Source organism: Pygocentrus nattereri, chromosome 22 (assembly GCF_015220715.1).
Source record: "Pygocentrus nattereri isolate fPygNat1 chromosome 22, fPygNat1.pri, whole genome shotgun sequence".
Taxonomy (NCBI): domain Eukaryota; kingdom Metazoa; phylum Chordata; class Actinopteri; order Characiformes; family Serrasalmidae; genus Pygocentrus; species Pygocentrus nattereri.
Genome location: NC_051232.1, coordinates 4,528,277 through 4,672,455, shown reverse-complemented (window position 1 = coordinate 4,672,455; position 144,179 = coordinate 4,528,277). Strand labels below are relative to the sequence as shown.

General features: G+C 42.0%; 5 protein-coding genes across 6 annotated transcripts in view; 3 read left to right on the top strand and 2 right to left on the bottom strand.

Moving 5' to 3' along the window:
* Positions 1 to 7,642: 7,642 nt before the first annotated feature.
* LOC108415759 (beta-1,4-galactosyltransferase 1-like) lies at positions 7,643 to 28,358 on the bottom strand. The gene is made up of 6 exons (XM_037532705.1): positions 28,014 to 28,358; positions 24,151 to 24,383; positions 14,098 to 14,285; positions 12,476 to 12,598; positions 10,010 to 10,114; positions 7,643 to 8,153 (listed from the first exon to the last, which is right to left on the bottom strand). Exons 1-6 carry the CDS (start codon positions 28,279 to 28,281, stop codon positions 8,024 to 8,026), a joined length of 1,047 nt encoding a protein of 348 aa, XP_037388602.1. The 5' UTR covers positions 28,282 to 28,358; the 3' UTR covers positions 7,643 to 8,023.
* A 16,145-nt stretch (positions 28,359 to 44,503) lies between these two features.
* Positions 44,504 to 77,326, top strand: LOC108443454 (stimulated by retinoic acid gene 6 protein-like). Its single transcript, XM_037532699.1, has 19 exons — positions 44,504 to 45,227; positions 48,103 to 48,149; positions 51,263 to 51,329; positions 52,515 to 52,615; positions 55,013 to 55,143; positions 56,103 to 56,223; positions 57,729 to 57,810; positions 58,102 to 58,206; positions 60,072 to 60,145; positions 62,177 to 62,288; positions 62,373 to 62,481; positions 64,763 to 64,838; positions 65,081 to 65,162; positions 65,346 to 65,394; positions 67,865 to 67,982; positions 71,742 to 71,861; positions 73,347 to 73,510; positions 75,353 to 75,496; positions 76,422 to 77,326. The coding sequence occupies exons 1-19, from the start codon at positions 45,210 to 45,212 to the stop codon at positions 76,622 to 76,624; spliced, it is 1,923 nt and encodes a 640-aa protein (XP_037388596.1). The 5' UTR covers positions 44,504 to 45,209; the 3' UTR covers positions 76,625 to 77,326.
* A 2,964-nt stretch (positions 77,327 to 80,290) lies between these two features.
* LOC108443453 (stimulated by retinoic acid gene 6 protein-like) lies at positions 80,291 to 116,297 on the top strand. The gene is made up of 19 exons (XM_017724148.2): positions 80,291 to 80,379; positions 82,236 to 82,294; positions 86,581 to 86,653; positions 89,283 to 89,383; positions 90,255 to 90,385; positions 92,281 to 92,401; positions 92,738 to 92,825; positions 94,807 to 94,911; positions 96,364 to 96,437; positions 98,416 to 98,527; positions 98,913 to 99,015; positions 101,194 to 101,269; positions 102,260 to 102,341; positions 103,673 to 103,721; positions 103,874 to 103,991; positions 104,220 to 104,339; positions 106,097 to 106,260; positions 114,086 to 114,229; positions 115,597 to 116,297. Exons 1-19 carry the CDS (start codon positions 80,362 to 80,364, stop codon positions 115,797 to 115,799), a joined length of 1,941 nt encoding a protein of 646 aa, XP_017579637.2. The 5' UTR covers positions 80,291 to 80,361; the 3' UTR covers positions 115,800 to 116,297.
* A 9,741-nt stretch (positions 116,298 to 126,038) lies between these two features.
* Positions 126,039 to 132,447, top strand: LOC108443452 (tripartite motif-containing protein 16-like). The gene is made up of 6 exons (XM_017724146.2): positions 126,039 to 126,703; positions 128,478 to 128,573; positions 129,201 to 129,434; positions 129,610 to 129,763; positions 130,899 to 130,958; positions 131,063 to 132,447. The coding sequence occupies exons 1-6, from the start codon at positions 126,119 to 126,121 to the stop codon at positions 131,587 to 131,589; spliced, it is 1,656 nt and encodes a 551-aa protein (XP_017579635.1). The 5' UTR covers positions 126,039 to 126,118; the 3' UTR covers positions 131,590 to 132,447.
* Positions 132,448 to 141,504: 9,057 nt separating this feature from the next.
* Positions 141,505 to 144,179, bottom strand: part of LOC108443451 (stimulated by retinoic acid gene 6 protein-like) — a 37,155-nt gene continuing 34,480 nt past the window's right edge. For both annotated transcript variants that reach the window (XM_017724144.2, XM_017724145.2), the window contains exons 18-19: positions 143,409 to 143,564; positions 141,505 to 142,514 (exon numbers count right to left, since the gene is read on the bottom strand). In XM_017724144.2, coding sequence (XP_017579633.1) covers positions 142,312 to 142,514; positions 143,409 to 143,564 — 359 coding nt within the window. In that variant the 3' untranslated portion in view covers positions 141,505 to 142,311. The remainder of the gene's footprint in view (positions 142,515 to 143,408; positions 143,565 to 144,179) is intronic.

Genomic DNA, 144,179 nt, shown 5'->3' with positions numbered 1-144,179 from the left:
TCTCTCTCTCTCTCTCTCTCTCTCTCTCTTTTCCCATCTCTTTACTCTCTCTTTCGCTCTCTCTCTCTGTCCCCATGTCTACTCGCTCTCTCTCTCTCTCTCTCTCTCTCTCTCTCTCTCTCTCTTCCCATCTCTTTTCTCTCTCTCTCTCTCTCTCTCTCTCTCTTTTCCCATCTCTTTACTTTCTCTTTCACTCTCTCTCTCTCTCTCTCTCTCTCTCTGTTCCCATCTCTTTTCTCTCTCTCTCTCTCTCTCTCTCTCTCTCTTTTCCCATCTCTTTACTCTCTCTTTCGCTCTCTCTCTCTGTCCCCATGTCTACTCGCTCTCTCTCTCTCTGTTCCCATCTCTTTTCTCTCTCTCTCTCTCTCTCTCTCTCTTTTCCCATCTCTTTACTTTCTCTTTCGCTCTCTCTCTCTCTGTTCCCATCTCTTTTCTCTCTCTCTCTCTCTCTCTCTCTCTCTCTTTTCCCATCTCTTTACTTTCTCTTTCACTCTCTCTCTCTCTCTCTCTCTCTCTCTCTCTCTCTCTCTCTCTGTTCCCATCTCTTTTCTCTCTCTCTCTCTCTCTCTCTCTCTCTCTCTCTCTCTCTCTCTCTCTCTCTCTGTTCCCATCTCTTTACACTCTCTCTCTCTCTCTCTGTTCCCATCTCTTTACTCTCTCTCTCTCTCTCTCTCTCTCTCTCTCTCTCTCTCTCTCTCTCTCTCTCTCTCTGTCCCCATCTCTACTCGCTCTCTCTCTTTTCCCATCTCTTTACACTCTCGCTCTCTCTCTCTGTTCCCATCTCTTTACACTCTCTCTCTGTTCCCATCTCTCTACACACTCACTCTCTCTCTCTCTCTCTCTCTCTCTCTCTCTCTCTGTTCCCATCTCTTTTCTCCCTCCCTCTCTCTCTCTCTCTCTCTCTCTCTCTCTCTCTCTCTCTCTCTCTCTCTCTCTCTCTCTCTTTTCCCATCTCTTTACTCTCTCTTTCGCTCTCTCTCTCTCTCTCTCTCTCTCTCTCTCTCTCTCTCTCTCTCTCTGTTCCCATCTCTTTTCTCTCTCTCTCTCTCTCTCTCTCTCTCTCTCTCTTTTCCCATCTCTTTACTCTCTCTTTCGCTCTCTCTCTCTGTCCCCATGTCTACTCGCTCTCTCTCTCTCTCTCTCTCTCTCTCTCTCTCTCTCTCTTTTCCCATCTCTTTACTCTCTCTTTCGCTCTCTCTCTCTCTCTCTCTCTCTCTCTCTCTCTCTCTCTCTCTCTCTCTGTTCCCATCTCTTTTCTCTCTCTCTCTCTCTCTCTCTCTCTCTCTCTCTTTTCCCATCTCTTTACTCTCTCTTTCGCTCTCTCTCTCTGTCCCCATGTCTACTCGCTCTCTCTCTCTCTCTCTCTCTCTCTCTCTCTGTTCCCATCTCTTTTCTCTCTCTCTCTCTCTCTCTCTCTCTCTTTTCCCATCTCTTTACTTTCTCTTTCACTCTCTCTCTCTCTCTCTCTCTCTCTCTGTTCCCATCTCTTTTCTCTCTCTCTCTCTCTCTCTCTCTCTCTCTCTCTCTCTCTCTCTCTCTCTCTCTCTCTCTCTCTCTCTTTTCCCATCTCTTTACTCTCTCTTTCGCTCTCTCTCTCTGTCCCCATGTCTACTCGCTCTCTCTCTCTCTGTTCCCATCTCTTTACTCTCTCTCTCTCTCTCTCTCTCTGTTCCCATCTCTTCTCTCTCTCTCTCTCTCTCTCTCTCTCTCTCTCTCTCTCTCTCTCTCTCTCTCTCTCTTTTCCCATCTCTTTACTCTCTCTTTCGCTCTCTCTCTCTGTTCCCATCTCTTTACTCTCTCGCTCTCTCTCTCTGTTCCCATCTCTTTACACTCTCTCTCTCTCTCTCTCTCTGTTCCCATCTCTCTACACTCTCTCTCTCTCTCTCTCTCTGTTCCCATCTCTTTTCTCTCTCTCTCTCTCTTTTCCCATCTCTTTACTCTCTCTCTTGCTCTCTCTGTCCCATCTCTACTTGCGCTCTCTCTCTCTCTCTCTCTCTCTCTCTGTTCCCATCTGTACTCTCTCGCTCTCTTTCACTCTCTCTCTCTGTCCCCATCTCTACTCTCTATCTCTCTCTCTCTGTTCCCATCTCTACTCTCTCTCTCTCTGTTGCCATCTCTACTCTCTCTCTCTCTCTGTTCCCATCTCTTTACACTCTCTCTCTCTCTCTCTCTCTCTCTCTCTCTGTTCCCAGAGAGATTTCCCAGGTGTAAAATCAGATTTAAAGTGACAGATTTGTATTTGTGTGATGTTTGTTTTCATTGTCTGCTCAGTTTGGTCCAGTTAAAAGCTGATTTTATCATTAATCTGTTGAGATGCCAAAAATGCACCAAACACTACAAGCAGTGAAGCACCACCGCCCAGCGCTGACTGAGCCAAGTAGGCCAACAATCACCACACACCTCCACATGATGGTAGGCGCACACAGCGCCAGTCAACCCCACGTTTCAGATCATCCATTTCATTTCAATACAAGATAAAGGTGACATGTGTAAACACAAAGCACAGCTTAAATGATTTTGAATCAATCTTTATCACCGGTGTAAAAACCCTAATAACTGGTTGGGCCTTCCCACAACTGCAGTCCAACGTTTGCGATAACTTGCGACAAGTCTTTCACATCTTTCCCATGGCTGTGAAGGAATTTCGGCCCACTCTTCTTTGCAGGATTGTTTTAATTTGGTATCACATCACGGTGTAATTTTAATCAGGAGTTTGACTCGGACACTCCAAAACCCTTTAGAGATGGACTTGCTTTTGTGCTGTGGATCGTTGTCCTGCTGCATAACTCAACTGCGCATGAGCTTTAGGTCACAGGCAAACATTGGCCTCCAGGAATTTCTGATGGAGAGCAGAATTCATGGTTGTCCAGGTCCTTCAGAAAATCAGCCCCAGACCATCACACTACCACCAAAATACACTACACTACCCGCCCGAAACGCACCGCATGCTGCGCGCTCAGACTACACCACACACTTTCAGTTTCTGTTCACAAACTCGCCCAGCCTGAACGAACTTCATGGACTACGATGAGATTGCACAGATTGCTGTGGTAGTTATGTGCACATTAGTTATTTACATTGACATTGATAAGAATGTAATAAGTCTCTTTCTTAATAAAAATGTAATAAAGTCAGTCTTCTATTTTAAATATGTACTGTGAGAAGTGAATGTTCACTTTGGATGAATCAGATGTTCTCCTCCCAGCTCTACATTCTGTCAGTGGTATCAGTCCCGCACACCCCCCACTCTACATGATGTTGAGTGAAACGTTGAATATGTGTAATGTTCTAAATCGGGATGGTCACTTTCCAAGGCCTGACCGAACTCCTCCCACACAGGTTTTTGCTTTGGCAACGACTGAAGCCGCAGGTTGTTTGGCCTGTCGATACCTGCCAGCTGCCGCTGGTGTCCTACAGACCAACCATGCCCAGTAGGACTCCTTCTTCAGCTTGACGGCATCTCTCACCTGGGGTGTCCTCCACCGGGTTCGAGGATTACCGCCCCGACAGGCACCAACTACCTTGCGACCACAGCTACAGTCAGCCACTTCAACAATGGAGGAGCGGAACATGGCCCATTCTGAGTCAGTGATCCTTCATGAGTGATCCACCACGCAAACAGTACCTGCACTGTGAGGGTCCATGGGGGTCCTGACCACTGAAGAACAGGGTAACAGAGTATCAGAGAAACAGATGGACTACAGTCTGTAACTGTAGAACTACAAAGTGCAGCTATACAGTAAGTGGAGCTGATAAGATGGACCATGAGCGTAGAAACAAGGAGGTGGTCATGATGTTATGCCTGATCTGTGTGTAGTAGACATGTATGTGTGTTTGAGTGAGTGTATTTAATTTTATTTTCATGTTTATCTGAGCTACAGACCTTTCCACCCCCCTCACATTGTAATCAGTGAATGTTGGACCGCTCATTTTGTGGCCTTTGCGAAGGTTTGTTGGGTGCAAATAAGAATATATATGGTATCAAAATTTGAAGGAAATTGTGGTATGAGAAAAACTTTTAATCCGTAAAAAAGTTTGAACCCCTGAATTGAAATATATTTTTTCATAATTGAAAAGCCAAGTATTCTCAAGGTCCAATGTTTTTAATTCTCCTCTGTGCATGAAGACCATTCGTAATATTGAAATAACTAAACTTATTCTGTTTTTCCACTTAGGACTTTAATGGAGAAGCGGTGTGATATTGATCACAAACTCTTTCTACATGCATGTCTGCTGCCTTCTGTGAGTTCCTTTAATCATAACACTGGCCACTTTATTGGAAACGGCCACCTTATTAGAAACGGCCACCTTGTACTTCTGCTAACTGGCCACTTTATTGGAAATGGCCATCTTGTACTTCTACTAACTGGCCACTTTATTGGAAACACCATGTACTTTGGCTACTTGGCCACTTTATTGGAAACAGCCACCTTGTACTTGCACTCACTGGCCACTTTATTGTAATTGCTTACCTTGTACTTACACTAACTAGCCACTTTATTAGAAACACCTACCTTATACTTCCACAAACTGGTCGCTTTATTAGAAACACCTACCTTGTAATTTCACTAACTGGCCACTTAATTAGATCAATAAATCATCTTAATTGGATTTGCATCACCATCATTATCAAGCACTGGTACATTTCTGTTTCATTTCATTTCTGTCAGCAGAATAACCAGGTTACCAGTACAGGTGGTCTATCACCCAGCGCCAGCGGGGGTTATTATAGTTCACTAAAACAAGACATAGCAGTGATAAAATGTGCTAAACCTATAACTGTGCTAAACTATAGTGTCCAATGCAGAAAACAATTAAAAGTAGAAATCTTGAGTAGAAAACTTTAGTTTTTTCAGTGAATAAGTGTTTGGAACTCTTCCTGGTCTTTGACCTCAGCTTGGATTCAGCTTTCCTTAATCTACTGCAGTGTTTCTTTTAATCTACTCTTATCAAATATCTGCTTTCACAGCGTTCGTCATAGCCCTAAAATCTAAAATCTGAAACGAAATAAAAGCTAATTACTATTACTTTTCAGATAATAAAACCAAATTAAACTATAAATGCACCAATAAAACTGACCGAACCTAAACTGAAATCAAAACCCAACTCAAATAAAAACGAATAGAAATATCAAAAATAATAACCCTGGCACTCAGCGATTATGAATGTGTTTTTAATGCATGTTTAAATATATATATATATATATATAGTACATTTTCTCTGAGTCTTATTTATTCTGTGTTTTTGTCATGGTGGAGGGGTACATGCAGGGTGCCATGAGGCAAAACAGTCCCAAAACGTTTTCAGATTTACCACTATTATCCCATCATATAAACCCAGAAGGCACATGTAGGTTCACTGGTGGTTTTGGATAGGAAATTAAATGACTGTATTTGTGTTGTAGACATGGCCCTGGTTCCTCGCACCACCACTGTAAAGATGTCTATGTCTCTACAAAGAACAAATCATTGGAGATTCCCTGAAATTCCCCAGCATCCAATTTGGGAAGTGTTTACTACAGATATGCATGCTAAATATGGTGAGTAGCAGTGGTCAAAAGCCTTTTTTTTTGGCCTGGAAAACCATGCAAATGTGTCTCTGGAAAGGACTGAGTTTGATGAAAAATTCAGTTTTTCAATTTTCTCAGAGGTGGAGAGAGGAAAACAACACGGCCTGGACAAGACACAGTAATTGAGCATGTCTAAACTATGCAAATGACACCAAACTGGAGGAAAACCTGTATTGTTTTCCTCATAACAAGTGAATTATGCTATTTTTGAAAAATCAACACAGTTTGTCGGAGTATAAGCTGATGTTCCCAATGAAGAGCATCAAGGAGTGAAGGGAACTGATGGCTCCACAGGTCAGTTCTAGTTTGATTCAAGAGGTCACCAAACACTGCAGCAGCAGCGGAATAGCTGACCAGGAAGGCTGGTCTTCCTCTCATTTTGAGAAAAGATCGAGGCAGAGTTCTTGATCCCTGAGTGCTTCAGCATTGCTTTCCTCTTTTCCTGTTAGGTCTGTCGCCAGCAACAACACTTCCAGTTACATATTTATATTACTTTTGATAGACTTTCAACCCTTTCGCCGGGTTCTTCCTTTTCAGTCTCACAGGAAGGCTGGTCTTCCTCTCATTTTGAGAAAAGGTCAAGGCAGAGTTCTTGATCCCTGAGTGCTTCAGAAGAGTCACTGCACTGAGAAGAATTTGCCCGACACAGCCCAACAAACAGCAGATATCAGCTAGAACTGTGTTCATTAGGGGTCCAAGCACTTATTCCGAACCTGGGCTAAAACACGGAGAATGAACAGTGAACCATAGAGCCGCAAAGCTTTGGTAGAGCTTGAAATATTTGTCCAAACCCAACGGGACCCGACTGAGCATGTAATTTCCTTAATATGTGTTGGGCTCAGATTTTACATTCAGGTTCTCAAAACTCAGAACAGAACCTTTTGAGAAAGTTTTCTCCAGACTAAAAGCTGGTATGTCATGTGAAAGCATTGCTTGGTGAATTCAAACGTAATAACAGATAAACCTGTGTTTAAAATAATCCAGAATCAGTGTAAACTTGATTCTGGATTATTTTAAAGGATATTTTTTATTCCATTTATTCATGCGCTGACTATTCCGGCAAGCAAGATGAGCCTGACTGGCCAAAAGGGGTGCTACAGTGCAGCATTTTAACTTTTCTTGCTTTTGTTTTTGGCCTGTCTAGTCTAGACTGTCAGTCTCATTCTCTTTGGTCAGTTTAGTTGGGGTGAGTTCCTCAACACTTCAGGTTAACAGCACCAGAAGGCCTAGATGGTTTTTATATGTTAGAAAGCAAAACTTCCAAAAAGCCAGTCCTGGATTAGCACTAAACTGCACAGTGTAGCTGTTTTCCTTGTTCTTAGACAACCTGAATCACATTCTGCAAAGGCACAATGGTTATCTGAGCTGAATCAGATGTTGGGTAAGTAAAAAGAACCAGAAAGAGCCGAGTTGATCCCCAATATAAAAGGTATAAATGATGAATGAAGAGAAAGAAAAAAAGAAGAAAAAAAAAAACACGCCAACGTTTCATTTTTTTGTCCCACCCATCATAAATGCCTAGCCCCTTTACTAAGATCATGCTAGCTAGCTTTGCAGCTAATGCTAACAATATTATTCTCCAATGTTAAACGAACAGTCCCTTTGGTCTCACTAATATTATTAGCATGTATGCTAGTAGTGTTCCAAATATCTGCTAGGAGGACTGTGAAACCCCTTTGCCCCTAGAAAAGGCACTAATGCTAATGTTATTAGCATGCACGCTAACACCTTTCCCTTTGAATTTTCGTCCCTTACAATCATAAATGAACAAGGAACAGTTTCTTCGTGTAAAGACTGGCTTAACCGGTAGAGAGAGTGCTCGCTCTACCATTTAAGAGCCCTCCTTACACTGACTTACTTCCTTTTTGGGAAACTGAGCCAAGCTAATCCTAAATAGCTAATGCTAAATATTATTAGCACATATGCTAGCGCCGTTCCAGTTTGTTTCCTAAGATCATGCTAGCTAGCAAAGCTAAATAATATTGTATTTTTTGTCCTTTTCAACCATGAAGGGTCAGTTTCTTTGGTCATGCTAGTCAGTTAACCTTACTAGCATGTATGCTAGCTTTTCCATTTTTTTGATCTCTTCAGTCATAAATGAGCTCTATGTCCACTGAGATCAACCCAGCTGGTTGAGTAGCTCACGCTGACGTTACCATCTCTCTCTTTTTGCTCCCTTCAGTCACATTATTAATAAAGCTCTGCTAAGTAGTGCCGTGGTGCTCCTGAACTGGTTCAGGACACCGTTGGTTTCACTCACCGAATGTGTCTGAGTAGGATTTTGGTTAGTTTGCATTATAAAGACAGTTTGATGTCCTCCTTCATTTACATTCAAATACTCTTCCATCTAGAAAATGATAGCTTCCTTGGTGTAGCGCTCCACGGTTACTCCGCCAAGTGGCTTAAAGCAACTGTAAGAACTCTTGGTTTGAAAGTTTGAAGGCCAGCAGAAGGTCAAGGTTTGCCAATATCCACAGTGATTTTGGTGAACAGCTGGTCCTTCTCTGTCCTCACCACTCTGTAGGTCAGACTGTTGATGCCATCGCTGTCCATGGTTTGTCTCGTGCGAGCAATTCTGTCAAACCTGCGAAAATGAAGCACACTGAGGGAAGGGCCTCCACGACCAGCCGGACTCAATAATGTTGATTTTCAACGTGAGAATAAGTCGACAGAGAACACACCTCAGCACATTTTAATGCACTTTTATTGGTTATTTGTTCAATTTCATATTTTTCGGGCGAAATGAAACAAAATGTGGCCTGTGCAAAAGTTATGGCACCTTTTAGATTTCGTTTTTACGCCAAACTCACTGACAAAACGGAAATTGTGCATTAAAATTTGCAGAAAACTCTATATTTAAGTCTGTTCTCTGTGGAAGATTGTGTGTCAACTTAGTTTTACGTTGAAAATGAACAAAATATGAAACAGAATTTCACCGGGGTGCCAAACCAGTTAGTGCACCAGGGTCTCAAACTCAAATGACCACTACCAAGGGGTGGGAAGTAAAAAAGAGCCCCATATGTTAGTATGAATTTTCACTTGCATATTAACCCATACATACTGTAACGTATGTATGGGTTATCGTGACACATCGTGACACATGCCCACTTAAACGCATCTTAGACAACACGTTTATTATCAATTCCTCTGTCATCACAAACCACCATTTATTACTATTATTACCATATAGAAAAAAATATAAACATGTATTCACTCATATTAAACATATATGTCCGATATATGTGTTATTTAAAATGTGCTACACACACCGATTAGGCATGACATTCTGAACACCTCCTTGTTTCTGCGCTCATTGTCAATTTTATCAGCTCCACTTACTGTATAGGTGCACTTTGTAGTTCTACAGTTACAGACTGTAGTCCATCTGTTTCTCTGATACTTTGTTACCCTGTTCTTCAGGGATCAGGACCCCCATGGACCCTCACAGAGCAGGTACTATTTGGGTGGTAGATCATTCTCAGCACTGCAGTAACAATGACGTGGTGGTGGTGTGTTAGTGTGTGTTGCACTGGTCTGAGTGGATCAGACACAGCAGTGCTGATAGAGTTTTTAAACACCTCAGTGTCACTGCTGGACTGAGAAAAGTCCACCAACCAAAAACATTCAGCCAACAGCGTCCTGTGGGCAGCATCCTGTGAGCAGCATCCTGTGACCACTGATGAAGGACTAGAGGATGACCAATGCAAATTGTGCAGCAGCAGATGAGGTGTCGTCTCTGACTTTACATCTACAAGGTGGACTAACAAGGTAGGAGTGTCTAATAGAGTGGACAGTGAGTGGACACAGTGTTTAAACACTCCAGCAGCACTGCTGTATCTGATCCACTCATACCAGCAGCACATCAGTGTTACTGCAGTCCTGAGAATGATCCACCACCCAAATAATACCTGCTTTGTGAGGGTCCATGGGGGTCCTGACCACTGAAGAACAGGGTAAAAGGGGCTAACAAAGTATCAGAGAAACTGATGGACTACAGTCTGTAACTGTAGAACTACAAAGAGCACATATACAGTAAGTGGAGCTGATAAAATGGACAGTGAGCATAGAAACAAGTCATAATGTTATGCCCGATCAGTGTGTATTGAAAAATATTTATATTTATATATTTTGTTTATTGTGAAATTTAACATATTGGAAAAATAAACAAAGCACTATAAATTGTGGCCTGTGCTGCAGTTATGATTGGTTCCATTATGTTAAACTTAGCAAATAAAATTTCCTCACTTAGAAATTTGAAACGTAGTTAGAGCGGGATGTTTACATGTTTTCAAATGACTGGTAGTATATAAGCTTGACAAATATTTAGGAAAATATCCTTCCTTCTGCATATTAGGCTGATGATATCTAATCAGTACAGTAAAGACACAGTAATAATTTCATATTTATGTGGAAAGGAAGTTTCGATTTTGTGACTGTTACCTCTGAGGGTTTGGTTCGTTCTTGTTGTCTCTTACGTGCTGAATCATCTTGCACCGTCCAACAACGCCATCAGGCCGAGACACAGACATCCCTCGAAATGTCAACCTCCAGAAAGAAAACAAACAAAGTCCTTACTGGGCTTGCACTTCAGTGGTTACAGCCATACCTTGCTGATAGGCATCAATACATTTCAGTGGGCTCCCACAAATCTGGTATTGCTCCTGTAGATCGAGGTGTGACCCAAGGATCTGACCTTGTGCCTCTCCTCTTTGTCATTTACATCTCCCCACTCGGTCAGATCATCCACAACCTTGGTTTTAAATTTCACTGCTGTGCTGATGACTCTCTGCTTCCACCCAGGCTTTCAGTTCTTGTCTCAGAGATTTGAAAACTTGGTTGCAAAACAATTATTTTAAACTAAATGTTGATAAAACGAGGTTGACAATGAGTGTAGAAACAAGGAGGTGGTCATAATGTTATGACTGCAGGCCTAAATCATCACATACTCACCAAAAAGTTGTGAAAAAAAGTCAGTAATCTCTTGTACATGTTTCTCCACCTTGGGACTAGAGGCCTGCTGTCCTGCACATTTCAGTATTTTCCTAGCTTAAACACACCATTTTCAACACAGGTTGAAAATGAGCTGATTAGTTGGATCAGGTGTGTTGGAAGGAGGGAAAACACTAAAAAAGTGCAGAGCAGTGGGCCTCCAGGGCCTGGGTTGAGAAAGGCTGCTCTAATAGACTTCATTAGGTGGTTTGGGACACTCCATAAAACACTTGTCCATAAACATGGACTAAACTCAGGCTTCAAGATGCTACATAACACTACAGACTGACCTAATAAAGTTCATAATACTGTTATGCCTGGTGTGTTAAAGCAATGGTGGCATATTCAACATTTAGATGCACAACGTGTTGTTATTGTTCTGAAGTCGCAATAAACGTCTGCGCAATTATGTTTTTTCTGGGTAATTTGGGTAAATTACACAGATCCTTTATCCCCTGCAAATCAGCCAGTCGAATCGTGCAGAGATTACATTACCAGACCACCTCTGGTGAAACTAATCCAGCTCCAGTAGGGCTTAGGTGTGTCTTGACTGCTAACGTATGAAACTGTAGAATGTAAATCAGGTCAAAACTAGAAATGAAACTAAAAAAGACTTTGTCATGCCTGGTGTCTTACAGCAGTGGCTGTGTGGAACAGCTGCGCTCGCTTCTTCAGGATTTTTTAACCTTATTAGTGTTCGTTCACCTTCATGTCCTGGTCAGTGAGATTCTATGGGCTGAATAGAGCAGTTAGGTTTGAGGCTTTGAACTTTATTTTGGACTGCGGGTGTGTGTGCTTGGTTGGTTGAGTAAGGTGGGTTTGTGGGTGGGACTTTCTCTCTATAGACCCTTTGAGAGAGTTATAGTTGTAAGAATTCAGACAGTTTTATGTGTGGATGTGATTCAAAATGCTGTGGTCTGGCAGTAAAACAAAGTCAGCAGTTTGGCGGTATTTCAGATCTAGCAGTTTGCCAGTGAAGTAGATGCTGCACATTTATGCCTCTTACCCCAGATGTAGTTGATCAGCTCAAGATCAAGATATATTTGGTGTCTGAAATTTGCTTCTTTATTTCTGCACTGTAGCTATGAGGCTAATGTAGCTAAAAAGCACTGGAAGCATTTACTTTACAAATTAGCATTGCACTAACTGCAGGCCTGAATCACCACATACTCACCTCAAACTGTGTGGAGTTGTTCAGTGTATCTAATAGACTTGATCATGTCGTTGTAGATATTGTATGACATGCTGTTAGCTATAGATATGGACTAAATTCAGGTTTCAAGATGCTATAGTTTTTAGCGATGATAAATAGTCCACGTTTATTGATTTATAAATAACAGTGAGTCATACAGAGCAGAAACCCCATAATCAAGTCTATTAGAGCTTACTGAACAACTCCACACTGTTTCTGATTATTTAGGTGTGGCCATCTAGCTGTATTAGCCTCACAGCTCTAGAGGAAAACTAAAGGCCTGAGGGGAAGATCTAGCTGAATCCAGGGGAGCAGTTGGGGGTTAGGTGCCTCACCCAAGGGCAATTTACTGTACTGTATTGTCTGCACTGTGTATATTGTATTGTCTCACACTTGTGTTCCTGTATTGCTCCTGGAGGAAAGTTGTTTCGTTTCACTGTGTGCTTGTATGTAGCTGAGATTACAACATCTTGATTTGACTTTACTTGACTTGATAAGCATGGATTTGCATGCTAATGGTTTCAGTGGGTTTCAGCTGGCATTAGCTGAACTGGTAAGTCAACCGTTCCCTACCGGAACCAACTGGTGTTCTACTAGAATTCCCACAAGGGAAAGCAAACTTAAGACACTAAATGCGTCTTAGCTGATTGGCTACTTTTGGCTTAAGGGGGCAAATTTCGGTACATATTTGTCAAACTATTCCTTTACCATACTGCTTTTCTGACCTGTTGTAGATGTCGTCGTCCTCTCCGCCCCAGCCCCAGTAGTTGTTGGGGAAGCCGTTGACTTTCAGGTACTGTTCTTTACTCATTGCCGACACACCTCCGAAATATTGGTTGTAAGGCAACCTGTGATTAAACCAAACAAAACAGAAGAGAAACTCACTGTGACACAAAACTAACAACTGCTTTCCAGTCCAGTATGCAAGTAGATAGGAAGACAAGCCCTAGCATGCATCCCCACCAACATGCATGAAACCCTACTTTAAAAGGTCCAGATCAAAAACAGTCCAACATAATACTAAATACTCCACAACAATTCAGTGTTTGTTCCCTCCCAGAAGCTCTGATTATGCACCATCATGTGGTTTAAAACTGGTTTAAATAAACTGTTTAATCTCCAGCATAGCGTTGTAAAATTTAGCTGCACAACTATTGTTACTGTTCATTGTTCAGAAGTGTACGGCCTGTTGATAATACTGATACAGACATCTGTGTGTTGATGATTCAATCTGGGTTATTCAGGGTAACTTGGGTAAATTACATAGATTCTTCATTTCATGTGAATCAGCCAGTCAAATCACTCAAATTACATTACCGGATCTTCTCAGGTGAAACTAATCCAGCTCCAACAGGGTTTAGGTGTTTCTTTTGACTGCTACTATATGAAACTGTAAATATGGTGGAAACTTCAGGAAGATTCACTCAAAAGAGGCCCAGAATATTCTATAATAACTCTAGTTAGGACGAAGCAATCTGGACTAAACAATATGTAATGTGCTCCTCAGTATATATAGCTTCAAACAAGCCAGGATGCCCCTGTGTCGGAGCGATGAGGTAGGCGCCAGACAGCTTTCGCAACATTTGACCTCCATTTCTGGGTGCATACCCCTTTACCCCTTCACTCAGTCACTTGACGCCTCATCAGGATGGTGGTGTATAGTATACAGTATGCAAGGAGCATGGCAGAAATTCAGCAACAGGGTCATTTCAAAGGGGCTTTGGCCACCACAGTCGCCAGATCTGACACCACCAGACTGCTTCCTTTGGGGTATGCTCAAAGGAAAAGGCTATTGGCACAAATCTCGCACTGTGGAGGATTGCTGCTTTCTCTCTTTCTTAGAGTTATAGTTAGCTGATTTTATAAAAGGAATTGTGTGTGGCTGTCAGTGTGGGTCAAAATGCTGATGAAAAGGTAAATCTGGAAACTTGATGAGAAAGCAGATCTGGCAATCTGGCAGTACATTTGCTCATAAAGTAGATACAACAACAGAGCAGTAAAGTAGATCTGGCCATTTGGTGAGAAGGTAGATCTAGGAATTTGGCTAGAGAGTAGATTTAGTAATTTGATGAAAAAGTAGATCTGGCAAATTGGCAGTAAAATAGATTCAGCATTTTGTCGGTAAATGTGGCCATTTTGTGGGAAAGTGGATTTTGCAGTTTGTTTCTAAATTAGATCTGGCACTTTGGCAAGAAAGTAGACTACATTTTGGCAGTAAAGATTTGGCTATTGCTTTGCTGGGAGCAAAGTACATCCAATAATTGGGCAGAATCCATCAATTTGCCAGGAAGAGACTTAATGAAATTCCTAGAAGTGTTCCAGGTAGACTTAAGGATCTCCCACTTACCTGAAACCAAACTTGTCCATGGACACTGCAAGGTGACGTGGTTGGTCAAAGCAGCGGTAGGTATTTCGGTCATCTAGAGGGATAATGTCAACATCACTGAAGACAAAGCAGTCGTAGTCGTATTCTTTCCGAGCCTCTGCGTAGCCCACGTTCAGCAGCTTAGCACGGTTAAACGTGTTCTCACCATCCTACGTACACAAATGAAACAGATGTATATCTGACATGGTACTAATTTTACATGCAAACAAAAAGACTTATTCTGAGCTATAATTACTAACTAGCATTAATTAGCATTTTGGTCATTAAGTGTCAACCTTTCAATGGAGTTTCTTAATTAGCATTTAGAAATTTCAGCTATCAGAGGCAATATTCATTATTTCCATTATTATGAAAACAATTTGATGTAAAGTATTTGATGGTATTTGAAAGTATTTGAAAATAATTTGATGTAAAAAAAATTGTTGTGTGTTTTGCAGCAAGATAAACCTTTATGCTTAAAACATATACACTAGAATAGGAGATATTAGTCCATAATCTGCCTCAACACACACACAGTAAAATATGAGATGTTTCCCCATAATCACCTTCAATAAATACTCCTATGCAGTAAAATCGGAAATATTAGTCCATAATCTGCCTCAATAAACAGTCATATACAGTAGAATAGGAAATATTACTAACCACAACAAACACTCCTATGTACTAAAATATGAGAGATTAGTAATTAAACATCAATACAAATACAGCAGAATAGGACGTTTTCATTCATAAACAACTTCAATAAACACTATCTGCTGTAGTGTACACAGTACACAGCTCCTATGCACTACAATAGGAGATATTAATCCAAACAATCTTTATAAATGTTCCTATGCACTAGAACAGGAGATATTAGTCAGTAAACAAAGTTAATAAATGCTACTATACAACAGAACAGGAGATATTAGTCCAAACAACCTCTTTAAATGTTCCTATGCACTAAAATATTGGAGATATTAGTCAGTAAACAACGTAAATAAATGCTACTACACACAAGAACAGGAGATATTAGTCCTAACAACCTCAGTAAACTCCTGTACACTAGAACAGGAGATATTAGTCCAAACAACCTCAATAAACTCCTGTACACCAGAACAGGAGATATTAGTCCTAACAACCTCAGTAAACTCCTGTACACTAGAACAGGAGATATTAGTTCAAACAACCTCAGTAACTCCTGTACACTAGAACAGGAGATATTAGTCCAAATGACCTCAATAAACTGACAGGAGATATTAGTCACTGCCTATGCAGACAATGGCAGCTTTACATGTGGAGAAAAATTAAGCCACATGCAAATTAGCATGAGGGCTAAAGCTTCCTAGCATGGCTGAACACACATTTGAATAAAAAGCTGCTAAACACCACATCTGCACCATGAAGGCCAGACTGAGCCACACTGATCAAAATGCGACTGTTTAACTTCGTATTTTCAGTAAAACAATCCTGTTCTGTTCCTGTAAAAATAGAACCAGATTAGTGCTCTATGGCAGCACCTGGGACTTTTTCCTCTTTACCGTTTAGCTGTTCACTCACACCAGCAAAAACACCAAAGCAGTCAGCAGAGTTAGCTGGTGTGAGGGCTTTAGTTAGCAGAGTTAGCCAGTGTTAGGGGTTTAGTTAGCAGAGTTAGCCAGTGTGAGGGCTTTAGTTAGCAGAGTTAGTGTGCGGGCTTTAGTTAGTAGAGTTAGCTAGTGTGAGGGCTTTAGGTAGCAGATTTAGCTAGTGTAAGGGCTTTAGTTAGCAGAGTTAGCCAGTGTGAGGGCTTTAGTTAGCAGAGTTAGCCAGTGTGAGGGCTTTAGTTAGCAGAGTTAGCTAGTGTGAGGGCTTTAGGTAGCAGATTTAGCTAGTGTAAGGGCTTTAGTTAGCAGAGTTAGTCAGTGTAAGGGCTTTAGTTAGCAGAGTTAGCCAGTGTGAGGGCTTTAGTTAGCAGAGTTAGCTAGTGTGAGGGCTTTAGTTAGCAGAGTTAGCTAGTGTGAGGGCTTTAGTTAGCAGAGTTAGCTAGTGTGAGGGCTTTAGTTAGCAGAGTTAGCCAGTGTGAGGGCTTTAGTTAGCAGAGTTAGCTAGTGTGAGGGCTTTAGTTAGCAGAGTTAGCCAGTGTGAGGGCTTTAGTTTGCAGATTTAGCTAGTGTGAGGGTTTTAGTTAGCAGACTTAGCCCGTGTGAGGGCTTTAGTTAGCAGTTAGCCAGTGTGAGGGCTTTAGTTAGCAGAGTTAGCCAGTGTTAGGGCTTTAGTTAACAGAGTTAGCCAGTGTGAGGGCTTTAGTTAGCAGAGTTAGCCAGTGTAAGGGCTTTAGTTAGCAGAGTTGGCCAGTGTGAGGGCTTTAGTTAGCAGAGTTAGCTAGTGTGTGGGCTTTAATTAGCAGAGTTAGCTAGTGTGAGGGCTTTAGTTAGCAGAGTTAGCCAGTGTGAGGGCTTTAGTTAGCAGAGTTGGCCAGTGTGAGGGCTTTAGTTAGCAGAGTTAGCCAGTGTGAGGGCTTTAGTTAGCAGAGTTAGCCAGTGTGAGGGCTTTAGTTAGCAGAGTTAGCTAGTGTGAGGGCTTTAGGTAGCAGATTTAGCTAGTGTGAGGGCTTTAGTTAGCAGAGTTAGTCAGTGTGAGGGCTTTAGTTAGCAGAGTTAGCCAGTGTGAGGGCTTTAGTTAGCAGAGTTAGCCAGTGTGAGGGCTTTAGGTAGCAGATTTAGCTAGTGTAAGGGCTTTAGTTAGCAGAGTTAGCCAGTGTGAGGGCTTTAGTTTGCAGATTTAGCTAGTGTGAGGGTTTTAGTTAGCAGAGTTAGCCAGTGTGAGGGCTTTAGTTAGCAGAGTTAGCCAGTGTGAGGGCTTTAGTTAGCAGAATTAGCCAGTGTTAGGGCTTTAGTTAACAGAGTTAGCCAGTGTGAGGGCTTTAGTTAGCAGAGTTAGCCAGTGTAAGGGCTTTAGTTAGCAGAGTTGGCCAGTGTGAGGGCTTTAGTTAGCAGAGTTAGCTAGTGTGAGGGCTTTAGTTAGCTAGTGTGAGGGCTTTAGTTAGCAGAGTTAGCTAGTGTGAGGGTTTTAGTTAGCAGACTTAGCCCGTGTGAGGGCTTTAGTTAGCAGAGTTAGCCAGTGTGAGGGCTTTAGTTAGCAGAATTAGCCAGTGTTAGGGCTTTAGTTAACAGAGTTAGCCAGTGTGAGGGCTTTAGTTAGCAGAGTTAGCCAGTGTAAGGGCTTTAGTTAGCAGAGTTGGCCAGTGTGAGGGCTTTAGTTAGCAGAGTTAGCTAGTGTGTGGGCTTTAGTTAGCAGAGTTAGCTAGTGTGAGGGCTTTAGTTAGCAGAGTTAGCCAGTGTGAGGGCTTTAGTTAGCAGAGTTGGCCAGTGTGAGGGCTTTAGTTAGCAGAGTTAGCCAGTGTGAGGGCTTTAGTTAGCAGAGTTAGCCAGTGTGAGGGCTTTAGTTAGCAGAGTTAGCTAGTGTGAGGGCTTTAGGTAGCAGATTTAGCTAGTGTGAGGGCTTTAGTTAGCAGAGTTAGTCAGTGTAAGGGCTTTAGTTAGCAGAGTTAGCCAGTGTGAGGGCTTTAGTTAGCAGAGTTAGCCAGTGTGAGGGCTTTAGGTAGCAGATTTAGCTAGTGTAAGGGCTTTAGTTAGCAGAGTTAGCCAGTGTGAGGGCTTTAGTTTGCAGATTTAGCTAGTGTGAGGGTTTTAGTTAGCAGAGTTAGCCAGTGTGAGGGCTTTAGTTAGCAGAGTTAGCCAGTGTGAGGGCTTTAGTTAGCAGAATTAGCCAGTGTTAGGGCTTTAGTTAACAGAGTTAGCCAGTGTGAGGGCTTTAGTTAGCAGAGTTAGCCAGTGTAAGGGCTTTAGTTAGCAGACTTGGCCAGTGTGAGGGCTTTAGTTAGCAGAGTTAGCTAGTGTGAGGGCTTTAGTTAGCAGAGTTAGCTAGTGTGAGGGCTTTAGTTAGCAGAGTTAGCTAGTGTGAGGGCTTTAGTTAGCAGATTTAGCTAGTGTGAGGGCTTTAGGTAGCAGATTTAGCTAGTGTAAGGGCTTTAGTTAGCAGAGTTAGTCAGTGTAAGGGCTTTAGTTAGCAGAGTTAGCCAGTGTGAGGGCTTTAGTTAGCAGAGTTAGCTAGTGTGAGGGCTTTAGTTAGCAGAGTTAGCTAGTGTGAGGGCTTTAGTTAGCAGAGTTAGCCAGTGTGAGGGCTTTAGTTAGCAGAGTTAGCCAGTGTGAGGGCTTTAGTTAGCAGAGTTAGCTAGTGTGAGGGCTTTAGGTAGCAGATTTAGCTAGTGTGAGGGCTTTAGTTAGCAGAGTTAGTCAGTGTAAGGGCTTTAGTTAGCAGAGTTAGCCAGTGTGAGGGCTTTAGTTAGCAGAGTTAGCCAGTGTGAGGGCTTTAGGTAGCAGATTTAGCTAGTGTAAGGGCTTTAGTTAGCAGAGTTAGCCAGTGTGAGGGCTTTAGTTTGCAGATTTAGCTAGTGTGAGGGTTTTAGTTAGCAGAGTTAGCCAGTGTGAGGGCTTTAGTTAGCAGAGTTAGCCAGTGTGAGGGCTTTAGTTAGCAGAATTAGCCAGTGTTAGGGCTTTAGTTAACAGAGTTAGCCAGTGTGAGGGCTTTAGTTAGCAGAGTTAGCCAGTGTAAGGGCTTTAGTTAGCAGACTTGGCCAGTGTGAGGGCTTTAGTTAGCAGAGTTAGCTAGTGTGAGGGCTTTAGTTAGCAGAGTTAGCTAGTGTGAGGGCTTTAGTTAGCAGAGTTAGCTAGTGTGAGGGCTTTAGTTAGCAGATTTAGCTAGTGTGAGGGCTTTAGGTAGCAGATTTAGCTAGTGTAAGGGCTTTAGTTAGCAGAGTTAGTCAGTGTAAGGGCTTTAGTTAGCAGAGTTAGCCAGTGTGAGGGCTTTAGTTAGCAGAGTTAGCTAGTGTGAGGGCTTTAGTTAGCAGAGTTAGCTAGTGTGAGGGCTTTAGTTAGCAGAGTTAGCCAGTGTGAGGGCTTTAGTTAGCAGAGTTAGCTAGTGTGAGGGCTTTAGTTAGCAGAGTTAGCTAGTGTGAGGGCTTTAGTTAGCAGAGTTAGCTAGTGTGAGGGCTTTAGGTAGCAGATTTAGCTAGTGTAAGGGCTTTAGTTAGCAGAGTTAGTCAGTGTAAGGGCTTTAGTTAGCAGAGTTAGCCAGTGTGAGGGCTTTAGTTAGCAGAGTTAGCTAGTGTGAGGGCTTTAGTTAGCAGAGTTAGCTAGTGTGAGGGCTTTAGTTAGCAGAGTTAGCCAGTGTGAGGGCTTTAGTTAGCAGAGTTAGCTAGTGTGAGGGCTTTAGTTAGCAGAGTTAGCTAGTGTGAGGGCTTTAGTTAGCAGAGTTAGCCAGTGTGAGGGCTTTAGTTTGCAGATTTAGCTAGTGTGAGGGTTTTAGTTAGCAGACTTAGCCCGTGTGAGGGCTTTAGTTAGCAGAGTTAGCCAGTGTGAGGGCTTTAGTTAACAGAGTTAGCCAGTGTGAGGGCTTTAGTTAGCAGAGTTAGCCAGTGTAAGGGCTTTAGTTAGCAGAGTTGGCCAGTGTGAGGGCTTTAGTTAGCAGAGTTAGCTAGTGTGTGGGCTTTAGTTAGCAGAGTTAGCTAGTGTGAGGGCTTTAGTTAGCAGAGTTAGCCAGTGTAAGGGCTTTAGTTAGCAGAGTTGGCCAGTGTGAGGGCTTTAGTTTGCAGATTTAGCTAGTGTGAGGGTTTTAGTTAGCAGACTTAGCCCGTGTGAGGGCTTTAGTTAGCAGAGTTAGCCAGTGTGAGGGCTTTAGTTAGCAGAATTAGCCAGTGTTAGGGCTTTAGTTAACAGAGTTAGCCAGTGTGAGGGCTTTAGTTAGCAGAGTTAGCCAGTGTAAGGGCTTTAGTTAGCAGAGTTGGCCAGTGTGAGGGCTTTAGTTAGCAGAGTTGGCCAGTGTGAGGGCTTTAGTTAGCAGAGTTAGCTAGTGTGTGGGCTTTAGTTAGCAGAGTTAGCTAGTGTGAGGGCTTTAGTTAGCAGAGTTAGCCAGTGTAAGGGCTTTAGTTAGCAGAGTTGGCCAGTGTGAGGGCTTTAGTTAGCAGAGTTAGCTAGTGTGAGGGCTTTAGTTAGCAGAGTTAGCTAGTGTGAGGGCTTTAGTTAGCAGAGTTAGCTAGTGTGAGGGCTTTAGTTAGCAGATTTAGCTAGTGTGAGGGCTTTAGTTAGCAGAGTTGGCCAGTGTGAGGGCTTTAGTTAGCAGAGTTAGCTAGTGTGAGGGCTTTAGTTAGCAGAGTTAGCTAGTGTGAGGGCTTTAGTTAGCAGAGTTAGCCAGTGTGAGGGCTTTAGTTAGCAGAGTTAGCTAGTGTGAGGGCTTTAGTTAGCAGAGTTAGCTAGTGTGAGGGCTTTAGTTAGCAGAGTTAGCTAGTGTGAGGGCTTTAGTTAGCAGATTTAGCTAGTGTGAGGGCTTTAGTTAGCAGAGTTGGCCAGTGTGAGGGCTTTAGTTAGCAGAGTTAGCTAGTGTGAGGGCTTTAGTTAGCAGAGTTAGCTAGTGTGAGGGCTTTAGTTAGCAGAGTTAGCCAGTGTGAGGGCTTTAGTTAGCAGAGTTAGCCAGTGTGAGGGCTTTAGTTAGCAGAGTTAGCTAGTGTGAGGGCTTTAGTTAGCAGAGTTAGCTAGTGTGAGGGCTTTAGTTAGCAGAGTTAGCCAGTGTGAGGGCTTTAGTTAGCAGAGTTAGCCAGTGTGAGGGCTTTAGTTAGCAGAGTTAGCCAGTGTGAGGGCTTTAGTTAGCAGAGTTAGCCAGTGTGAGGGCTTTAGTTAGCAGAATTAGCCAGTGTTAGGGCTTTAGTTAACAGAGTTAGCCAGTGTGAGGGCTTTAGTTAGCAGAGTTAGCCAGTGTGAGGGCTTTAGTTAGCAGAGTTAGCCAGTGTGAGGGCTTTAGTTAGCAGAGTTAGCCAGTGTGAGGGCTTTAGTTAGCAGAGTTAGCCAGTGTGAGGGCTTTAGTTAGCAGAGTTAGCCAGTGTTAGGGGTTTAGTTAGCAGAGTTAGCCAGTGTTAGGGGTTTAGTTAGCAGAGTTAGCCGGTGTGAGGGCTTTAGTTAGCAGAGTTAGCCGGTGTGAGGGCTTTAGTTAGCAGAGTTAGCCAGTGTGAGGGCTTTAGTTAGCAGAGTTAGCCAGTGTGAGGGCTTTAGTTAGCAGAGTTAGTTAGTGTTAGGGCTTTCTCATTTCTCGTGTTAGCTCGTGTTAGCTGTTTTGAGCTAGCAGAATTAGCTTGTGTAAGCTGTTTTGAGCTAGCTTGCTTTTGCTGTATCAAAGGTTCATTTAATTATTAAAATTATTTTAAATTTTACTGGAATACAAATTTATTTCAAAAGGTGTCCAAACAGTGAAGTGCATTAAACAGTATTTGGGCTATTTTCATACATTTTAAATGTATTTGATAAACACACACACACATATATATATATATTATTTATGTATTTTCATTTCTTTATGTAATATTTTCTGCTACATTTTAAAATAAATGTATTTTGTGTTTCATCACCTCTTCTTTTAACAGCATTCTGTAAGCGTTTGGGGGGAGACACTGCTGGAGTTTTTAAACTGAAATGTTTTCTTTTCTTGTTTATAGGATTTCAGCTGATCAACATTTCAGGGTCCCCTTTGTCATATTTTTCATTTTATAATGTGCCATATGTTTTCTGGACTGTTTAACATTCAGACTCTTATTACAGAGCATTGCTGTTGTAATACATGCAGAATGTGGTTTGACACCCTCTTGCTGAAATAATCAGGCCTTCCCTGAAAAAGAAGTCATCTGGATGGCAGCACATGTTGTCAAAACCTGTATATAAAGTTCAGCATTAATGGTGCCTTCACAGATGGCCACGTCACCCATGCCATGTGCACTAATGTCTCCCTAAACCATCATGAATGCTGTCTTTTGAACTGCGCTCTGATAACAGGCTGAGTGGTCTTTAGCCCGGGTGACCATGACTTCCTAAAAGAACTCGAATGTTGATTAGTCGGACCACAGGACACTTTTCCACTTTGCCTCAGTCCTTTTTAAATAAGCCCAGGCCCAGAGAAGGTTTTTGGGAATGAGGTTCTAAAAAGTAAGACATTTTTAGACTTTTTCATTATTTAAATTTTGTAAATATAAGTGAAAGTGATGAAGTTGCTGTGCACAACTTTTTATATATAAGGGTTAAAATAGGAGAGCAGTAAGTGGGAGTTACAGAGGCAGACAGAGAATGAAGAAGTAAGACAGGGACAGTGAGAGAGGGAGAGACATATGCTGGGTCTGTAAACAAATTACTCCTCTCACTCACTCTAACCCCCTCAGAGAGACACTCTCAGTCATTATTACAGAATCAACGAGGGCTGCCTTTTAAAGCGATAATTTGGTGAAAAAACAAATGTAGTTTTTCTCTCAAATGGGAGCAGACCAGCCAGAGCCAGAAACCCTTTACTAAGGCGAGTAAATAAGGCATTACAATGGTTCAAGTGAGATGACACATGCATGAATTGTATTTGCATCCTGAAAAGCTTTTGAAATTTCTTAAATGGAAAAAACGATTTTAATCAAGAATCAAACGTGACATCCAAGTTACTTGAAAAAGCACTTTTATGGTGAGTGGACCGAGAGATCCCTGAATATCCCTTGTGACACTGTCAGAGCCGATTAAGGAAGGAAAAGATAAATAAAGGAAGTAACAAGAGATACATTCTTTACTGGATAAAATACTCTACTGGAATTTAGAGGCTTTTAGCCTCACAATTTACAGCATTTCACTAGCAGAATGTCCAGTGTGATCCGCAGTGTGGGGGCAGATGTGGGCTGGAGGTTAGGGAACCAGCCTTGCGGATTTGATCCGCTGAGCAAACAGTACGTGACTGAGGTGCCCTTGAGCAAGACACCTAAACCCTAACTGCTCCTCGGGCACTAATAGGGCTGCCTACCATTCTGGGCAAGTGTGCTCATTACCCCGGTTAGACTGCGGAAGTGAAATATCCCCATTGTGGGACTAATAAGGGTCACTTAATCTTAATTCTCATAATGAAGTTGCTTAGAAGTGTTTGCATTGTACCGGTGCTTTATGAGAGTAAAACTGTCATAACTAAAAGAGGATGCATAGCACCATTTGCAAGCATGTCTGGAAGCCATATGTCAACAACACCCAGAAATGCCACAAACTTCTCTGGGCTGAAGCTTATCTGAGATGGACTGATACTCAGCAGAAATGTATATTGTGGTCTGATGAATCGACCTTTCAGGTTGTTCATGGACATAATAGATGGTGTGTTCGCAAGGCCAAGCAGGAACATCTAGACTGTTACTAGCATAAAGTTCAAAAGCCATAGTCTGCCATGGTTTAAGGGGTGTATCATGCACGTCTGTGAAAGCACCAAAGCTGAGAGGTACATATGCATTTGGCAGCAGCGTATGCTGCCTTTTAGACACCATCTTTTTCAAAGACATAGGCAAGCCACATTCTGCAAGTTGTACAACAGCATGGCTTCACAGAGAGTGAAGGTGCTAGAACAACTGGTTTCCTCAGTTCCCAGATGATTACTGAACATTGTTAAAAGAAAAATGTTGGAATATGTTGCAACCATCAAATACAAAATAAGTATATATAAATACTAAAACAATAAAGTTAGTTAAAACATCAAATATCTTGTCTTTGTACTGTTTTAACTGAATACAAGTAGAAGGACCTGCAAATCATTGCTTTATTTACATTTTTACTACTGTCCTAACTTGTTTTGGTACTGAGTATACATCAAGGGTTTAAATATGAACATTTCTTAAACGTTTTCTTATCTTAGTTTGTGTTTACATATATTTAGTATATGATAAAGAGGATATTGTCAATGACTGTAATACACTACATGTGAATTTGTAGTATTAGGGTTAGGGTTACAAACATTACAGTATGAGTGCTGTAAATATCAATTACAGAGTCATTTTAAACTGAGCTAGTGCTGCATTCTTAATGTAATGTGTGTTATTGTAACAATATCTTTTTCCAAGTGATTCTGGACCATTTCGCCAGGTTGATTCATCATGTTCCCTCAAAATAAAAGGCAAATGAGACATGGCAGTAAAAGAGGATATAATGCTTATGTATGTTATGTTACCTGCTCGATCACATAGACTCCATAATCCAGCTGTTGTCTCTGCAAAAATGGGTGAAGGTAATAAAGCCAGTGCTTCAGGTGCTCCTCTCTGTGTCTGAACGGTATGATGAGCGCCACCTTCTGGAGTGACACACATTCTCGTGGCTTGTACCGTCCACCCACAGACACCTTCGGGTCCTGCCTCTTCTCATTCAAATTGATCGTTTGTGAAAAGTCCACATTTATAGGACCCACTGCAGAAAAAGGAGATTACATCAATTAATATTAGAGAAGGTAAGATGATCGACAACAAAACATGGAAATTCACTTCAAAACATACAAAAAAAATCCAGGTTCACTATACAAGTGCACACTTAGAGGCTTTAGTCTATCTGCTGCACAGTTTATCAGACCCCACTACCCCATTCATTCTTTATGACAGGACCACTGTACACCAGTTTGCATATGGGTATAGCTGTGGAACTGAGATGGTAAGATGTGGTTTTGGTAGATGTCTCTAAGGGCATGAAATTGAAGCAAGAACCCAAGCCTGAATGCCTGCAGTTAGAAACCAGACCCGGCCAGGCCCAACTGCTAAACACCAAACTTGAAGACATTGAGAGCCAACCAGACCAGGCCTCATTGCTGCAGCTATGCTTTGAAACTTGAACCCGAACAGGCCCAACTGATACTGCTAAATATGAATCCTGAACCCGAACAGACCTGACTGGTAGTGCTAAATACGAATCCTGAACCCTAACAGGCCCGACTGGTACTGCTAAATATGACTCCTGAACCCTAACAGGCCCAACTGGTAGTGCTAAATATGAATCCTGAACCCTAACAGGCCCGACTGGTACTGCTAAATATGACTCCTGAACCCTAACAGGCCCGACTGGTAGTGCTAAATATGAATCCTGAACCCTAACAGGCCCGACTGGTACTGCTAAATATGACTCCTGAACCCTAACAGGCCCGACTGGTACTGCTAAATATGAATCCTGAACCCGAACAGGCCCGACTGGTACTGCTAAATATGAATCCTGAACCCGAACAGGCCCGACTGGTACTGCTAAATATGAATCCTGAACCTTAACAGGCCCGACTGGTACTGCTAAATATGAATCCTGAAACCTAACAGGCCCGACTGGTACTGCTAAATATGAATCCTGAACCCGAACAGGCCCGACTGGTACTGCTAAATATGAATCCTGAACCCGAACAGGCCCGACTGGTACTGCTAAATATGAATCCTGAACCCGAACAGGCCCGACTGGTACTGCTAAATATGAATCCTGAAACCTAACAGGCCCGACTGGTACTGCTAAATATGAATCCTGAAACCTAACAGGCCCGACTGGTACTGCTAAATATGAATCCTGAAACCGAACAGGCCCGACTGATACTGCTAAATATGAATCCTGAAACCTAACAGGCCCGACTGGTACTGCTAAATATGAATCCTGAAACCGAACAAGCCCGACTGGTACTGCTAAATATGAATCCTGAACCCGAACAGGCATAAGGTGAGTGCATGTGTGTGTGCGTGTGTACGTGTGTGCGTGCGTTTGTGTGTGTGTGTGTGTGTGTGTGTGTGTGTGTGTGTGTGTGTGTGTGTGTGTGTGTGTGTGTGTGTGTGTGTGTGAGAGACAGGAAATGTTTTTTCTGCATATGAAAATGAGAGTGAATGTTCATGTGTGGGGTTATAGTCAAACTGCAGCAGTGCACGCTTCCTCTCTCTATGTGTCTCTCTCTCTTTTCTTGGTCACGGGTTTCCTTATGCTAGCAGATAAAATACCCAAAATTCTTTGCTACAGTTGGCCTTGTTTACACTGAGATAGGCCAGAGTGACGGCTAGGACTTACGGTGTGTTCCCCCCTCTCCCCCCCATCTCAACCCACATCAGCAGAATGTTACAGCAGTTTCCTCCACCAAACTCGTGTACCGAACAGACAGGAAAGAGAACAAACACAGCACTAAGACAATCAGCATGTTCTTAGAGCAAATAATACGACTGAATAAGTCATCACAATAAACATCTCAACTCATGTTGTCATTCTCATTAATGAATGAATAACCGACTCTAAATGTAGGTATTGTGATATAAACCGAGTCTGTTCTACAGTTTCTCGTTAGGCTGAATGAATAACCAGCTCTAAATGTAGGTATTGTGATATAAACCGAGTCTGTTCTACAGTTTCTCCTTAGACTGAATGAATAACCGACTCTAAATGTAGGTATTGTGATATAAACCGAGTCTGTTCTACAGTTTCTCATTAGGCTGAATGAATAACCAGCTCTAAATGTAGGTATTGTGATATAAACCGAGTCTGTTCTTCAGTTTCTCATTAGACTGAATGAATAACCGACTCTAAATGTAGGTATTGTGATATAAACCGAGTCTGTTCTACAGTTTCTCATTAGGCTGAATGAATAACCGGCTCTAAATGTAGGTATTGTGATATAAACCGAGTCTGTTCTACAGTTTCTCATTGGGCTCATTTTTTTGCAAAGCTAGTTCAATATAGAGAGCATGGATAGATCAATTGTAGAACCTATAGGTGCCTTTTAGATCCAGTTAAGTTTATAATGTAAATTTGATTGCATTGAAGGCCACAACATAACCTATTTCCTCCTTTTTGTTTATAGTGTTGGAGGTATTGAAACTATGATGAAGGTGCAACTTAATGTCTGCCTGACAATGACTGTAATGTTTTCAGTGTTATTGCTCCTGTACTGATAAGACTAACTTGTCATACAGCATGAGTCAGCAACTATTAAACTTCATTTTCACATGCCACTTAGTGGAAATACATGGTAGGCGTTTCTAATAAAGTGGCCAGTGAGTGGAAGCACAAGGTAGGTGTTTCTAATAAAGTGGCCAGTCAGTGGAAGCACAAGGTAGGTGTTTCTAACAAAATGGCCAGTGAGTGGAAGCACAAGGTACACAAGGCATCCACAAACACAAGTTAAAACTCTAAAATGCCAAGAGGAATCCAAATATAAACAGGATCCAGAAACGCTGCCACCTTCTCTGGGCCCAAGCTCGTTCAAAATGGACTGAGGCGAAGCGGAAGAGTGTCCTGTGGTCCAACGAATCAACATTTGAAATTCTTTTTGGAGAGCATGGACATTGCGTCCTCCGGGCTAAAGACCACTCAACTTGTTATCAGTGCACAGTTCAAAAGCCAGCATTCATGATGGTTTAGGGGGGGCATTAGTGCACATAGCCTGGGTGACGTGCTCATCTGTGAAGGCACCATTAATACTGAACAGTACATACAGGATTTTGGAACATATGCTGCCAAACCTTTTTGAGTGAGACAATGCCAAATTCAAAATCAAATTCAAAAAGGGCAGATTTTTTTTTTTTACATTCTGCACAGTGTCCCAACTTTTTTGGAAATGCAAATAACTGCTCAGCCCTAGTGTGTGACGCAGCATCAGAAAAAACATAATCAACTCTACTACAGATCATTTAGGCATCGTGCTAATTCAGGAGTGTTAAACTGGACCACTGAAAGGGCCTGATAAAATACTCTCAATAACTACTGCACACTACGCTGCAGTGCATGCTGGGGGTTGTAGTTCAGCACATTAGCAGGGAACTATCAACAGAAAACTAAAATAATATAAGGTTATGTTGCAGCCTCATCTGGCCGGTGGGCCTTGTGTTTGATGTATGGGTGCTAATTGGTGGGGCATCCCATTAGGAAACCAACACTGTCATATCAACCCATCAGGAAAACACTAAACACCACTTTAGGGACCGCTGGACCCCACCAGGAACCAAGAGAAACTTGGGACAGCAGGGACACCAATGGTGTCTGTGAAGTCAGGACTTGGCCGAACTATCACTTTAGTGCTGAGACCCCCAGTCTTACCTAAGAGGGGGGAAGTGTCCGGGCACTTCTCCAGCGCTTGAGTCGTAGGGATTGCTGTGCTCGTGCTCGTCATAGTGCTCGTGCTCGCGCTGTGCCCCTTCCTGAGGGTCCTGAGCGTGAAGTTGCCGGGCGAGGGGGGCGCGTGCTCGCTCTCGTCGCCCGTGCTCCTCAGGTAGAACAGCAGCATGACGGACAGGTGGATTGTGCACAGGGCCACCACCAGAGCGCAGACTCTGTGGAGGACAGAGAAGTTCGCGCGGGGCTCCATCTGCACACTTCCGGAGCGCGCGCAGAGGAAAAACAAAAAACGAAACTACAAAAAAAAACAAATAAATAAATAAATAAATAAACTCACAAAAGCAACCTGTTAAGATGAGTCCCTCTCGTGCTCCATCGCGCGCCACTGCTGTGGGGACAAGTGTGCACGAGACGCTCCTCCAGCTGTCATGTGCATGGTGAGGGGTGGAGTGTGTGTGGGTGGGTGTGTGGGTGTCCAAACCACAGGAGGGCTGCCAGTAAACCATAAATTAGAACATCTACAGTGTTGGATTGACAGCTGAAGTGTAGCAAGTTTTAAACGGGATTAACCCTCGGATTATTTCTACACCATTAAATTAACACTTTGACTGAATGACGATATTGAGTATGTTAACTCTGTGATTAACGGTATAAAGTGAGATTGGCAATCAGATTCACTCTATAAAGTGAGATTAACACTCGGATCAACTCTGCGGAGTTAATGAACGCACACTAATTCTATAGAGTTCGAGTAACTCCGATTATTATAAAGTGAGATTAACACTTAGATTAACTATAGAATTGATTAACTCTCACAGAGTTAGATGAACTATTAAGATATTTTTTGCAAAGTGAGATTATCTCTAGATCAATTTTTAGAACTCTTAGATTACCTATAGGAATATACTGTAGGTGTTAATCCAGCACTGTAGGTGTTAAAGTGGCCAGTTAGTAGAAGCACAAGGTAGGTGTTTCTAATAAAGTGGCCAGTCAGTGGAAGCACAAGGTAGGTGTTTCTAATAAAGTGGCCAGTTAGTAGAAGCAAAAGGTAGGTGTTTCTAATAAAGTGGCCAGTGACTGGAAGCACAAGGTAGGTGTTTCTAATAAAGTGGCCAGTCAGTGGAAGCACAAGGTAGGTGTTTCTAATAAAGTGGCCAGTGAGTGGAAGCACAAAGTACGTGCTTCTAATAAAGTGGCCAGTTAGTGGAAGCAAAAGGTAGGTGTTTCTAATAAACTGGCCAGTCAGTGGAAGCACAAGGTAGATGTTTCTAATAAAGTGGCCAGTGAGTGGATGTACAAGGTAGGTGTTTCTAATAAAGTGGCCAGTTAGTGGAAGTAAAGAATAAGTGTTTTTAATAAAGTGGCCAAGGAGTGTAAACACAAGGCAGGTGTTTCTAATAAAGTGGCCGGTAAGTGAAAGCACAAGGTAAGACAGCTTGGCTGTCTAATACAAGGTGAATTGAGCGCCACAGTTTAGAAGCATAATAACTGAAAGAGCCTCTCCGCGTTTTCGGTATTTTCCAGAGTATTTGCAGAAGGTCAGTATCTAATGCTAATCTAAGTTAATGTGTTGGAACAGAAACTCACAGATACTCTGTGATGTAAACGGTGCTTTAAGGTCATTTAGATCTTAAAAAACTAGTAGTAGAGCTTTAAATCTATCCTGGACGATACAGGCAGGCAGTGCAGTTCTTTTAAAATGGGAGTGATATGATCTCTGTATTTTGTCTTTGTTAGGATGCTGCTGCATTTTGTACGAGTTGTAAGGGATTGTATTGTTCATTTAGGAAGTCCAGTAAGAAGATCATTACAATGATCAACTCTGCTTGTAACGAATGCATGAACAAGTTTCTCTGCATCACTCTGAGATAGAAAATGCAGAATAAAACAGTTCAGAGTCTAAGATCACATCCAGGTTTGGTACTTCAAGTTTGGTATATGAAGCTAAAGAACTGAGTTTCTCATAAAGCAGCTTCCTCTGAGTCTTAGCACTAACAATTTCAGTGTTCTTGCTATATAGTTGTAGAAAAATTTGCAACATCCACTGAGAAATATCTGACATACAGCTGGTCAGTCTGTCTATAGTGTCCTGACTATGAGAAAGAATCAAAATGTATAACTGTGCATCATCAGAAAAGTTATGAGAATTTATTATGTTTCCTAATGGCATCACCTAGAGATAACGCATAAAGACAAAACCAAAGGTCCTAAAACTGAACCCTGTGGGACACCACAAGAAATGTTAGTTTTTCGAGGAAGGATTTTCCAGTGAAATCATGAACTGTCCATCAACTAAATATGATTTAAATCATTCTAAAACTGTGCCTGTTAGGCCAACCCAGTGTTCAAGGTGATGGATTAAAATCTTTAGTCTTTAGCTGCATTAAGATCCAATAATACTGGAATTTTTACCAGGTTTTTATGCATCGACACTGAGCCTGAAGTCGCTGACAACACGAGCCAAAGCTGTCTCAGTACTATGTTTAGAATAACTGTAGGTGTTCATCCAGAACTGTAGATGTTAATCTAGCACTGTAGGTGTTAATCCAGAACTGTAGGTGTTCATCCAGAGCTGTAGATGTTAATCTAGCAATGTAGGTGTTAATTTAATTTTACGTCCTTTAGTACAACCTACAAAAGCCTAGTAAAAAACATTAACAGAAAAAAACAAATGTGCAAGTCCAACCATTATAAAATAATGTTAGTCTAAGTGAGTCAAAAACATGATTCTCGTAAAACAGAATTAGTAAACAGCGCCCTCTTCTGTCACTTATGTGTAACTGGTACTGCTCTATGAGTAAGGACTTACAAATTGATAGAGTTTCTATATGGTGTAAAATAAAATAACCAGCACATGTATTTTATGTACAGGGGTCTTTTAATTAGGACTTCAGTTTGTAAATAAACAGGCTTGTTATTTTAGTGTTAAAGCCTTTATTGTTTTGATGTAGCCAGACAGGCACATTGAGAATGAAGAAAGCAAATGTACTTCTTGAAGTCCAGATCACTTTAACGAGAGATGAAAACCAGCACAGAGTTTTAATAACTTGCGTTCTTTTCTTTGCCTAAAGAAAGTCAGTTAGAATCATCCATCCATCTTCTAAGCCGCTTCTCCCTCATGGTCACGGGGGAGTGCTGGAGCCAATCCCAGCAGTCTTCGGGCGAAAGGCAGGATACACCCTGGACAGGTCACCAGTCCATCGCAGGGCAGACAGACAGACACTCACACACAGGAGCAATTTAGCATGTCCAATTGGCCAGACTGCATGTCTTTGGACTGTGGGAGGAAACCGGAGAACCCGGAGAAACCCACGCAGACAACTCCACACAGAGAGGATCCACAGTCACCCGGCCGGGGAATTGAACCCAGGCCCTCCTTGCTGTGAGGCAACAGCGCTACCCACCACGCCACCGTGCCACCCCAGTTAGAATCATGTTTACCCATAATGATAAATAAACACAAGCATGGGTGCCTGTAGATATATATACACCGATCAGGCATAACATCATGACCACCCCCTTGTTTCTATATTCATTGTCCACTTTATCAGCTCCACTTACTGTATAGCTGCACTCTGTAGTTCTACAGTTACAGACTGTAGTCCATCTGTTTCTCTGATACTCTGTTACCCTGTTCTTCAGTGGTCAGGACCCCCATGGACCCTCACAGAGCAGGTACTATTTGGGGGATGGATCATTCTCAGCACTGCAGTAACACTGATGTGGTGGTGGTGTGTTAGTGTGTGTTGCGCTGGTGCGAGTGGATCAGACACAGCAGTGCAAAGTGCACCTATATAGTAAATGAGCCTGATAAAATGGACAATAAGCACAGAAACAAAGAGGCAGTCATGCTGTTGTGCCTGATCGGTGTGTGTATATAAATATATATATACATATATAGATAGATAGATAGATAGATAGATAGATAGATAGATAGATAGATAGATTAGGGTGACCAGATGTCCCGCTTTGTGCGGGACAGTCCCGCAATTTCATTACTTTTCATGTGTCCCGCAAATTGAGACGTTGTCCCGCATTGTTATAGCCTGTCAGAGTGTTTTTTTATCAAATGGCTGTGTGTGTGGGAAAAGCAGTGAGGGCTGTCATCAGGGGGCGGGGCGGGCTGAATGCAGGCGAAGGGCGCGCCCACCAACACAAACCAATGCAAATCAGGTCAGAACAGCACCGACATGCAGCACGAGCTATGGAGGACAGGGGGGTAAACACGACTCGATCTAAAAAACAAAAATGCAGCTATAACAGAGACTGGGAAACTATTTACCCCTGGGTGAAACCAGTGCAAGGTGACTCTTGTAAAGTTTTTTGTGAAGTTTGTTTGAGTCATTTTTCCGTTTCACACGGAGGTGAATACGATGTGAAAAGACACAGACAATGCGAGACTCACAAAACACGTGTAGCTCAAAAGGAGACTTCCCAGTGTCTGCATACGCTCCTGCTAAAACCCAAACTAGATTCAAGCGTAGATAAAGTAACAGCAGCTGAACTAACTAGCGTTTACCACACTGTGAAACACTCCCTATCATACAGGTCAGAAGACTGCGGTAATAAGCTAATGTGACGCCCACAAAAGTGTGGTCACATTTTTGTTGGTTAATGTTTGCCTATGTTTTATATACTTTGCTATTTTCTTTATTTTTCTAAAATGTGTTGAGGATTGTGTTTTTATTTGGAAGAAAACGTGATCATATTTTTATTATTTACATAGGGACTTTTACCACTTACGTGCTGCAGATCCTTGCTTAAAAAAAAACTTACGTGTTGTACTTATTCAGCGACAGTAGGGGGCAGTGTTACGTGGCGACTGTGTTTACTTGCGCGGCTGAAGTTCTCTCATAGCTGCAGAGAACTCCGAAGCAGTGAAAGCTGACGCCTTTGTCTGATCCCTTTGTCCTGTTTTCAGGTTAGTAATGTGAAATAACCCTTCAAAAACCCCATAAAACCCACACAAAGGGTAAGGCAACCTGGTTTTATGTGATAAAGTTTGATAAAATAATCGTTACGTTGAGATGTAAGCTCCTGTTTTGAGGTTAGAACACCGAGGGTAACTGGTTGAAGCTAGCAGCAAATGTCTTGGTAAACTAGACCACACGCGTCTCCCATTAAAATTTAACATATTTCTAGTTGTTTTATTAATGGCATCTAAAAACAATCTCTCTCTGATTTGGAATAATATGGTTGTTTGTTAGCAGTTAGTTGTATTTTATACAGCATTTACAGTTTATTCAGAGTGTTCTGTGTATATATTATTCAAACTACTTTTGGATGTATCTGCAGTGTTTGAATTGAGCTTATACATATGTACATACTATGGTTGAGTACGGATGGTACAATTCATAAGAGTAGTTAAAAGAATTGCCCTTTAGCAAGTAAATGCACTGTGTTATAAATAAGTAAAAAAGTAGGTAAAAGAGGAAGGAAGAAAGGAAATGTTTAAAACGGAAAATGTCATGTATTTCATGTATTATGTTGAGAACGGCATTATTTTTGTACTTATAAACAGTCTATGGAAAAGATTAAGTGAATTAAAAGGGAAAGTGACATATGCACATGGTTAAAAAATGTTTCAATAAACATAGCTGCAGAGAACTCCGAAGCAGTGAAAGCTGACGCCTTTGTCTGATCCCTTTGTCCTGTTTTCAGGAAACATAACTGTTATTGTGGTGCCGTCGCACGGTACCCGTAACAGATTTTTGGTGGCCCGTACGGGGATCAGCACCACACTCTCAGGCGAGGAGCTAGACCGCATTTTGCGGAGTGAGGAGACCATTAGTGAACGGGTGCTGCTGTTCAACTTGCAGTGTGGAAGAAGATATGCTGCTTCAACTATGATACCAGAACACCTGTTGACCTGCTACTGGACAAGAGATGTCGGGCTACATGCAGTTTGGCAATGGTGATTTCAACCATAACCAGGAGACTCTGTCTTCGCTGTTCTGAGCACTTGTGAGTAATGGAAGCTTGAACTGTATGCAGAAAGAGAGATCAAGACCCAAGAGTGATAAGGATTCCAGGACTGGTGACCGAGTGTGAAAGAGGGGAAAGCCATGGCGAGTAGTGAGAGGAAAAGCTTGGTGTGGACAATCAAGAAGAGTCTGCTCACGCTCACGTCTGAGGAACTTTTCCAGCTTGCAAAGGGTGTCGGTCCAGTGCCGGGGAAAGACTTGTCAATGCTTGAGGTGGGACAGGAGGAAAGCTGCTTTGAGTACATTGAGGCTTTCATGAACAGTGAAACTTTGCTAGAGTCTGAAGATGCAGGTATGGCACACTTGTTACAGTTTAATGATGTTGTTAACAACATTATTCAGAGTCATTCAAGTGTATGCAAAGTTGGTGTAGGGGGAACGTCTGAGACACGTGATGCACTGCCAGATTTTGAGCTTGATTTGAGCATTACCGGAAGTCAGGATAACAGAGATGCTGATAATATGGTGAGAAGTGCTTCTAACACTAATATCAACCACACAGCTACAACTAGCTTTGCTAATCCTGCATCATCCACTAACTTGGTCCATCCAACCACAGTTGCTACTGTAAATGCTGCACCAGACACTGATGCTAATCTGCAGAAAATGCTTTCTAGCTATGCTGAGCTTAGTCAGAAGGTTCTACAGTACATGACTACTCCTACCCCAACACACACCTCACCCTCACTTTCCCCACCTCAGCCCACTTCACAATCCAATGTTGCCCATAGTAGTTGTTTGGCTGAACCACAGTCCCACAGGACACATGAGAGAGTAGTTCCCCTTCGTGATCTTTCATTGCTCCAGCGCAGAGAATTTAAGATTCAGGGTGGACAGATCGGTGATCAGGGCTCAGATATAAGCTACAACAACATTTGTAGGCAGATTGAGGAAGGCATTAGGGAACAGTTCAGTGATGTTGAAATAGTGAGAGGTGTACTTAGAGTTATCAGGTCTGGAAATTTCAAGGACATGTTGATGCACAAGGACGATTTAACTGTTGATGAGCTCAAAGGTTTCTTGCAATCCCACTTAGGCGGACGGAGTAATATGGAACTATTCCAAGAGCTCATGTGCACTAAGCAACATGATAGTGAAACACCACAACAGTTCTTGTACCGAGTAATAGGGCTTAAGCAGAAGATTTTGTTCTCTTCCAAATATGCTGACCCAGATGTGAAATACAGTGCGAGCACAGTCCAAGATATCTTTCTGCACACAGTATATCAGGGTCTTGGTCATAAGCATGATGATATACGTCGGGAGCTTAAACCACTGCTCTTGGATTGCAATGTGACAGATGAAGCTATCTTAAAACAAATGATGAGAATAACAAATGATGAAAATGAGAGACAGAGGCGGCTTGGACCAGTTGTGAGGCAGAGACAAGCAAACATGCATAACACACGGGTTGAAGTCGCAGCTGTACAAGAACAAAGCATAAAGAAAGAAAGTTCAGACAGAAAACCCCAAGTAGACATGCTCCAGCAGTTAACAGAAAAGGTTGAAAAGCTGATGAACATAGTGGAACTGATGCAGAAACCTCCACAAACCCAACTAGCAGAATCCTCATGCCAGCATTGCTTAAACAAAGTGGACCAAAGGAAAGGAAGATCATATAGCTGTGCCAGATGTGTTGAGCAGAACCGTTCTGATTGCACTCATTGTTTCTGGTGTGGTGAAGAGGGCCACAGAGCAATGGGATGTCTCAAAAAGCCGAAGCGTCAGGAAAACTGGAGCCGGTCTCTGCCGGGGGACAAGCAGTGACCGGGTTCCACCCTCAGTCCCAGCTGTGTTCATGCCATACTTCTGAGAGTCATATCAGGTGCCTGAGTAGTATGAAGCCTAAGCCAGTAAGTGAAAAGTTCATACCAAAGAAGGACCAGCAAAGTCAGTTATCCCCTCCACCTTCTCTGTCTTTACCCACCCATAGGGGTGAGCGGTTAGCCAAATTTGTAGGGGAAAAGGCTCTCACACAATGTAGTTTAAATGGTGTAGCAGTTAAAGCCCTACTGGATACAGGGGCTCAAGTTAGTATGATTGATAGGGGCTGGATGGAGAAGCATTTACCAGGCACTGTTGTTAGGCCACTCAGTGAAGTATTTGATGACAAGGAAGAACTGGAGGTTCATGCAGTGAATGGAGATGTTTTACCCTTTGATGGCTGGATACTCATCACTGTCAGCTTGGGGGAAGTTAGGGGCTTCTCAGAGTCAATAATTGTGCCCTTTCTCGTTAGTAGTATTCCTCTTGAGCAGCCACTACTGGGATTTAATGTGCTAGAGGAAGTGATACATTGCCATCCAGTGAAATCAGATCCGATCCTCACTTCTCTCCTTTCTAAGGCAATCACAATACCGACTGAGAAGGCAGAGCTGCTAGTGAGTTTTATCAAAGCAGGGAAGCAGTCTATGCAGCATGGACATTTGCGGACTGGTACATATGACACTGTTATCCCAGCAGGCCAAGTAACTTGGGTCAAGTGTCAGGTCCCAGTGAGTGTTGATCCATCAGACACCTATATTCTTTTTGAGCCCGATGCAGACAATGCACAACTCATAGAGTTAGATGTTGGTGAGGGCCTGCTGCAAATACACAATTCAAAGAGACCAAATGTTGCTATACCAGTGAAAAATAGTACAAAACATGCCATTACTCTGCCAAGAAAGACAGCCCTCGGTACTGTCCAAACGGTAACAAGAGTCATTGAGATGGATACAGTTGAGAAATCGAAGGACAAATCACGAGTCAGCAGTGCTGCAGTGTCATCGTCAGCTGAAGCTAGTCTACCCTTGTGGCAGCCTCCTGTTGACCTCGGCCACCTTAGTGATGAACAACAGGTAAAAGCCAAGAAGATGCTGTGGGAGGAATCGGCAGCTTTTGCTAGAGATACTAATGATATCGGATGCATTCCTAGTTTGCAGATGTCGATCACCCTCAAAGACGATATTCCAGTCCAGAGAGCATATTCCTCGGTCCCTAAACCGTTGTTTAAGGAAGTAAAGGAGTATATCCAGGAGCTGTTAATGAAAGGTTGGATTGTAAAATCAAAGTCATCCTTCTCTGCTCCAGTGGTTTGTGTTCGTAAGAAAGACGGGACTCTTCGTTTATGCATTGATTATCGTCTCCTAAACCAAAAGACCATTCCTGACCGACATCCGCTGCCTAGGATACAAGACTTGACTGACACGCTGGGTGGTTATTCCTGGTTCAGTATTCTGGACCAGGGAAAAGCCTACCATCAGGGCTTTATCGCCAAAGGATCTCAACATCTTACTGCCTTCATTACTCCATGGGGACTGTATGAGTGGGTCCGTATCCCTTTTGGACTTTCAAATGCTCCTGCAGCATTCCAGCGGAGTATGGAGGAAATGCTGGGGCAGTTGAGGGATGATTGCTGCATCCCGTATCTCGACGATGTTCTTTGCTATGCAAAAACATTTGATGAACATGCAGAAGCTGTCCGGAAAGTTCTGCAAGCCCTACAACACCACGGGGTGAAGCTAAGACCCGAGAAATGTGAAATGTTTCAGCGTGAAGTCAGGTACGTGGGTCGCCTTGTGTCAGCTGAGGGAGTGAGGGTGGATCCCAAAGATCTGGAGGCAGTGCAGTTGTTAGCTAGCAAAACACCACAGACGGTGGGAGATGTTAGGAAGCTTACTGGGTTCCTAGGCTATTATCGGTCTTATATCCAGGACTTTTCAAGAATAGCAAAGCCTATCTATGAGCTTCTCCAAAACAAGCCAGACCAGGCAGTTCCAGTGCGGTGTAAGAACAAAGGCCCACAGTTGCCTTCCAGAACACTAGTAGACTGGAGAAGTGAGCACCAGCAAGCCCTTGAACAACTTACTGCTCTTTTAATGAATCCCCCTGTATTAGCGTACCCTGATTTCAACACGCCCTTTGTGTTACATACAGATGCCTCAGACCAGGGTCTGGGTGCCATTCTTTATCAGCTACAGGATGGTAAATTGAGAGTCATCGGATATGGGTCTAGGACACTAACAGCAGCCGAGCGTAACTACCATCTGCACAGTGGGAAACTAGAGTTCCTTGCCTTAAAATGGGCTGTGTGCGAAAAGTTTAGGGATTACTTGTACTACGCACCGCACTTTACAGTATACACCGACAACAATCCGTTGACGTATGTCATGAGTACTGGTAAGCTAAATGCGGTGGGTCATCGGTGGGTTGGGGAGCTCTCAGATTTCCGTTTTGAGATAAAATATCGGCCAGGGAAGTCTAACCTCGATGCTGATATGTTGTCACGAGTCCCATTAGACATTGAAAACTATGCCAAGTCCTGCACCAATGAGATTTCCAAGGATGTGGTACATGCTGTTTGGGATGGAAGCAGAGTGGCGAAGCAAAAAGATGTACCCTGGGTTGCAGCCCTCAATATTTCCTCCCAAGACGCCCCTCTCCCATCTTGTGACCATTTGTCTCTGATTAACTATGATGAGCTTGTAGGAGCACAACGAGCAGATGAGGCTATTAGTGAGGTGATAAAGCTAAAAGAAACAGACACACCACTGACTGAGGGGATGCGCAGAGCAGCCAGGGGAACAACAAAGAAGCTATTCCATGAATGGCGCAAACTTTGCCTGGAAAATGGACTTCTCTACCGGCGAGTGAATGAAAGGAAGCAGCTAGTACTCCCAGCCAAATACAGGGACTTCGTTTTAAAACAACTTCATAATGAAATGTCTCATGTTGGCACAGAAAAGGTACTGCATCTAGCAAGGGAAAGGTTCTACTGGCCCTTCATGGCAAGAGAGATCGAGGACTACATCACTAAGAGATGTCCATGTATAAAGTCAAAGAAGCCAGTGGCTCACGTCCGAGCTCCCATGGGCAGCATCACATCAAATTTTCCTCTCGAGCTAGTGTGCATTGACTATTTACATCTAGAGACCAGTAAAGGTGGTTATGAGTACATATTAATGGTGATTGACCATTTCACCAGGTTTGTGCAGACGTATCCTACAAGAAACAAGAGTGGAAAGACAGCTGCAGAGCACCTGTTTAATGATTTTATACCCCGCTTTGGGTATCCATCAAAGATACATCACGACCAAGGGCGTGAGTTTGAGAACGAATTATTTCACACTCTTCAACAGCTGTCTGGTATCCGCCATTCAAGAACATCACCCTACCATCCACAGGGCAATCCAGCCGAAAGGGTTAATCGAACAATACTCCAGATGCTAAGAACTTTAACGGACCGGGAAAAGGAGAGGTGGAAGGATCATCTCCCCCAAGTCGTACATGCCTATAATTGTACTAGGCATGAGTCGACTGGTTTTTCACCTCATTTTCTTCTTTTTGGTCGCCATCCGCGGTTGCCAGTGGACCTGGTGTTTGGGTTGGTGGAAGAAACAGAACCAGATTTACCGAAAGGGTATGCAAGAAAGTGGGCTAGACGGATGCGGGAGGCTTATCAAATTGCCAGTGAGAATAGCAAAAAGTCCAGCGCCAGAGGAAAGTTACTCTATGACACAAAAGTGAGAGGGGTGACATTACAACCTGGGGATAGAGTTCTGGTCAGGAACCTTAGTGAACGTGGAGGGCCGGGAAAACTGAGGTCATACTGGGAGAAGGCCATTTATATTGTAAAAGAACAGTTTGCAAATAACCCAGTGTATGTAGTGTATCCTGAAGCTGGAGATAAACAAAAAACAAGAACGCTCCACCGCAATCTTTTATTGTTGGTTAATGACCTGCCAGTTGAGGCTTCCCCACATCCAAAAGAACATGTCCCTAAGAGAAAAACACAGCAACAGAAAGGTCAAACCAGAACCAAGGAGCCGCCAGAACCAACAGGTTTAGAAGACAGTCTGGATACTGATTCTGATGATGGTTCAAACATTGGAGGTTATTGGCTGAGGATACCAGCGGGAGCAACAGAAAGGAAGCCTGCCGTAGTCTACAACCATCAGTCCACCAGAGCTCGGGAAAGTCCATCTAGAATGCCTGTAAGACAGGATGAGATAGAAAGAGAAAAAACAGACGAACACACGCCGGTTTTCGATGGGTCTGGGGAGGAGGCTGAATATGAGGATTTAGAATCTGTCCACGAGGAGCAGCAGCTAACCCCACCTTTGGCAGACACCCAACGAGAGATTAGAAGGTCAGCTCGAGATAGGAGACCTAAGCAGGTTTTCACGTACGAGTCTCTCGGTCAGCCATCAGTGCAAACCTATGCTAGGGTTAACTCAGCAAAAGCTAACACCAGCCTGTACTCACCTGCCTACACTCTACCTCATGCCACTCAGTTCCCACACTCACTGACGCATAACCCAGCACCTGCCTATGCACTACACCCATACCCTACTTGTTATCCCCCACTCACATACATGCCTTATGGGTATCCTGCACCTTTAAATCCCCTATTATATATGGCACCTTTTACACTTGCTTGCTAAAGACACTTTCAAAGAACAAGGACAGAATTTAGATTGAGAAACATTGTAATTGGTAAATGGTGGGACCCATTTATTTTTGTCTGGGAGCGTGTGACGCCCACAAAAGTGTGGTCACATTTTTGTTGGTTAATGTTTGCCTATGTTTTATATACTTTGCTATTTTCTTTATTTTTCTAAAATGTGTTGAGGATTGTGTTTTTATTTGGAAGAAAACGTGATCATATTTTTATTATTTACATAGGGACTTTTACCACTTACGTGCTGCAGATCCTTGCTTAAAAAAAAAACTTACGTGTTGTACTTATTCAGCGACAGTAGGGGGCAGTGTTACGTGGCGACTGTGTTTACTTGCGCGGCTGAAGTTCTCTCATAGCTGCAGAGAACTCCGAAGCAGTGAAAGCTGACGCCTTTGTCTGATCCCTTTGTCCTGTTTTCAGGTTAGTAATGTGAAATAACCCTTCAAAAACCCCATAAAACCCACACAAAGGGTAAGGCAACCTGGTTTTATGTGATAAAGTTTGATAAAATAATCGTTACGTTGAGATGTAAGCTCCTGTTTTGAGGTTAGAACACCGAGGGTAACTGGTTGAAGCTAGCAGCAAATGTCTTGGTAAACTAGACCACACGCGTCTCCCATTAAAATTTAACATATTTCTAGTTGTTTTATTAATGGCATCTAAAAACAATCTCTCTCTGATTTGGAATAATATGGTTGTTTGTTAGCAGTTAGTTGTATTTTATACAGCATTTACAGTTTATTCAGAGTGTTCTGTGTATATATTATTCAAACTACTTTTGGATGTATCTGCAGTGTTTGAATTGAGCTTATACATATGTACATACTATGGTTGAGTACGGATGGTACAATTCATAAGAGTAGTTAAAAGAATTGCCCTTTAGCAAGTAAATGCACTGTGTTATAAATAAGTAAAAAAGTAGGTAAAAGAGGAAGGAAGAAAGGAAATGTTTAAAACGGAAAATGTCATGTATTTCATGTATTATGTTGAGAACGGCATTATTTTTGTACTTATAAACAGTCTATGGAAAAGATTAAGTGAATTAAAAGGGAAAGTGACATATGCACATGGTTAAAAAATGTTTCAATAAACATAGCTGCAGAGAACTCCGAAGCAGTGAAAGCTGACGCCTTTGTCTGATCCCTTTGTCCTGTTTTCAGGAAACATAACTGTTATTGTGGTGCCGTCGCACGGTACCCGTAACACTAACGTCGACCATGTTTCCAGACTCTGAGATTGCAAAAAAAATGTCATGTGGTCGTACAAAGGCAGCATCCATAGTTACAGATGTGCTTGCACCTGCCTCTGTGGAGAGTTGTTTAAAGGAATTAAAAACGTCTGTGGTTCAAGAACTCACAAGTGATGAAAAAGTCCACACACCATTTTTTTCAGTGGCTTCAGATGCATCTAACCATGGCACCACAAATCTCTTCCCACTGTCTTTGAGATATTAGACACCAGAGCTGGGTTTGAAAAACAAAATCCATGATTTTTATGAAGATAGCCATGAGTCAGCTACTACCACACACCGCCAGATTACAAGCAAGCTAGAGGAAAATGGCCTGCAACTGGACATGATTTCAGCTTATGCTGCTGATAATGCTAGTGTAAACTATGGGAAAATAATTCTGTTTTCCAAAAGCTAAAGGCAGACAACAGTGGCATCATCAAGGCAAACTGTATGGCCCACATAGTACACAACTGTGCAAAGCATGCTGGAGACATGCTGAATGTTGACATTGACTCTGTAGTGAACAAAATATTCAGTCACTTTTCAATGTCTGCACAGCGCACAGAGGAATTGAAAGCAGTGTTTGCCTTTGTGGAGGAAGATTATCATGTTGTACAGAGACATGTACCCACAAGATGGTTGAGTCTGTGGCCTGCTGTGCAGAGGCTACATGACAGCAGCTATCAAGAGCTATTTCTTGTCACTTGGAGAGAATCAGTGCCCAAAAGCACTGTGGCAGCTGTTAAAAACGGATCAGGATGGTGAGGGGCAACCCCTCGAGCTACAGGCCTACCTGGCTTTCCTCAATAACATACTGAAGATCTTCCATGATGTTGTCCTGCTGTTGGAGGGACAGGATGGCACTGTCTGTGAGCTATATGACATAATGCTCACTCTCAAGACAAAGCTCCAACAGCGAAAAATTGATTGTTTCTTTGGAATGGAGACCAATGCTATTCTCCAACAGTTTCCAGACCAAAAAGCAGCAACAATCAAACATGATTTTTCCAACTTCTACAAGATGGCACTCAACTACCTGGAAAAATGGTATGACTTCACAGATAACAATTACCAGAAGAAGGTTACATGCTTGGCACTGAAGAGCATCTTCACATTCTCCCAGCTCAGTGATGCTGTGGAGGTCCTACAGATAGGGGGAAGACTGGACATGGATGAACTCTATGAGGAGTACTGCATGACTTTGCCACGCCAGCAGGAAATTGTGGAGAAAAAAGCTCCTGTTGTGGAGAAGTGGGAGATCTTGCTTAAGAGCACTAAGACACCAAATCTGACTGCTGTTGCATCCTTTCTCTTCAGCATCCCCATCACCAATGCTTCTGTAGAGAGAGTGTTTCCCTCATGACTGCAGCCTGGAGTGACCAGAGGAACCGTTGCTCTGTGGAGCTTATCAAGAGTGAAATTCAAGTCAAGACCAACTTTGAATACAGTTGTAAGGAATTCTACAGCTTTGCACTTAAGCAGAAGGATTTACTAGAAGCTGCACGCTCAGGCAAAAAGTACAAAGTCAAGAGTAACATCTAAGGTAAGATAAACATTGTCTAAGATATAAATTAGAATATTGCACTGAGCAAGTGTGGTGCAAGATTTTAAGACATTGCTCTATTCTTGTGCTTCACTGCTAGATGCATTCTCTGGTGCTAGAAGTACATTGTCTGTGTGGGCCCAGCCTGCCTGCAGTTGTTGGTGTGATGGAGAAAACTGAAAGACCTATGATGGACAGAAGTTCAAAAAATCAGCCAGGTGTTCTTCTTGGTGCTGAAAGAGCAGTGATTGTGTTATGATAAATGGATGGATAGATGATTATTTAATATATTTTTTGTTTCCTCTTGACCAATTTTGATTTGTATTTCTGGTTTTATTTGTTTTTTTTTAATTAATTTATGTAATTGCTAATTTTATACCCAGTGGTGCCTTTAGATTAGTAAATGTTTTTTTGTAGTCAATTTACGTGATTCTTGTTTGACTGAGTTTTGTTTTGTGCAGATAAACAGCCTATGCTGCATTATCCAGTACATGGTCAATTTGTTCTACTAGAAAAAAGGACTAATGTGGTGTTTGGGTTGTGCTGGAGTTGTTGTTGCTCTCTGTTGTTCGAGAAAACTGGAAAGCCGTATCCTTTTAAAGCACATTAAAGAACTGTCTGTTCTGTTAAGTTTCTTTCATTTATTTAAATATATAAACACATTATTATTTGCAGTTTTATGTGCTAAAGGGGCAGAATAGAGATGTTTAATTTAAAGTTATTTTACCCTATTACACACTATTTTATCTCGATGCATCTTTTTTAAACATATCTAAAATAACCAGAAGAGCTATTTAACTTAGGGAGCCCCCAAAACACTATCCTTAATTAAAAGTAAAGCTTTCTGACTCTAAAACGAGCTCTGTTACTAAATGTATTTGACTGTAGGAAAAGTCCTGCGAAGCAGTCGGTCATGATAAACTGGTAAACAGCGCCCTCTGGTGGCGCTGATGTTGAAGTGCTGCTCTTCCTTAGCAGCGCCTGCGTTTCTCTTTCCCTGTAATTCACTGCGGAATCGGATGGGAAGGATAAATAAAGAGCTTAAAAGCCCGTTTTGAAGTTCCCCGCGCGTATGTGCTCATCCAAGAGCCGCTCCAGCGACCCACGAAGAGGCGCTGGGTCTGAAACGAAACGAACAGCCTCAGAATCGGTTTCGTTTCTGTTCCCCGAGATGTCGGGAGGAGGGGCGAGGTGGCGAGGTGGGGGTCCGTGACGGTTTAGCAGGCGTGATTTAACAGAATGGCTTAAAAATGCAACAGAAAACCTGAGAAAAGATGTGAATAAAATGCAACATGCGCCACGTTTTCTGGTTTGTTTTGTCCTCCCGGGGCGTCAAAGTCAGCAAACAGACAGTAACTGTGCGTCAAAATGTGCAGAAGGCACGGAGCCCCGCTGGCGGCATCCTGCCGGAAACACAACAATGCGTGGCCACGACCTAATAAGGCGAAGGAGATGATTAAGTCGTGGCCACCACTTAATAAGGCGTGGGAACGAGATCCTAAGTGTGTTCTGTGTTCGACTCGGGTGGAACCAAAACGGTTTTGCCCAGACCTGTTTTATTTCTTTCCTGTGGTTGAGGCTCCCAGATATAAACGCCCAGGCAATATAAACGGGTCTGTTCAAAACCTCGGCAGACACACGGGGTTTGATTTAATAATGTGTAGATGAACCAAGCCAGGTAACTACAAACTGGAAATGGTTAAACGAACATGCTGACATACATAAAAAGCCAGTACTTGCTGTATTCGTGTTATATTTATTCTAATAGTCGGATTTTTCTGGGTGAATAAACGCTCAGTGAGCGTTTACATGGCTTTTCTATAATAAAAAAGGCCTGAATCTTTTCCAGCTAAACAGCGCCATCTGGTGGCAGCGCGGAGAGTGATAAAACTACCGGCGTCTCATCGACTTCAGTGAGCGGTGTGTTCGCAGCACGAGGTGCACTTAGTTAGGTTGGGCGGTTTCCTTCAGCGGCAGGATGGACGACCCCCCAAAAGTAAGTTTTCTGCCCCCTTTTTTGAAGACCCTGAGCTGTTTAGGGGTGTCTGCGAATTTCAGCTTCTTATTCCAACTCTCCGTTCCACCTTAAACAGCGCAGCAGTTCCAGAATGGATTGAATGTGTGGAATGGAATCGCTGCTCCATTTAAGGTGGAACGGAGAGTTGGAATAAGACGCTAACTTCAGCCTCGTCATTTACGGCTTTGCTAGTCATTTGTTTACGTTGCTTTTATGGCTGAATGAATCATTTAAAGTGAGCTTTAATGCATTAAGGAGCTTCCTCCTGTGTAGCACCTTCTGGCGGACATTCGGCACCTTTTGACGCTGTCCTGAGGGATAAATGGTCTTTTTGTGCGTCTCAATTTGTTTAATGTCGTTAGATTTTAAAGCGATATGATCAAACCCGAAGCGGCAAACTGTAGCGCGCATGCGCAGTGCTGCGCCGCGGGTTCTGTTGCGTTTTCCTGTGAAATCCTGCAGACGGCCGTCTCTCTCTCTCTATCTCTCTCTCGCTCTCTCTGTTCCCATCTCTTTACTCTTTCACTCATTCTCTCTCTCGCTCTCTCTGTTCCCATCTCTTTACTCTCTCTCTCTCTCTCTCTCTCTCTCTCTCTCTCTCTCTCTCTCTCTCTCTCTCTCTCTCTCTCTGTTCCCATCTCTTTACTCTCTCTCTCTCTCTCTCTCTCTGTTCCCATCTCTTTACACTCTCTCTCTCTCTCTCTCTCTCTCTCTGTTCCCATCTCTTTACACTCTCTCTCTCTCTCTCTCTCTCTCTCTGTTCCCATCTCTTTACACTCTCTCTCTCTCTCTCTCTCTCTGTTCCCATCTCTTTACACTCTCTCTCTCTCTCTCTCTCTCTCTGTTCCCATCTCTTTACACTCTCTCTCTCTCTCTCTCTCTCTCTGTTCCCATCTCTTTACACTCTCTCTCTCTCTCTCTCTCTCTCTCTGTTCCCATCTCTTTACACTCTCTCTCTCTCTCTCTCTCTCTCTCTCTGTTCCCATCTCTTTACACTCTCTCTCTCTCTCTCTCTCTCTCTCTCTCTCTCTCTCTCTCTCTCTCTCTCTCTCTCTCTCTCTCTCTCTCTCTGTTCCCATCTCTTTACACTCTCTCTCTCTCTCTCTCTCTGTTCCCATCTCTTTACACTCTCTCTCTCTCTCTCTCTCTCTGTTCCCATCTCTTTACACTCTCTCTCTCTCTCTCTCTCTGTTCCCATCTCTTTACACTCTCTCTCTCTCTCTCTCTCGCTCTCTCTCTCTCTCTCTCTGTTCCCATCTCTTTACACTCTCTCTCTCTCTCTCTCTCTCTGTTCCCATCTCTTTACACTCTCTCTCTCTCTCTCTCTCTCTCTCTCTCTCTCTCTCTCTCTCTCTCTCTCTCTCTCTCTCTCTCTCTCTCTCTCTCTCTCTCTGTTCCCATCTCTTTACACTCTCTCTCTCTCTCTCTCTCGCTCTCGCTCTCGCTCTCTCTGTTCCCAGAGAGATTTCCCAGGTTTAAAATCAGATTTAAAGTGACAGATTTGTATTTGTGTGATGTTTGTTTTCATTGTCTGCTCAGTTTGGTCCAGTTAAAAGCTGATTTTATCATTAATCTGTTGAGACGTCAAAAATGCACCAAACACTACACGCCCAAAACACTAACGTCTGCCAAAGAAGGAGTTGTGGGAAACTGAGTGCTGTCAGGAAAGGCTTTTGAATGAACTGGCAGCAGTGAAGCACCACCGCCCAGCGCTGACTGAGCCAAGTAGGCCAACAATCACCACACACCTCCACATGATGGTAGGCGCACACAGCGCCAGTCAACCCCACGTTTCAGATCATCCATTTAATTTCAATACAAGATAAAGGTGACGTGCGTAAACGCAAAGCGCAGCTTAAATGATTTTGAATCAATCTTTATCACCGGTGTAAAAACCCTAATAACTGGTTGGGCCTTCCCGCAACTGCAGTCCAACGTTTGCGATAACTTGCGACAAGTCTTTCACATCTTTCCCATGGCTGTGAAGGAATTTCGGCCCACTCTTCTTTGCAGGATTGTTTTAATTTGGTATCACATCACGGTGTAATTTTAATCAGGAGTTTGACTCGGACACTCCAAAACCCTTTAGAGATGGACTTGCTTTTGTGCTGTGGATCGTTGTCCTGCTGCATAACTCAACTGCGCATGAGCTTTAGGTCACAGGCAAACATTGGCCTCCAGGAATTTCTGATGGAGAGCAGAATTCATGGTTGTCCAGGTCCTTCAGAAAAGCAGCCCCAGACCATCACACTACCACCAAAATACACTACACTACCCGCCCAAAACGCACCGCATGCTGCGCGCTCAGACTACACCACACACTTTCAGTTTCTGTTCACAAACTCGCCCAGCCTGAACGAACTTCATGGACTATGATGAGATTGCACAGATTGCTGTGGTAGTTATGTGCACATTAGTTATTGACATTGACATTGATAAGAATGTAATAAGCCTCTTTCTAAATAAAAATGTAATAATGTCAGTCTTCTGTTTTAAATATGTACTGTGAGAAGTGAATGTTCGTTTTGGATGAATCAGATGTTCTCCTCCCAGCTCTACATTCTGTCAGTGGTATCAGTCCCGCACACCCCCCACTCTACATGATGTTGAGTGAAACGTTGAATATGTGTAATGTTCTAAATCGGGATGGTCTTGACTGGACCGGGAGTAAAACTCCACACCTCAGGACAATCTGGGTATATCAGCGTTTTAGACCAGCCAGAAATCAGGACAGCTTTACGATTGACAGCGGGGCGAATTGGCCCTGGAGTCGTCTCAGGTATCCTGCACTGTGGGGCAGCGTTGGTCAGATGTGACTGCCAAGTACTTCTCTAACAGCTTTGTCTCCTTTCAGGGCTACTATGGAGGCAGTGAGCCTGACTACCATTCACCCAACTCACTGTGAGTAACGGCTTAAAGTGACAGTTTGGCTAATGATGTGTTTACATACTTTCCCTCTTTACCGCAAGTGTAGTCGATGAGTAAAGACATGTTTGTCCTCTGAGGTTTGCCTCATCAGCTTTATACTAGAACTCCATGGATAAGGTATGCGACAAGCTAATGTCATCACAGACTTGCCCCTCACAAACTCACTAAGTTGTGTCCAAAAGGTTTGCTTACATGATTTCTGACACTGTTATATAATATTTTATTATCTAGTGTTACATAATCTGATCAGCCATAACATCATGACCACCTCCTTGTTCTGCAGTTACAGACTGTAGTCCATCTGTTTCTCTGAAACTTTGTTAGCCCCCGTTTACCTTGTTCTTCAGTGGTCAGGACCCCCATGGACCCTCACAGAGCAGGTACTATTTGGGTGGTGGATCATTCTCAGCACTGCAGTAACACTGACGTAGTGGTTGTGTTTTGCGCTGGTCTGAGTGGATCAGACACAGCAGTGCTGCTGGAGTTTTTAAACACCTCAGTGTCACTGCTGGACTGAGAATAGTCCACCAACCAAAAAGTGACCACTGATGAAGGATGAGGATGAGGATGACCAACACAAACTGTGCAGCAGCAGACGAGCTGTCGTCTCTGACTTGTCCGTCCACCTTGTAGATGTAAAGGTAGGAGTGTCTAATAGAGTGGACAGTGAGTGGACACAGTGTTTAAAAACTCCAGCTGTACTGCTGTGTCTGATCCACTCGCACCAGCACAACAAACACTAACACACCACCACCACATTACTGTTTCTGCAGTGCTGAGAATGGTCCATCCATCCATCCATCATCTTCTCCGGGGTTCTCCGGGGTTCGGGTCACGGGGGCAGCATCCTAAGCAATGAGGCCCAGACCTCCCTTTCCCCAGCCACTTCCACTAGCTCCCTGGGGGGGATTCCGAGGCACTCCCAGGCCAGCTGGGAGATATAGTCACGCCAGCGTGTCCTGGGTCTTCCCTGGGGTCTCCTCCCGGGTGGACTCGCCTGTGACACCTCCCAAGGGAGGCGTCCAGGAGGCATCCTAACAAGATGCCCGAACCACCTCAACTGGCTCCTCTCGACGTGAAGAAGCAGCGGCTCTACTCCGAGTCCCTCCCGGATGTCCGAACTTCTCACCCTAGCTCTAAGGGAGAGTCCAGACACCCTGCAGAGGAAACTCATTTCAGCTGCTTGTATTTGCGATCTCGTTCTTTCGGTCATTACCCAAAGCTCATAACCATAGGTGAGGGTGGGAACGTAGATCGACCAGTAAATCAAGAGCCGTGCCTTATGGCTCAGCTCTTTCTTTACCACAACAGACCAGTAAAGAGCCCACATCACTGCTGACCCAGCACCAATCCGCCTGTCAATCTCCCCATATCTTATGAATAGAATCAGTGAGAAAGGGCAGCTCTGACGGAGTCCAACTCTCACTGGGAATGAGTCTGACTTACTGCCGGCCATGCAAACCAAACTCCTGCTTTGTTTGTACAGGTCCTGAATGGCTCGTAGGAAAGAGCCATGTACCCCATATTCCCGAAGCACCTCCCACAGAATACCCCGGGGAACACAGTCGAACTGGACTGGTTGGGCAAACTCCCATGAACCCTCCAGAATGCTGGAGAGGGTAAAGAGTTGGTCCAGTGTTCCACGACCAGGGCGGAACCCGCACTGCTCCTCCTGAATCTGAGGTTCGACTATAAGCCGGACTCTCTTCTCCAGTACTCCTGCATAGACCTTACCAGGGAGGCTGAGGAGTGTGATTCCCCTGTAGTTGGAACACACCCTCCGGTCCCCCTTTTTAAAAAGAGGCACCACCACCCCAGTCTGTCAATCCAGTGGCACCGCCTCCGATGTCCATGCAGTGTTGAAAAGGCGTGTCAGCCAAGACAGCCCCACAACATCCAGAGCCTTGAGGAACTCAGGGCGGATCTCATCCACCCCTGGAGCCTTACCGCCAATTATCTTTTTAACTACCTTAGCGACTTCGGCCTCAGTAATGGACAAGCCAGTTCCTGTGTCCCCAGACTCTGCCTCCTCACTGGAGAACGTGTTGGTGGGATTGAGAAGGTCCTCAAAGTATTCCTTCCACCGCCCAATGACGTCTTCAGTCGAAGTCAGCAGCACACCATCTCCACTATATACAGTGTTAGTGGCACACTGCTTTTCCCTTCTGTGTCGCCTGACGGTTTGCCAGAATCTTTTCGGAGCCGACTTAAAGTCACTTTCCAAGGCCTCACCGAACTCCTCCCACACAGGTTTTTGCTTTGGCAACGACTGAAGCCGCAGATTGCTTGGCCTGTCGATAACTGCCAGCTGCCTCTGGTGTCCTACAGGCCAACCATGCCCAGTAGGACTCCTTCTTCAGCTTGACGGCATCTCTCACCTGGGGTGTCCACCACCGGGTTCGAGGATTACCGCCCCGACAGGCACCAACTACCTTGCGACCACAGCTACAGTCAGCCACTTCAACAATGGAGGAGCGGAACATGGCCCATTCTGAGTCAGTGATCCTTCATGAGTGATCCACCACGCAAACAGTACCTGCACTGTGAGGGTCCATGGGGGTCCTGACCACTGAAGAACAGGGTAACAGAGTATCAGAGAAACAGATGGACTACAGTCTGTAACTGTAGAACTACAAAGTGCAGCTATACAGTAAGTGGAGTTGATAAGATGGACCATGAGCGTAGAAACAAGGAGGTGGTCATGATGTTATGCCTGATCTGTGTGTAGTAGGCATGTATGTGTGTTTGAGTGAGTGTATTTAATTTTATTTTCATGTTTATCTGAGCTACAGACCTTTCCACCCCCCTCACATTGTAATCTGTGAATGTTGGACCGCTCATTTTGTGGCCTTTGCGAAGGTTTGTTGGGTGCAAATAAGAATATATGGTATCAAAATTTGAAGGAAATTGTGGTATGAGAAAAACTTTTAATGCGTAAAAAAGTTTGAATCCCTGAATTGAAATATATTTTTTCATAATTGAAAAGCCAAGTATTCTCAAGGTCCAATGTTTCTAATTCTCCTCTGTGCATGAAGACCATTCATAATATTGAAATAACTAAACTTATTCTCTGTTTTTCCACTTAGGACTTTAATGGAGAAGCGGTGTGATATTGATCACGAACTCTTTCTACATGCGTGTCTGCTGCCTTCTGTGAGTTCCTTTAATCATAACACTGGCCACTTTATTAGAAACACCTACCTTGTACTTCCACTAACTGGCCACCTTGCACTTCCGCTAACTGGCCACTTTATTGGAAATGGCCACCTTGTACTTCTACTGACTGTCCACTTTATCGGAAACACCATGTACTTTGGCTACTTGGCCACTTTATTGGAAACAGCCACCTTGTACTTGCACTCACTGGCCACTTTATTGGAAATGCTTACCTTGTACTTACACTAACTAGCCACTTTATTAGAAACACCTACCTTATACTTCCACAAACTGGTCGCTTTATTAGAAACACCTACCTTATACTTCCACAAACTGGTCGCTTTATTAGAAACACCTACCTTGTAATTTCACTAACTGGCCACTTAATTAGATCAATAAATCATCTTAATTGGATTTGCATCACCATCATTATCAAGCACTGGTACATTTTTTTTTTCATTTCTGTCAGCAGAATAACCAGGTTACCAGTACAGGTGGTCTATCACCCAGCGCCAGCGGGGGTTATTATAGTTCACTAAAACAAGACATAGCAGTGGTAAAATGTGCTAAACTATAGTGTCCAATGCAGAAAACAATTAAAAGTAGAAATCTTGAGTAGAAAACTTTAGTTTTTTCAGTGAATAAGTGTTTGGAACTCTTCCTGGTCTTTGAGCTCAGCTTGGCTTCAGCTTTCCTTAATCTACTGCAGTGTTTCTTTTAATCTACTCTTATCAAATATCTGCTTTCACAGCGTTCGTCATAGCCCTAAAATCTAAAATCTGAAACGAAATAAAAGCTAATTACTATTACTTTTCAGATAATAAAACCAAATTAAACTATAAATGCACCAATAAAACTGACCGAACCTAAACTGAAATCAAAACCCAACTCAAATAAAAACGAATAGAAATATCAAAAATAATAACCCTGGCACTCAGCGATTATGAATGTGTTTTTTTTTTTTATGCATGTTTAAATCAAATATATATATATATATATATATATATATATATATATATATATATATATATATATATATATATATGATTTAAACATGTTTACATAATTAACATTAAACATTAAAATAATTAACATAATTAAACATGTAAACATAATTTAAACTCTATATATATAGTACATTTTCTCTGAGTTGTATTTATTCTGTGTTTTTGTCGGTTGTAGTTGTGTATCATCGCGCTTTTGTCGTTCTTCGAGCGCCGCCAGAAGACCTTCTCCTTCGAGGACCGTTTCCCGTGCCTGCGCGGCCGATTCGGCGTTGTGGTGTAAGTGCTGCTCTCCTAATCAGTGGTCACTTTCAAAAAGATGGAGCTGCCTTATTTGTTCTAGAGCAAACGCGTGCCAGCTGCCGCCCATCGGGGTTGATGATTGATGTATTCATGCTCCACCCACAGGTTTTCTTTCATAGCTGCTGTTGTCAGGCTGGACAACTTTACACCGGCAACAAATCCCATTCAACTATTTAGAAAATGTACCAATCTTTGTTGAGTTGCTATATTATGGGTTTCCAGTTTAAAATGCTACACTACCAAGCAGTTGTTCTAGCTAACTGAAACTCGAAAGGTCTTAACAACAGCAGATTTGCCCCCTTGTTAACATTATCTCAAAAAATGCACTGTATCTGTAAAGCTTGTCCAGTCTAACAACAGTGCCTGGGTAATTCTACAGAAACGTCCACTTTTTTATCTCTTCGTAGGAGTCACTGGTGTTACCGATCATCATCGATGCTACACATAATAAAGGAAACACCAGAGACATTTATAATGAAAAATGCATTTTACAGAATGGCTGCTACAGAGGCATCAATCCGCATGTTGTTAATCATGGAAAAGCCACTAAAATATGTATTTAATCCACTTTTATTTAATTTTTTCACAATTAAGAATAAAGTCAGTCACACCAGTGACGTCAGCTAAAAGCTTCATATGAAATCAGGAGCTAAATGAGAAAATCTCTGAGAACTGAAAGACACTGTGGACTCACCATGAGCTTTTCTTCATAGATCCTCAGAAAACAGGGCAAGCCGAGTGATGTCATTAGTGTGACTTTTATTTCAAAATGAGAGATTTTTTGTTAGGCGGTAACACCAGTGACACGACTCCTGGGTAGCTTTCATTACATATTTTATAATATTTATTTGGCTTTTGTTTTCTTTGTCATTTAATTTATATATTCCATAGTCATGCATAGATTATTTAATTAAAATAGCAGAAAAAAAATGTTTTTTTTTTTTTTTTCTCTTCAAAATCTGGCCTCAGCCTTTACACACGACTGTTCTAGATAATTGATTTAAAACCAATATTATTGAATTGAGGCTCAAGAAGGTTTCATTGATAAATAACTTATAGTTTCATTTTAAAATATAAATAAATTGTAACCCGAACATTTTTGAACTGTAATATATCTTTAAACGCTAAGGACACAAAACTGGACGTTTCTGTAGAATGACCCAGCTACAAAATCATTCATTTTGCAAACTGAGCTTGGACAGGTTACTTTTTATGTAAAAGATATGATCAGCTGTGGCTCATACTTGGATAATTGTATAAAGTAAAAATTTTAGAAATCTAAAATTTTCTGTTAACTGGAAGTCCAGTTTTTCAAAATTTCAGCAGAATTTGCATGTTGAGAAATAAATCAGTGCATGCAGTAGAAAGAAAAATGGTTCATTGAGAAATGTATCTACTAATAAGGGGTGGGCAAACATATTACATCACAGTGCTTCAAGACATTTTAGTGATGCATGATTTTTAGTTTTTCTGGCACTTAGTAAGTTGGAACAAATGAAATAGAACCTGTAGTACAACGTATAATAATAATAATAATAATAATAATAATAATAATAAAAAACTTAGAACTACAACTTATTATTTTGGCTTTTCCATCTGAATTTGACTAAATCATAAGGCAAATTATTCGGTAACTGCATTAAATAAAATGTCATTTATTATTATTTTTTAAAAGCTTCCCTTAAATTAACAGAACATGTTTTATGATCACTCATATTGCTACATGTTTACAGTTTACTGCTGAAAGCCAAAAATCTCCAACGCTCTTTGTGTTGTTTTATTAAAGTAATGTTTCCAGAGCAGATCACTGAAGAGACGCCGTCTGTTTATAGTTTAGAGCCAAGATTTGGGGAAAAATGGGTCGACTTTCAGTAGAAAAACAAAGTTCAGCTTCTTTTATTATAAGGGTTTAAAATGACATCACCGTCTATTAGACTGGAGAGAAGAGCTACAGCCTCACACGCCGCCCAGCTTCTGAATGGAGTTTATGGAATATGAACGTTATGAAGAACATGTCCATGTGCGGTTTGGAAGCACCGGTGGTCTCAAGGAGTTGAAAAGGTCCAAAAGGCTTAATTGTGCTCACTTTGTAATGAAAATACACTTTGTAGTTCTTTAAGTACTGATGACATCCACAATACGCTCAGAAAAGATTAAATTATGCTTAGTATCAAAAATAATAAGATTTCCCTTTTAAAATGCATCACAGTAATAAGAGTTGAGCAAAAAACAATATTATTGACCACAATAGTGATGTGAGTTGGGCGCTCACACCATATGACCACTAGGGAGCTGTATAACTCACCAAGTTGAAGTGCATTTTTCTACTTATCTGTATATGTAATACCTGTTCTTTGCATTTGCTGTCGTTAGGCCACTTGACTTCACTGGATCACTGAGGAATCGATGGTCATACGCTTTTGCCATCGGAGCAGCAGCTCCACAGATGATTTACCTCTTCATCGGTGCCATCATACCAATTAAAGTACCAAGCTGGCTTATAAGTAAATGAAATTAATTCTTGCCTTCCTTTCTTTTTGGCCAGATGTTGGTCAGACCATTAAAATGACATTAATTCAATCATAAAACTTTCAAAATACACCGATCAGTCATAACATCATGACCACCTCCTTGTTTCTACGCTCACTGTCCATCTTATCAGCTCCACTTACTGTATAGCTGCACCTTGTAGTTCTACAGTTACAGACTGTAGTCCATCTGTTTCTCTGATACTCTGTTACCCTGTTCTTCAGTGGTCAGGACCCCCATGGACCCTCACAGAGCAAGTACTATTTGGGAGGTGGGACATTGTATTAGTGTGTGTTGTACTGGTGCAAGTGGATCAGACGCAGCAGTGCTGCTGGAGTTTTTAAACACCTCAGTGTTGCTGCTGGACTGAGAATAGCCCACCAACCAAAAATGTCCAGCCGACAGCGTCCTGTGGGCAGCGTCCTGTGACCACTGATGAAGGACCAGAGGATGACCGACACAAACTGTGCAGCAGCAGATGAGCTGTCGTCTCTGACTTTACATCTACAAGGTGGACCGACAAGGTAGGAGTGTCTAATAGAGTGGACAGTGAGTGGACACAGTGTTTAAACACTCCAGCAGCACTGCTGTGTCTGATCCCCTCGTACCAGCACAACACACACTAACACACCACCAGTACGTCAGCATTACTGCAGTGCTGTAACTGTAGAACTACAAAGACCAGCTATACAGTAAGTGGAGCTGATAAGATGGACAATGAGTGTAGAAACAATGAGGTGATCATGATGTTATGCCTGATCTGTGTATGAAATTACTTATAAAACAAAAACAGTGTTTAAACTTAAAGTAGTTTTTATAAAGTTTTATGTTTTATAAAGACAAGTAAATCATTTATGCCGTGTTGTTTCTATGATGCAGTGTAAAATCCTGCTTTGGCTCACAGTCGGACTGTTTGTGTCTGTTTTTCTTTCAGCTCTCGTGTATTTGTTGGCTGCATTTGAGGTGGCCTTGGCTAATCTGCCCTTTTTCGCCTGTCTGTCAACAACACACAAAGCAGTGGGAGGAGCTTTAGGCCTGTTATACACATTCGCCTGGTACTCGTACACAAACACTCACATTTACCTGTATATACATAAACATAAAGCCTTGGTTCCAAAAAAGTTGTCACAGTATGCGAAACGTAAATAACAGAAAGCAATGATTTTTAAATCTGCTATGAGGTGTTTTGTCTTAGCAACTCCATTGTATTTTGTAAATATATGGATCATTCTCAATTTTTTTATGGGAAAACATGTCACAGAGGTTGCAGGGCTTAAAAAGATGCTTAAAATGTCAGGCACAGCTCCAAACGCCAGTATGTAGATTTACACAGTTGAGCTAATACTAAGTAATACTTTTCGTTATGATTCTCTGGTATTTCTTTTATCTTGTTTCATAGTCGCTCTGCATCTGGAAAACAGCTCATCACAGTTTTGTTTATCAGGCAGCACATAACTTTTGTTTTGCTTTAGTGGCTGGGTAATTAAAATTCTGTCATAATAAAGCCAAATAAATTTTTATTACTGATTTGAATAGTTACACCAGGTCATGTTAAGACCTATTTAGTTTTGAGATGAAAGAAAAAGATTTCTTAAAAACATATCCACCTGAATTCCCACTCCAGATGGAGAATGACCCATATGCTTATTCTGAAATATGAAATAAGTTGGGACAGGAGTAATTTAAGACTCAGAACATTGTGAAAAGTAAAAAAAAAAAACAGAATTTAAGCAGGTGATGTAGTCGTGTTTTGCTGTAAAAGGAGTATAAAAGGAGCATCCAAAAAAGGACTCGCCCTTTATGGATGGGTCCAGACTCACTGCTTTGCCAAAAAATAATCCAGCAGTTTTAGAACAACTTTCATCCACAAAACACTGCAAGAATTCCAGGTATTTCAACCCCCACCGTGCAATAAAAACATTCACAGTTTCAGGGATTCTGGAGAAATCTATGTGTATCAAGGGGCAAGGCTGTCAAAGCCAAAGGTCAGCAAAGTCCAGAAACGCTGCTGACCTCTCTGGACTTGGGCTCGTTTGAAATGGACTGATGCACAGTGGGAATGTGTATTCTTGTCTAATGAGTCAGATTGTTTATGGAAATAATAAACATTGTGTTCCCTGGGCCAACAAAGTAAAGCCAATATCCAGACTGTTACCAGTATAAAGTTAAAAATCCAGGCTGAAGACTTGTACAATGGAACAATATCAAAAAAACGCCGCTTTCAAAACTGTATCAATGGGTGTTTTCAGTCCCCAAATGATTATTAAGAAATATGATGTAACAAAGTGGTGAACATGGTTTTTTGGAAGCAGATTTGTAAGTAGCATAAATTTACAAAACCTCAAAATACATGAAAATCATTAAGTTGAGTTAAAACATTGAGTAAATGCATTTGTCATGCTTTCAGTTCAATCCAGATCAAACGGCCTCAAGGTTGCTGTTTTTATTAGCGTTTCACTCACTGTCACAGCCTTTGGGATTTGAGGTTGGTTCATACACACAACCTTTTTCTTCATAGTAATGATTTGAGTCATCTGTGTGTTTGTGTGCAATTCTCCAGGCTGATAGTGGCAGTATGGAACATCGGCTGTATTCATGCATTATGTGATGGAAGTGCCTTTAATATTATGTGCTACCATTGGGTGAGTGTGCTCTATAGAACTTCTAAAGACAAAAACCTTTTTTTTTCTGTGAATTTTCTGTGGAGTTCCCAGAATTTTAGATTTGTTAACAATGTTGAGTCAGTAGTAGTGTTTCCATCCACTTTCTGCACAAATTCATTAAATTATACACCACTGGAGGCGAGTGTGATGATTTGGTCATACGGTTAGCGCAATGCTAATTGGTCATTTGTCCTTGCTTGCTCTCGACATTAGCCTTAGTGGAAAAGTAAAGGAAAAACAAGCCAAACATGTCTCTGCTGGTGTGTGCAGTTGATGTGGTGGCCATACGTCCTGTGTCTGGGGTTCCTCTTGGTTCGATTTGGCTTCATGTTGGCGAAAGACGTGCACAACCGCCTGAAGAAAAGCGCCACGCAGGTCAGACATTCACGTAAATTCACAAACACTCTTGGTTCATGTGGAGATCACAACCCTACCTCATGCTCAGAAATGAGGGCTGGGTCGGTGCTGCACTGTCCTGTCTGTTTACTGTCTAATGTCTGTTTTATTTATCGTGTTTATTGTTTTGTTTCTAGTCTAATTGTTTTTGCACACTTCCATCTGCACATTGCACTTTGTGCTGTTTATTCCGTCTCATGTTGCACCGTGTTGTTCCTTTGAGGAATGTAATTTCACTCCACTGTGCACTTGTACAAAGATGGAAAGACAAAAGCCTCAACTTGATCTACAGTTGTCTTTAAGCAACAGCTCAGAACTTCTAAAGCTAAACCAACCACAGCCCCTGAAAGGTGTCTGACTTTATACTAGCACGTGACATACTAACATGAACGAGTCCCCTTTAAGGCAGCGTTCAAACCAGAACGTACAGAAAACAAGCAGTGAAAAAGGATGTCTTGTGTTGTAGAGAATTGATGGCGGGAGCAAAGTGAATGTGATCCCACTAGTTAGGACTCCCTCAATCATACGATTCTGTCAACACTAGGAGGGTGAAGGCAAGCACAGGCTTCCTCTTAGACCTGCGAAGCGTCACCGCTTCTTTTTCGAACTGCCACTCATCGAACAGCTGGAAAGCACCAACCGCCAGATCTGTTACGTCAGGTAACAGACGCCTGCGCTGACCAGCATTGCACTGAGTGATTGGGAAAAGGGTGGTCCATCCTACCCACCCAGAGAGAGCGAGGCCAATTGTGCTCTCTTGGACTCCCGGCTATGGACAGCTGTGGCATCACCAGGGATCGAACTTGTGACCTCTTAATGATAGGACCTGTGCTTAGATGGTTGCGCAGAATTTCTTTTTGATGTCTGTAACGTCGTAGCTCTTCTGCCAGCCGATCTCAGAACTGCTCTGTATTTTGTGTCTCCTCACACTGTACACCTGGTGCCATGAGTGTAAGCAGTGTTATTCTGTGTGTGTTCGCATGTGTTTGCAGTCCATGCCTACATCAAACCTCTAAGTCTCCATTAATGTCTATCAACAACATGTCTTTTAAGACCCTAAAGCTGGGCCTAAACCACACAATTTCTAGTCCACAATAAGCATAGAAACAAGGAGGTGGTCAGAATGTTATGACTGATCGGTGTACAACTCCCCAAAAAAGGAACTTTTCTGCACCCCTTACCACTTTACCCCTTAAGTTTCCCTCCAAATCTCTTTAAACAGAAAAATAAGGGTTGACACTGCCCTCAGTGACCGTGAATGCATACTGTCACAACATTAAAGTGCTAACGCATCCAGTCCAGTTTAGCTGTGCTTGCATCATAACGGGGTGCCTGTGGGATTTAGTGTGAGAAAAGACAAGAATAAGACAAGGAAATCTTTGAAAGACTGACACAAAGCTCTGTTTTAGAAATCTAGCGAACAGCCAGCTTAAATCAAATTCAAGCCTTTAACAGCTGAAAGACAATCAGCCGAAAATCAGCGGCTGCCCCAAGTTACTCCGACTAGTAAATCAAGCCAGTAACTCAGCCGTTATGTAGTATCTCCACCTGCGTTTTTGCACAGAATCATCCCTCAAATGTATTTGTGTGAGGAGGAGAACTGCCTTTGGCATTTTGCTTTGCATGTGGCCCGGCATGTGTGCCGGTTTCAGACACAACAAGAGGGAAGAATACGTCTGATTTGCACACGAAACTGGTGCAAAATGCTCAGTACATAAAACTCTCAGACATATGGACTCCTTTAAGGCGGCGCTTTGCATTTCTGCTATTCTTACCACCTTAACTAACGCTGTTTGTTCATGATACATTGCTATGTTTGTTTGTCTGTCTGTGTGTCTCTTCAGGTGGAAGAGGATGAGGTTGTTCAGTCCCATCAGTACAGATATGTTCAAACACTACTGAGACGGCCTCCTATAAGGTACACACACATCAGCACCATCATCTTCAGTCATTCGAGGCTGGTCCTCTCGAGGGGTCTTTTCTGTGGGTCTTCGTCTGGCTGAAAAGAACCATCCTGGAGCCACTGATTCTGCTGCCGTGTGGGCATTGCTAACCTTCTTGAAGGCAAATTTCTTCTAGCTTCATTATTGCCTGGCTTTAATAGGTCACTGGAGGTCTTTTTCTCAGAGTGTAGCTTTTTCGAAAGCCTTTTTCTTCCGTATGGCTTTGCCTTGGGCTGCAACTTTCCAATATTTGCCGTCTGTGGCTTTTTTGAGTGATTCTGATGTTATTCCTGTATTACTTTCCGATCATTCGCGGTCTTGTGGCCAACAAGTAGCTGCAAGTAGAGGATCTGCTTTGGGAGACACAAATCATGCATTTGCACCACATGATGCACGTAATGGTGGTGGTGTTGATGTTCTTCTGCTGGTCTTCAGAGATTCTACTCCTGAGTCAAGCAAAGGCCCCATTAAAGCAGCTGAATAAGGCCCAATCCCATTCCACCCCTCGCCCCTGACACTCAGCCCTTAGCCGTCTGCTCTGCACGTTCACGTCTAGGGGTAATTTTAGTTCCAATTTTAGTTGAGATAGAAGGGGAGGGTGAAGTGTTGGGGCTATTTGACCCTCCATACAGAGGTTTTTCAGAGACTCCAAACTGAGTGTTATGAGAGAAAAAAGAAAAACCGGCAAGACGGCTGAACAACAGACCAAAGAAACACACAAATGTGAGAATTTTCTCTGTTAAAAATTATGATAACTGCTGTTTTATCTTAGTTTAATGTGGTTTCAGTGTATTTTGGTCATTTTTCTTCATAACAAGCTTAACTAGCTAACTTTCCCGTTCCACCTTAAATAGTGCGGAAGTTCTGACTCCTGAAGTGCCAGAATGTAACTGCAGCACCGTTTAAGGTGGAACGGGAAAATTCTAACAGGAAGCTGCTGAATATCTGAGTTCAGCTTCATATCACTGAAGAATTAGATGGGGGTGATAATAAATAATTGCCCCCCTCTTTGAAGGCTTATGATCCCTAAATGTAAGTAAAGCCCAGCAGTGAGGAGCTGAACTTTACCCTCCTCTGCTGTCACTGCAGACGGGCAGGGTCGCCCACAGAGCAGCGCAAGTAGCTGTTAATGAAGTGATGTTTGTCCCATTTCGCAGGGCAAGAATTCAACCACTACCTTTTGTAACTCAGTTCCAAGGGACTGGGGTGACACTTGAAAACAAGGGGGTAGGGGACAAAAGAAGAAATGGGTTTGGGCCTTGGTGTTTTTGAATCGGTAAAAAGCCCTATTAAGTTCCGTTTTTTTGGCTTGAATTTGACATTTAACAAACCAACTTCTTCCCGATGTTGCCTTGATGTCTTGACCGACTCCGGCATCAAACATCCTCAGGAGAATAATGTTTACAGGTTTCCAAAATTCACTTGAATCGGAAGGGATATTTTTCCACACCTCTGAAGTTCAGTCTTAGAAGTTGGTTTAGCATTGTCTGTTTCTCATGATCCAAGCAATCCCAAGCACATTCAGTGATGTTGAGGTCTGCACTCTGGGGTGGCCAGTCCATCATTCAGCTTCTTTGTTTGGTGTCCGTCTCCTTTTCTCAGTGAGGTTCTTCTTGATCAGCTACACATCCTTTCAGACCCACAGCGCTGAGTGGTCTTCTCACAGTGGAAGGATGGACAGAAACACCTGTGGATGTTTTCAGATCTGAAGCAGCTTGATGTTCTCCTCTCTCTCAAAGCTTTAAGCACTGTTTATCTGATGTGGGCAGCATTGGTCTCTACCAGGTCTTCCAGGTGGTTGCTAGGAGCCGCGTTTTCTCTGTAGCTTTTAATCAGTTTTGAAAGCTCCTGTTTTGTGGCCTGTTTTCCTTTCACTTTGCCTTTATGCAAAGGGGGGAAAAGAATAGCTTGTACTTAATGGTCATTTTATCAGTTAAAGGAATGATGGGTGGACTCTGACTTTTGCACAGTACTGAAAACAAACTGACCCTTGTATTCCACTCCAGGTCACTGGAGAAGAGCTGGTTCCAAAGGAAGGTGTATGACTGGGATCCTTATTTTAAATTCCCCAACCGAATGATCGCCACCACTATCATCTCTCTGATCGGACTCTACCTGGTACGTTTGTGTTTGTATTTGTAGATCATGTGATGTGTTGTTGTGATATTAATGAGGTGGTATTTGTCTTTGTTTTCTTTGTAGCTCATTTCAACTGAACAAATTTGGATTTCAACGTTCAGCAACTTTATCTACTATCTATTACAAGGACTCAGTGTGGAACAACTGACGGAACATCTGGATTACACCACATGTGAGATCACTTTTCCTTTTCATTCAGTCACCCATGCATTCAGCCTTCCTTGCATTTTTTTGGTCGTCTCTCTGTTCTTAATGGAGCTGGAACCTATGGAACTGGGACTTAACCTTGTATGACCAAACCTGATGTCCTGCTTAAGTATATAGTCTTAGTTAAAGGCACATTCTGGTCTAAAACTACAATTTAACCCTTGGAACTCAAAATTTTTGTGGTGTTTTGGGTCAATTACAATTACAATTCTAAAGTATTTACATGTGACAGTCACACATGCCAAATGTTGTTATTATCAGGAGACCCTGAGCTACTCAGATATGCCATTGTTTGACATGCTAACAGCCATTTGATATCATTATAATTTTGGTCATTTTTTTAACAAAATTTAGCATTTTTTTTCTTTTCATGTAGAGATCTTGAAAACAAGTGCAGTTGTAGTCATCTTTTCAGATATTGTTAGTTTGGAGTGTCATTGAGCTGAAAGTGCAAGAACTTCAATGGTTATAAATTCTAATAGTTGTTATTAGTAAAAGTTAATAATTGCCGTAAAGCAAACATGTTTTTTATTGATTTTGTGTCCTCTTGGATTCATGCTCAGTGCTAAAACTCAAACACATCAAGATAGGCTTTATTTTAAATTTAAGTTATAAATTGATCAACTCAATTATCAATTTAAATTTATTATGAGTTGAGCATTTAATCATGTTTTTAATACTCAAATTTTAAAGTAAACTGAAACACAGAGCTAAATGTGATTGATTTTACAATCATATTTGTCATATTTATTGTTATTTATCTGTCACAATATGTTTTAGGGCCTGTTTGTGTGATTGTGAGGGAAATAGGGAAAGTGCACTCATTGTGTTGAATTGGATGCTGCATTTTTATCGCCATTTTGCCGCCTTTTTCCGGTTGGATTGCTGGCTGATGGACGGTCGCAGGTGGATGAAATCCCTCTGGATGTTGAGGCAGAATCTGATGAGTGATCTGATGTGTGAATCATGTCACTGTTTTAACCCTTTGTTGGAATAAGGTTGGAATAATAACTTCTAAGGTCAGAAAGCTGAGCAATAGTATCAGGATTTTGGGTGATTTTCCGAGCCGAATTACTCACGGATGCCGATGTCACAGCTCGATGACGGCGCACTACCTAGTTAGTGGCGGGTCTGCTGAATGTCCTGATCATGATTTGGATCATGCCTGTAGCTTAAACCGTTCTGAAGTTATGAAGACTGTAAGTAACCCATTGTCTCCTTGGTTTGACAGAATTCATGATTTCATTCATCGGTGTTCTCTCACTACAACATAAAGCATTCATTGTGCAGATTGTCCATCTGTTGACTCATTTACTCATAATTAGAACAGATTCAACATACCGTAATAAGCCATGTTTACTGTTGACTGCTTTAACGCATCCTGTGCATAAGCGTCTGTCTTGCTATATAAATTAAACAGCCAAGTCAAAAAGAGTGTCAACAGTAGAAGGTAATGAATGATAGAAGACTTTAATTGATTAGTTACTCTCGAGATATAATGGAAACGGTGTAAAACCTGTCCGATGTATCAAGTTAATCTGAGTTTTTGAGGAACGCCTGGTTTCTCATTCAAGAAAGCATTTCTTTACTTCAACCTCTGGTGAGGTTGGGCTGGATTCCAGCACAGTTCAGTGATTTTCCTGCTCAAAACACCTGATTTAACTCTTAAGGGCTTGTCTCCTCAAACACTATTTCTTGTCTAGCTAATTTAGGCTCAATTCTTTTTACCTGGTAGTTTAGCCAGATGCATTACCATGGCAACTGATCCTGCATACCAAACCCGCTCTAGGGCAGGTTACATTTGGGATTTTGGTTCATAAATAGCTATTGGACCAACCAGGATGAGCTCCTGACCAATAGGGACAGGTTCTGATGAGGAGTGATGCCGTGCATTGTATCATTGTGATATTGTGGTGGGCTGAGTACATGCTCACATTTTGTACATTATGAAAAAATAAGATTTTTTTTGATGTAAGTGGGCTGCTTTTACAATGATTTCAATGAAGTAAACACCAAAAAAAGGTATGAGTCAGAGTCGAGTCCAAGTTTAAGCTGATTCTTTAGGAGTTGAGTTCCAAGTCGAGGTCCTGGGGTGCGAGTCCGAGTCACATTGGTTAATGCACATGCTCTAAAGCGCCCCACTGGTTACCCGTGACTAAGGAAGCATGTTTAGATGAGCTGTAGTTACAGTAATAATAAAAATCTAATAAAAACTTTAAATAAAGCTATTTTTAATTGATTTCTAGATACCTGGTATGTCACAACAGCCTTGGCCGCACTGTCATCCGTAGCCCATGTTGGTCACGTACTGGTGTGTTACAGGTATGTGTGAGCACTGAACGGGATTACAGTAAATTGGAAGTGACCACTTGTGGTTTTCAATAAGAGAGTCTTATTTACTGTTGTGGAGAACCAAATGAATGTCCAGATCTCATGGCCTTTCTCAAATTCATTTATCCTTGAATTCCCAAAGCATCTCAGAGATATCGGGACTGCTTTGGAATCTAGAAGAGCACAACAGATGTCTTATTACTCTTTTATTTGTTTGTTCATTTATTTCACAGGAAGCACATTAAGAGGTTGTGGGCGGGAAAGAAAAGCTTCTTGCCAGAGAAATACCACACAGCGAACTCTGCTCTTAGCGTGGTAAGCGTGACTGTGCCCAGGTTGTGATCCACTTGCACTACAGAGTTTACTCGTGATCTCACCTTTAGATGCTCTGCTTTAAAAGTGTGCAATATATAACTAAGAGTACCTTCATTATGAAAATGCGTATAATAATGAATGTTATGATTTATGAACCAGTTATGATTTAAAATCTGCCTGCAGGCTGCCTTCCTAAGGTACCCTGGCTGGCAAATCGCCTTCACGTTATGGGGTGAGTATGATCAGATTTAGTTTGACTGACTGCTCGTTGCAGGAGATGCTCTTCTGCTGTTGTTCATCTTCTTGCTGCTTTTAACCTGTTTCTTCTTATCGCTGCCAAAGCTGAATTCTCAACATTTACTACCTCGATCTGTGCATGCCAGTCAGACTCCGCTATCACAGCACAAAGTCCCTGACTCGTGGCCAGTCAGACTCCGCGATCACAGCGCAAAGTCCCTGAGTCGTGGCCAGTCAGACTCTATCACAGCGCAAAGTCCCTGACTCGTGGCCAGTCAGACTCCGCGATCACAGCACAAAGTCCCTGACTCGTGGCCAGTCAGACTCTGCGATCACAGCACAAAGTCCCTGACTCGTGGCCAGTCAGACTCTGCGATCACAGCACAAAGTCCCTGACTCGTGGCCAGTCAGACTCTGCGATCACAGCACAAAGTCCCTGACTCGTGGCCAGTCAGACTCTGCGATCACAGCACAAAGTCCCTGACTCGTGGCCAGTCAGACTCTGCGATCACAGCACAAAGTCCCTGACTCGTGGCCAGTCAGACTCTATCACAGCGCAAAGTCCCAGACTCGTGGCCAGTCAGACTCCGCGATCACAGCACAAAGTCCCTGACTCGTGGCCAGTCAGACTCTGCGATCACAGCACAAAGTCCCTGACTCGTGGCCAGTCAGACTCTGCGATCACAGCACAAAGTCCCTGACTCGTGGCCAGTCAGACTCTGCGATCACAGCACAAAGTCCCTGACTCGTGGCCAGTCAGACTCCGCGATCACAGCACAAAGTCCCTGACTCGTGGCCAGTCAGACTCCGCGATCACAGCACAAAGTCCCTGACTCGTGGCCAGTCAGACTCCGCGATCACAGCACAAAGTCCCTGACTCGTGGCCAGTCAGACTCCGCGATCACAGCACAAAGTCCCTGACTCGTGGCCAGTCAGACTCCGCGATCACAGCACAAAGTCCCTGACTCGTGGCCAGTCAGACTCCGCGATCACAGCACAAAGTCCCTGACTCGTGGCCAGTCAGACTCCGCGATCACAGCACAAAGTCCCTGACTCGTGGCCAGTCAGACTCCGCGATCACAGCACAAAGTCCCTGACTCGTGGCCAGTCAGACTCCGCGATCACAGCACAAAGTCCCACAAAGTCGTGGCCAGTCAGACTCTGCGATCACAGCACAAAGTCCCTGACTCGTGGCCAGTCAGACTCTGCGATCACAGCACAAAGTCCCTGACTCGTGGCCAGTCAGACTCTGCGATCACAGCACAAAGTCCCTGACTCGTGGCCAGTCAACTCCCCTATCACAGCACAAAGTCCCTGACTCGTCGCCAGTCAGACTCCGCTATCACAGCACAAAGTCCCTGACTCGTCGCCAGTCAGACTCCGCTATCACAGCACAAAGTCCCTGACTCGTCGCCAGTCAGACTCCGCTATCACAGCACAAAGTCCCTGACTCGTCGCCAGTCAGACTCCGCTATCACAGCACAAAGTCCCTGACTCGTCGCCAGTCAGACTCCGCTATCACAGCACAAAGTCCCTGACTCGTCGCCAGTCAGACTCCGCTATCACAGCACAAAGTCCCTGACTCGTCGCCAGTCAGACTCCGCTATCACAGCACAAAGTCCCTGACTCGTCGCCAGTCAGACTCCCTCATCACAGCACAAAGTCCTTGACTCGTGGCCAGTCAAACTCCCATATCACAGCACATAGTTCCCAACCCGTGGCCAGTCAAAGTCCCTGACTCGTAGCCAATCAACTCCCCCATCACAGCACACAGTCCCTGACCATGGCCAGTCAAACTCCCCAATCACACCACAAAGTCTTTGCTCACAGCCACTCAAATTCTGCCATATTGGCAGAGCCAGAGTCAAAACCTGATGTTGCAGTTAAAAGTCTGACTCACAGCCAATCAAATTCTCCTATCACAAGTCCCTGGCTCACAGTCTTTCAAACTACATTATCACACACAAACTCAAACAGTCTCGTCTTGCAGCCACTTGGACTGCACTGTTGTGGCACTTTAGTCCCCAGCCTGCAGTCTAACCGAACTTTACTGCCGCAGGTCAAAGCCCCCTACAAAGTTAAAACACTAGCTAGTGGGGAAAGTTCAAAGCAGATCAAAAACATGGCATAAACAACAAAACACAAGCAAACATACTGTCTTGAACTTTCATGTGCATTGAAAAGAGATGAGATTTGGAATTCTACTCTAACCTGTCTGAAATGATGATATGTGAAATTTTCAGAAATTCAGAAATCTGTGAGTTTCGCTAAAATGGAGCATTTTGCACCAAACCACTCTGAATGACTATAACATCTTGGTGAATGAATGATGTTTAAATTTCCCTGTTATCATGTAGCATTGACCCTGCAAACTGGTCTTACACTTCAGTCAAAGTCGATGTTAAAGCAGTTTAAAAAAATGTATTCGCTTTTGGTGATTTTTTTGTGTTTTGTATTTATTTTAGGTTACGTGTTGGTGCACCTTGTCCTCTTTGTGTTCGGGATGGTATTTGTGTATCTGGTGGTCATCCCAATCAGGGAACAAGGATTCTTCACCTGGCTGATTGATGTGACCATCCTTCTGTACGTCAACAGTCCATTACACACATAACAGAGCAGGGCTGCTTTACTCTTGCTTTCCTTTTTTTGCTTTACTCTTCACCCATCTGTATGTCTGATTACGTGGATTGTTCTACTGAATTGGGTCAGAGTTGAAAACACATTTGGGACCTTTACCTGACTTGGACTTTAGACTAAGATTTTTTGCTTTAGGTGACCCTATACTTTAATTATGATTAATAATTAGTTTTAATAAAATAAACATCCTGTTTTGTCACTACCAGAATGACTTTAACAAGCATTTCAGTAGTGACTGTTTTGGTAGTGACCCTTTTTATTAATTTTGAGCAGAATTCAAAAAAGCAAGCCAGTACATAACTAGCAAGCACAGCTTTGAACACCTGTAGCCACATAAAATCATCTTTCATCATTCATTAAAACACAAAGTTCCTGAATTGCAGAAAATGCATGTTTCAGTAGTGACAGTTCTGAATGTTCCACTCTGATTCTTAAACTTTGGGACACTTACTTTAAAACAATGGGGTCTAACTGTTCACCGTGTGGCCATGAGGGACAGGGATGCAGCCTCACTTCCTGCTCTAAAAAACTCCATCTACGGACTCAAACTCTTTGGGCCAGATGCATAAACCCCCCTGCCAGATTGACTATGGCATTAAGAGCAAATAGCACAGCAGGAACATGTTTATTCGTACCTCAAAGCACTGTCGCCTCACAGAAAGAAGGGCCTGGGTTCAATTCCCCTGCCGGGTAACGGGGTCCTCTCTGTGTGGAGTTTGCATGTTCTCCCCGTGTCTGTGTGGGTTTCTTCCGGGTTCTCCGGTTTCCTCCCACAGTCCAAAGACATGCAGTCAGGCCAATTGGAAGTGCTAAATCGCCCCCAGGTGTGAGTGACTGTCTGTGTGTGTCTGTCTGCCCTGTGATGGACTGGCAACCTGCCCAGGGTGTATCCTGTTTCCGCCCGATGACCACTGGGATAGGCTCCAGCTGCCCCCGCGACCCAGAAGGAGAAGCAGCTTAGAGTGTGTGTGTGTGTGTGTGTGTGTGTGTGTGTGTGTGTTTCTCCATGTTTGCACAATGTGAGGCATCGTCCCTGTTTCCTTTATGTACGCTGGAATTCATAACATGACACAATCTAACAAAAATGAGCACCTGAACAATTCTGGTGGTAATTTCCCTGGTAAGATTTTGTTCTAATAATATTTCCTCCAGTGTTTCCAAACATGTGTGGTCACACAGGCTATTAATGCAAGGCAAAAACACAGAAACACAAATGTAGACGTTCCACAGGAAGAGATTATTAACAGATTCCCATCACTTTTATTTGACACTGTATTTTTAAACAGACTTTTTGTCCTGAGTCATATTCAAAGAACAACGTTATCACCATATTCTCCTGTTTTGTGAACGTTCAGTTTCCCAGTCTCAACTCAGTAGTAAAGACATCACCCTCGATATCTTGGTTAGAGTGGGGAGGGAACACTAGTCACAGCAGCTAGGGACATACACAGGGTTGTTCTCGATTGTTCAAAAAAAAATCTTGGAAAAAAAGACAAAAAAAAGTTAGCCTTTCTCTTCTTGCTCTGTATCGCAAATATATCGTAACATAGTGTGAAGCAAACATAGCCTAAAAATGATTACTTCAATTATGATTAATTGGAAAAATGCTTAAATTCCTAAAATGAAATCTAACATGTTAAAATACAAGTCCTACAAGTAGAAGTTGAATTTTATCATTTTATAAAGATGTTACCATTTGATTTTTTATATATATGCATTTCCAAAAAAGTTGGGATGCTGTGCAGTATTGAAATAAAAGCAAAATGCAATGACATGCAAATCATTTAAATACCTAATTTAAATTAAAACCTAATTTTAATTGAAAATACTACAAAGACAACATATCAAGTGTTGAAACTAAGATATATATTTTTTTTCCTTTAAATATATGCCTATTTTGAATTTTATGGCAGCAACACGTTCCAAAAAGGTTGGGATGTGGGGCATGTTTACCACTGTATTTCATTACCTCTTCTTTTATCAACACTCTGTAAGTGTTTGGGAACTGAGGAGCAACTACGTTGCTGTAGTTTTCGAAGTGAAATGATTTCCTGTTCTTGTTGGACACAGGATTTCAGCTGCTTAACAATTCGGAACTCCTTTGTTGACTTTTTCATTTCATAAAGTGCTAAATGTTTTTAATGGGTGACAGATCTGGACTGAAGGCAGGCCAATTTAGTACCTGGACTCTTTTAATATGGAGCCATGCTGTTGTAATACATGCAGAATATGAATGGCATAAGGCCTTCCCTGAAAAAGACGTCATCTGGATGGCAGCATATGTTGCCCCTTAAACCTGTATATAGTGTTAATGGTGCCTATGTCATTTGCACTAATGGCCTCCCCTACGATCACAGATACTGGCTTTTGAACTGTGTGCTGATAACAAGCCAGGTGGTCCCTCTCCTCTTTAGCCTGGAGGACATGGTGTCTATGCTTTCCAAAATGAATTTAAAATTTTGATTCGTTGGACCACAGAACACTTTTCCACTTTGCCTCAGTCCATTTTAAATGAGCTCGGGGCCCAAAGAAGGTGGCAGCATTTCTGGATCCTGGCCATTCTCTGCATACAGAGATTTGTCAGGACTCTTTCAATCTTTTAATGATATTATGTACCATGCAGGAATGAGGGAGTAGCTAAGTGTGCTTCTTATTGTACTGAACTACAAATTTTGTAGCCAATAGCTGTAGCTGGTACAGTTTTATGAAATGTAGCTAAATCTACACAAATTTTCACTACAGGCTTCAGGCAATCCGCGCAAAATCTGAACCACAGAATGCGGTTCGTTAACTGGGCTGCCGGTGATTTTTCTGACCTCAGTCTGGAAACATTTCTGTGAAAGTGAAGTTTCTTGTAAAATGTCTCTTAATGTTTGACTTTTTATGCGGCTGAAGTCGCTTCTCATTCACCAGCTTTGTGTTTGAACTGGCACTTCCACCTTAAATGGTGCCTGAGGTGCCAGAATGTACTGCTGCACCATTTAAGGTTGAACAGGAAAATTCAAAGCTGGTGAAAGAAAAACTGACTTCAGATTCACGACTCATTGTTTGACAGTTTCTAGAATGAACATATACAGTAAAAGAGCCACGTTTTGCTGGCATCAAATTCAAAATGGGCATAGATTTTTGAGAAATCTATATTTTGTTCCAATATTTCAACAATTGATATTGTCTTTGTTCTGTTTTCAATTAAATATAGGGTTTAAATGATTGGCACATCATTACATTTGTCTTTTTTTACATTTTGCACAATGTCCCAACTTTTTTGGAAACGGTTGTAGTATCAACAAAATTTTCTGATGAAGAAGCTTGTTTATCGATTAAAAAGTTGAAAGCATCTTAACTGAAGAATATACTATTATTTGCCAGAAGTTTTTCTTTATAAATTAGAGAATTTTGGCTTTCTCTTCTTGATTTCTTGGTTGTGGGTCTTTATATGCATGAACTCTTGTACATGTGGATTCTGATTGGCTCTTGCCTGACACACCAGGAAATAGCTCAGCGTTCAAAGGAAACCGGTGGGCTTATATCTGCCATGGTGACTTGAATAACTCGTATTTGCCACGCCACACATTTTACATGCCATGGTGCTGTTAAAGCCTGATTTTTATGAATCTCTTTCCCTTTGATTTTCTTGACATGAAAACGTGGAACAGCATTTTTTGATTTGGAGTCTGATTCTGAGTTTATGTGTTACAAAAACAGGGCAAATTTCTTCATCGTGCTCGCCCTGCTGAAGCTGCAGGTCCTCCTGGTTCGGTTTTTCTTCCTGCAGGACAAACTGTCACCTCAGGACAAGCAGAAGCCCCTCGCGCTCAACAACAGGTACGTGTTAGGGAGCAGCCTGACTTACGAAGGAGAACTGCCCAATTGTTTCTTTTTGTAGGTTAACCAAGAGATGTTAGAATCAGTCTCAGCCCACATGTAAATAGACCATCTGATGTGTTTTGCATGTTAAGTTACCCACAACTATCAGGATTTGTCAGTTGCATTCTGCTATCATACACTTGTGAACACTGATAGGAACCACAATTGCAAGCAGTTGCCCATGTTGTGTGTGCAGTGCTGGGAACTTTCGGTGCGATGTACAGTGACTGGATTGAAAAAAGTTTGAGAAGTTCACAACATCTTTGAGTTTACTTAACAATCTCAGGGAATTGTGTAAAATATTAAAAACAAGTGTTTTAATGACAAAACAAGATGAGAACTGTCTGGGTATGGCCTAATATTCTAATGAGGATGCGTCCGACACTTCCTACCTCCACAGAAGCGGAGCCAAACACAACGGCAAGGAAAACTGAGTGCAGCATGCTCTACATGTACAGGTGGTTTTGTAGACTCTGCTGTGTCCACTCACTAAAAACATTATCCAGATTTTATATGGAGATTTCTAAAGAAGGTTTTTGTTCACCGTTTACTGCTGGATCTACATGCAAGGAATCCTGGTGAGGCTGAACCACTGAATGGACAGATTATTTAGATTAAGAGACTCTTTTTAATCCCACCAACGTGGAAATTTAACCCATGTTAAATGAAGTGAAACACCACATACACATTAGTGAGCACACACACTAGGGGGCAGTGAGCACACTTGCCCAGAGTGGTGGGCAGCCCTATCCACAGCACCCAGGAAGCAGTTGGGGGTTAGGTGTCTTGCTCAAGTACACCTCAGTCAAGGACTGTCGGCACTAGGGATTGAACCAGCAACCTTCTGGTCACAGGGCCAGTTCCCTAACCTCCAGCCCACAACTGCACCAAGCAAACAGAACAGACTTCATAGTCCAGTTATGTTTGCTAGGTTAGCTTTTGCTTGGTGGTTAGCTTTCTCAAGGTAAGATTCACCAAGTTGTGCGCAGAGTGACCATAGAGGAACTCTGAGGAGTCAGGAGCAGATGGTTTACATCATGATAGAAGAATGTTGGCAAAATACCTCGGTTAGTGGACACAGGGAAGGTTTTCGCAGATCGTAATTTGCATATGTATCTTGTTCAACCACAAGAGCAAAATGTACATATTTAAAAAAACAGTTTGGTGGGAGCCCTGAAAAACATCGCCCACCCTACACCTCATGGTTAATTAGCAGTTTGTGGACACGTATCATTCAAGCGGCCCTTTCCTGCCAAAGCAGGTGGTTCTTGGTCATATTAAGAGGCGAAATGCCCCAGTACCTCTGTTGATGGGCAGAGCTCCCTAATCTGATAATGTACAGGAACGTGAGAGTGTTGGATGAACAGATGGGTGCTTGTGCCGTGGTTTTTTGTGGTTCTTGTTTGACTGATTCCTTTAACATTATCAATATTTCCTCTCCAGGAAAGTCTTCCACAACTTCAATTACTACTTCTTCTTCTACAACGTCATTTTGGGACTGGGGAGCTGCGTCTTACGGCTAATGAGTAGCGCCTTCGTCAGTTTGTTGTTGGTGTCCCGCATCAATCGGACCGTGATGCCAAAGGGCTTCGAGCTGTTGGATAAAGGTACATCCGGCAGACATCTGTGTTCAAGCCTTTACTCTTAAAGTACGATTGAGGAACAGAAATTCATTACTATATTTTCTTTTCTTTTTTTTATATGAGCTGGTGGAGCTGAGTCATCTGTAAATAACTGGGAAGAGTATAAGAGTCTAACTGTAGAACTACAAAGTACACCTATAGAGTAAGTGGAGCTGATAAAATGGACAGTGAGTGTAGAAACAAGGAGGTGGTCAGAATGATGTGCCTGATCGATGTTTGTGGTGTGCATTTTTATGGATCAAGGCACTTTTCCCAGTTATTAGATGACACTAATTTTTCTTGCTCGCTCGCTCACTCACTCACTCACGTTTAGCAGGCTGAAGATTCTCTGCAAGACATCTCATTGCTATGGGTATCTGTAAGAGTGTATGACAGTATACCTAACTAAGATCAGGGAAGGAAATAACAAGGAAAAACAAGGGAAAAAAGCTCTTTTTCATGTACATGCACATCACAAATGCTTATGAGTGCTACAGATCACGTTGATGATTTTTGTTTTCTTTTTATAAATAACTCAATCTTGAATTTCAAACTAAACATACGTTTAAAATAGAAACGGCACAAATCGCAAATGCAATCTAGAGTCCATATACACTATAAAAGAAAATATTTGGGTGACTATTGACTAGACTAGTGTGTATGTAAGCAAAGTTAGCGTCGTAGCTCCAGTGCTAAACTTGAGATGACACTGACACGGCAGGTAAAAGTGGCCCAAATCTGATTCTCACCAAATCCGATTTTTCTGTTTGCCTGTTCACACCATGTTTTAAATGTGATCTGTATGTGATATTAGTCTGAACAGCTCAGCTGCTAAACTGACCTGCATGCGCAAAAGAGCAGAGCTTTACGAGGCTCGTCCAGAGTTAGGCAATCATGATGGCCAGCGAACGGCTATCGCTCCCGGAGCTTCCGGTTTTGTCTTTGCCAGCATCACAGGACCGATTATGGAGTTCCAGTGGTAGACAGCTGGACTCCTCGCCCACAAGGTGCTTGTGTTCGCCGTAAAAAGGGCCCATTATTCGGCCACTTCTTTGGTTCGTGTCCGTAGATCCTTTAAACTGTTCTCTGGCGCTGCAGCCTCAGGCTTCTCCGGCCGCGTTCAGCCGTTTAGTTTAAAACCTCTTCAAACACTTGACAGATGTCAAGTTGAAATGACGTAGAAGTCGCATGAATTCCGATCTGGCTGTTCAGACTGAACATCGCCACAGATCGGATACGGATTGGATTTCAGTACCACATATGAAAGCATCTCAAATCGGAATTGAAAATGTCAGATTCAGTGCGTTTATCTGTTCAGACAGACATGCAGACACACATCTGTGTCACATACGGGGAAATAGATTGGATTTGGGCTCTTTTACCTGCTGTGTTAATGTAGCCTGTCTAGGTTTAGTAAGGTAAGTGAAAAGCCCTCAGGCCTGAATCAGCCCTCTGAAAAACGTTTAGTGAGCCTAAACTTCTCTGAGCTTTTTCAGAAATGAATTCTTCTTCTTCTTCCGGCTGCTCCCTTTAGGGGTCGCCACAGCGGATCATCTGCCTCCGTCTTGCCCTATCCACTGCCTCCTCTACTTTTACACCAACCATCTCCATGTCCACCTTCACTACATCCATAAACCTTCTCTGAGGTCTACCTCTTCTCCTTCTACCCGGCACCTCCATCTCCAACATTCTTTGACCAATATATCCACTATTCCTCCTCAACACATGTCCAAACCATGTTTTGAATTTGAGGAAAAGAGGAAGAGTAAATATTTCAAATCGGTGACATCGTTAAAGTTTGTTCGTTCGTTCTTTCTGTATCTGCAGGCTACCGTACGTGGATAGGAATGATCATGGCGGATCATTACCATAACAACCCGGTTATGGTCTGTTTCTGCCACCTGTTGCTCAAACGCACCGTGGAGAGACAGACAGCCATCAATGCCTACTCCCGGCTAAACAATGCCTCAGGTATAAGTCACACATACATTTGGAATCAACGTTCAAACGTTCTGTTTCGGGGGCTAAAGTGTTTGTGGAGGGCCGAAAGCTAAATTACAAAAAACACTATACAAGTAAAGAATAAGTTTAAAATGTAGAACATCTCATTCTGTGAGGGGGTGGAGTTAAGATAAATTTATCGCCTGTTCAGCATATAGTAGTTTAGCCTCACCCACTTGGACTTCAACGGTTTAGCCCCGCCCGTTTAACGTACAACAGTTTAGTGCCGTCCATTTAGTGTGCAGCGGTATGGCCACACCCATTCAGCAGTTTAGCTCCACCCATTCAAATCTACAGTAGTTTACCTCCACCCATTTGGCCTCCAGTAGTTTAGCTCCACCCATTTAGCCTGCGGCAGTTTAGCTTTACTTACCTAGTCTCCAGCAGATTAGCTCCTCCCATTTAGCCTCCAGTAGTTTAGCTCCACCCATTTAGCCTACAACAGTTTAGCTTTACTTACTTAGCCTCCAGCAGTTTAGCTCCTCCCATTTAGCCTAAAGCAGTTTAGCCCCACCTACTCAGTCTCCAGCAGTTTAGCTCCTCCCATTTAGCCTACAGCAGTTTAGCTTTACTTACTTAGTATCCAGCAGTTTAGCTCCTCCCATTTAGCCTACAGCAGTTTAGCCCCACCCATTAAGCTTACAGTACAATTTAAATGTTGTTCTGTTTCTGTCTGTCTGGGAGGAAATGGATCATTAGCCTTCAGAAGGATCCACACATCCGAAAGGAGCGTCTGAAGTTTATTTTTCCACATTCCTTTTAACCGTTTATTCCACATTTCAGCCCAGATTGCATTTTGAATAAATCCTTTTCCAGTCAGCCAATCAGAACAGGTCATTTACACGAATCAGTCAGATATTTACACGCTAAATCTTCCTCTGTTGTGTTTGCGTAGTGAGTACGCTAGACGTCAGAGTCCGCGCCCGCTGGCTTCTCCTCTACACTCTGCTGAGGAACCCTCGACTCATCCTGCTGAGGAAGCGCGAAAAGCGCAACAACAACCAGGAGCAGCTGGCCGTAGTCTGGGCCACGATGCAGACGCAGCAAGCGGACGCAGCGGCCGCCGTCCACTCAACTGACCCTTCGCACTTGGTGTAAAACCCTGAGCCTCACGTTCTTCGTCCACATTTGATTTACAGAGAAACATACAAAGGGCTACCTCCACTAAAATACTGCAAATATGTCGGGTAGTCCAGCACGTTGTTTATATTATTTAATTGATCGTTGTTACATTTTTTATAGGACGAAGCCTCGGTCAGTTCATCTCGTCTAATCAGCTTCAATAGAAGCTGCAGCAGTTTCAGTGGTTTTAATGTCAAGGTCAAAATTAGCAGCTGGTTCTGTCACCAGTTTAACTGACACATCAAAACCTGTTTTTATGTTTTTGTTTTTATGATGAGGTTTTCCACTGCGCAGTACTTTAAACATTAAATCAACATGTCATTTAAAAAAACCTCGTGTGCGCTGCATTATACTATACATTATATATTATACATTATACGCTAGATGTAGGAGGAAGAGGTCAAGCAACATGAAACCACTGTAGTGGAGGCTTCGCTTTTCGTTTTGGCCTAATATGTCAAGACTGAAACGTAATTACTGCAAATTTTTATTATTGACAAGTAAACAAATGCCTTGATGACGTCAGATTTCATTCCATATTCTCAAGTTGCATATATTAAGTTTTCAGTCAGTTTTTGTCGTTTTTCAGTTTTTGACATAATTTGAAAAGGCTTGTTGTTCTTTACGTTGTGTGTAAATTTCATGATGAATGGACCGAAAGAAACGGCCCAAAATGACTTGGAACAATGTGTGGTTCCATTGACTTCCATTAAAAGTAAAGCAGGTTTTATCCTTCTCCTGTAAAGTGACTGTATGTGGGTGGGTGTGTGTGTGTGTGTGTGTGTGTGTGTGTATATATATATATATATATATATATATATATATGTGTGTGTATGTGTGTATATATATATATATATATATATATATATATATATATATATATATATATATATATATATACACACTCATGTATTCTCATGAGAAAAGTTGTATGATTGACTTGTCTTTTTTTAAACAAGATTCTGCAGTACTATTTTTCTATATTTTCTATAAGTATTAATATTATTTTGTGAAGTTTGATGTGTTTTTTAACAGAGTACTTATTGTTTGAACACCACTGTATTAGCACTGTTATTGTTCAGCAGGTATTTTTCAATATCACTGACATGCTGTAAAAGACATTTCCGCTCTACAAGCGTCACTTTATTTTTCGTGTCTGTAATTTGATTGCTGTGTTTTTACCGGTCAGTTTGCTTTGTGTTGGAATTTCAGTGTGCGCTCCGTATCTGATGTCTGCAGTGGATGCAGTTGTGTGTTATTGACGGAATGTTTTGTTTATTAGAACCTCATTGGGATTAAACCACTTGAGAACATTTTCTGTGTCATTGATTGTTTCATTGTCCACTCACCCCAGATGTGGGACACCAGACCAGAGACGTTTGGTGTTCCAGTTTTGCTTCTTTAGGCGCTACAAGGCTAACAAACACTAAACGTCAATAGTCACCCAGATCTTTTCTGTAAATACGTCCATGAAGCTTCTTTCAGTCCAGTTGATGAGACTTGTAGAAGTGGGTGCTGTAGGACTTGCAGCGCGACGTACAGATGAATGAAACATCTGTTCAGGTGGACACACCCGCCAGCCTCTTTAGACCACGGTCCCACTCCGCTACACACTGTTCACGATTTTGGTTGTTCCTTTTTAGGAAGAACAACTAATCTTGAGTTTCTGAACTCAATATAGCGTCCATATGCCTGCATGATCCGCATGCCTGCTGTGTTCCGCTACACTGTGAAGATTTGTCCATTTTTATAGCTCACAGTAAGTCGGGCTGTGTCCTAAACCACATTAACAAGTGTCCATGTAATAGATTAACACCAGCAGTGTTTAATTTGGTTTTACAGTGTTAAAAATAAAACTATAATAATCCATCTGTACCCAAATGTATGCAGTAGACGTGAATTCAATACTGAGCCCAACGAATCAATTCTATATAATAAAATGTATTTATTTATTCATTTACTTATTTAGAAGGGTGTTTCTGGGCCAGTTGTACCAGCATCTGTACAGATCTGGCATCCAGATTTGGGCCAGCAGGAACTAGGCCAGCATTTCTAGGCTACTTGGGAATGTAGTGTTTCAGCCAATCAGAACAGAGGTCATTTACTTATATCAGTTTTGAAGGTGACATCAAAGAACTCATAGAGTGGAGAATTACCAGTCTGTAATCTCTTATGGGTTCTCAAACGCTAGAGGGCGCTAGAGTCCAAAATGAATGGGTTGATACGGAGCATCTGAGCACAGTCATAGTTTATAAACGCTGAAACATTTTTAATGTAAAAGAATACAATAATTTCCTGAACAGCATAAAACATTTTAACACTGCTTTTATATTTTTTAGAAGCTTTTAAACTCGAGGTATAGGAGTTTAAAACAGCGCCTCATGTGGGTCCATGACGTAAAGCCCGCCTCCTGCTGCCCAAAACCTGTTTGCTCTAGTGAAACACATCCGTCTACTTTCTAAAACTGAAGAAACTTTCTGGGCGAGGGATTAGAAACTGTTTGTTTTTAGCTGTTGAGCTCCATTCACTCCCATTCATTGAGGACTTGCTCGCAGGTGCTCTCTGCTGATTAGCAGGCCTGTTTCTTTATATAATAGGCGAAATAGGAAGAGGCCAGGCTCCTCATAAACCAGCTCTGGTGACATCACAAAAACATCACGTTTAATTCTAGGGTATAAAGAGAGGCTGGAAAATGGTTGTGTAAAAATGAATTAGAACTGTTTTTTATGGGTATGCAAGCCCATGAAAATGTTTTACAAAATTACTTCGAGGCCCGGGTTAACAACGACCGCCTCCGGTGCTGTTGACCAGCAGGGTGCCGGTGGAAATTGGACTACTGTAGGTCAAAGACCATCAAAGAGGAGAGGAGGAAGGCGGGTTAGACGGCAGCGAGAGAGAAGGAAAGGCAGGAGTGTGGAGGTTAGAGTAGGGACTCTGAACATAGGGACAATGACTGGTAAAGGCAGAGAGCTTGCAGACATGATGGAGAGAAGGAAGGTAGATATTCTGTGTGTCCAGGAGACCAGATGGAAAGGAAGCAAGGCCAGGAACATTGGAGGTGGATTCAAACTGTTCTATCATGGTGTAGAGAGGAAGAGAAATGGAGTAGGGATAATCCTAAAGGAACAGCTTGGGAAAAGTGTTCTGGATGTAAAGAGAGTGTCAGACAGGATCATGAGCCTGAAGTTGGAGGTTGATGGTGTGATTTTGAATGTGGTCAGTTCATATGCACCACAGGTTGGTTGTCAGTTAGAGGAGAAAGAGGAATTTTGGAGTAAGATGGATGAAGTGGTAATGATGTCCCTAGAGATGAGAGATTGGTGATTGGTGCAGACTTCAATGGACATGTTGGTGAAGGGAACAGAGGGGATGAAGAGGTGCTGGGTATGTATGGTGTGAAAGACAGAAATGCAGAAGGTCAGATGGTTGTAGATTTTGCAAAGAGAATGGAAATGGCTGTGGTGAACACACATTTTCAGAAGAGGGAAGAACACAGGGTGACATCCAAGTGCTGAGCTGTAAACATGCAGGTCTTTACTCTCTTTGCCCCTCTTTGGCTTCACTGGGGTGCATGCTGGCGTCTTTGTTGTGGCCATGTCATTCACTAGGCTGCAGAGGACATATGAGAAGGCCACACCCATTCACCGCTCTGTACACCCACAGCCCGCCTGCCTGCACATAAACATTTCACATTGTTTCCCTTCAGAGGCGCGATGATCGGGCACGAGACTGTAAGTTTAACCTCACTACTTCTAATTCGAACTCTCCGTTCCACCTTAAATGGCCTCAGGCGCCAGAATGTAAGGTGAACTGCTGCACCATTTAAGGTGGAGCGGATAATTAAAAAAAAGAAGCGAGCTTAAGCGTCGGTATCTGTTGTTTGCCGCTCGTAGCCGTTTTAGATTCACACGTTAAGTGTTTACACGCTTGGATCGAAGCTGTAGTAGCCAAAAAAACGCTTTTCTAAAGCTTTTCATAGCTGTATTTCATATTCGTTATTTAGGTGCGAGACGTTGAAACATCACGTGTGTGAAGGTTTCTGGCTGCCTTTGACAGTGCACGACATGTAAAAATGACTTTTTTGCTGTTTTTTTGGTGTTTTTGTGTTTGAATGCTGGAGCTGCGACTGTGCGCATGCGCAGTGCGATGCTGGACGCCCCCCCTCTTCCCCCCTCTTAGTGGTCTCTATTTTCAGTCGCCACATTCTTGTTCCTGTTTTTTCTGCCTTGAAGTAAAACGGCAGGTGTACGCCAGAGGGTCTTAAATCACGACAGGAAAAAAAAGAATAAAAGGACCCTTACCATTATATAAAAAATAAAAATGAGATAAAAAGTATCATCTGTTGATGTGAAATAAGTAAAGGGAATCACAATAGTCTAGAAAAAAATCAAAGGATAACCTGAAGATTATTGTTACATGAGTGCGCACCTTTGTGGACCGATGACCCAAACACCTCATGTTTCTGCTTGAGCCAAAGGAGCCAAATGAAATGACCTGCTCGCGTTTAATTGGAGGAAATGAATCAACTTTTAAGTGCCTAATGAACTCAAACAGGGACAACATGAAACCGTTATATCCAGTTATCAGTAGGACGTACCGCTGTGTGTCGTGAAAATTGGTAAGATGTGTGTTATTTTTGAAAAAAACTAAACCTAATTTGAGCATGTATAGAGAGAATGCAATTGGGCCCAATGTAGAACCTTGTGGTACCCCACAGGTGACGGATGCTGTAGTGGAAGAGAAATTTCCAGACCTAGCTGAAAATGAACAGTATCTTAAATAGGATTAAAAGCCGTTTAACGCGGTCCTTGTAGTGCTCGGAACAAAGCCTTTTATCTCCAGAGGAATCTCCAAAATAGATTTGATGTGAAAAATCACATCTAAGTTGTGCTTTTTCATGTCAGTTTTCCATGTTGCTTTGGCTGAGTAACAGACTTAAGACTGAATATTGAGCAGCTCGTCTTGTCACAGCATTGAATGCATTAGCTACGTATAACCGCTTAACCCCCCACATGACCATGTTTTACTACACACTTCCTGTAGTCCCTATAGTTACTGAATAATGTGTGTAATAAGCCTGGGATTTTAGGTGGTTGATTAGCTTACAATAAACTCATTTAGTAATATGCTTATTACTGTAATTCTAATTAAGGGTTCCAAGTACTGCATTTTATTTTTAAAAGTTTCTCACTCTACAGTTCACATTTAAGCTGATTAATTGATAATGATCATGAAAAGTTGAGTTTTATTTTTAACATTAAGGAAAACTGTTGCAATTCTCTTTGGCCTGTTAGTGCATCGGTGCACGGTGACAGTTTTCCTGTTACAGTTAGATGTTCCCAAACCGATCACATACATCTACATATTCCCAAACTGAACACGTACATCTGCATATTCCCAAACTGAACAAGTACATCTGCATATTCCCAATATCAGTAAAATCTTACGATCGGTATTGATAACCCCTTAATGTTTTAAAAGTAATTTGAGCCAATATTATTTTGCATCCCTGTTGATTACTTTTTAATATTTTAATGCAAACAGACAGATAACGTTTACCTGCCATGTACCTCTTTTCTCTCCTCAGAACCTCGATCAGGACATCTATCAGGACTACAATACTTCATTCCCTGCAGTGAACCAAACGTGAGTAACAACTTTGACAGAAGATTTTGTGAAAAAACAAATATACTTAATTTCCCTCGTGCTCGCCACAAGTGTAGTTTATCAACCAACACGTTTGGAGTCTGAAGTTTGGTTCTTTAGTTCTAGCAGTGGAGCTTCAAGCCCAGTTTAGCTAACAAGAAGGCCTTTATTTGAGAAGATCAGTTACTTAAGCTGGCCGCAGTCATTCTCCCCAGCTGATTTTACGCTCAGACCAAACTGAAGTAAAATAGGTTTATTAGCAACAGGAGCATCCAAAATTAAGGTCAGCCGGACAAATGTCAGAAGCCAAATTGCGAGACACAGTAACCATCCAAAAAAAACAAGAAAAGAAGGTCAAACCAGAAATACCAAGAATACAAAGAGGGCTAGGCTAAAGGCGAGGTTGAAAACACAGCAATGGCAATACTTCACAAAGTACCAACAAACTGAGGGAGTTTATATAGTGAGCTTAACAGGTGAGCTGAATCAGTAGAGATGTTGTGCTTGATACCAGAGCATCGAATCAGTGTTTAATGTAGGGTTTAATATGATGTTGGCCCGCCCTTTGCAGCTACAACAGCTTCAACTCATCTGAGTAGGCTTTCCACAAGGGTTAGGAGTGTTTATGGGAATTTTTGACCATTCTTCCAGAAGCACCTTTGTGAGGTCAGACAGTGACGTTGGACAAGAAGACCTGGCTCACAGTCTCCACTCTAAATCATCCCAAAGGTGTTCTATCACCTTTGAGGTTGAGGTCAGGACTCTGTGCAGGCCAGTCAAGTTCTTCCACACCAAGCTCGCTCATCCAGGTCTTTATGGACCTGCTTTGTGCACTGGTGCGCAGTCATGTTGGAACAGGAAGGGGCCGTCCCCAAACTGTTCCCACAAAGTTGTCCAAAACCTCTTGGTCTTTTGAAGCATTAACTGGACTTGTTGCTCAAGTGGTCTCCGATCACAGTACCATGCTGGAATTCACTGAGCTCCTGAGAGCGACCCATTCTTTCACTAATGTCTGTAGAAGCAGTCTGCAGGCCTAGGGGCTCGGCTTTATACACCTGTGGCCATGGAAGTGATTGGAACATGTGAATTCAGTGATTTGGATGGGTGAGTGAATACTTTTGACACTATAGTGTATTTGTACACTGATCTATAACTAAAAAGACACATCTGTAATTGGCCTATTTTTGTGTCTGAACCCATTCAGGCCCACTTACCAAGAGAAACCTCAAAAGTGTGTGAAAAATCCCCAAACCTAAGGGTTTATTTGAGAAAGACTGAATGGCACATACACGGACAAAAACATCACAGGGATTGTTCCATTCATTAAACAGATCTGGCACAAGAAAGAGACCCAAGTCTCAAGTATGGGATCACTTTCATTTTGCCAGCCAAGTGAGACCAAACGCTCATACTCAAATAACACCTCTTCAGTGGTTCTTGACAACATTTATAATTATTTTCACTACCATAAATATAACAATATTAGTCTCCATTACTTGGAAAGTTCATGATGTATGCATGATAAGAAGACAAATCAAGTTATTTTAATATGATACAAATTAACACATTTGTGTTGTAATAAAGGTTTATTTGTGCAAAATAAGCTTCAATGAAAATACGACAATGAATAGAAAACAGCCATTGAAGGAAATTGAACTGGACAGTAGATGGCAGCATGGAGCCGGGTGTCAAATGCTTTAAAACACTGAACCATTTTCCAATACAGTTGACTCAGCTGTGTTGATGTTTTGAAAAGCTTTGTATCAGCCACCTCTATGAATCAGTAATCAGGTGAAGTGGAACGGTGGAGAGTCACCATCTGATGGTTTCCTAATGCGATCTAAAGATGTCCTAGTGGTGCTAACCGCATGCTTAAAACATCCCAAACTACGTTTGAGTTGTTTAAAAACCTCTAAACAGACTTGCTGACATACTGTATGACTTTCTGTTATCTATAAAATGTAAAATAGCTAAAAACATTAGCCCGTTTTTAGTTAACAGTAGAGCTGCCTTGATTAGTCGACGTGATCAATGACGTTGCTGCTGAAAACTCATCGACATCAATGTTTTAAACTGGCTCATCTTTTTTTAAAATGAATTATCTTTCAGATTAGGGATGCATCAGTATCGATACTAGTATTGGGTGTTGGTCCGATAACATGCTCATTTACTTGTGCTCATAAAAATTCACCCATCCCAACATTCGATACCTGCTGACAACGCATGATGCCATGCTAATGAACAAATCACTCAAGCTAGCGGTAGAACTGTTGCTGACGCTGTGGCAGTCGGACATGTAACCGTTGGTCACCTTATACATTCTGTCTTGGCAAACTCCCACCAGGAATTCACTGTGTGATTGTAGCCCGTTGTTAAACGTCCACAAATATAACTGCCCCCCTAAACCGAGTGGAAACGATTCATTTGGAGGGAAATGAATCGTTTCGATTAATCGACTAATCGGTAAAATGGTTGGTAGATTCATGGATAGAAAAATAGTTGTTATGGACAATAATGTACAATTTGTTGTTGTCAAAATAAAAGGTACTTACATGATCAATTTGATATTTTCAGAGGGAAATTAATCATTTCGATTAAGTGACTAATCGGTAAAATAGTTGATAGATTAATTTAAAAATTGGGGGAAAAAGTGGCAATGACGTACAGTTTGTTGTCAAAGTAAAAGGAACTTAAATTTATCTCTTTTTTTGGAGGAAAATAAATCATTTAGTGTCGCTAGTGGTGATAATCAGTTTTATTTTTTGGGACTAAAATGAATCATTTCAATTCAGAATCAGAATCAGAAGAAGTTTTATTGCCATTGTCAATGAACAGGATTCACAGACTAGGAATTTGCTTTGGCATGAAGGTGCAACATAAAAACAAAAAAGTAGTAATAGGCATAAAATTAAGTCCACATAAATAAATACTCTATGCAAATATATAGATAGAATGAATAAAAATAAAATAAAAATAAAATTTATTTTGACTAATTGGTGAAATAGTTGAAATTGGTGAAATAGTTGATAGATTAATCGATAGAAAAATAGTAATTAGTGGCACTGACGTACAGTTTGTTGTTGTCAAAATAAAAGGAATTTAAATGAAATGATCCATTTGATTTTTTTGGAGGAAAATGAATCATTTCGATTAATCAACTAACAGGTAAAATAGTCAATAGATTAATCGATAGAAAAATGGTCGTTATACAGACATGCAGTGTCAACAGCTCCACACACTTTGAGGCGAGTCGAGTCGGTGAGTCGAGTAACAGGATACAGCAAAGTTGGCGCCCCAGTGGCTTTTTGCTCAGCGTTTTCCGGGCGGCCCCCTGGTGGTTAGGCATCGAATTAGACAAAATGCCACTTTTAATCGCTCATGTTCTGCCCACAGTCCACTTGACTTATTTTTCCTTCTCTCTTTCTGTATCCGTTGTAAATTAGTTCAGTAAATTCTTTTAATCTAGCACAACATTTCATGAAAATCATTTTACATTAGACCTAGACATTTTTTTCCTCTCAGTTGTTTGTTTTTGTCTTTTTCAAAATAAAAGTCTTTTTGCATTTAAAATCTGTGAAGGTTGAAATCTTTAGGTTAGACTAGCAGTGGCATCGACCTTATCAAACCAGTTTGTCTTTGATTTCGGCATGCGGTTAGCACCATGCTAATCTTTTTAGCTACATTGGCATCATCCAACCATCCATCCATCCGTTGTCTAACCCGCTTCTCCCTCAGGGTCACGGGGGGATGCTGGAGCCTATCCCAACGGTCATCAGGCAGAAGGCAGGATACACCCTGGACAGGTCGCCAGTCCATCGCAGGGCAGGCTGACAGACACAGACAGTCACATTGGCATCAGTAACTTATAATAAAATATTTCAAAAGACTTTAATTCAGGAATCAGTGACTGACCTGAGGCTGAAACTGAAGCCCTGAGGCCTCTCAGCACTGCAGTAACACTGACGTGGTGGTGGTGTGTTAGTGTGTGTTGCGCTGGTGCAAGTGGATCAGGCACAGCAGTGCTGCTGGAGTTTTTAAACACTGGTGTCCACTCACTGTCCACTCTATTAGACACTCCTACCTCGTCAGTCCACCTTGTAGATGTAAACTCAGGGACGACAGCTCATCTGCTGCTGCACGGTTTGTGTTGGTCGTCCTCTAGTCCTTCATCAGTGGTCACAGGACGCTGTTGGCTGATTGTTTCTGGTGGGTGGACTGTTCTCGGTCCAGCAGAGACACTGTGAGGTGTTTAAAATGCTGAAAGAATTCTCTCATTTTCCTCTCAGAAATGCAACACTAGAAGAGGAAGAATGTGGAGTTTCTACCGAAAATTTTCTGCACATCTGTCTTCTGCCTTCTGTAAGTTACTCTTCACCTGCTGATCACTCAAAAGTCGAACATCCACTGCTTTTGCATTCACTGTCCACTTTATTAGAAACGCCTCCCTTGTGCTTCCACTCACTGTCCACTTTATTAGAAACACCTTCCTTGTGCTTCCACTCGCTGGCCACTTTATTAGAAACGCCTCCCTTGTACTTCCACTCACTGGCCACTTTATTAGAAACACCTCCCTTGTACTTCCACTCACTGGCCACTTTATTAGAAACACCTACCTTGTACTTCCACTCACTGGCCACTTTATTAGAAACACCTCCCTTGTACTTCCACTCACTGGCCACTTTATTAGAAACACCTCCCTTGTACTTCCACTCACTGGCCACTTTATTAGAAACACCTACCTTGTACTTCCACTCGCTGTCCACTTTATTAGAAACGCCTCCCTTGTACTTCCACTCACTGGCCACTTTATTAGAAACGCCTCCCTTGTACTTCCACTCCCTGGCCACTTTATTAGAAACACCTCCCTTGTACTTCCACTCACTGGCCACTTTATTAGAAACACCTCTCTTGTACTTCCACTCACTGTCCACTTTATTAGAAACACCTCCCTTGTACTTCCACTCACTGGCCACTTTATTAGAAACGCCTCCCTTGTACTTCCACTCCCTGGCCACTTTATTAGAAACACCTCCCTTGTACTTCCACTCACTGGCCACTTTATTAGAAACACCTACCTTGTACTTCCACTCACTGTCCACTTTATTAGAAACACCTCCCTTGTACTTCCACTCACTGGCCACTTTATTAGAAACGCCTCACTTGTACTTCCACTCACTGTCCACTTTATTAGAAACACCTCCCTCGTATCATAAAGGTAGGAAATTAAAGTGATCATTTATGGCTGCCTTTAGTACCAAAAATAGAGCAAGATCTTCATCATTGTGACCCTGGTATATAATTAGGACCTGAAAAGGTGAAGAGTTCAAGCCCTATTAGACATCGGTGGCTAATCACTGAAAGCAACAAGCACTGGACTAGTCTGTAAAGACTGTACAGCTCCAACATAGAGTAAAAAAGTCTTATTAAACGTCTGTTGTAAGTGTCCGTTATTCAGGTAGAGCAAGCTTAAAAATGTGAACTGAACTCAGTCGTTAGCTTGATGCTAATATTACATAGGAATTCCGATTGACAGGCTAAGGGCTATTAGCATTATGCTAGTGATTGGAATCTGATGAAAAAATACATTTTTAACACGTTCTGAATTAAACACTGTTACATTTAGGGTGGGCATGGATTTGCTACAAACATTAAGTGCTTAACTTATGTATGAAAGTTTATCACCCCAGAGGTGTTCCAAACCGGGTTAAAGATCGGGATGGTGTTAATATAAAAGCCGACTTTTAGTCTGTCAAAACTGACTTCCTACCTGCAAGATACTTTGGCCTAGTCCCATTTCACCCCTCACCCCTAACACTTAGCCCTGAGCCCTCATATTTAGGGGTAGGGTGTCCCAATTTCTGTTGAGATAGAGGGGTAGGACGAAGTGTTGGGGCTACATGACACTACAAATGGAGGTTTTTGTAGTGTTGTGAGAAAAATGAAACAAGAGCAAGACGGCTGAACAAGAAGCCAAAGAAACCCATAAATATGAGAATTTTCTCTGTTCAAAAATGACAATAACCACGGTTTTCTCTTAGTATAATGCTGTTTGTGTATTTTGGTAATTTTCTTCACAACAGGCATAAAAAATGAATAACAACATGCTAATGTCTCAGTAGCTAGTTAGCTAACTTTCCCGTTCCACCTTAAATAGTCCAGCAGTTCTGATGCCCGAAGCACCAGAATGTAACTGTTGCGCTCTTTAAGGTGGAACGGGAAAATTCAAACAGGAAGCTGGGGAATATCTGACTTCAGCTTCATATCACCAAAGAATTAGATGTGGGCCATAATAAATAATTGCCCCCCTCTTTGAAGGCGTATGATGCCCTAAAGGTGACTAAAGCCCAGCAGTGAGGAGCTGAACTTTACCTTCCTCTGCTGTCACTGCAAACGGACTGGGTCGCCAACAGAGCAGCGCTAGTAGCTGTTGATAAAGCAATGTTCTCTTTTATTTGAGGGTCCCATTCATAGGGCAAGATTTCAAACAAGGTTCAAAACAAGGGTTAGGGTAAGAAGAAGAAATGGAATTGGGCGTAAAGTTAATCAAAATCTTGCCGGCTTCCCTGTCCTATATTGTGTCAACGGGGCGGCACGGTGGCGTGGTGGGTAGCACTGTCACCTCACAGCGAGGAGGGCCTGGGTTCAATTCCTCGGCCGGGTGATCAGGGTCCTCTCTGTGTGGAGTTTGCATGTTCTCCCCGTGTCTGTGTGGGTTTCCTCCGGGTTCTCCGGTTTCCTCCCACAGTCCAAAGACATGCAGTCAGGCCAATTGGACGTGCTAAAATTGCCCCGGGTGTGAGTGACTGTCTGTGTCTGTCTGCCTGCCCTGTGACGGACTGGTGACCTGTCCAGGGTGTATCCTGCCTTCCGTCCGATGACCACTAGGATAGGCTCCAGCACCCCGCCGCGACCCTGACGGAGAAGCGTCTTGGAAAATGGATGGATTGTGTCAATGTATGTGATTTTGTTGTGGTTTGTTTGGTTGTAGATGTGCATCGTTATGTTGATCTCGTTCTTGGAGCGCAGAAGCAAGGTTTACTCCTTTGAGGAGCGTTTCCCGTACCTCCGTGGCCGATTCGGCATCGTTGTGTAAGTGAGACATTCTCTGTGGTCGTATTAGCCAAACGGTGGTAACCTTCCAAAACTGTGTACCTATCTAAGAATGTTGGCCCCCCAGATAGTCCACATTTTCCTTTTGGGAGCCACAGTTTGAATGCTGTGCTTCTAGCTTGCACTGTTGTTGTAGCTAACTGAACACAGTAACATGGACAACAAATGTGCTGCAATGCTAACATTTCACTTGATTATACAAACAAGTATAATTCTTATTCTTGTAAGTCGCTCTGGATAAGAGCGTAAATGTAAATGTAAAAACAAAAAACGTGCCCAATCTATTCTAACCATGTGAGCTTTTGCACACACAGTACTGCACAAAACTCAGAGAACAAGCTTTATTTATTCATCTCCAGTCAAAACAGCCATTTGTTCATTTTCAGGAGATATTTCTGAAGAGATAGAAGAGACAGAGATTAGATAAAAGATAATCCACTTGCATAAGGAAGGAGGAATTCAAAGGAAAAGGAGTTTGCAAACATTCAAATTATTGAATGATTAACTCCTAACCACCACCTGGAAGACCTGGTAGACACCAAAATTGTCCCCCTCAGATATAAAGCACTTAAAGCTTTCATCTCTGAGAGAGAGGAGAAAATCAAGCTCCACTCTTACCTATAAACATCCACAAATATCCTTCCACTGTGAGAAGACGACTCAGCGCTATGGGTCTGAAAGGATGTGTCTCTGTCAAGAAGCCGTTCAAAACGAAGCACAATGTTGATGAGACAGGAGGGGTCACTCCGTGTGACCACCAGAGAGCCATATGACTCGCATGATTAGTTAGAGTACATTTCCCATGTGATTTGTGTATTTAAAACCTGTTCTTTGTGTTTGCTGTTGCTAGGCCGCTGGACTTCACTGGAACACTGAGGAACCGATGGTCGTACACGTTTGCCTTCATAGCGGCAGCTCCACAAATGATTCAACTGATCTTGGGGTTCATTGTACCGTTTAACGTGCCAAAGTGGCTTATAGGTACATTCAACTAGTATTATACTACAGTACACACTTAAAAAAAGATGGTTCTTCAAGGGTTCTTTAGTATAGGCAATGGTTCTATTTAGAACCTTGATTCTGTATTGAATCATTTTATGTTTAAACCCTCGTTGCATAGTGAAATCGTTCTTCAGACTGATGTGTCATTTATAGGGTTCTATATACCACCAAAACGGGGACTTCTATCGTTATTGTAAGCTTGTTCAATTTTACCTGCCCTTTTTTGATTGGTTATCTCATGAAAAGTGAAGCATGATGAGCAGAGCTAAACATTTTTCAATAAATTTTTATTGCATTTTGAGCAGAATGCCTCCATCGCCTGAACGCCTTCTTAAACGTATCTAATGTTTATTAGCATTTGTTTCATCACTCCAAACCACAACACTGTAAAAGTACACAGTGTTAAACTATGTTTCTGTTCTTTAAATCTGGTAAACTTAAATTTATCAGTATAGCCCCCCACCCCCGATTTACAGCAACAATTTGTAATATTTTTTGTTAAAACTGAAAGAAGCTGCATTACTGAGTATGGAGAAAAACAAACACACTAAATATGGTGGGTGTAGGCCTTGAAAGTTTGAAATAGTCATTTTAAAGTCATGGGTATTGGGACGGCTTTGGCGGGAATTTGTCCGACCACGTCATACGTCTTTATGTATTAATGTCACACATACAGGCTCAAAAAAGTCGGGTTTGATGCTTAGATCTCAAAAACAAAATTGACATTGTACTGACGAATACATAATGACAGTAGTAGATGATTCATCTGCGCGTGGGGGTCCGAAGCACAACCGACTTTACAAAATGTTCCACATGTTGCATGCAATGACATATTTCCACCAGAGAGGTCTCCAAATCCCCAAACCCTACGTAGTGTTGCTTTAACTATCGCCCTTAATTAGAATAATAGCTGAGATAGTTGTAGATAAATTACAGCCATGGGCGCTCAGTGAGTACCATTCGTGCTGAGTCAGGGTTTTAATTTTAATATTTCCTCTTGCATGTTTCAGCTTGTAACATCGTCTGTGCTGGATTTCAGAAAAATTAGTAATAGTATAGAAGTGTAGTACAGAGTACAAGTATAGTATATGGCAGAAGAATACAAGTATTGTATAGAATATGAGTACAATATAAAATAGAAATAATAGAATTGTAGAGTAGACGTGCAGTATGGAAGTACAATGCTACAGAGAAGTAGTGAAATAGATTAGAGTGTAGAAGTGTACAAGTATAATATAGAAGTGTAGTATAGAAGTATAATATGAATTAGATGTGTGGAATGAAAGTAGAGTGTACAACAGAAGTATAGAAATATAGAATAGAAGTATATAGTAGCAGTGCAGTATAGAATAGAAATATAGAATATAAACAATATGTATTAAATGTATAGAAGTAGTGCTGAAGTGCAGTGTAGCACAGAAATATATATATATATAGATGTATAGAATAAAAGTAGTGTAGAATAGAAATACAGAATAGAAATATAGTATAGAAGTATAGAATAAGTGTAGAATTGCAGTATAGAATGGAAATATAGAAGCAGTAATATATATTAGGTGAATATAGAATATAGATAGAATTATAATATAGACTATAAATGTAATACAAAGTAGAATTATAGTAGAAGTGCAGTATAGAATATAAATTTAGAAGCATAATATACTAGATGTATAAAGTAGTAGTATAGAAATGTAGTGTTGAAGTGCAGTATGGAATAGAAATATAGATTAGAAGTATGATGTATATTCAATGTATATAATAGAAGTGTAGTATAAAAGAATAATCTGAATAAGACGTATGGAATGGAAGTATAATATGGAATAGAAGTGTAGGGTAGAGTAATGCTGGAGTGTTTGTATCTGTTTTTCTTTCAGCTCTCATGTATCTGGTGGCCGCATTTGAGGTGGCCTTGGCTAATCTGCCCTTTTTCGTCTGTCTGTCAACAACACACAGGGCAGTGGGAGGAGCTTTAGGCCTGTTATACACACTTGTCTGGTATACACGCACACACACACACACACACACACACACAGACATATACATACAGTGGTGCTAGAAAGTTTACGTTATAATTCTCTGAATTCTCTGATCTTACAACCATCAGATTCATCCACCTGGGGAAGGGTTCTTCCTCCTCACGTTGCATGCAGTTACACATTCCCACCAGAGAGGTCTCCAAATCCCCAAACCTTACATAGTTCAGCTTTAACAACTAGCACAGTGAGATTAGCTGCCATCAGCTCTGCGGCTGTTTAACCTCAGCAGCGAAACTGCGGTCATTGTGAGCGTTTATGCTGAAGTTGTTGCTTTTCTCTGTGTGTTTTTCTCCAGGTTGTATGTGGAAGTGTGGAATGTCCAGTGTGCACACAAGTTCTGTGATAAAAATACTTTTGACGGTAGTCTGATGTGTTATGAAGATGTGAGTGTGCTGCCATCTCCCACTTTACAACCACTAAAGAGTCACTCCATTCATGTTTCCTTCCTTTTACTTTCCATCAAATGCCCTTAAGTTAAATATGTTTAGTCGTAGAATTTACTGGGGATTTCCCGGCGTTTGTTTGCTAGCATTGTTAGGTAGGGCAGGGACCAGGGGTGAAAATGGCCAGGGTTTTTTTTTTATTGAATACACATCCTAAAATGCCTGTGTCAGGAACATTTTTACATTGGAATTATCTTAAAAAATAACATTCTTGACAGATCTGGCGCATTCCCTGCATTTAAGAACGGCATAACATTCCAAGAGCTGAAAGATTTTTTTTTTTAAGCTTAAATTCATCCTTACATCACAAAGCTTCAATTCTGCATGTTGACAAGTGTTTTTGACTGACTGTTGCAAATAGTTTCATTTCTACTTAAACCTTCACTGAATTGGTTCATACTCTAAAGCACTATTCACATATGATTAGTTGTACATGAGTAGGTGGGATAATGTAATTATTACTGATGTTTCTCAATGATTTTAATCACATCCAAAAGTGCCTTGTCAATCATTTTACAGACTGTGAATTGACATGTTGGTTACAAGGCTCTTATTCTGTGGAAAAGGAGTTTCTTAAGTGTGAAGGCTCGAAGAAGCATTTACTTGTGTTCTCTGTGGCTGAAATCAATATGATAAAAAAAACATAAAAATTACAGAGAAAATTTTGATTTTATGGGGATATTTAATTTTGACTGTTTGCTGTGATTTCCCAAGCTAATGACAATGTTAATAACGCAAGGCATTCACTTGACAGCAAGACAGATGTTGATGGTAAACTAAAAAGCTGTTAAATTATATTGTAGTGTCGGCGCAGAGTAGGACACAGGAAAGGCTATGATTCCACCATGTGAATTACTCCTTATTAAACACTAAGCACATAGACTTTACCCTCACGATGACCACCAAGCCACACAAACTAAACCCACTCCCCAACACATAACAACGTACTAAACACATACCCCATACCTTTAATGAACAAACAACAACATAATCAACACATTAGTTTTACTGAGGGTGTGCACTGCCCATGAACCTCCTGGCGTGGCCTTCAGCATGGCCATGCCTCATGAGTGTCTACAGGCCAGCACCAGCCAGTAATGGATCGGAACAATATGTTATGGCACAAGTAGCCACTGCCATCTCTGTAATTCAAACCGAAATTTCTTATCCCATGCCAATTGACCATTAACATTACATGCATCCTGTCTGTAAACTGGCATTACCCCACCTCTCCACTAACAACTACTCCTGTCTGAATGTTACTTAAGAGATATAGACATTTTATTTAAAAAAATAATAGTAACCTAACAGCACCAGTAAAAACATTGCCTAAAAATTAATGGCTCTTTCACGAAAAACAACCAAGAACATGCAGAAATCCACACAAGCTTCTCAGCAACACAGAGACTATGCATAGCCAACAAAACCTCAGACAAGTTACCTCTCCTATGAATTACAATAGACTTTCAAAAACGTCCAGTTACTTTTACCTTAGACAAGTTTATATTTAGATATAATTAGATTCCTTGCATGTTCTCAGTTAATGACTGATGTTAGAAGGCTGGTGAACTCTGTGTAAGTCTTTGCTGGCTAAGGTGTTAATTTACTGTGTAAGTTTCAAACTGCGCTCACTGAAAGTCAATTTTCAGCCACAAACACAATCGTCAAGTAACATTTAATTATGTTGAGTGGACTCCTGTTTTACCCATTGTGGAATTTCTTGGCTGCTTTCAAATTCCAAACATTCCAAACACATGGCATATTGACAGTCATTACCACTTTGTTTCATGCATGTACTTGATTTGAGGCCAAAACACTGCTTTTTTAATTGCTGTTCTCATTTTGTATGAGGCTCACAAACTGCTGGCTGTTGACTGTTTTTATACATGACGTTACTGATAACGTGTGCTCATCTGTCCAGTTATTGCAGTGGCCATATTTGCTGTGCCTGGGGTTCCTCCTCTGTCGCTTTGGCTTCATGTTGGCAACTGAAGTGAAGAATTGCCTGCAAAAACGCAACAAGCAGGTCAAATACACACACTCAAACACACTTCAGCTAATCCTTCTCACCTTCTTCTCTTCTCTATAAGTGACACTTCACAAATTCTAAACTCCAACATAAACCTCTGCCTAGCCAGAGACATTATAAAGGAGGAGACAGATCTGGTTGAAATACGAGTGGGAAAGCTCATAATGCTCAACATGGCATATGTTTGCAAAGAAAGTAGCGTCCCTCGTGAAAAAGAGCCAACCTTCTTGCTGGTTACGCCACAAGCAGAGGATGGTCGACGACATTGTGCCCCATAGTGGGGAAAGCCCTCCCTCGTTGTAGAGATCGGTGCAGTAGCCAGAACAAGTCAAAATGTCACATTAGAGGTTTTTGACAGATTTTACTGGTGATTTTTTTTTTGGTTTTTGAAAAATGTTTAGAGTTTTTAAGTCTCTCCTCATTCAAAAAGGTAGAGGTCTGCTCTTGTATAGCTGGAAGTAACTACCCAGTGGCGCTGCAAAGACGGCTGCCGAGTGAACGGAGGCCTAACCCATACGGCCGTTCCACAGACAGAATGGAAATTGACTCAGATATTTTGAATTAATATAATCAAATAAAACAATATTTCCCCCATAACTCTATCAGATTAAATAGGACACTAACCTAAGAGCGTAAATTTGATCTTACTTTAAGTGGATTAGACACAGCAGTGCTGCTGGAGTTTCTAAACAGTGTGTCGCTGCTGGAATGAGAATAGTCCACCAACCAAAAACGTCCAGCACACAGCGTCCTGTGGGCAGCGTCCTGTGACCACTGATGATGGACTAGAGGATGACCAACACAAACTGTGCAGCAGCAGATGAGCTGTCGTCTCTGACTTTACATCTACAAGATGGACCGACGAGGTAGGAGTGTCTAATAGAGTGGACAGTGACTGGACACAGTGTTTAAAAACTCCAGCAGCACTGCTGTGTCTGATCCACTCAGACCAGCACAACACACACTACCACACCACCATGTCAGTGATACTGCAGTGCTGAGAATAGTACCTGCTCTGTGAGGGTCCATGGGGGTCCTGATCACTGAAGAACAGGGTAACAGAGTATCAGAGAAACAGATGGACTACAGTCTGTAACTGTAGAACTACAGAGTGCAGCTATACAGTAAGTGGAGCTGATAAGATGGACAATACAAGCAGGGTCATAATGTTTTGCCTGATCAGTGTATGTTCCTGTTTTTTTCCATTTCTGTAGCCTACAGCGATAAATGATTTAAAGTGCACAAAAAGCCTTTGGATGGAACTGTAGCTAAAAAGAAACAAACCACAGTGGCAGCACTGTGTTGATGTGCGTACAGCGTCAGGACCTGCAGGTCAAATAGTGGTCCTGTGTTTTCTTTGTTCAGAAACTCAGAGCTTCCAGAGGTGATTTGAAAGTCTGCTATTGTTACTGTGTTAAATAAATTAGATCATGATATTTGTTCCTTCAGGCAGAAGAGGATGGGGTTCTTCAGTCTTGTCAGTACAAATATGTGCAAACACTACTGAGACGGCCTCCTGAACGGTACGTTTAGTCATATGTCCATTAACACACTTATGGACATGCGGACAAATATTCTCACTGCATGCTTACGCATGGACTCATCCCCATCAAAATCATTCAAGGTTGAGAATGATGGTCCTCTGGAGGAGTATCTCCTGGTAGGGAAGGAGAATCCTGGAGCCGCACACTTAACTGCAATGTGGGCTTTATTAAGTATCCTTCGTGAAGAATGGTACACGGTGCATGGTTTCACTTTGTGTTCTATCCTTTTCTACATTATCGCAGCTCTTGAAGTTAATGTAGATTGATCCAGATGTTGTCCTTATATCACTTCTTCCCACCTCCTAGGGGCTGCTAGCCAACAGGTAGTTGCAAGTACAATATTCTGCTTGGGGAGACATTTACACCATATGGCCAGTTCATCTGATCTGTGGTTGAGCTGCTAAACCTGATGATCGACATGGAGGAAACTTTTATCTTGGACTGGAATCTGTTGAGCTAGAAGAGCCTGCCATCCATTCTGTACAGTGTTCAGAGACCAGTTGTCAGGTTTTTGCTAATGTGTTGAAGATTTTAAACAGGGTGGGATCAATGGTGCATCCATGTTTGACCATGGTACCCTCTATATATAGGTGATTTGGTCATGGAGAAGCCTTGGCATTGTTATGTGTTTTTCTCAGGGCATCCAAGATTTTGTGGGAGCCTGCTGGTTCACAGAGCCGAATGCCTTGGTGAGATCCGTGAAGACTATGCATAGTGATGGTTTTTGATTACTGCCAGTGGTACCTCTGTACCACGCAGGGATTCTTGGAGGAATTCTTCAGACAAGGGAAGCAGTTGGTTGGTGAGAATGTGCAGTTGTTTTCTAAATCTCAAGATGTTTGTGGTGCCGAGGGATCTTGTCATGAAGTATTATATCAACAGTTCTTTTACAGTTAATTAGACAATCACTCCAGAGAGAAGCCTTTGCACATGTCTAGGACATGGAAAGTTTAATTGACGGGCCCACAGGCAGCCTTCTTGGTGTTGAGGAAACCTCAGGTTGATTTATATGTGCCCAGTGTGCCCAGAGAAACAAGAATATAGAGCTTAAATGCCAAGAGCTCCAACATAGCTTGGTGTATTTTGGTGAATAATAGTTTAGGCCTTCAACTTGCTCACTGAAACATTTGGGTATGTCCACTTCCAGATCTTCAGGATGAAGGCAGGATATGCTGCCAGGAGGTCATTTTCAGCCACTATGGGATTGCCTAGATTGCCTAAACAGCCAGATTTCAATAGGGCCAACAGCTTTGTTGTTTTACATCTTCAAGACAGCATCTCTGACTAGATATACATTAGTTGCATCAGTGGCCTCAGAAACTGCCTTCTTGGTGTTGAAGAAACCTCAGATTGATTGATTTATTTCTTAAACCAACATGTGCCCAAACAGTTGGCCCAGAGAATCAAGAATCTAGGGTCTAAATGCCAAGAGATCCAACGTAGCTTGGTATAGTTTGGTAAATAATAGTTTAGGGCCTCAACGTGATATTGAGTCTGGAAAAGACAGAACTCATTGCCCTACCAGCAAAAGTCCCATACACTGAACCCCTCAATGTACACAGTTGACTCCTCTATCATGAATTCATCATACATCTCAAAATTTGAGTTATCCTGAAAGATCAACTTAATTTCACAGGTCACATAACCTTAAAGATGAAAAACAGCAAAGCTGCTGGCCCTTAAAGGATTTCATCGCTGTGCTTATGCTGCTGCTGAGGTCTTATGTCTGTGGACCTGGCTTTGTCTAAAATCTTCTGTCTCACTGCATTGGTTGACCAATCTGTAGTAGCGTATCTACAGATGGCCTTCTTCTCTGGATTGTAAGTGCACACTGGCTTCTCTGCCATGATTAGGTGGCGACTCCCTGGAGAAGATACTCTCTCTCACACACACACACAGTCTAATAAACACATGAACACACTCACACAAACTCTGACCCTGATGTTCTCCACTCCAGGTCGTTGGAGAAGAGCTGGTTTAGAAGGAAGGTGTACGACTCGGATCCTTATTTTAAATTCCCCAGCAGAATGATCACCACTGCGGTCATCTCTCTTGTCGGACTCTACATAGTACGTGTGTGTTTGTGCATGACTGCACATGATAATCTATATATTAATGTGGTCTTGTGAGATGAACAGGTTTGTGTAGTAATGGAATACATGTAACTTGGTTACATATTTAGGATACCAAAAAATGAAACGTTCCATTACAGTTACTGAAAAAGAAAGTAATTAGGTTACAGACACAATTTTCCTGCTAGTCTTATTTTTTTTAAGTCTCATTGAAGCTTTTCTTTATGTAAGTATGTCGTTTACAGATAATCTGAAAACAGAAAGCAATCAGGTTACTTTACTTTAATACAGTAATCCTTGGGATTAGGTTTCAGATTACAGATACAGGTAATCAGTAATCTGTGCGATAATATGTGTGTATGTGTTTCTTGGTTTCCTTTAGTTCATTTCAAGTGAGCTAGTTTCGTCTTCGTTGGGCATCAAGAAGCTGTACACTCTAGTAGAGACACCCAGCTTTTGGACTGAATACCTGGATTACGCTGCATGTGAGATCACTATTTATTTTCATTCATTCATAAATTCAATCTGTTTTTTTTTTACTCCTTCATTCCACAAATAAAGGAGAAGGAACTGCTTAAGCCTCAGGTGTTTGAAGCCCGACCATCCTTAGTTTATGTCCTTGGTCAATATGAATAAAAAGGCATTTTTATGGTCAAACAATTTCCAGAACAGCACTGGTTTGAGTCCTGGTTTGTCGCTCCATTGCAGAGGTCACAAAGGATGGAATCAGTGGTAAAACTCAACAGAATCAAAGTGACCCTGTAATGGATCCAACACATGAATGAATGGACTGCTCTCTAGCTAAAAATCAAATGAAATCAATAGTTGAGGGACATGTATATTAACAGCCTCACCTGGATTCATACCCATCAGATGTTCTTCAGAAGGCATGAAAGCACTTCCAGATGTTTAGGTAATTAGTGTCTCTGACATCTCATTTCTTGTTCTGGAAAGACTTCCTGTGTCACATCATCAAAAATAACTACAACCCCAATTCCAATAAAGTTGGGACGTTGTGTAAAACATAAATAAAAACAGAATACGATGATTTGCAAATCCTTTTCAATCTATATTCAACTGAATACACTACAAAGACAAGATATTTAATGTTCAAACGGATAAACTTTATTGTTTTTTGCAAATATTACATTTTGAATTTGATGCCTGCAACATGTTCCAAAGAAGTTGGGACAGGGGCAACAAAAGACTGGGAAATGTGACATTGCAAGGAATTTCAGGATTTCATCATCTACAGTCCATAATATCATCAAAAGATTCAGAGAATCTGGAGAAATCTCTGCAAGTAAGCGGCAAGGCAGAAAACCAACACTGAATGCCCGTGACCTTCGATCCCTCAGGCGGCACTGCATTAAAAACCCACATCATTCTGTAACGGATATTCCCACATGGGCTCAGGAACACTTTAGAAAACCACTGTCAGTGAACTCAGTTCGTCGCTCCTTCTACAAGTGCAAGTTAAAACTCTGCCATGCAAAGTGAAGCCACATATCAACACCACCCAGAAACGCCGCCGGCTTCTCTGGGCCTGAGCTCATCTGAGATGGACTGACGCAAAGTGGAAAAGTGTCCACATTTCAAATTGTTCTTGGAAATCCTGGATGTTGTGTCCTTCAGGCCAAAGAGTAAAAGGACCATCCGGATTGTTATCAGCGCAAAGTTGAAAAGCCAGCATCTCTGATGGTGTGGGGGTGTGTTAGTGCCCATGGCATGGATAACTTGCACATCTGTGAAGGCACCATTAATGCTGAAAGGTACATACAGGTTTTGGAGCAACATATGCTGCCATCCAGACAACGTCTTTTTCAGGGACGTCCTGCTTATTTCAGCAAGATGATGCCAAGCCACATTCTGCACGTGTTACAACAGTGTGGCTTCGTAGTAAAAGAGTGCGGGTACTAGACTGGCCTGCCTGCAGTCCAGACCGTCTCCCACTGAAAATGTGTGGTGCATTATGAAGCACAAAATATGACAACGGAGACCCCGGACTGTTGAGCAACTGAAGTTGTACATCAAGCAAGAATGGGAAAGAATTCCACCTACAAAGCTTCAACAATTAGTGTCCTCAGTTCCCAAACGCTTATTGAGTGTCTTTAAAAGGAAAGGTGATGTAACACAGTGGTAAACACGCCCCTGTCCCAACTTCTTTGTAACGTGTGGCAGGCATCAAATTCACAATGAGTGAATATTTGCAAAAAACAATTAAATATCTTGTCTTTGTAGTGTATTCAACTGAATATAGGTTGAAAAGGATTTGCAAATCATCGTATTCTGTTTTTATTTATGTTTTACACAACGTCCCAACTTCATTGGAATTGGGGTTGTATTTTTTTTGTTATTAGACTATTGAAACATGGTACTGGAAAGTCCTCAGATTCCTTACAGCTTAGTTGGTGAAGGATTATTTTCAGATACAGCTCCTAAACTGGAATACCAGGTGTTGTATAGGTATTTGTGTATTTGCATATTTCTAGAACTATTTTGGCTCCTTTTTGCTTTTATGCCAGTCAATATTCTAATAATGTATTACTTCATATATCGTCATGATAGTGCATATAACAGCATTAACAGTGTTCCAGTGTTACAGTAACAATGTGGAGTTGTTCTAGATATTGCATAAAGCTATTTTTTATTCTGATTTCTAGATGCCTGGTATGTCTCAGCAGTCTTAGCTACACTGTCATCCGTGGCTCACGTTGGTCACGTACTGATATGTTACAGGTATGTGTGAGCACTAAATGGAATTACACTTTGAAGACACTTTTAAGTGAGAGAGCCTCATTCAGAAGAAGATGTGGAGAACTAAATGAATATCCATAGCGTATGGACTTTTGCAAGTTTATTTGTCTTTGATACCACAAAGCAGATATGTCCACTGCTTTGGAATGTCCAGAAGAGCATAATGGCTAAGTTCCCACAGCAGGAAAAAGTGGCCCAAATCTGATTTTCTCAGCAAATCTGATTCGTTGTTTGGCTGTTCTTTAAATGTGGCCGATTAGTTTGAACAGGTCAGGGTCATACACTGACCTGGATGCGCAAAAGTACAGTGCTTGACGTTGCTTCACGTGGCTCATCCAGAGGTAAACAATCATGACTGCCAACAAATGCCAGTCGGTCCCGGAGCTTTCAGTTTCATCTTCACCACCATCACAGGAGCCATTATGAAGCTTCACTGACTAACTGCTGGGTTCATCACCCAGATTATGTTCAAACTCACTGTAAACCATGCCCGGTCACTTCTTTGGTCCGTGTCCACGGATTCTTTAAACTTTGCTTTCAGACTTTTAACTGTTCTTTGACACTGCAGCCTCGCGCTCACATGGTCGTGTTCAGCATTACTTTCAAAATCTCTTTGAAGTTTCTTCTAATTTTTAGTACAGAAATATCAGCCTAAATGTTTATAAGGTTTCAGCAGCCCGAAATTAAGACGAATGTTGTGTTGGATTGACTGAAAAGTCGCATGAATTCCAATCCGGCTGTTCAGGCTGAGTCACAGCATATCTGATACGTACTGGATTTTAGTACCACATATGAAAACGTCTCAAATCAGATTTTTTTTTTTTTTTTTTTTTGCTGTTCACACTGCCACACAGAGAGCACATCTATATCACATATGAAGAAAAATATTGGATTTGCACTACTTTTACCTGCTGTGAGATCAAAGCCAATGAGATTAAAATTATTTCATTCATTTGCCTTTTAATGTTGCAGGAAGCACATGAAAAAGCTGCGGGCAGGTGATAAAAGCTTCTTGCCAGCGAGGTTCCGAACGCCAAACTCTGCCGTTAGCATGGTAAGGGTTTAGCTGTAGAGCCTTGTAGTGTATAATCATTTAGATCTCAAATGCATTTCCAGTGATTTCTTGACTGGAGTCAAAGAGTGCTGCCCACATTTATTACATCAGTCTCTCTCTGCATTTGTTATCAAACAAAAATGAACACATGGACTTCTAACACAACTTATAATCGAATGTAAATCGGAGCTTGGATCTCTGCAGTGACACAGTTCTCTACTAAAGCACCTCAGAGACTTGAGACATGACTCAGATTCTAAAGAGACTCTAGATGCAACTCAGATCCTCACCTCAGGGACTAGCCTCAACTTGGATTCTCACCTCAGAGACTCTAGACTCAACTCGGATCCTCACCTCAGGGACTCTAGACTCAACTCGGATCCTCACCTCAGGGACTCTAGACTCAACTCGGATCCTCACCTCTGGGACTCTAGACTCAACTTGGATTCTCACCTCAGAGACTCTGGACTCAACTCAGATCCTCACCTCAGGGACTCTAGACTCAACTCAGATCCTCACCTCTGGGACTCTAGACTCAACTCAGATCCTCAATTCAGGGACTCTAAACTCAACTCGGATCCTCACCTCTGGGACTCTAGACTCAACTTGGATTCTCACCACAGAGACTCTGGACTCAACTCAGATCATCACCTCAGGGACTCTACTCAACTCGAATTCTCACCTAACAGACTCTAGACTCAACTCAGATCAGATCCTCACCTCAGGGACTCTAGACTCAACTCAGATTCTCACCTCAGGGACACTAGACTTAACTCAGATTCTTACCTCAGAGACTTGAGACATGATTCTAACCTTATAGACTCTAAACTCATCTCAGATTCTCATTTCAAGGACTCTAGACTCAACTCTGTTTGGCACCTCATACAGTCACAATTTGACTCAGACTTAACTCGGAGACTCAGCTCAGTCTCAGCCTTCAGACACTCAAGACCTGACTCAGACACTTGAGACTCAACACAGATTTGCATCTCAGAGACTCAAGACTTGACTCTAGACTTACACCTCACAGATTCAAGACTCGACTTAAACTCACACCTCTGAGACTCAAGACTTGGACTCATTACAGAAATTTGAGGGAAATGCGTATACAGGATACAGTCAGGATAGCCAATCAGAATGCAATCCTAATAGTTGTGGCCAATTTTGTGTGCAAAAAATAGCCAGTGCTTTGTTTTCATGTGCAGGCAGAGTGTCTTAGACACTTTTACATGCTTTGTGATGTGAATGTGAAAGTATAATGTGCATCGTGAGACAGGCCTCTAAACAGGGCCCAACTGTTTCAAATAGTATTTTAATTAATCTTACTTCAGGTTGCCCTTGTGAGGTTCCCCGGCTGCCAGATCGCCTACACATTATGGGGTGAGTGCACTCATCCTCAGCACTGATTAAAACAGTGAGATTAGAACAAATGACTTTTCAGGTCAGCACTATATAGTTTTGTAGTTATTAATTAACTAAGCAAAGCCAATCCCGTCCGATTAGAGATTAAGACTCCTGTATTGCTTTTTCAGGTTATTTGATCGTGCATTTTGCCCTGTTTGTGTTTGGGATTGTCTTTGTGTTTCTGGTGGTCATCCCCATCCGAGAAGAAGGATTCCTCACCTGGCTGATTGATCTGATCACCTTCCTGTAAGTCCACAGTGCATTACACACAGATTTCATAACAGAGCATCATTTTTGTTACGTATTCATTCACCAGCTTGACAATCTGTATGTCCAGCTGTGTAGTAGCAGTAACCAGTAAATAATGGATCTCTGATACTGGTGTATTTTAGTGGTACCCTGGCATTACAGTGAAGCTGGGCTGGGTTCACATGATTTGGAGTCTCATTCAAGGTTTGCGTGTTATAAAAACAGGGCAAATTTCTTCATTGTGCTCATCCTGCTGAAGCTGCAGGTCCTGCTGGTTCGGCTTTTCTTCCTGCAGGACAAACTGTCACCTGAAGATAAACGGAAGCCCCTTGCGCTCAACAACAGGTAAGTGTTAGGAAGCAGTCTGACCTACAAATGTATTTTTTTTGAGTAGGTCTTGCTTTGGTGGGTACACAATATACATGTACAAAGTCAAAGTGAATAACTTTCCAGTTTCCACTAAATGGCCAATGTATTTTGCCAACAGTCTCCTCGTTCAGTGTAAAGTGGCTGGTCACGCAACATTCTCACCAATCACAAGGTTATTGCGCTATTTCCTGCCCACACGTCTTTGACAGAACTGTCTTTACCCCATGGTTGTCTTCCCTCTGAAGGGTAACCATCGAGGGAAAGCTAACCGAGCAAGCATTCATTATTCAGTGTCAGTAAAAAATCTAAATCCACAAATTTAACAGAAAATTACACAGAAGCCTCAACAAACACAACCCCAGTTCCACAAAAGTTATAAAAACAGAATGCAATGATTTGTAAATCTCATGGACCCATATTTCATTCACAGTAGAACTTAGAACACATATCAGATGTTGGAAGTGAGAAGAAGTGTTCCTGACCCCATGAAGTGATTTCCAGTACAGAATCATGCCCGTTTCTACTGCAGTGCCGCCTGAGGGCCCGAAGATCACAAGCATCCAGTATTGACTGTCGGCCTTGTTCCTTGCGCACAGGGATTTCTCCAGATTCTCTTAATTGTCATCTGTTTTTATGTACTGTAGATGGTACAACATCCAAAGTCTTCGCAATTTTACGTTAAGTAACATTGTTCAGAAATTGTTTCTCAATTTTAGATGCAGTTTTTCACAGATTGCTGAACCTTTGCCCATCTTTGCTTCTGAGAGACACTGCCTCTGTTTTTCATGAAATGGTAAAATGTCTCACTTTCAACACCTATATATGTTCTACTGTGAATAAAATATGGGTTTATGATATTTGCAAATCATTGCATTCAATTTTTATTTATATTTATTTACATTTTACCCAGCATCCCACCTTCTTTGGAATTGGGGTTGTAAATGCAATACCAGATGTTTGAGTTCTCAGTGTGTCACTCTTTACCATTTATTACAGCTTCCGTTCTTTTCAGGAGACTCACTCTCAAAATCTGGAGAGATATTTTCCATCCCTTTTGTCAAAACCTCCTATTTTGACAAGTTTTTGAGAAGTCTTTCATTGGCTTGGTGGTATACATCCTCCTCCTTTTACATCCATAGATCCCAGGAGTCCATACAGCAGTCCTTCCTCCACATCTCAAATGTTCAATTTCGGTGTTCGACCGCAGATGTTCTTGTCTGTTTCCTTTCCTCAGTGAGATTCCTTTTGACAGCTACACACCCTTTCAGACCCATAGCACCGAGTTGTCTTCTCACAGAGGAAGGATGGCTGTGAATGTTTTCAGATCTGAAGTAAGACTGGAGCTTGATTTTCTCTTCTCTCTCAAAAATGAAAGCTTTAAGTGCTGTTTATGCGATGGGGGCGGTTTTGGAAGTCCTCCAGGTGTTGCAGGTTGTTGTTAGGAGTCCTATTTTCTCCACGTCTTCAGTTTTGAAAAGTCCTGTGGTTTGACTTCCTTTTACTTTCCTGACACTGAAAAATGAATAACTTGCATTGCAATGGCCTTTTTGACTTTTGCACAGCTCTGGCAGGAGGACGTTTGGGTCTTTATAGGTCAAACAGACCATATTCCTTAAGAAAGTCTGATACGTGATTGATTGGACATTATTTACTTGTTAAATCAATCAGATCTGCAATCTGCAATCTGTTAACTAATTATCAGGCTGATTATTTTAATGTTATTTCCTCTCCAGGAAAGCCTTCCACAACTTTAACTACTTCTTCTTCTTCTATAACGTGATCTTGGGGCTGTGGAGCTGCATCTTACGGCTACTGAGGAGCGCTTTCGTCAGTTTGTTGTTGGTGTCCCGCATCAACCGGACCGTCATGCCAAAGGGCTTCGAGCTGTTGGATAAAGGTACAGCATGTAGAGACCGTCTCCTCAAATGAGCACTGGGCGATATGGCAAAAAAAATCTTATCACAATATATTTTTCCATATTACTCCATGGAAACAATTGTATGCATTTCAGTTATATACATCTTCTAAGCTACTTCTTCTGGTTTGCGGGAGGTGCTGGGCCTATCCCACCTGTCATCGGGCCGGAAGGCACGATACACCCTGGACAGGTTGCCAGTCCATCGCAGGGCAAACAATCTGTATATAATTTCAGTTATAAGTGTAACAAAATAGACTTGAAGTTGTAGTTTTGCCAGTTTATCTCCTCTGAGATGTTGTCCTCAAGCTCATTAACTTTCCTTAATTTAAACAACAAGAGATACAATTGGCTTTTTCAATTATCCAGCAAATATCAGCAGAAAACTCAAGATGGAAGTCAACGTGTGTTTCAATGACTACAGCAAAGCCTTCCAATTTGCTGACCATATAAAATGATGGAAACAGGCAATCAGTATACTAGAGCATCTTAATGTTCTAAGGAGGAACCTCTACATTGCTCAACAAGCCACAGTCATGGCAGAATATGGACAAACTGACTGATTCCACATTGGCCAAGGTGTTCGACAAGGCTGCCCACTATCCCCATACCTGTTTTACCTGTGTGATGAAACAGAAGAGAAGCAGGTCTGGATGAAGATGATGTGCAGATGACATGGCACTTATAGCAGAAAATCAGGAAGACATGAAGGAAATTTAAAGAACTTAGTGAAAAATTGGGACTCATTTTACCACTGATGAGTTTGTTTTTAATTACAAATCACTCTCCAGTCATATGCCAGCTTATATGATCTCTACAAATAACGATACCGTTAATTATGACACTTGCTCTAATGACTGGATCACCTGTCAATTGTGTACTTTTAGCTATAGTACAATAGCAAGGTGGACTCTAAAACTCAGCTCGCTGGTGTCACAATCATTTTACACTTTATCTCTAGTTGCCTTCAGACAGCCTGTAACTGTTTTAGTTGAAAAGTTTTATCTTTGTCCTTTTCATTTAATTTTATAATTTTATTTATTTGTTTGTAAATGTTTTGACTGATCTTTGAAAATCTTTTTATAAAATTTAAAAATATGTGATCTTAATTCTACTACTGATTATTTAATTTTATCTTTTTTTTTTACAATCCTTTTACTTAATTGCTTCAAATTTTCTTTTTATTTGTGCTTTTATGATGAAATTTATCATCTTGGTTTTATTTATTATGTTTTGCGCACAGCAAATATTGTTATCCCCATAGGATCCATATATATGGTATTCCCTTAGGAATGAATGGGGTGTAAAATTGCATGTCAATCTACTGTACTTCTGTTCGACTGAAAGACGCTGTTCCGCATATACTATTATATCTCAGGGCACAAATTTAATGTTGTTCTGACTTGCATGCGTCCTGTGGACGAAACCATTCCTGCGTGTTCGTTGATGCAAAACAAATGAGACGAGTAGATCAGACTGAAGTGAAACAAACGGTTTTATTACAGAATTCTGGAGAGGTTACAGAGAACATGCATCATGTATCTCCCAAGTAAGCTCTGACCCCTTCTCATCTGACTCCCTTTTTATAGTCGCATGACCGCTCCTTCCTTACCCCAGCCTCCAATGTGTGCGTTAGCCCAGCTCACCAATCCACATCATAAAAGTTTAAGGATGCGCTCGAGGCGAGCGCGTCTGCAAGGTCAGCTTAAGGGATCCCCTGTGTTTATCAACTCCCCCCGTTTTCCAGACAATGGCTCTGCTTATCTGACCAGATGAACCACATGTGTGGTGTGCTAATCCCAGGGTCTACTACTATTAGCTTCGAGGTATTTCCTGTTATCTGACGTCCTTGTGTATTCCACCATTAGTCAGCACACAGCCTTATGTGCTGGCTCTTAGCTCTTAGAATTGTTCAATATGACCATTAAGCTTTCAATGCTAAACATAAGCTTTCTTTAATAAATCTTAAAAGAGTAATATGAACAATACTAAGGCTAATAATTCCACAATTCCCCCTTTTGACCTTTCACCCGAAAGGTCAACATTCAGACATAACATCGTAACCTCTATATGTTGAGTTCTGACCTGCGCAGTGAATGACAAATCAAATATCCATGCTGTGGAGCTGCCTAGGGTGTAGTCTAATTCTATTCCCCCATATCTACTAATACAACGGTCTTTGTTCGTAGTTGATCGTCTATACACCTCATATTCCTCCCTGCGTGGCTATACAGGGCCTCGAAAAACAAAAGATGAACATGAGTGCGATTACACATATAACACATTACATTTGCTTAACAACTGCACATTGTCTGGAGTGTGAGAGCGAAAAAACCTGTCAGGCAGCCAACCTTCCTGAAATTTCCATCAAACAATTTGGATAGGAAAAATTCTCTCACGGTTCTCCTGCCACAAGCAACCTCCTTTATGGAACTCCAGTCCAACGTTAAAAGAAAAATTCAATATGTATGAAGTTGACTTAAGCAAATACATATGGAACCCCAAAAATAAACAAATTAAAATAATGTTCGTTAGCGGGCTAGTCGACCTATCGGACCCGATAACAAACCTAAAACCCATTTCCCTAACGCGTGAAAAGAAAAGAAAAGACAAGACATCTGAGGTCCCAACGTATTCAAGCAAAGACATATAAACACATCAATGTAACAGACTGAAACTCTTCCACATGTCGACTCCCCAAGTGGTGTTGATGGTGTTGGGTGTAGACCTTCTTGTTCAGAGTCTCTCAGTCCTTTTTTATCGTCCATCCGTGAAGGTGTGCACCCCTTCAACGCATCCCGATTTCCAAACACTAAACCTCCCCCCTTTCTTTCTAAAAGGGAAAGAAAACAACAGCGAGTCCTTGGGAAAAACAACAGACACATCATATGCGAATCACAACTCCATAAGAGAATGCCAGATCCACTAAGAATGAATATAAAATGATTAAATATTCAAAAAAATATTCCTCCACCAGTTCACCTTCTTCCACCTCATCCTCGTCTTCGTCATTAATGTTAATGGGAGTGCTGCTACCCAATTTAAACCTGTCTGCTGACAGATTTTGGCCATGCAATTTTTCAAACTAGCATTCATTTTTTCACAAATCCCTTGACTTTATGGATGGTAAACTGCTCCAAGATGTTGTCTAATCACCAATTTTTGCTAAATCAGTCTTACTGTCTTATCCACAAACTCTTTCCCATTATCTGAGGAGATCCAATCTGGAAGTCCCCATCTACCTATGACTTCTTTACACAAAATTTAGGTACCGATAAAGCGTCTTTTCTACTACCACTAATAAATATCTTTTCCCTTCAACTGGTTTTATCATGCCAATAACAATCCACAACAACTCATGCATAGGACCCCTTGGAGTCGGAATGTGACCAGGAGGAACTATCATACCCTTCCGAACATTATTTCTCCAACAGATTGTGCACCTGCCTATGACATAATCAATCTGCTCAAGTAATTATGGTGCCCAAAACCCATACGCCTTTGTGATTTCACTTCTAACTTCCCCTCTTGCAACATAAGCTAACCCATGTGCTTCATCAGAGCATGCAACAGCTGGAGGTATCAATGATAGCTGAGATAGTTAGAGCTGAACCTGACTCAGCTATTGTTGTGATGATAGCTGATTTAGCAGAGACTGACTCTATTTAACCAAAGCCTGCTTCTTCTCCTTCTTCTTGTCATCCCCACCTGGTTGGCTATATGATCTGTATTCACACCTTTTGCCATACTTCCAAGGCCAACCACCTCTGCCAGTTTGCTCCTCACTGGTGGGGGCAACCTCTCCTGTATTTTGGCTCGCAAAATGTATTGTTCCATTTGATTCAAATCCGGATCATTTCCTGTAACATTTCTCCACACTCTAAGGGCTCTTGCCACATAAGCTCTCGGGTTTTCTTCCAGTCCCAGTGGCTCAATCAGAATATTATCAGGATGCGCATTTGTCGGAAATGTATCACTCAATGCTCTCTACATTCGACCTCTAATTGCAGAAAACAGCTCTGGATCATTCTCAGCAGTCCCCACATATCAATTTAGTCCAGCTTTCTGTAGAATCTCGTCCATAGCTGCAGTCCCTAGGAGATTAGCTAAAAGTCCCCTGATACCTCCTATGGCAGGCTGTGTTCCCACCATAATCTCTTCCGCACAACCTCAACCGGAGTAATTACATTCGACACCATAGTTTCCTTTTTTGTCTTTTTAACAGTTCCCTTATTAACCCTTACTGTTAATTACCATCCATCCATCCATTTTCTAAGCCGCTTCTCCGTCAGGGTCGTGGGGGGGATGCTGGAGCCTATCCCAGCAGTCTTCGGGCGAAAGGCAGGATACACCCTGGACAGGTCGCCAGTCCATCGCAGGGCAGACAGACAGACACATTTCTTTATTCATCAATAAATGAACACACACTGAAGATTTATAAACAGTGCTAGCTAGAATTAAATGCACTTACATCTAAACACTAATTCCTAAGTTTGTGAAAGAGTTTGTGGATAAAACAGTAGCCTCTTAATCACCCACAGATGTCTTCAATGGAGCTCAGGTTACGTAATGCACTGGTTCTCCGCCCACAGTCATCTGGCTCTCTCCTGCTCATTCAAACAAAAGGGTTAATCCCAATCCATTCTTTTAACAATGCACACATTTATACACTTATCTGTCAGCACACTGGTTATTTACTTCCCCAACTATTCTGTCCTTTCTTGGGAGCTCATCTCATTTATATATATATTTTATTGACGTCTCTGAAAAGAGGTTCATAGATTTTACTTAACTCTTAGATGTCCACGATATAATCAAAAGTCCTCTTTTGTCTCTCAAAGAAGACTCATTGTTGTTTATAACCATATAAAGGTAAAACAAAACATAGGACTCCTCATCTATACGACTTTTCCTCCTCACATTAATAATATTCAAATTTTATAAACATTACTCACTTTAACTAGTGATTCTAAGTTTAATTGTCCTCCATATAAGAGACTCATAAATCTATTTATTTATTTATTTATTTTAATTTTTCAGCAAAGTCCCCTCCAAAGGCTCCTTAAGTTTTAACTAAATAAAGCAAATATCATTCCTTATCAATCCTCAACTCTCATAAAGTTACTCTATAGACACACAGCAGGTCAGAGAACATAAACGCTTCACCCCCAGAAAGAGAAGAGGGAGGGGTGGCGCTCAGACACACACACAGACCCAAATCTGCGCACACACACATTTCTTACTCAGAAAAGGAGGGGCTGACACACAGACGAAGTCCAGCTTCGTGTACACACACACACACACACACACACACAACGCACAGAGAGGGAGAGAGAAAGAGAGAGAGAGAAAGACCAACCCCCCTTTCTCTTCTTTTTTTCTCTAAGAACGAAAAACTATACAACACACACAGAACGAGCTCAGCATTTTCCTTAAAGTCGACTCATTCATACATTACTATAGCATGCTTTTGTCCACGAACAATAACAGATACCTGTACTTCCTGACTGTCTGAATCTTATCTGTATAATCTATCTGAATGTGTTCCCCTGGGCCATTGGGCTTAGGGAATTTTCCTACCCCTGGTTTGCATACTTTACATTCTTTTACATGTGTGGCTATCATAGCGGTTAGAAATGGATGCCACCATCCTTTCAAGTTTTCCCTCATCTGTACCTTTCCTACTTGTGCCAACCCATGAGCTTCTCCCAGCCCTGCTTTTACCAAAGTCCATTGGGACCTTCCCAGACTAATTCACTCTTTTTACCACCTTTATCCAGCCAAATAGTCTTTTCTTCTGGGCTAGCCTGGTCCTGCACTTGCCTGAGCTTTTCTCCTGTCGGAATTGGTTCCCATGGTTCACCTTCCTTCAACACCATTTGCCAACTTCGTTCTTTTATAACCTGCTGCTTCCTTTGCTGCCTTGTCTGCTGCCTCATTACCTCTTTCCACCATTGAGTCCCCTTTCTGATGTCCCTTGCACTTTATGATGGCAACGTGTTTTGGTAGTTGTATCGCTTTCTCTAGTGCTAAGAACTCTTCCTTGTGTTTTACGGGTTTGCCCGCACTGGTGAGATAACCTGTCTCCTTTCATGTGGTAGTTTGGTCTAGCAAGGTCAGCCGCATGCACTAGTTCCTGCTTTAGTTCAATGAACGCCTGCTCTAGCTCAGGTGTCCATGTCAAAATGCCTGGCGTTAGGTTATCGTAGGAGGGTGGGGATACTCGGGGATACTTACCATTCTATCCAGGTTGCCATTATATGTGCACTTCAACCTTCTGACCTTAACTATTTCCTGTTCTGCATCTGATAACCTCTTCCTGGCTTTTCCAGTCATAAACCGCTTTAGCCAAAATGATTATCTGTCTCTCCAGTGTTTTCCATTGCCAATTCCCCGCCCAACTGTATTATCCAATTCTTTTTCTAAATCTCTTTTACTGTATTCAGCCATGTTGATCAAAAACTGGTACTCACCAAGACGCCTTCGAAGTTTTACTTGCTCGACTCACAATGCTCAGTTATCACCGTTAGGTTTGCTGCATGTGAGGAACTTCAAACTTATCACGAATGGGCGCTTTAGAGGACCACCCTCAGGGACTCCAACCCGGTACTTTAGAGGACTCAAAACTCAAGGACTCCAACCTGGTACTTCTAGAGGACTTGAACCTCAGGGTCTCCAACCTGGTACTTTAGAGGACTTGAACCTCAGGGACTCCAACCCTGTTTTAGGGAGAGCCAATCCCAGGGGCTTTCAACCCAGTCCTTATCCCATTCACTCGTCAGATGACGGGAGGGGTTCACCAATTCCCGGCAAAAAACCACAGACCCAATACCTTATTACCTTATATCACTCAGTATCACTTTACCATTTACCCAAAAACGTTTTCCATTATTCTCACCTTACGTTTGTTCCAATTCAGTCCTTTAAATTTAATCACCTGATCCAACCTCTTTTACTCATCCATAATTTAGCAGTTGTCAATATGCAGAATTTATTTAAATCGGTTTCTGCCAACCTTTTTAAATGGCGCGCCTGTGATGAGTAATGGAGGAAGATCAAGCCTGTTTTTCTAATGGTCTACTTTGCATCACGTTGGGGTCATCAAATTGTGGACGAAACCAGTCCTGCGTGTTCGTTGATGCAAAATAAATGAGACGAGTAGATCAGACTGAAGTGAAACAAACGGTTTTATTACAGAATTCTGGAGAGGTTACAAACAGAGAACATGCATCATGTATCTCCCAAGTAAGCTCTGACCCCTTCTCATCTGACTCCCTTTTTATAGTCGAATGACCGCTCCTTCCTTACCCCAGTCTCCAATGTGTGCGTTAGGCCATCTCACCAAGCTCTAACTCTCAGCCATACTGACCCACACTAAAGCTCTAAGTTTGGACTTTTATGAGGAAAAAATACAGTTAATTGGAAAAGAAGCTGAGGGTAAAAGAGGAGAAGAACAACCAGCAACAAGGATGGAGACAATCAGAGGAATTGTTAACAAGCCATTACGAAGCCTAAAGACCTAAACAGCAGACAGGATGTTCTGGAGAGACTCTGTCCATATGCTCGCCAGGCATCGACTTGACCGTACTTAAAATCATTAATAGTAATTTAAGTTCTGAAAATGGCTAACGCTAGTGAACTCTGCTAAATATCCTACTGGTTTGTGCTGCTGTGAGGGAAAGGCTAGACTTCTTCTCCTCACCCATCAAGGGCTACCCAGTGTATGTAAAACAGAAGCTGTTTAAAGTCCAAATTTTGCTGCTATTATTGGATGGAGGAACTGAACTTGTGCATTCTGTGTCACCAGGCTACCGTACGTGGATAGGAATGATAATGGCAGATCACTACCATAACAACCTGGTTTTGGTCTGTTTCTGCCACCTGCTGCTCAAACGCACCCTGGAGAGACACACAGCAGCCAAGTCTTACTCCTGCGTAAACCAGACTCCAGGTAACTTAGCAGGTATACAGCCATATAAAACTTTAGGTGTTCCTGGCCCAATTTCATATATATATATGTATGTATGTATGTATGTATGTATGTATGCGTGTGTGTGTGTGTGTGTGTGTGTGTATATATATATATATATATATATATATATATATATACATACATACATACACACATTCACTTGCCACTATATTAGGTACAATAATGCTGGTAAAAAGTTGGACCCCCTTTTGCCTTCAGAACTGCCTTAATGCCTTAATTCTTTGTGGCATCCATTCCTAAGAGATTTTGGTCCATATTGACATGATAGTGTCACGCAGTTGCTGCAGATTTGTCGGCTGCACATCTATGATGCGAATCTCCCGTTCCACCACATCCCAAAGGTGCTCTATTGGATTGAGATCTGGTGCCTGTGGAGGCCACTGGAGTCCAGTGAACTCATTGGCATGTTCAAGAAACCAGTTTGAGATGATGAGCTTTGTGACATGGTGCATTATCCTGCTGGAAGTAGCCATCAGAAGATGGGCACACTGTGGTCATAAAGGGATGGACATGGTCAGCAACAATACTCGGGTAGGCTGCTGCATTTAAACGATGCTCAATTGGTACTAAGGGGCCCAAAGTGTGCCAAGAAAAGATCCCCCACATCATTACACCACCACCACCAGCCTGAACCGTTGATGCAACGCAGGATGGATCCATGCTTTCATGTTGTTTATGCCAAATTCTGACCCGACCATCTGAACGTCGCAGCTGAAATCGAGACTCATCAGACCAGACAACATTTTTCCAATCTTCTGTAGTCCAATTTCGGTGAGCCTGAACGGCTTCTCTGGGCCCAAGCTCATCTGAGATGGACTGACGCAAAGTGGAAAAGTGTCCTGTGGTCTGACGAGTCCACATTTCAGATTGTTTTTGGAAATCGTGGATGTCGTGTCCTCCGGGCCAAAGAGGAAAAGGACTGTCCAGATTGTTATCAGCGCAAAGTTCAAAAGCCAGCATCTCTGATGGTGTGGGGGTGTGTTAGTGCCCATGGCAGGGGTAACTTGCACAACTGTGAAGGCCCCATTAATGCTGAAAGAAAACAATGAAGTTTATCTGTTTGAACATTAAATATCATGTCTTTGTAGTGTATTCAATTGAATATAGGTTGAAAAGGATTTACAAATCAGCATATTCTGTTTTTATTTATGTTTTACACAATGTCCCAACTTCATTGGAATTGGGGTTTTGTGTGTGTGTGTGTAAATATATATAAATGCTTTTTTTAAATGTTATGGTTGAAATATGACACAGGGGCATGCTTACCACTGCGTTACATTTAACAGCATTCATCAATACCATCTTCCTCTATTGTGTTTACTTAGCTAGTCCACTAGAGGTCAGAGTCCGCACCCGCTGGCTTCTCCTCTACACTCTCCTGAGGAACCCCCAAATTATCCTCCTGAGGAAACGCGAAAAACTCAATGACAACCGGGAACAGCTGGCCGTAGTCTGGGCAACGATGCAGACGCAGCAAGCGGAAGCAGCGGCCGTCGTCCAGTGTACTGACCCTTCACTCTTAGTGTAAATTGTCCATTTTTAATGCAGTGGCCAGTTGGTGTGTATATATACAGCATATCCATCCTAAGAAAATCGTAATATTGTTTTCGTTTTCATTTTAAAACTATGAAAAAACAAACAATGGACCTACAGAAATGGTTACTTTTACCATTTTTTAAAAATGTTTTTTTTTCTATGTAAGTTACATTAACAGATTTTTTTCTTGTTAAGTTACTGTTTTACTGTCAACAATTTATAATCTAGTGAATTCTAAAGTGTGTGATTATTTCAGTATTAGCTTGTTTTTTCAGCAAGATTTGAAGTTATTTTTATGAATTGTATAGTGCAAGTTTATCAGGTGTATTTAAAAACCCTGAGAAGACTCATCTGTGTTGTTTGGGTAAGGATGTTATATTACAGCGCAAAATGAAAGGAACCTCTATTTTACAGATTCTGTAGAGGCTCTGAAGTGTCTACCATCAATGTGAAGCCTAGTATTAAACTGCTTAAAAACTGTTAAACAGCACATGCATGTCTGTGTAAAATGATCCAGAGATTAGTCTCTATGACTGTTATAGGCTGTGTGCCCTAAAGAAACTGCTCCAAAAACTAAAGACACCTCAGCATCTCTAACACTAAACTAAATGAAAAAATAATCAGCACATCTCAAAATAAACAAGCCAAAGTCCCTGCTTGGTTGGTCAATCTTAATCTTGGCCCAGGATTCTCATTCATGGTGACTAAAAAATTTGGAGAATGTCCATATTACCATGCCAAGACACGACTAGAGGTTACCATCATTTTGAGAACTAGTCCTGAAATTGCTGCTGTTTATTAGCAGGGGCTCAACCTTTGCAAAATGATAAAACCAGAAACAACAACAACAAAAAAGTACGTTTATAACGAAACAAGTGTTCATTGAGAAAAACTCCTCTAACAGCAGAAAACACAAAAGCACAAATTATTCCAAAACTATAAGTTATTACTATAACTTAAAATTTTTTAACCACAGTATCAAACAGAGAATTAGCAGCTTTGTTGGTTCGTCTAAGCTTGGAGCTCCAGGCTTCTTTTGGTAGCTTAGGAAATTAGCATATTACCCTGTGTGGAAATCAATAAAAGTTACCATCAATTTATCAACTAGTCTTGAAGTAGTTATTGTTCATAGTGCCTTTTATTGGTATAAATTTGGGCTGTACTGGTTGCATTGCTTTCATTGCAGTGATGGCCTGAACCAGTAATGGCTTGCCTCAAATCTTTGCTGTTATGGGCAGAGCTAAAGGACCGCCTCTTAAGCAGTGGAAGGTGGAGCCAACGCATCAGCCCAAATTTAATCTAGCACTGCTTGCGGCCATGGCGCTCCTCTCCGGCCATCAGGGGAAGACCAGGCTGGTGGAAATGGCCAAGCTCTCCTCCAGGCATCAGGGGATCATCTGGCATTAGGGGAGAGCCAGGCTCGTGGACACCGCCAGGGCGTCCCTCTGCGGCCACCGGGGGGGTGAGCCAAGCTCGTGGACAATCGAACAAATTAACTCACTGCCCGCCCAAAGAAAGGAAGCATTTTGAAAAGCACTCTGAACAAAAGAGATGCTGGTGCGATGCTGGTATTTATTGTGTGGGACTAGGCTTCTCAATCGTGGTAGAATTACCTGTTTTTAAGCGTTTTTCTTGTCTTCACCGTCATCGAGAACACCGTTCACATCACAAGCCTTATAAAGACTTTGAATTTTTATTTAATTGACTGCTCTGATTGGCTGATTACTCATTAATATGCACATATATGCAAAACTCATGTGGCAGATGAAGACGTCTGTGAAAGTCTTGGTGCCTTGCATTCTGGGAAGGTTATTTGTGGTGCAGAAATTCCAGTTAAATGACCCTTCAGACTGATCTTTCAGACTGAACTCAGACCAACAACCAAGAACTTTTCAGCATGGAATGAAGATCCAGAGGCCAAAATCCAGACCCAGTTTCCTGAAAGCATCAAAGTGTTAACATGATAAGAGCTGTCAAAGAAAGTGAAAACAGTTAAACGTGTCTACAACATTTCTTCAGCTACTACACAATTTGTTCACCTCATTCACTCAGCAGGTTGACAACATAAAAACAATTGTGATGTTAAAATTGTATTACTAGCAATACTATTATTTACCTTGAGCTTATATATATACATATATATGTGTGTGTGTGTGTGTGTGTGTGTATATATATATATATATATATATATATATATATACACACACACACACACACACACATAAATTGTCATTCATAAAAAAACAAAAACAATCAGGTAAACATCAGGAGACAACAAGCAGAACAGAGAGCAGCCAAAAATTGATACCACCTAAAAACTACATTAGTAACATAAAGAAAAACAGAGCTGCTAAAAACATCTATTATTTTTCTCTGTTGGTCACATTTCCTAACATACTGTGGATAAGAACTGCCAATAAAAGTACATGAATGATGGAAATCTAAATTTGAAATATCTCAAACAGTATCAGAAACGTTCTATGGGAATAAAAAGATCAAGCAAATGACCAAATCATAAACTGCCCAAAAAAGAGTGTTGGTCATGTAAGGGGCAGGCGTTAGGCATTCAGGCCTGAATAGGGCCAGATCATGTAATGCTGAGTACAGCTTTGGCTTGTGTCTATGTATGTGGGCCAATTTTGGCAGGTTATGCACCAACAGTGAAGTTGGACCAAATTCTAAAAATAACAGTTGTTTCTATACAATTTTCTAAAGATTACAAGATGTTTAACTTGGATATCTGACATATATTTTAAGTAGGAAATTAATGAAGAATTAACAAGTTTTATTGAATGTCCTGGTGACCTGAAATCTTCCCTGGCAGTTTTAAACTGTCCCAGTCCCTCCTCATCGCCAGCAGATGGCGCAGTTCTACACTGTCCCTGCTCATCACCAGATGATGCAGTTCTACACTGTGCCACCTCATCACCAGCAGATGATGCAGTTCTATACTGTCCCTCCTCATCACCAGCAGATGATGCAGTTCGACACTGTCCCTCATCACCAGAAGATGATGCAGTTCTACACTGTCCCACCTCATCACCAGTAGATGATGCAGTTCTACACTGTCCCTCATCACCAGAAGATGATGCAGTTCTGCAATGTCCCTCTTCATCACCAGCAGATGGCGCAGTTCTACACTGTCCCTGCTCATCACCAGATGATGCAGTTCTACACTGTGCCACCTCATCACCAGCAGATGATGCAGTTCGCCACTGTCCCTCATCACCAGAAGATGATGCAGTTCTGCAATGTCCCTCCTCATCACCAGCAGATGATGCAGTTTGACACTGTCCCTCATCACCAGAAGATGATGCAGTTCTGCACTGTCCCTCTTCATCACAAGCAGATGGTGCAGTTCTACACTGTCCCTCCTCATCACCAGCAGATGATGCAGTTCTGCACTGTCCCTCTTCATCACCAGCAGATGATGCAGTTCTACGCTGTCCCTCCTCATCACCAGATGATGCAGTTCTACACTGTCCCACCTCATCACCAGCAGATGATGCAGTTCTACACTGTCCCTCCTCATCACCAGCAGATGAAGCAGTTCTACAATGTCCCTCATCACCAGCAGATGATGCAGTTCTACACTGTCCCTCTTCATCACCAGATGATGCAGTTCTACACTGTCCCTCCTCATCACCAGCAAATGAAGCAGTTCTACACTGTCCCTCATCACCAGATGATGCAGTTCTACACTGTCCCTCTTCATCACCAGCATATGTTGCAGTTCTCCACTGTCCCTCTTCATCACCAGAAGATGATGCAGTTCTACACTGTCCCTCCTCATCACCAGCAGATGATGCAGTTCTACACTGTCCCTCCTCATCACCAGCAGATGATGCAGTTCTGCACTGTTCCTCTTCATCACCAGCAGATGATGCAGTTCTACACTGTCCCTCTTCATCACCAGCAGATGGTGCAGTTCTACACTGTCCCTCCTCATCACCAGCAGATGATGCAGTTCTACACTATCCCTCCTCATCACCAGCAGATGGCGCAGTTCTGCACTGTCCCTCCTCATCACCAGCAGATGGCGCAGTTCTGCACTGTCCCTCTTCATCACCAGATGATGCAGTTCTACACTGTCCCTCCTCATCACCAGCAAATGAAGCAGTTCTACACTGTCCCTCATCACCAGCATATGTTGCAGTTCTCCACTGTCCCTCTTCATCACCAGAAGATGATGCAGTTCTACACTGTCCCTCCTCATCACCAGCAGATGATGCAGTTCTACACTGTCCCTCCTCATCACCAGCAGATGGCGCAGTTCTGCACTGTCCCTCTTCATCACCAGATGATGCAGTTCTACACTGTCCCTCCTCATCACCAGCAAATGAAGCAGTTCTACACTGTCCCTCATCACCAGATGATGCAGTTCTACACTGTCCCTCATCACCAGCATATGTTGCAGTTCTCCACTGTCCCTCTTCATCACCAGAAGATGATGCAGTTCTACACTGTCCCTCCTCATCACCAGCAGATGATGCAGTTCTACACTGTCCCTCCTCATCACCAGCAGATGATGCAGTTCTGCACTGTTCCTCTTCATCACCAGCAGATGATGGAGTTCTACACTGTCCCTCCTCATCACCAGCAGATGATGCAGTTCTGCACTGTTCCTCTTCATCACCAGCAGATGATGCAGTTCTACACTGTCCCTCATCACCAGCAGATGTTGCAGTTCTGCACTGTCCCTCTTCACCAGAAGATGATGCAGTTCTACACTGTCCCACCTCATCACCAGTAGATGGCACAGTTCTACACTGTCCCACCTCATCACCAGCAGATGGCGCAGTTCTACACTATCCTTTTTCGTCACCAGAAGATGATGCAGTTCTACGCTGTCCCTCCTCATCGGCCAGCAGATGGCGCAGTTCTACACTGTCTCTCCTCATCACCAGCAGATGATGCAGTTCTGCACTGTTCCTCTTCATCACCAGCAGATGATGGAGTTCTACACTGTCCCTCCTCATCACCAGCAGATGATGCAGTTCTGCACTGTTCCTCTTCATCACCAGCAGATGATGCAGTTCTACACTGTCCCTCATCACCAGCAGATGTTGCAGTTCTGCACTGTCCCTCTTCATCACCAGAAGATGATGCAGTTCTACACTGTCCCACCTCATCACCAGTAGATGGCACAGTTCTACACTGTCCCTACTCATCACCAGCAGATGGCGCAGTTCTACACTATCCCTACTCATCACCAGCAGATGGCGCATTTCTACACTATCCTTTTTCGTCACCAGAAGATGATGCAGTTCTACACTGTCCCTCCTCATCGGCCAGCAGATGGCGCAGTTCTACACTGTCCCACCTCATCACCAGTAGATGGCACAGTTCTACACTGTCTCTCCTCATCACCAGCAGATGATGCAGTTCTGCACTGTCCCTCCTCATCACCAGCAGACGGAGCAGTTCTACACTATCCCTCTTCATCACCAGCAGATGGTGCAGTTCTACACTGTCCCTCCTCATCTCCATCAACAGGTGGAGTTCATTACTAATTAAAGGCTTTGAGACATAAGAGCCGCCGCTGAGTTTAAACCTTAAGATCGTCTTTACCTGAAATGACCCCAGTTTAGCTTACACAGTCCTCAGCTGGAGGTCTGACTGTGGATCAGTTCTACTTTGAAAGATCTTTATCTAGAACACCAACACGAGAACCACAGCATTAAAGAAGATATTTATGGTTAACTAAACTCCCCAAAGAGAGAAAAGCGGATGAGTTCAGGTCTTTGACTTTGTTTAGGTTTGCAGTCTCTCTTCAACCGTCTTAAACTATCGCCCAGGTGAGGAGAAAGTCACTATAATCACTATAACAGAGCGCTAAGAGCACCAGGGCGGAAACTAGAGCAGCACCACTGATATTTCAGCAGTTAGCACTTTATAAACACTTCACAACAGTGATGTAGGAAGCTGAGGGCTAACATTATTAGCATGCGTGCTAGCAGTTAGTGCTCTTGTTGAGATTCTCCTCATTAACGAGGAAAACATTGGCAGTTCAGCCGTCCTGAGGCTTGTAGACGGAGCTCTGAGCTGATCTGGTCCTGCTGAAGACTCACTGCTTCTGTTTTGTTCGTGTAGCTTTACATTTTCACACTGTTCGCTAAAATAACAGCAGCACTTCATTTCGGAACAATGTCTGATCAGCCTACCTGACTCTGGAGCCGCTGTCCTTCTAACACGACACCTCATTGGCTGATCTGTTAACATGTCATTGTCTGATTGGTCCATTGCTAATGTAATGAAGATGATTAGCATGGTACAAACACTGTGCCCGTTTTAAAGAATTTGTGATATGAAATAAATTGTTGAAAATATTGTGTATTGTGTATATAAACGTTGGCTTTTAGTCGGCTGCAGTAACCTGTCAGATTTCCCTACAGAACTTCATTATCTGAACCCCTTTAAAAACTCCAGGATCATGGTAGCTCAGACTGCTCTTACCATGAATGTGAAAAACAGCATTTTATTACAACACAGGGTGTGGTTTGTCTGTTTGGAGCTCCAAGCTCTGAATACTAGATAAAGAAACGACGCCGGCTTCTGGTCATCTTTCACTTGGTGCTCACAGTTAATGGTACTTGGTATATTGTCCTACCAAATGGTCAAAAAACCATTGGAGGCTATAAATGAGAAGACAGGCTCTAATAATGTGAAGTTCAGAACTACACCTACATTCCCCCTTTTTATTTTACACTTGGCATAGGTGAGCATGACTAGTCTAGGGTTGAGCTATTATTAATGCAATGACTGAGAAAAATGATATCAATCTTAGCAGCTGGAAATACATCGATGCTAAAAACATTGTCTTGGATGACCTTTCATAAGATGATTAGCTCATGCATCTCCCATCTTCTCATCTATGGTGGGTTAGACTCGGGTGATGTTACCATGAATGTAAACACCAGATCAGAATCAGAATTTATTGATCCCAGAGAGAAACGGCAGATCTGAGCTATGGAAGTATTTGATCTAGAAGCACTTTGTTTAGTTAGACCTTTTGTATTATTAAGATAAGACAGACTTTTATTGTCCCACTGGGGGAAATTTGCATTGTTACAGCAGAATACACAGTAAGCAGATAAAGAGCAGTAAGTAGACAAAGATGTGCAGCATACAAAATATAAGCTATACTATAGAAATAAATAAGTAAGGCATCTGTTAGCAGAAACATATAAATAAATAAAAAGTACAATTAAGAAACTACACAAATTTACAGTTTACACATGCAGTTTTATGGATATTGTACAGAACGTGTGCATGTATTGCACTTGTGCTACTCTGTCAGCAGCAGATATTGCACATTAATTATGCTGAACGTTAATGAACGCTTCAAATGAGAAGGTGTAAGTCATGCTGGTGATATTTATTGCGTTTCTCAGCTCTTCTCATGTATGGTGGGTTAGACTCCACCTTCTCCAGCAATCAGGACACGTTACCCTTATTGGAAAGACCATTCTCAACTGGTATACTGATCTCATGGATTCTCTAAAATAGCTTACCTGCATACATTTCAAAGTACTTATTCCATCTTTATTTAAGTAATAATGATCTGATTTCTTAGATCAAGTGTGATGGGAGCATCTGGACCAAGGTTGATAAACACCATTACTTAGGTCCTCACATACTTCAGACATCTGCTGCTGGAAATGAGAATAAAGTTGTCAGAGTGTGCTTTATAATAAATGGCAGGCTGACATTGCTGACGCTTGTTCTGTTACACTAGACTTCTCATCTATGGTAGACAAGTCTTTAGTGTTAAACTGCTTTGTGCTCACTCCAATGGAGAGCCAGAGAGGAGAAAAAGAACCTAAAACTGTACAAACAGCATAATTGTATGAATTCAGTAGTAATTTAGAGAGATGCTGGAGAACATCAGAGAGCTGGAACACTGATTATTCTGATCAACTTCACTGATTAATTTGAATCCAAAATGTTGCAGCACTTATAAAAACAATAACACAATTCATCACCACCAGAATCAGCTTAGCTTACCTGCCTTAGCAGCGTTTGCCGTTTCCTTTGGCTTCTTTCCCTCACACACACACACCCACACATACATAACACCCACACATAGATAACACACACACACCCACACACACACACACACAACACCCACACGGACCCACACATACATAAAAATAACACTCACATGAGCCCACACACACACACACACACACACACACGCAAACATGTTGGCACATGTGGCTGCTGCAGCTTTTAATCTACCTTAATGGTAAATTTGAAAAAGGCAGTTCTACATTAAACACTGTATATAAACTATAATAAAACATTCCATATTTTATGTGAAGCTTTTCTCAGACACCTTAGCTTACAGTTTACCATGGAGCAGTTTCACATTGATTACTTCACTAGTGAACTTTGATATGCTGTCTTCTGAACAACCCACTGATTATTCTGCCATTTATATTCACAAGGCCCAAAGTGATGTTTTTTGTCTCACAAAATTGGTCCTGGCTTTTGGAAACTTGATTAATTGATTCCTGCGTCACTTTGTAATTATGCTGATGATTAATCTAACAGTTTAGGTCTGCTCTTCAGCTCCTGAAGTCCTAACCAGTAGGAGAGCTTGCTATGATGTATCCTCAGAGAAAAATAAGTCCTGACTGGCCAATTTCCTGCTTTGCTTTTCAAGAATTTTATCCTTTGTCTCCATCCAAAACATTCAAATGAAAGAGTTGTACTGTGATTTTTAATTTTAAATACAAACATGATGTGGACGATTATGAAATGTCAAAAACTGATTTTCTAAATACTTAATCAATAACGTAATGTTGACGGAGGTTTCTTCCTCAGTTCTGAGGGAGTTTTTCCTTGCCACTGTTGCCCCTGGCTTGCCCACCAGGGGGGGTTTTGTACATTCTTACAATCCTGTTAAAACTTTGTCTTTTCCGAAATTCTGTAAAGCTGCTTTGCGACAACATCCGTTGTAAAAAGCTCTAAACAAATAAATTTGATTTGATTTGATGCAAAACATAGAATTTGGAAGTGCGGAAGTGCAGTGCCCGAACAGTCAACAAAACTGGACGAATGAGAAATCTGACTGGCACCCTCTGCATTAAAAGCCAGGTTAGGTCAGGAGCCGACAGTTCAAATGTTAAGAAGAGTCATTTCATCCTTTCAACAAAAATCTGACCACCTCAACATTTAATGTCCAGTATGTGCTGATGTCCTAGTATAGGCTAAATAATATAAATGAAAACACAGACTTACTTTAAGTGATACTTTTTTAATCCCACAACCGGGGAAATTCCCCTTCCGCATTTAACCCATCCGTGAAGTGAAACACCACATACACACTAGTGAACACACACACACTAGGGGGCAGTGAGCACACTTGCCCGGAGCGGTGGGCAGCTCTATCCACGGTGCCCGGGGAGCAGTTGGGGGTGAGGTGTCTTCCTCAAGGACACCTCAGTCATGTGCTTTTGGCTCTGGGGATCGATCCGGCAACCTTCCGGTCACAGGGCCAGTTCCCTAACCTCCAGCTTTAGCTTTAGCTCAGCTACAGCGGCTTTCCTCCCGTCTCCGGCAGGACACTTTTCCTCAAAAGTAGATCAGTTTCTTGGAAAATGTCTCTCAACATTCGACTGCTTTACAAGGCTGAAGTCAGCTTCTTATTTTCCAGGGTCTTATTCAAATTTTCCCGTTCCACCTTAAATTCTGCCTAAGGCGCCAGATTGGCACCATTTAAGGTGGAACAGGGAAATTAAAAAGAGAAGCAACTTCATCTTTACAACTTTTAAGTGCTTGACAGTTTCTCATCGCTGATTTAACATACCAGGAAATCATCTGCGCTTCTAATAAATTCAAATAAGTCCATTCGTCTCGAGGTGTTCATCTTAAAATTCTTTCATTGCCTTTTCGTTAGCGACTAGCTAAGAGACTGTGTGCATTGCTAGGTGACCTGCGTTCTGCACGGCAGGGGAAAAGGGACCTGGATAAGGGCCACACTATATGCAAGTTGTGTCACACTAAAGTAAATTACACACTCTTTAGCACCTTTTTTTTTGCCCAGGATTTGTGTTTGTACTCCTTGAGAACCAGGGCTTTTATTATTGCCATGCTTTCTCTCTGCCTCTTCTTCTGTGTGTGTGTGTGTGTGTGTGTGTGTGTGTGTGTGTGTGTGTCTCTCTCTCTCTTTCGCTCTCTCTCTCTCTCTCTCCACCCCTCCTCTCTATGAAGGATTAACAAACGCGGAAGGAGGAAGTTGCTCCTACTCAGTAAACAAACCCAGTCTCAGACTGCTGCTCTCACTCAGTGTGGAAGTTCAGGAAAATGGCCAGCATTTCAGAAGATCAGGACCAGTTCAGCTGTTCAGTCTGTCTGGATGTCTTGAAGGATCCAGTGACCGTCCACTGTGGTCACAGTTTCTGTATGGTATGTATTAACGACTGCTGGGATCAGGAGGATCAGAAGGGCGTCTACAGCTGCCCCCAGTGCAGAGAGGCCTTCACTCCGAGGCCTGTTCTACGCAGAAACAACGTCATGGCCGAAATGTTGGAGAAACTGAAGAAGGCAGATGGCCGAGCTGCTTCTCCTGCTCAGGTTTACGCTGGACCTGGAGATGTGGAGTGTGACGTCTGCACTGGGAGAAAACACAAAGCCAGAGAGTCCTGCTTGGTGTGTTTGGCCTCTTACTGTGAAACTCATCTCAAACCTCATTATCAGTCTTCTGCGTTTAAGAAGCACAAGCTGGTCAAAGCGTCTGCACAACTACAGGGGATGATCTGCCCTCAGCATGCCAAACTGATCGAGATCTACTGTCACACAGATCAAAGCGTCATCTGTTATCTCTGTACAATGGATGAACATAAAGGACATGATACGGTTTCAGCTGCAACGGGAAGAACCCAGAAACAGGTTAGAGCTTGAATACCTGTTTTTTTTATCTAGAAACAAATTGTCTCTGTTCAAGGGGTGAATTTATAAGGTAAAGGAAGGACAACTGCTTTAGCATTTCCTGTAAACTGGTCAGATGAGTCAGACCATTTCTAACCCACCAACACCCATCCTCCAAAAAGTGTCAAACCTCTGCAAAAGTAGCTCTGCATGAGTAAAGTTTAACTCTACCTGACAGCAATACAGTTGTGTTCAAAATAATAGCAGTCCAATATGACTAACCAGATTAATCACTGTTCTTCGTATAAATTATATCACCACATGGCAAACAATTTACCAGTTGGTGCAGTAGATTCTTAGAAAAACAATGATATACATGCATGAGTGTGTGTATTTGAATAATTAAGTGAAAGGGGTTTGTTCAAAATAATAGTAGTGTGGAGTTCAATTAGTGAGGTCAATCATTCTGTGAAGAAACAGGTGTGAATCAGGTGGCCCTTATTTAAGGGTGAAGCCAGCACATGTTGATCAGCTCCAGGATGATCAAAGACAGTCTCAAGTTACCTGTGAGTACTGTGACAGTTAGAGGACACCTGTGTGAAGCTAATCTATTAGCAAGAAGTCCCTGCAAAGTCCCACTGTTGAAAAAAAAAGACATGTACTGAAGCAGATACAGTTTGCCAAAGAACACATCAACTGGCCTAAAGAGAAATGTAGAAACATTTTGTGGACTGATGAAAGAAAAATTGTTCTTTTTGAGTCCAAGGGCTGCAGATAGTTCGTCAGATGACCCCCAAACTCTGAATTCAAGTCACAGTACACTCTGATGACTCATGATTTGGGGCATGTTTCTCTGCCTATGGTGCCGGGCCTACTTACCGCATACCAGGGATCATGGACCAGTTTGCATATGTCAAAGTATTTGAAGAGGTCATGTTGCCTTATGCTGAAGAGGAAATGGGTGTTCCCCATCCAGTCACTTTGCCAAAAATGCATCAGCAAAAAATAATGTTCCTCAGTGAACGATTGCAAGGACTTTAGGTATTTCACCCTCTACAGTGCATAATATCATCAAATATATCATGAAAAGGAATCCAGAAAAATCTGCATAAAGGAAAAGGAAATTTCATTCCCTTCATCATTTTACAGAAATGATGGATGTTGTGTTCTCTGGGGAAAAGTAGATAAGGACCAGCCACATTGTTACCAGCGTAAAGTTCAAAATCATGCATCTGCCATGGTGTGGGTGGGTATTAGTGAGCAACATGCACATCTGTGAAAGTATATTTAGTGCTGAACACATTTTGGGGTAACATTAGACATTGTTAAATACAACAATGAAGGCACTGTATGATTGCACAGCTGAAGACTTGTATAATGTAGAATAACAAATAAAAAATGGTAAAAAAGCTTCTGTCTTTAGTCCCCAAATGTTTTTTAGTGTAATTAAAAGGAAAGGTGATCTAACCTAGTGGTAAACCTCCGCCCATCATAACTTTTGGAATGTGTTGCAGGTATTAATTTTGAAATGAGTGTATATTTACAAAAAACATCAAAGTTCATAAGGTAAAACATCACATGTTATAATGTTTTCAGTTTATTATGGGTCAAACACAATTTCCTAATCTCTGCTTTCTGTTTTTATTAACACTCCACATATTATCCAAACTTTTTTTTTGGAATTGTTGTACTTCAATGTACTTAATATGTAACCGTTTTGAAGAAATTAATGTACTTAAAATGTAAACTTTTTGAAGATTCACAATCAAGCTGAATAAAATTTCTTTATCTACAGAGTCGACTAAATGACATCCAGATTCAATTCCAGCAGCGAATCCAGGAGAATCAGAAGACACTGCAAAAGCTGAAACAGGCTGTTAACACTCTTAATGTGAGTATTGAAAAAGGAAATATGGCAGTATTTTCTTGACTTAAAAAATTCAATTGACATACAAATGAAATTTGGAAAATGACTTATTCAATAACAAATTTGCACTTGCATTTCCCGTGAAACAGCCACAAAATCATATTAAAATCTGAAACGGAAAATTTGACTAATTATTTTCAGTCGTACAGGTGTAATTTTGATATATTTTAAAAGTAACAACAATAAAGTGTTTTGCTTTTCAGACAACGCACGAGGCATTTTTAATGCAGAACTGATCATCCAACATCAGTACCTGACCTCACTAATACTCTAGTGGCTGAATGCAATCAAATATGCAGCAATGTTCTAAATCTGTGAATCAAAATTTGAAGCTTTTCCATTGTTGCTACTATTGGTTGTATTTACTGTTAACACTGGATTCATGTGACCACAAAAGCTAGAGAACTCCAATCCCTTTCATTGTTGTTTTGTAGAGCATTTGGAAACGAAACGGGTACTCGACCGTCTTGGGTACAGATAGTTCTGAGCACCGTGCTGACCAGGCGTAAAGTCATGTAGTGTAACAGTAACACAGTAAATGCTAGTTGAGCTTTAAATGGAAGTGTATCTTGTCTGTTTATGTCCTAACAGTGCTCTGCTCAGACAGCGGTGGAAGACACCGAGAGGTTCTTTACTGAGCTGATCTGCTTCCTTGAGGAGAAGCGCTCTCAGATGACAGAGCAGATCAGAGCTGAGGAGAGGGCCGAAGTGAGTCGAGCTGAAGAACTCCTGGAGCAACTGGAGCAGGAGATTGTTGATCTGAAGAGGAGGCAGGCTGAGCTTGAGCTGCTTTCGCACACGGAGGATGACATCCACTTCCTCCAGGTGACAATCACTGATCTACAGAATAACCTGATTGGGAGAACCTGTTTATTAGAACGTTTCTAAACTGGCACCTGTATGAGGTCGGAAGTTTGTTGTTGAGTTCATTTGGTTTGAGAATCTTTCACTGCTCTAGTACAAACCCTTCGTTTGTCTCCATTATGATTTTTCTCTGCAGAATTTCCACTCTCTTTCTGACTTTTCCGGATCTGAGGACTACATTGCTGTCCATCAACAGCCCTCATTTGATGGAGTGAGGAAATCTCTCTCTGAGCTTAAAGAGCACCTGTGGGAATACTGCAAGGAGGAATTCAGCAAAATCGCTCCTCGTGGTAAGATAAGTGTCCTACTTGAGACATAGGCTACGTTCACATTACCAGGTTGAAGTGGTACAAATCTTTTTTTTTACCCTAATGTGAATCAGATCTGATGTTTTCAGGGCTGTGTGGACACAAATCAGACCTAAACCACTTTCATATGTGGTAGTAGATCGGATACGTATCTGATTTGTGGCCATGTGACCTTAATGCGACGCTCAGATTGGAATTAATGTGTTTTTTTCCACTGTACATGTGCCATCATTCAGCGTTACCAGGGCAACAGCACTGATCAGACTAAAGCCTGTAAACGGTGGAAAAGCAGCTCATCTCACCGTTTTCTCCTCCGTCTGGCTCTAATAATGAAGCTGAGAGCTGATCAGAGTTAATGATCTTCTCAGCGAAGCTCGTTCTGCTCGTTAGTTTGTGCTGACGATGCCGTGATTCAGTCACGTGACGTCACTGAGTAGGATGAGCTCATGAGGTCATTTCAGGACGTCAGTTCCTTCACATTAATGACAGATTAGAATCACTTACCTACATGAGTGTAAACCATCAAGTCAGAGAGATCGGATTTGAGCAAAAATCGGATTCAAGAAATAAGGCTTGTAATGTGAACGTAGCTACAGTCATGAAAATCTTTACTTGCGCTCAGGTAAAAGAGATCCATGAGTTTTCCAAAGAAACCTAGAAGTGATCTAGTATGACTCTATCAATATTATAATTGAGTGTGTTTACATTGTGCACTCAATGAGCCAATCGTAATCAGGTTTCTGCTGTTATCAGATTATGCAGACGGTCATGTTTAGGCAAGTAATGTTGGCTGAGAGTCACGTCATAATGTCACCTTGAACCTTGCAGCTCATTTATGAAGAGTCAGTTAGAGAACACCAAATTTGTTAAATTTACTAAATTATGCTGAAAGATTTGTTGCATTAAATCTATATGATCCTTTAATTGGCTCTGATCTTTGATCCTGCTAGTCGCATGCTGGTTATCTCTGCAAACGTATTTAGTGAGTAGCTACAGATCAGCCAAAATGAAGGAAAGCTGTATTCTTAACCAACCTGGACCGGCTAACCCTGCCACAATGGCGGATCCCCCATAACACATGACACCACATTCCCAAGACCTTTTTCTTTCTCCACAGATGCAGCAGTTCAGATCCTTTTACCATCAAAGCCAAAGACAAGGGGAGATTTTCTGCTGTGTATGTGATAACACACACACACACACACACACACACACATTTTATATTGGCACCATATTGTGTAAATAAAAGCCTAAAATGTTCCTTTTTTCTTTTTTTTAAAGATTACCATCAGCTGACTCTGGATCCCAACACAGTAAATTGTCACCTCGTTCTGTCTAATAACAACCGAGAATTCACATGGAACATGCGGGTCCAGCAGTACCCCGATCATCTGGAGAGATTTAGCTCTTGTTGGCAAGTGCTGTGTAAGGAGAGTGTGAGTGAACGCTGTTACTGGGAGGTTGAATGGAGTGGGAATCAGGGTGTTTCCATATCAGTCTCATATAAAGGGATAACTAGGAATGAATCTGTGTTTGGACGCAACGATCAGTCCTGGAGTCTGCAGTTTCATCACAGACTCATTTTCATGCACAACCACATGCAGACTATGCTTGCAGGACCACTGCCCTCCAGAGTAGGGGTCTATGTGGATCACAGTGCAGGAACTCTGTCCTTCTACAGCATCACTGACACAATGACCCTCCTCCACACAGTCCACACCACTTTCACTCAGCCACTCTATGCTGGATTTGGGGTTGTTGATTTGCGCAGAGGTTTGGGATATGTGAGATTATGTGATCAAAAATGATGTGTATATTCTGCTTTGACAAAACATTTACATTTTGTTTTTCTTTTATTAGCCACAGTATTAGTATGAATATGTGAATATGATAATGACAGTAAAGATCTGCCCCATGCTTTGGCAGCACACTGGGTAGTGCTGTTGCCTCAGCCAGAAGGACCTGGGTTTGATTCCCCGGCCAGGCAACCAGGTCCCATCTGTGCGGAGTTTGTGTGTGTCTGTGTGGGTTTCCACCCACAGTCTAAAGACATGCAGTCAGGTGAATTGAACATTCTAATTTACCCCTTAGGTGTGACCGTATGTGCCTGTCTGTCCATTAATGAACTGGCGACCTGTTCAGAGTGTTTCCTGCCTTCCACCCAGTGACTCCTGCCTGAGTCTTTTAAACCTACCTGTCTGCTAGAATTTCGGACCTGGCATCCTTTCTTAGCTCCAACTTCATCAAGACTTGGACTCAACTTCCGAGCTGCTGAGTTAACGTTAAGCACTTATATTGATAGAACTTGTAGCTGAAATGAAGATGGTGTGTTTCACGATATGACTGATGTGGAATTGTGTAGAATTGTGTAGAATTGAGGTGTAACCACTGTCCCATAGAAAGTCGGAGTGCACATAACGTTGCAGTGCATGTTGGGGACTGTAGTGCAGCGCATTGTGAAACAGGCTATTATCTATAGAAAATTGAAATACTTTTGCGGTGCTGGAGAGGATTCTATCAGATCAGGCCCACAGGCCTTGTGTCACGATTGGCCCCTCCCTGTCATCAATGTGCTTGTGTTTACCTTTTGGTCTTGTCCATGTGCTTCCTTGTTTAGTTTCTTCCAGGTCCTGCCCCCTTGTTTCTAGACTCCGCCCTTGATTGGTCCTCACCTGTTTCTTGTTAACCAGCTGTGTCTTGTTAACCTGTGCCTGTATTTAAGCCCTGTGTTTTTCTCCTGTGAGATTGCTGGTCTTTGTAATGTATGGTATTGTTTGGTGTAGTATCTTCTGGCCTCCGTTATTTGTCCTAGTCTCATTTTTTGTATTTAATCTGTATTACTTTTTGTTATGTCGGTCCCTCCATCGATCCGTGTTGACTCTCTGACTCTGGATCATTTTGACCCTGATTCTGGATTTTCCCCTAATAAATCTTGCTTCTCTCAGCATGTGCGTCTGCCTCATCATTGCTCCACAGTGTTACACCTTGTGTCTGACACATGGGCAATAAACAGTCATAGCCTAATATGTTAGCTATTTGAGGGAATTAAACACCTGAATCTTTCCTTTTCTAAGTATGTAACCATAGCTATGCTGTAAATACAGCTGAGAGCTGACAGTTAATGTCTAAATGGCAATGTACCACCTGTCCAATCTATTATCCCCACGTCCTTTTTATCAAAGTGCTGTCCAATAGTGGCTGCTCATCTTAAGGAGCATCTGACTCATAACCATCTCTATGAAAAATTTCAGTCTGGGTTCTGTGCCTCCAGTAGCACAGAAACAGTTCTTCTCAGAGTGACACCTTTTAATGATAGGTGATTCAGAGTTTCTCTCCCTATTAACTCTGCAGGATCTGACTCTGCATTTGACACAGTGAATGAAAACATTATGTTCAAGTGTCTGCAGGGCACTTTTGGGCTGCTCTGAGCTGGTTCCAGTCTTACCTGACTGATAGAATATATCTCACTACAGGACTAAAGATCTCGAACATACTCTGTCCTGTGGAGTACCACAGGGATCTGTCCTCAGCCCTATTCTTCTTACTATTTACATCCATTCTTTTGATACACTGTCAGTCAGCTTAACATAAAATTTCACTGATGCACAACTGTAGGTTGCTTCAAACCTCTCTCTAGTTGTATCCAAGCTTAACACCTGTGTGGAGGTGATTAACACCTGGGTGCAGCATTTCTTGCAAGTAAAATGGATAAAAGTTAGGTTCTTCTGGTAGGAACACATAAAGAGCAAAGTTTCTTAATCTCTGGCCAGAAAATGCTTATTTCAAGTACAGCTTACAATCTGAGTGTCAAGTTCTTTTTTCATGTGAAATTTGAGGCTCACCTAAACAATCTGGGGATTCTTAGGTCCAATAGAAGCCATCTTCTTCATCTTCCCAGAACCTAAATTCTTGAGGTTTTCGCAGACACAAAGCTCTACATTATTATGTAGAAAAGCTAGAAAATATTTTAGTATGGCAAAGATTATGGTGGGAGTTTTTTTGTTTTTTTCTTATTTTTCCTGAAATGTTATGATTTTTTTATTCTATAACCCCAATTCCAATGAAGTTGGGATGTTGTGTAAAATATAAATAAAAACAGAATACAATGATTTGCAAATCCTTTTCAACCTATATTCAATTGAATACACTACAAAGACAAGATATTTAATGTTCAAACGGATAAACTTTACTGGTTTTTGCAAATATTCACTCTTTTTGAATTTGATGCCTGCAACATGTTCCAAAGAAGTTGGGACAGGTGCATGTTTACCACTGTGTTACATCACCTTTCTTTTTAACAACACTCAATAAGCGTTTGGGAACTGAGGACACTAATTGCTAAAGCTTTGTAGGTGGAATTCTTTCCCATTCTTGCTTGATGTACAACTTCAGTTGCTCAGCAGTCCGGGGTCTCCGTTGTCATATTTTGTGCTTCATAATGCGCCACACATTTTCAATGGGAGACAGGTCTGGACTGCAGGCAGGCCAGTCTAGTACCTGCACTCTTTTACTACGAAGCCACGCTGTTGTAACACGTGCAGAATGTGGCTTGGCATCGTCTTGCTGAAATAAGCAGGACGTCCCTGAAAAATATACTGCTTGGATGGCAGCATATGTTGCTCCAAAACCTGTATGTACCTTTCAGCATTAATGGTGCCTTCACAGATGTGCAAGTTACCCATGCCATGGGCACTAACACACCCCCACACCATCAGAGATACTGGCTTTTGAACTTTGCGCTGATAACAATCTGGACAGTCCTTTTACTCATTGGCCTGAAGGACACGACATCCATGATTTCCAAAAACAATCTGAAATGTGGACTCATCAGACCACAGGACACTTTTCCACTTCGCATCAGTCCATCTCAGATTAGCTCAGGCCCAGAGAAGCCGGCAGCGTTTCTGGGTGTTGTTGATATACGGCTTTCGCTTTGCGTGGCAGAGTTTTAACTTGCACTTGTAGAAGGAGCGACAAACTGTGTTCACTGACAGTGGTTTTCTGAAGTGTTCCTGAGCCCATGTGGGAATATCCGTTACAGAATGATGTTGGTTTTTAATGCAGTGCCGTCTGAGGGATCGAAGGTCATGGGCATTCAATGTTGGTTTTCTGCCTTGCCGCTTACTTGCAGAGATTTCTCCAGATTCTCTGAATCTTTTGATGATATTATGGACTGTAGATGATGAAATCCCTAAATTCCTTGCAATTGCATGTTGAGAAACGTTGCTCTTAAAGTATTTCAATTTTGTTGATATGGCCATGTCTTTTAAACTGTATTATAAATATGAGCATATTGTGGTACAGTTCGACATATCACCATTTCCATCAAGTAGGTAGGTGCTGGTCCATTTTTGGCTTTGTAGGCAAGTGTTAGGGTTTAAAATCTGATGCGTGCAGCTACAGGAAGCCAGTGAAGGGAGCGTTGCAGTGGGGTGACATGGCTGAACTTGGGCAGATTGAAGACAAGCCGTGCTGCATTGGGATGCGTTGCTAAGGCTTGATAGCCTGCATAGGAAGAGCTGAGAAGCCTTAAGATGACAAGAGACTGCACTAGCACCTGGGCGGCCTCTCGAGTAAGGAAGGGTTGGATCCTACAGATGTTGTACAGGAGATATCTGCATGACCGAGTTAGGTTCGCAATGTGAGTCGAGACAAACCAAGACTTCTTGCTTCAACAGACAGAACAATCAGAGAGTTCTCGAATGAGATGGCAAGATCATGATGAGGACCTGTAGTTGCAGGGATGAATATCAGCTCAGTCTTGCTAGGATTGAGCTTCAGGTGGTGAGCTGCCATCCATAAAGAGATGTCAGACAGACATGCCGAAATGCGACCGGAAACCTGTGTGTCAAAGGGTGAAGAAGAAAGCATTAGTTGAGTGTCATCAGCATAACAGTGATAAGAGAAGCAATGAGAAGATATTACACCACCAAGAGACCTAGTGTAAAGAGAAAAGAGAAGAGGACCCAGCACCGAGCCTTGTGGGGCATCAGTGGTGAGCCTGCATGGAGAGGATGTGAACCCTCTCCATGTTACCTGATAAGAGCGATCCTCCAGATAGGACTTGAACCACTTCCATGGATAGCCAGTGATTCCAAGGTTGGTGAGGATGTCTAGAAGGATCATATGGTTGACTGTGTCAAAAGCTGCTAAGAGATCAAGAAGGATCAGGACAGATGACAGTTTGGCTGATCTTGCTGATTGGAGCTTCTCAGTCACTGCTATGAAGGCAGTTTCTGCTGAGTGTGCTGTTTTGAAGCCAGACTGGTTGGGGTCCTGGAGCTAGTTCTGTGTGAGAAAGTGAGGAAGTTGATTTATAGACTATTTTTAAAAGGAAAGAAAGAAGTGATACTGTTCTGTAGTTGTTGACATCAGAGCTGTCAAGCATGGGTTTCATCAAGATGGGAAGTACTCTTGCAGTCTTGAAAGTTGATGGAACTTCGCCTGATGCCAAGGACTTGTTGATGAGAAAAGTGATGAAGGGCAGTACGTCCTTGGAGATTGACTGAAACAATGCAGATGGGATGGGATCCAGTGGGCAGGTGGTTGGGTTACTGGATTTGATCAGTTGAAAGACAGCATCTGTGGAAAGAGAAGAAAAACATTGATTGAGAACGAGAGGAGGTGGTCTAGTGGAAGGAGTGGGGACAGAGGGAAAAGACTGATGGATCCTATCAACCTTCTCCTCAAAGAAGGTGACAAAATCCTCCAGGATGAGAGAACAGGGTGGAGGGGGAGGAGGGGGATTGAGAAGAGAGGAGAAAATGTTGAAGAGCTTGCGTGGATCAGATGCTGATGCTTCCAGTCTCCCTCTGTAGAAAGATGACTTTGCAGCAGTAACTTTGACTGAGAACTTAGAAAGGAGACATTGGTAGGAGTGAAGATCCGAGTCAAGCTGGGATTTCCTGAACCTTCACTCTGCCTTCCTTAGCTCTTGCCGGTTGCTGCGCAGGACACCCATCAGCCAGGGGGCAGGTGAGGAAGATCTTGCTGGCCTGGAGTAGAGACGACACAGAAAGTTAATTGCAGATGAGAGTGAAGAAAGGAAAGCATCTGTAGCCATGTTCAGTGAGAGAGGAAAATAAGTCAGGATGGGAAAGGGTGGTTAGGATAGTTGAGGTGAAAGATGAGGAAGGAGTGGAGTGCAAATTGCGCAGAGAAGAGGAGCACGAAGGGGTGGAATGGACAGGAGTAACCGGGAGGGAGAGTGAGAAAGATAGGAAGTGGTGATCAGAGCAATGCATGGGAGTTACTATCAAATCCAGCGTGGAGGTAGGTCTGGTGAATATCAGGTCTGGTTGAGGGTGAGGTCAAAGGATGATAGCAGGGGTAACAGGCAGGATGACTGCAGCTTGTCTGATGGCAGGTTGAAGTTACCCAAGAGTATGAGTGGGGTTTCATTGATGGAGACGAGACTCATTAGAGTGTCTAACTCATCAATGAAGTAGCCTAGAGGAGAGGGAGGATGATAAAGAACAATGAATAAGTTTAGTGGGGAAAGATACAGTGACTGTATAATACTCAAAGGAGGAAATTGAAAGATGAGAAAAAGCAAGCGGAGTGAAATGACATTTTCTGGACAAGAGCAAAACTTTGCCACCACCCCTGCCAGCCTGCCATGGAGAATGGGAAAAGTGAAAGGCAGAGGACAGGGCTGTTGGAGTCATGGGGGTGATCCAGGTCTCCGTCAACACCAGGAAGTGCAGTGAATAGAAGGATGTGAGGGCTGAAATGAAGTCTGTCTTCAGCACAGCGGACTGGCGGTTCCAGATCCCACCTGCAACCCTGGTCTGAGATTCTGATGACCGTGGGGGATAGATGAGGTTACTGGAATTACGGGTCAGTAACAAGTAATAAGTGAAATATACAGAGTCAAAAGTCACAGGACACCTTTTTATTTTATTATCGACTTTTATCTCTGGGGTCATCTCAAACAAATTGTGTATGCTGAGAAAATCCGCAACAAACACCACCTTCAGCACTGCATCGTGGAGGCTTGTGACAGCATAAAAATAAATAAATAAAATAGTGTCCTGTGACTTTTGACTCACCCTGTACATACAAAATCATAATTTCTAGGGTACTTTCTATTGGGAGGCACATGTCCCAAATCATAACCCATGAAAAAAAAAAAGAGCATCAATTCATTAACAGCTACTAGCTCTGCCCTGTAGACGACCCGGCCCATCTTCTGTGACAGAAGAGGAGGGTAAAGTTCAGCTCCTCACTGCTGGGATTTAGATACATTTAGGGCATCATAAGCCTTCAAAGAGGAGGGACAATTATTTATTATCACCCACCCCTAATTCTTCAGTGATATGAAGCTGAAGTCAGATATTCTCCAGCTTCTTGTTTGAATCGACAAGCTAATAATATGAGTGCACCTGAAAAAAAAATTAGTTATATAAGTTATATAACGCTGTTGTCACTGTACTTCCCACTTACACCATAAAACAACTTTGCCGTTCATCCCAGGTTAGGGTTTCCTGTGATGGTTTTGTGATCATTACACACACAAGCAAGTGATAACTTTAATAAAGGCTTATTTATTAATAACAAGGTATACAGGCACTGAAGGCAAGATAAATGGTATGCAAAGAGAAACTGGACATTAGATTTACTGGGTGAACATGCAGTTGGCTGAAACTCGGAAGTAGTTATTTTATGACGTTTGAGCAGAACACAGAATGGAAGGTAAACTTAGAACGACTGACCTAAGTTTGGATTAAAAGGGGGGCAGAGTGACCCAGCCGAGGTTGAACCATATAGCTACAGAAGTGAATGCGCCCTACAGCCCTGAAGCCTGGGAAGGAGAGCTGCAGGCCTGTGTGTAGACTGGATGATCCCTGCTTAAGCCTTGGGTTCACTACACGATTTTTAAAGTCCTATAACAGATAAAAAAAGACTGGGTGTCTCACACTATCAGACTGATTTTTGCAGATTCTTTTGGGTGACTGAAATATCGGGGATCACACAATATTCAACCAAACTCACTGAACTCATGCAAATCTCACAGACTCTCGGGTTCTCTCAGTACTAGGAGACGCAAGTAAACAAACATGGCGTGTCTCAATGCTGTTTCCTCTGCCATTTGTGGTGACACAGTAAAGAAGCACAGTAAACGTTTAAGTGAGGCCCATGAATTCAGTGTGGCTATTTCTAGAGTTCTAAATAACTCAATTGTGCTTGTTTCTTAAACTCTTTTTGACATTTTTCTTTGTTTGCTTGCTGTATTTTCTTCTTGCTCTCAGTTTTCATTAGCTGTTGCAGGAGTCTGTTCAGATGGAGTTGGTGACCAGTTTACACTAGATTACAATCCAAGCCGGGTCGAAAGAATCAAAGGTTTGACTAACTCTGACTGGACTCTGAGTGACCCAAAAATCTGCAGACTAGACTGCCGACCAACATAGACTGGCCCAGACTGAGAACTGGGGCTAAAATCGGGATAAAAGTCGTAGTGTAACCTCAGCTTTAGGGGTGATGCAGTTGTAGAGGTGAACCCTGAGCGCATCGCATCTAACCGAATGTGGATGGTCAAGGCAGGCTACCAGCTAACTCAGTAGGCCTCTCATGAGGATGCCGGACTCTTCAGTTCTACAGCAGTGGCTGGTGATATCAGGCCTTAGTTTCACACCAGGGTGTGGAAGCAAACTTCTATAATGCCTTGCACTCAGCCCTATTCACTTCTGTCCATAATTCTTAGAAAATGCCAGCAGATTTCGTGATGACCTACCATCAGCCCATTATAAGGAATCAACGCAGCTCTGTTATTCAACATGCAGACACGGGGAGCCTAATGATTAACAACACCTTTGTCGGATTACTGTGTAAGGAATAAAAAAACGAGCTGAACACAGACACGACAACCCAAGGCACTAAAATAAACTAAAAGGAAAATCCGCAGATTTAAAGTGCAATAGTATGTAACTTCTCCTCCCTGTCCACCTCCTCTGATTGTCCTAGTTATACGAACAAAACTCTTGTGGGTGGAGCTAAGGTGGGGCAAAAGGTTTCGCACTCCATTTCCTAATGAATATGCAATCTCTGTCTAAGTATGTGCAATAATTCATCATAAAACAACTTCACATTCACAGACAGATTTCTAAGCGTTGCATTGCATTAAGTAAAAGAACATTATAAGCATGCAATTTCATTTAAGGGCATTAGTTCTGTTTTAAAGGTAAATATTCACAGAGACCAATGAACATACAACCTATTATACAGGGAGATTCACTCGAACATGACCCTGAATATTCTGTAATAACTCCTGCTAGGACGAAACAATCTGAATGAAACACATGCAGCTGTTAGAACCGCTTGATGATGTTTTTAGATTCTATGGTTCGACTTCATTACCAAAGCTCCGTCCTCCTCAGAGTCCAGCCGGCTGGGGGAAACTCAAATGACCACAGAGACTAGGTCTGTACTCAGAAGGCTTTTCCCATTTATTGATCAGAATAACAGAGTTTATATACACACAAATGGCATGACCATCGCGTGATCATGCGACAAGACAATAGAGAGAGAGGACTGGATAAAATAGAGTTATAGGTGGACAAGGGCCCACCAAGAACTGTGTCAGAGTGATGAGGTAGGTGCCGTTACATTTAATCTCCATTTACAATGTCCAGGCGCATACCCCCCCGTACCCCTTCATGTGTCTAGCAGAAAATGAAGATCACTTCCAGCATTGTATGCAACGCAATCGATTACACATACATCAAGGTATGTAGCGTATTTTTTTGGTTCAGATTGCTTCATCCTAACGGGAGTTACAACAGAATATCCGGTGCCTCGTTCAAGTGAATCTCCCTATATTTGAAATACTTTGGTTTCTCAGAGTGGTTACAGGAAGCTATGTGAAAGCTCTAAACAGGATTACTAAGGAAAGGGAAAAGATTTTTCAGGAAAAGCATAGAATTCCGAAGTTACTCATACTACAACCTCTAAACAATGCTTAAATGAAAAAGTTACATAGTATAGAGTACAAAACACTGAGTGCGTTTGCATGCACTCAATAATCCGATCATAATCAGATTTCCACAGTTGTCCAACTATTCAAATGGTCACGTAAACAGATACTCCAATTTCTTGTGGATGTTTATGTTAGAACCTCTATTATGCTTTACAAACAGTTACACGAGCTACTTGCACTTGGAGTAAGAGGGGAGTAGAGGTTCCCAAAAAAGCAATGTCCAAAAGTCATAAAACATATCTGATGTCCAGATTTTACTTTCGTTAAATCTAAACTCTACAGATATATTGGGTCACTGGAGAAGAGAGATGGTTCTGAGGTCTTCTCTCTTGCACAGTGCTGCCATGAGGTGAGACAGACAGCAGATGAGGGGGTTGAGAGAACCCTCAGAGGTTTCTGGGGCCATAAAACTCAAATTTGGTGATTTCTCATTATGTCTTAAGCCAAAAGGTTTAGCTTTGTATTAGAGCTCTGATGAGTTTTTGAATAAAACAGCCAAAATGTACTCATTTTTCACTGATTCTGAGCAAGAACAGCAAATGTGTTTCTCGACACCAACGCTTCTGTAACCAGCTTCATTAAGTAGCCCGCTAATGCTCACTGATTGTTAATGGTTTAACATACATTGGACAGATAAAAACTTTAATACACAGAAAAGAACTGTAGTTTTATATATATATATATATATATATATATATATATATATATATATATATATATATATATATATATATATAAGAATGGCTGGAAAAATATACAAAAATCTAAAAAGTGTGAACTACTTGCATGAAACCCAGCCTGAAATATATATAAGGCCACAAGGGTCATATGTTTAGAACAAGGAAATACAAACAACCATACAAAACAGTTTCCCCAGTTTCAATACTTTGGGCAAAACAGTATCTGAATAACATACTGGCAACAATGCAGCTTAATACTGTAAGCAATGTAGTTTGTTAACAATAGCAAGGTTTCCCTTTAATTATCAAGACTATGACGGCCCATCATAGTCTAAATTTGTCATGCCAGTTTTACAATGAGGCGGAAATATTCTTACTTGGCCTGCATCGATACCAGTACTGGCATTGGGTATCAGGCTGATTCCATTCATTTAATACTAACAAAAAAAATCAGATACCAACATTCTGATATCTGCTGATACGTATAAACATTTGTTTGCGTAAAACAGGCTGTAAACAGACTGTATTCTGCAGTTTCTAAGCATGTTTGTTGAGTATGTTATTTTGAAGCGCCCTACACTACACCAATAAGAGTCCTTGGGCAAGACTCCTAACACCACCTTGGCCTACCTGTGTAAAATGATCAAACTGTAAGTCGCTCTGAATGAGAGCGTCTGTCAAATGCCGTAAATGTAAATGAAATCCTGTGGGAAACACTGTGATTGGTTATGGTTGCCAAGCAATATGATACCTACACAATGGGCCTTTGTGTTTGTAGAAACTTTGATGCATTAATACAACTTGCAGTTGGTGTTTGTGGTCATATGTGCATATACTGTATATTTCATAGTGGCCTCTGTTTTAAAATCAGGGTTTTACAGTAAGAGCGAACAGTCAGTAGACTGGACGACGGCCGCTGCGTCTGCTTGTTGTGTCTGCATCGTGACCCAGACTACGGCCAGCTGTTCCTGTTTGTTGTTGCGTTTTTCGCGCTTCCTCAGCAGGATGAGTTGGGGGTTCCTCAAGAGAGTGTAGAGGAGAAGCCAGCGGGCGCGGAATCTGACCTCTAGTGGACTCCCTGAACAAACACAGGAGAGAAAGATGGATTGATCTACGTTATGACCACTTTTCAACCTCTCTTAATCCTGTAGCATTAAAAAGGCTGTTCTTGTTACCACGTCTTCATGCAAAAGTTTGGTCGCCCTGGCTGAATTATGTTTTTAATGATTTTCTAAGTGAGAACAAGTGAACATTTTCTCTACTGTCAACACACTTCTGCATCTTTTAATGCACAACTACTGTTTATTTAGCTGAATTTCACATAATGAGGAAAAATAAACATAAAATGTGGCCAGTGAAAAAGTTACGGCTCATTTAATACGTTGTATTTTATTTCTTTCTAGGATGTTCAACCAAAGTCCATATAGGAAAATCTGTCCACTTAAGGGCCATCCTGGCAATGCTCTAACTGAAATTAGTTCTACTCATACAAGACCACACTCATGAATGTTTCAGAACATATTTGAAATCTGTGATAAAATCTGACAAAAACGGTAGTTTGTAAAAGGATGTTTTTAGAGAAATCTTTTAATTATATGCTGCCTTTTTTATTGATTTTATGGTGTTATGGTACGATTGCGCACTGTTGCCAAATGGCAACAATCTTGCACGTAACCCACAAAATGTTTATACTTTTTTTTTCCAAAGATTTCCATTATTTAAGCGATTTCAAATAACAAAAACATATTAAAACATTATATCATGTTTAAGTCATAATTCATGCAGCAGAGGATTAATAAAACTAAATTAAAAAGAGCTCATGCGTCTGCAATATTTTAGATTTAATGCAGCGTAACAAAATAAAGATGTGTAGATGCAGATACAGCTGAACTATAAACAACAATCATGCCATCACTGCTATTGTAACAAGTGGCCGCTCCTTGCATATGCAAAATTGTTTGTGTGCAGTTACCTGAAGAGCTGTTTAAGCGTGAGTAAGCCTGTCTGCCTCCCTGTACGGCTGTCTGTCTCTCCAGAGTGCGTTTGAGCAGGAGGTGGCAGAAACAGATCAGAACCGGGTTGTTATGGTAATGATCCGTCATGATCATTCCTATCCACGTACGGTAGCCTGCAGACACAAAACAAGTACGTCAATAAACAATGCACCAAATGTTTTCAGTGGCTGACAGATCTGGACTGCAGAGAGGTCAGTTTAGCAGTTTTTCAGTTTTTTCATCTGGATGGCAGCATATGTTACTCCAAAATCTGTATATATCATTCAGCATTAATTTGCCGTTACAGATGTGCAAGTCACCAATGCCAGTTGCACTAATGCACCTCCCCATACCATCACAGATACTGGCCTTGAACTGTACGCTGATAACAAGCTGAGGGATCTCTCTCCTTTTTAGAGGATGCACCATCCATGATTTCCAAAAAAGAATTCAAAATGTTGATCCGTCAGGCCACAGGACACTTTTCCACGTCACCTCAGTCCATCTTACATGAGCTCAGGCCCAGAGAAGGCGGCAGTGTTTCTGGATCCTGTTTATATTTGGTTTCTTCTTTGCGTGGTAGAGTTCAACTTGCATTTGTGGACGCTGCAATGAATTATGCTCACAGACAGTGGTTTTCAGAAGTGTTCCTGAGCCCATGCAGTGCATTTCACTACAGAATCTCGTGTGATTTTACTCCTGTGGCTTTAGTACCGTCTCAACCTTTCTGAAACATGTTGTTGGCATCA

Excerpts from the sequence above, each read along its gene's own strand:
- LOC108415759 (XM_037532705.1), bottom strand. The coding sequence starts at position 28,281 with ATGGAGCCCCGCGCGAACTTCTCTGTCCTCCACAGAGTCTGCGCTCTG. Across the intron at positions 12,599-14,097 it reads ATGGACAAGTTTGGTTTCAG|GTTGCCTTACAACCAATATT; the intron begins GTAAGTGGGAGA and ends GTTTAATCACAG. Across the intron at positions 10,115-12,475 it reads GACGACGACATCTACAACAG|GTTGACATTTCGAGGGATGT; the intron begins GTCAGAAAAGCA and ends TTCTTTCTGGAG.
- LOC108443454 (XM_037532699.1), top strand. Across the intron at positions 52,616-55,012 it reads GGCCGATTCGGCGTTGTGGT|GCCACTTGACTTCACTGGAT; the intron begins GTAAGTGCTGCT and ends TGCTGTCGTTAG. Across the intron at positions 62,289-62,372 it reads CTCTGATCGGACTCTACCTG|CTCATTTCAACTGAACAAAT; the intron begins GTACGTTTGTGT and ends TTTTCTTTGTAG.
- LOC108443453 (XM_017724148.2), top strand. Across the intron at positions 92,826-94,806 it reads GTCTGATGTGTTATGAAGAT|TTATTGCAGTGGCCATATTT; the intron begins GTGAGTGTGCTG and ends TCATCTGTCCAG. Across the intron at positions 106,261-114,085 it reads CTTCGAGCTGTTGGATAAAG|GCTACCGTACGTGGATAGGA; the intron begins GTACAGCATGTA and ends CTGTGTCACCAG.
- LOC108443452 (XM_017724146.2), top strand. The coding sequence starts at position 126,119 with ATGGCCAGCATTTCAGAAGATCAGGACCAGTTCAGCTGTTCAGTCTGT. Across the intron at positions 126,704-128,477 it reads CGGGAAGAACCCAGAAACAG|AGTCGACTAAATGACATCCA; the intron begins GTTAGAGCTTGA and ends CTTTATCTACAG. Across the intron at positions 129,435-129,609 it reads ATGACATCCACTTCCTCCAG|AATTTCCACTCTCTTTCTGA; the intron begins GTGACAATCACT and ends TTTTCTCTGCAG.